The sequence below is a fragment of the Diplotaxodon limnothrissa genome, linkage group LG3 (assembly GCF_057381915.1).
Source record: "Diplotaxodon limnothrissa isolate DT_005_m linkage group LG3, D_limnothrissa_male_GT1.1, whole genome shotgun sequence".
Lineage (NCBI taxonomy): Eukaryota > Metazoa > Chordata > Actinopteri > Cichliformes > Cichlidae > Diplotaxodon > Diplotaxodon limnothrissa.
In genome coordinates, this window is record NC_140598.1 from 44,035,783 (window position 1) to 44,139,835 (window position 104,053).

A 104,053-nucleotide genomic window follows, 5' to 3' on the forward strand; every position below is an offset into this window, starting at 1 on the left:
AGCTTACAAATATTTATGTGAAAAAATTCACTTCCTGAAGGCCAAGATGTGGCATGGAAATTGGCAAAGCACGCCCCTTTTATGGCTACACTCGTGTAGTGAATGTGTAAGAGTACGACAACGAGAAGTAAACAAACGTGCTTCAAAATGTGACCTGGGTTTAAGCTTTAAAGAGCCGAGGAGCACTTTTGTTCTCCTTCAGCATGCTCTATATAAGGTAAAAGTGGAGTGGCAAAGGATCAAAGGATAAAGAAAAAGAGTGAGTGGGGGTGTGGAGATATAAATATCTAGAGCAACAGAGAGATGAGGACACGTCCCTCTCTTTCCTCCCTCCTTCAAATGTCTGCTTTTCAGTTTTTCTCCTCCACTTAAAATCTACTGGGAGGCATGGGGAGAGATGGATAGACTGAGAGGAAGAGGCAGCGCGAGAGATGGAGGAGTGTGTCGCTGCCTACTCAAGGGCAAAGAGCACCTTGACAGCCTTTCTTGAGGAAAGACTAGTCATGTCAGCCTCTCCTCTCTGTGTGTTATTCTGTCTCATATACAATTTCTTTTCCTGTCAATTTATTTCTTATTTCTCCCTTGCTGGCTTTCACTTCCCTTTCATATAGGAAACCTGAGCAATATGCACAACTGTTTGTTCAGAAAACTTTATTTAAAAAGGAAGTTCAGAGCAGCTCAGCCTAACACTCCTACTGAGGAAGCGACCGCAAACGCATCAAGCATTTATGCATTTGTGTTCAGTTAAAACATGTGTCCTGATATTTAATTATTGTTTTCACTCATTTTGATAAAAGCAACATTTTCTAATTTCTGCTTGGTCTCTTCTCCTGTTTTTTTGTTTACTTTTTCATTTTTTGTGCAGTTATGTGTGTAAATAAAAGTCCCAGAATTTGCCTTGTACTGGAAATCAACACTTGGCAGGAACGAACGTGTTTTCTAATATGCCAAGAAATTATTGTTTTCCTCCCAAAATGCTAAAAAAAAAATGCACTTTTTGGTAAAACCCAAGTCTTAATAATCCTTCAGCAAGATGTGAAGAATAGCCATCTGTGCACATAGATGTTCTGCAAAAAAAGCATCACTTACACCTGAGCACCTGCACAGAGACATGTTGACTGAGGTTTGTATCCCACATCAGTCAACCTTCATGATACATGAGGAACTATGTGAAAGTTTCACAGATGTCAACTTAACCCAAATTTATAAGCAAAGGTTCCACTTCTCCAAATCAGGTTTGCTGTAAGTCAACAGTGCTAATAATACATTGCTAAAGAAGTCCCAAGTTGAAATTACTGAGTTCCCGTTTGGAAATTGAATCTGGAACACTCCCTCAAATGATTTCTGACTTGAAAAGCACTAGCAAGTGCGAGTTGACGATTCAAGATGGTGGTGACCACAAACAGTGGTAAAACAGTTTCCATCAGTACTGTCACTGTTGTGTATTTGTGCCTCACTAAATAAGCCATACACAGAGTAGGGGCCGGGGTCTGTCCATTAATGTCCCGCAGCTGTGTTTATAAGCTCACTGTTGGTCTGTATTACTAGTGACACATGAATAGCTAAGTTGCTAAGAACCAAAACACATCCTATTTTTCCTCGCTTTTTCTGCTAACTCGGGACTGACATCACTCCCGACATCTGACATCCGAGTCCCGATGTATGTGGAACGCACCATGATCCCTGAATCTATGAACGACCGGTACGCTCCAACCTTGTACACAACGTAACGCCCAAATCTTGTCACGGTGGGGCGTGACAACTTTCACTGTTCACTTGTGCACTAACATGTACCACTCTTTGGCTTGTGCCACTATAATGAGATCATCTATCTCATTTGACTGGGACTGGTTTTAAAGATGCACTGATCAGTGTATGTTACTGCCTTCCTTCCTCTCTCTCTGACACACACTCGAATGCACAAACAGCTGTAATCCATCTTAATACCTCAGGGAGTGATTAGTGGGATAGACGAGGATACGTCTGTAACTGATCGTCTTATAGGCCGACATATAATAACAGCTACTGTGGCTGATGTTCTTACTGTGTGACCCAAAGGCTGTGTGTGTGTGTGTGTGTGTGTGTGTGTGTGTGTGTGTGTGTGTGTGTGTGTGTGTGTGTTGTAATTTTCCTGATTTTTCTGATTTGTTTATTGCTGCACTATGAAAGCTTCCTGTGTGTGTAAGCACCATAAAGGTAATGAATGTTGGCATTACAAATAAAAACATAAATCAAGTATTTAAACATATCTTTACACACACACACACATCAAATCCATTTTGTGCTTGGCAGGTCTTTACAGTAGAATTATCATGAAAGAGCTATTAACCTTGAGCAGATAAGCTTTCTCTGCACCTTTTTTATTATAGTGCACATGACACACACACACAGTCATCATCACCATCGTATAAAAGTCTTTAAGGCAAAAAGCTCAAACACTGAAACACACACACACGTTTTCTTTCATTCGCTCGCTGATGACTTGATGACATTAACCCTGAATGACATGCAATGACTTCTACTCCAGTCTTGTGCCGAAGTCGATGTGGTGAAAGCCGCAATGTGTGCATCATCTGCAATAGGTGTTAATTTTGGATCAACTTACCCGTCCAGATGTTTTTGTGTTGTAATATTTTTGTTTTTGCCATTAACCCAACACGCAGAGCAAGTATCACGAGCAGTCAGCTGAGTTTTCTGTCGAGTCCTACTGGATGATGAGAACAATGCAGGTGAAAACAATTTTTATGTGTTCGGCTGCATGAAGTGCATAACTGTATTTTAATGTGTATACCATTCACTTGTGTCTCTTTCTATTATGTTTAATAGAGTAGCAACTCTTGTGCTTAACATAGACTTGAACATCGCATAAAGCCTGAAGATTTATCAGCTTCACAACAGGCATCTACTTATTGATAATAAACAGTAAACCAATAGTTAATGTAAGCTTACAGCAGATGGATGTCTTCCTTCTCTCACCCCAACCGGTCGCAGCAGATGGCCGCCCCTCCCTGAGCCTGGTTCTGCCGGAGGTTTCTTCCTGTTAAAAGGGAGTTTTTCCTTCCCACTGTTGCCAAAGTGCTTGCTCATAGGGGGTCATATGATTGTTGGGGTTTTTTCTCTGTATCTATGAAGCGCCTTGAGGCGACTTATGTTGTGATTTGGCGCTATATAAATAAAATTGAATTGAATTGAATTGAATTGAATTGACTACAGCTGCTTCTAGGTTCAATGTGTTGTGCATTCAGAAATGACTTCCGCATGTTTGTAATCATTGATTATTTGAGTTATTGTTGCCTTCCTGTCAACTCAAAAAGCAGTCTGCCCATTCCACTCTGACCTCTGGCACCAACAGGGCATCTTCCCTCAGTGAACTCACTGGGTAGTTTGTTGTCAGGACATTCTCCTTCCCTGTAAACCTTAGAAAATTCAAATTCAAATTCAAATTTTTATTTGTCACGTACACAGTCATACACAGTACGATATGCAGTGAAATGCTTAGACAACTGCTCGTGACCTAAAGAAAACAAAAAAAGGAAAAGGCTATGAATAAGATAGGAAATAAATATGAAAAATTAAAAAGGGTAAATTTAATTAGGAAGGAATAAAATATAAATTAAGGTTAAAAATGAAATAACTGTACAACACAAATTAGAATGAAGGGTAAATTTAACTGGGAAAGAATAAGATAAAATATATAAATTAAAGTTGAAAATAAAATAACTGTACAACAAAATACACAATACACAATATAGAACTATATAAGAATGTATGAAGAAATATAAATAAATAAATATAAATAAATATATACACAATAACAGCAGCTGTACAAGTATTAACTGGAAATGAAGAATATAATGTCCAGTGTTGTGCAATCCACATTATGTCTTGTGCAGTGCAAATATGCTTAAAGTGATTTAAGTGATGAAGTGAAACAATGTCCAGAATGTCCAGTGTGTGTGTGTAAGAACTGTATGTGTGGGTCAGTACTGTGTGGTGGTGTGATTGAGAGACCGTATCGCCTGTGGGAAGAAGCTCCTCCTCAGTCTCTCTGTGTTGGTCTTCAGGGAGCGGAATCGCTTTCCTGACCTCAACAGACAGAACAGTCTGTTGTTGGGATGGCTGAGGTCCTTCACGATCTTCCTGGCCTTGGTCCAGCACCGCCTGCTGTAGATTGAGTGCAGGTCAGGGAGCTCGGAGCGGATGGTGCGCTCAGCTGACCGCACAACCCTCTGTAGAGCTCGTCTGTCCTGCATGGTGCTGTTCCCGAACCAGGTTAAGATGTTTAAGATGTGAAAGCTGTGTGGGGAAATCCCAGCAGATTAGCAGGACGGGCTGGGCTGAAATACTCACACACTACATATTCATACAGTACTTACTACAGCCCATCTGGGACCAACAACCAATCACATTTCTTCCTCATTCTCATGCTCAGATTGAACTTAAGCAGGTTGCCTGGCCATGTCTGTAAACCTGATTGCATTGAGTTCCAGCCATGTGTGACTGGCTGATTAGATATTTGTGTTGATGATTAGTTGAACAGGCGTACCTAATTCCCACCTGTCCTAATGTAAATTGGCTGGTGAGTGTATACTATAATTTATATTATATTCTAATTACTTTGTGTAATGTGAAACAACTGCTTTATGAATTATATATTATGTATTGTATTGCAACTGTAAAAATAATGATTGCATTATCAGTTTTGTGTTTTACCACCTCCTCTGCCTTCTTTCATGTTTTTTGGAACAAACATCATAAGCTACGCATTCAACATTATGCTGGCCATAAAAAATGCGCTCATAGATGCACGAAATGGTATTTGTCAAACTTCATAACCCATTAGTAAAGATTAGTCTAAACGTACGTTTAATTAAATAATAATTCACCGTTTGGTAACAATGGAATTATACAGCGTTACAAATAAACTGATGGATGAGGTAACGTATGGATTAAAACCCAAAGGCTGTGTTGTGTTTTGGTGTCACATAATTGCTTCGCCCCCCTCATTTTATACTCTGTTGTCAAAACTCAGCCGCTGTGTAATTTAATTCAGTTTGGATTGCTTTCAGACAAAAATGTTCAATATTTAATTTGACTCTCTCCACATTGTTCTGTGACAGCTTCAGACGCCTGCAAGTTTTAATCACAGCTGAGTTCTGCAGAGCTGAGGTCTTGACAATTAACATGCGCGATCAAATGTGTACAGGGTGGTCCATATATATGGATACACGGTAATAACATGGGAATGGTTGGTGATATTAAAGTCCTGTTTGTGGCACATTAGTATATGTGAGGAGGCAAACTCCTCAAGATGGGTGGTGACCATGGTGGCCATTTAGAAGTCGGCCATCTTAGATACAACTTTTGTTTTTTCAATAGGAAGAGGGCCATGTGACACATCAAACTTATTGGTAATGTCACAAGAAAAACAATGGTGTGCTTGGTTTCAACATAACTTTATTCTTTCATGAGTTATTTACAAGTTTCTCTTTGTTCACAGCCATTGATATGTCGAAGAGGTTAACACGTGAGGAGCGGATCGAAATCGTGTTGATATCTGGTGAACGCAGTAACCGGGTCATTGCAGCAGATTTCAATGCAAGACACCCTACGAGACCACCCATCTCCCATGCTACAGTTAGCAAACTGCTTGCTAAGTTTCGTGAAACTGGTTCAGTGTTGGATTTGCCAAAATGTGGACGCAAGAAAACTGTCACTAATGAAGAAACATCAGTGGCTGTCCTAGCTTCATTCAGCAAGAGCCCACAGCGTAGCACTCGTCGCATGTCACTGGAGAGTGGCATTAGTCGAACATTCCTTTGGCGGATATTAGCTACTCACAAATGGCACCCTTACAAACTCCAGCTACTGCAGCATATCAACGAGGATGACCCAGATCGGCTCACAGAATTTGCAGAATGGGCAAAACAAAAATTGGAACAGGACCCTCAGTTCACGCAGAAGATTTTGTTCAGTGATGAGGCAAACTTTTATGTGAATGGTGAAGTTAACAAACAAAACGAACCCACATTGGATGGATCCCTCCAAGACTGTTGGAACAACAAAAGTGATGGTTTGGTGTGGTATATGGGGTACAATGATAGTGGGTCCATTCTTCATCAATGGAAACCTCAAGGCCACTGGATATTTGAATTTGCTACATGATGATGTGTTTCCCTCTTTATGCACTGAAGCTGGCACGTTCCCTGAGTTTTTCCAGCAAGATGGTGCACCACCACATTATGGGTGCCAGGTCCGAGCATTCCTAGATGAACAGTTTCCTGGAAAGTGGATTGGTCGTTGTGGGCCAGTTGAATGGCTCCCAAGGTTTTCTGATCTGACCCCCTTAGACTTTTATCTTTGGGGTCATCTGAAGGCAATTGTCTATGGTGTGAAGATACGAGATGTGCAGCACTTGAAACTACGGATACTGGATGCCTGTGCTGGCATTTCTCCTGCGGTGTTGCTATCAGTGTGTGAAGAGTGGGAGAAGAGGGTTGCATTGACAATCCAACACATTGGGCAGCACATTGAACACATTTTATATGTGGTCAGAAACTTGTAAATAACTCATGAAAGAATAAAGTTACTTTGAAACCAAGCACACCATTGTTTTTCTTGTGACAATACCAATAAGTTTGATATGTCACATGGCCCTCTTCCTATTGAAAAAACAAAAGTTGTATCCAAGATGGCCGACTTCTAAATGGCCACCATGGTCACCACCCATCTTGAGGAGTTTGCCCCCTCACATATACTAATGTGCCACAAACAGGACTTTAATATCACCAACCATTCCCATGTTATTACCGTGTATCCATATAAATGGCCCACCCTGTACAATAAGGCTATGAAAAAGTCATTTGATCCAGACAAAAAATTCCAAACTTTATTTTCAGAGTCGTTAAAATTCCCCTGTCTTAGCTACCACTCAATAGATATTAAATCAGCAGCAGCAGAGCCATCATTTACAAAGTAGAGCACTCATAATCTACTGCAGGAAACAACTAAAGAAGAAAAAAAGGCAGCCTTTCTCCCGTTTTTACACCCGGTGGCTGTGTTCAACTAATGATACTCCTGAAAAAGCCAATATTTTACAGAGTACAAAACAGTAAAGCTCAGTGATTTCATGAAAATAACTAAAAAACATCACTTGCTGTTGTTTGAAAAAAAAAAAAAAGAGGGAAGGGAGGTAAAGGCCAAGAGGATTTCTGCAGTAAATGGAAGGCTCATTGTGACAAAACCACCTCTGACACTGAAAGTGTAAGCGGATGATTTAGAGGTTGGAGAGGGTCTCACATACACAGGGACGCAAACACATTTTGATCAACAATAACAACTACAGTCAAAGGAAGAAGGAAATAGGAAAATTACAAAAGCGTATTTTAACAAACTGGATGACATTGCATACAGAGGACAAAGAAAACACAAACTTCAAAGATGGTTTTAAAATAGAAACACTATAAAGGTCGGTAACTAGCTCCCTTGTTAGAAGAGCTGACAGTGACATTAAGAAGCAACTAGCTGTGCAGTGCGGGCATTAGAAGCCCATCTGGGACATCTGTTTGAGCGGTCCAGTTGCCCTGATGAAAATACACTCATACAGTTTACACTGTGTTCACGCAAGTGGTCACCATCTGGTGTGCTATACATAGTCCTGTCGGGAAAGTGATGCACTTTCAGTACATTCCAGGATGGAAAGCTATGCTCCATAAGACTTACGAGCACCACTGGAACAAATGTTTGACTATTACATTGCTCATACATATTATGTTTGTTTGATTTTGCACAGCAATTTGTAGAAAGTGCTACTTCAGGACTTTCCTTTCCATGCATGTATGGAAAGTTTTTTTTTTAAAAATAGAGAACAGAAAAAAAATTAAGCATGAGAAATATGACAAATGAGTCAAAAGCAGCATAAAAGGTAGAAACTGGAGTAGAGCTGGGTTGCAACGTGCCTTGCAGATGTTAAAAGCTGAGATGAAACCTTTATTTTGAAGGTGAATGGTCTCCATGTCCTATGCGCATTGCACTCTTCAGTTTCACTCCCATTTCACTGGCAAGTGTTAGCAGACAGGTTAGCATCATTCGTGCAAATGACAAATTACTGTACCAATCTGCTATGACAACACCAAGAAGTACTGTTCTGTATTGCACCTTCCTTGCAATCAATTTTGCTCGGCGACAGCCAGCAGCCTTTAACAGCTACTTCTCAGCCAGTCAGAGACTACACATTTTTCCAAAGTGACCACAGGGTGCCAAGTGGCCACTTACCTGCATATGTAGGTTTGTATGATTACGGTTTAACAATCAATTTTGACTGACAGCAAACCAGTCAAAGCCAGTCAGAGAATACTCATTTTTCCCTGACAACCTGTGGTTGGTTAATAAGTGTTCCTGCTTTACCAGGTGTAACAATTAAGTTTAGCATCCAGGCATCCATGAAAACAAATTTATAAATTTAACAGAGTTACAAGTTAGCAGGAAGTTAGCTCACTAGTTTCCACCTAAACATGATATAGCATGTTCTCACAGAGATGTTTCTGAAAAAATTAAAATGTACAGCTCTGCTATCACTTCCAACATAAATGAAGACAGAAAACTAAACAGCAGTGACTTTAGGGTTAATGAAGTTGGACTAGCAGGTATATAATAATGTGCTACATGATTGCTAGCGACACAGCTATGTTAGCGTAACATAAACACAGCAAAGCTGGAGGGTGAACGCTAACGTTTTTTCCACTTGATAAAAGTTAACGTGAAGGTTCCCAGTGCTTTAAATGGACCAAACTTCAGTCAGGAGAACAACTGAGATAATCCATCCACAATACGAGGTTAGTCATTAATATACTGCAACAACATGGGAATAGAGCAGCTGCGAGAGAATTCAACATTAATGAATCAATGGTACAGAAGTGGAGGAAGCAAGAAGAATGAGTTGAGTAAAGTTTGACTTATCTGACTGTTTTGTTTCGCTTAATGCACCTTATGGTCTGAAAAATAAAATATGATTTTTGTATTTTTCTCCAGCATTACTGGTTCTGTTTGTCAACTATCAGATACCCTAAAGTGTTCACAATCCACCCAGTACAAATATAACAGACTTACTGACTGGATATATCAAGTACACAGACACACAAAACACACATCGTATTTTACCTTCAGTCTCCCACCTTCATTGTTTCTTTCAGTCTCTCATTTCTCGTGATCTTTCTGGTGTGAAATCAACTTGTCCAACAGCATCTTTTATTTTCTGTTTCTCACTATATAGTTCCCTCAGGGAACGCTTCCTTTATTACTTTCCCAGAACTGGATATGTAGTGATAGATCTGTCAGTGTATTTTATTTTGAACACAGAGTTTGATAAATAGCTGCAAATAAAACAAATGACAACACAAAAATGAATGCATGAATAATGAATGAATAAAATATTAAACCTTTGTTTGAAACTAATGTATGTAGGAAGCTTGAAGATGCCACACAGGTTTTTGTTAAAGACACTATGTCTTGATTCCCACTTAAAACGTGTTCAAATTGCAGTTGTGCAAAGCCCTAATAGAAATTATTTGATGTCTTCGAATGCCACTCAAAAATAAGAATTAATTTACAATGCAGCCATGTGAAAAAGAAAGTGTATATAAGACTTTATACACTCCTGTTAAAAGCAGGTACACCCTGTGAGTGAGTAGAACCACCTTTAGCAGCAATTGCTTGAAGTAGTCATTTTCTGTATGACCTGATGAGTCTGTCACATCATTGTGGAGGAATTTTGGCCGACTTTTCTTTACAATGTTGCTTCAGTTCATTGATATGTGCAGGGATTCGTTTATACACAGCTCTCTTAAGGTCCCACCGCAGCATTTAAGTCAGGTTGAGGTCTGGACTTTGACTGGACCAGTGCAGCACTTTGATTCTTTTCTTTTTCAACCATTCTGTTTTTGATCTGCTGCTGTGCTTGGAATCATTGTCCTATTGAATGACCCAGTTTCAGCCAAGCTTTAGCTGTCAGACAGATGCCTTAAATTTGGCTCTAATATACTTTGGTATACAGAGATATTCATGGGCAACTCAATGACTCCAAGGTGCCCAGGTCCTGGCGCTGCAGAGAAAACCCAAATCATCACCCCTCCACGCTTCAAGTTGATGTGAGGTGGGGAAGGGGTGATTTGCTGTGCCTGGGCTAATCTGTCCAAAGGACATTGTTCCAGAGACACTGTTCTGTCATTGTCTTTTTAGAAGAGGCTTGTTCATTCTTTTTAATTGTACTGACATGAACTTTAACATTTAGTATGCGAAGGCCTGTAGAGTCTGAGATGTGGCTCTTAGGGGTTTTTTGGCAGTTTGTCTGAACATTGCACAGTCTGACCTCGGGTTGAATTTGACATTTTATGAACACATCTGAATGCTTCAACCAAACACATTGTGAGAACTTCTTCTTTTATAGAGGTGGTCACACTTGCTGATGATCAGTTAATCAAGTGCATATTATTATCAGCACCATTCAACTGAATTAAATTTGATTTATATAGAACCAAATGACAACAGCAGTCGCCTCAAGGTGCTTTATATTGTAAGATAAAGAGCCTACAATATTACAGGGAACTCCAAAAATCAGATGAACCCCCACTGATTAAGGATTTGGCAAAAGGGGGAAGGAAAAACTCCCATTTAACAAGAAGAAACCTCCAGCAGAATTAGGCTTAGGCGGAAGGGGAGGGATAGCCATTTGCCACAACCATACTTACCCCCTTTATTTCTAGAGAAGCAGTCGCTGTCTACATAGTTTGTCACTTGTATCCAACACTGGAGCCACTCATGCAAGTTTTGTAAATATATATATATATCGTTGCAGAAAAGATGAGCTGTATTGTAACAGGCGGCAGAAACAGTATTGACCATTTTAACCTTATGCAGCTCATTTTTTCTGACACTGAAAGAAGTGGTTAGGTGCATTATGCCCACTGGCTGCACATTGTGGGCATACAGGTGGATGATTGAGGTAGTAAGGCTGAATCAAAATATTTAAGTTTTGGCCATAAAATAAAAAATGCTGTAACACTGAATGTTACTGCAGAGTTGTTTAATTCTTTGCCAGCTTTTCACATCGCACAAAAAATGTAAAACTAATCATTTAAGTTATCAAATGAAGTATTAGTCACTGAACAACAAGGTCATGTTTCAACAGCTATGCACCAACAGGCAGGAATGCATGTTAGTTGAGACTTTACCAGTATTTAATAATGTTTAGTTCTATAATCTTTTGACCGATTCTAGACTTCAATTACACAAATCCAATAAGTTTGAGAAAATTTCTGCTTGTAATATGAATACGCTGAAAGCCAGCCACAGATTTTAACTTACAAAAGATCTGATACCTCAAGCAGCCAGTTACCAGAAAAATATAGCAAGCCAGCCAACGTTTGGGTCAGCAGAAAGACCAATATGCTCTTAAGGACAACCTCTAGGTCTCTTTTTACTTGAAGACTCTGTAGTTAAGAGGAACATTGGCTGAGCAGGACATAAATCAAGGAGGAAGCCCATTTCTAAAACCTATTTGAGTGGGTAAAATTTCTTTTTTGATTGCCTCTATTTCAAGGCTCACCCAGAGCACCAATTGCTGTGCTTTATGGCGTTGCTGTTGACACATCAGCTGCGCTTTAATGGAATTTTTGACAGCATCACACAAACACACAAACACACACACAAACACACACACACACACACACACACACACACACACACAGTCAAAGACAAACAAAAAACTTACTAAAGAGTCAACTTAGAGCTGAAGCAGTTTCGTGCACGCGCTCAAACAACCACACGACTTTTGTTTTGCTGGAATGTCATAACTTTTAATCAGAGTTATACTGAAGGGCTAGATCAGCTGTTTTATTATGAAAAGAAACTTTATTCTCAAAGAAAAGAGAAAGTCACAGGCAGCTACTGTGAAGGTGAGAGTGCGCACAGTACAGGCTCTGTGGCATCCGTGGCTGGTTTTAAAGTACCTTTTTTGTTTTTGGGATCCTTCAGTCCTTGTATTTCCATAATAGCTTTAGGTGCAAAATTATCAGCTAACGCTAACAAGCTAAACTGGCAAATCTCCATTCATAAAATTTATGTGTGAAACACACAGATACAAGTACAGTATCTGTATCAGTATCAACAGAATAAAGAAATACTATCTTTACCAAATCTGTAGCCCCTATTTTTTGTCAGATATATGTCAGTTATGATTTTGGTCTTGGCGCTCCAGCGGTTCACTGGGTGCTGAGGTTGAGTTCACTCGCTCCATTTATAGCAGAAGTGACGCCAAGCAGACGCCACTCAGCTCCCTCTGTCGGACCACCTGTCAGTCAAACTGGTCATGACCTCCAGTTCAGTATCCAGATGGATGGGTTATAAAAAACTAATCTATACAGTTGAAGGGGAACTTCTCCATGGAGAGCAAAACCATTTTTGTACCAGGCTGCAAATATGCTTTGTAATGCTGTAATATTGGACTTCATAACATGGGAGTGGAAGCAGAATTTGGTGCCACCCTCTACAGGCCTTTAGAAGAACTGCAGTTCTTAGCACCTGTGCAATCACTTCATTTTTCTATCATACAACACATTTGACAAGATGACAAATTACATTTACTTATCTTTACTACAGTCTTGTGTTACTATTCCTCTTTTACAGTTTCTGCTTACTACTGCGTTCAAGTATAAAAAACTACTGCAATACATTTATTTGCTAGCTTTACATGAAACGGTCTTTATGCATCCCAAAAATATGGGAAATAACATACAATGTACAACCACGAATAAATCTCCAGTACATCTTCATAGCTACCCGGCAGCATATAAAATAATCATAAACTGGCATTGATGGACCTCTGATCATTATCCAGTAATATCTTTTTTTAAATGGAGCAATCCACAAACCAGCAACTGCATGCTAATGGGAATATATTTGTTCTTTTATGTACGTAAATGATCTCAAACTATTTCCAATAGTTCGTGATAAGTTTTATGGTTGTTTTCTAATTTGCAACACACCAACCACTGTATTAGTTACACCTTACTAGTACTGGGTTGGGCCCCATTTTGACTTCAGAGCTGCTTTAATTATTTGAGACACAGATTCATGACAGTGCTGGAAACATTCCTCAGAGATTTTGGTCCACACTGATATGGCAGCATCACACAGTTGCTGTAGATTTGTCGGCTATACATGATGATAATCTCCTGTTCAATTACATCCCAAAGTTGCTCGATTGCACTGAGATCTGCCGACTGTGGAGGCCGTTTGAGTACAGTGAACCTACTGTAATGTTCAGGAAACCAGTTTGAGATTATTTGAGCTTTGAGACATGGTGTGTTATCCTTATGGAAGTAGTCATCAGAAGGTGTCACACTGTGATCATAAAGGGATGGAGATGGTCAACAACAATGCTCCGGTAGACCGTGGGGTTCAAATGGAGATTAGTTGGTACTGAGAGCTGTGCTAAGAAAATACCCCACATACAAACAGTGTTGGGAAGGTTACTTTTAAAATGTATTCCGTTACAGAATACAGAATACATGCCCCAAAATGTATTCTGTAACGTATTCCGTTACGTTACTCAATGACAGTAACGTATTCTGAATACTTTGGATTACTTAATATATTATCATGCTTTTTACAACAACGTGAATGTACTATTGCTGTGATTTATTACTATTACTGAAGGTCCGCGACTCCGAACTGTAGTAAAGGGACCTCTGGCTAATACGGCGGGGTCCCTGTCGGCTCGTAGCCGAAAAATAGCTTTACTTTGTTGTGTGGGTCAACTTTTCTGGCGAGAGACAGAGAGAGGCGTTGAAAGACTGCTCCAACGGAACTTATTGTTTTCGGAGGAAAACACGAACACGGTGTACAGTCGAGTTCTTAATAGCGTACTTACAACTGGGCTCGTCAGGCACTCTTATTGGCTGAACAAATTATTATATTTAGATGCTTCCAGCTTCCGTTTTTCCTCGATGACAACTCGTACCTTTCCACTCCCCTTTTTCTCCCTCCTCGCGCTCACAGACCCATAACGTGTATGGCAGTCCATTCTCCCTGCAGCACGAACTACACTCCCCATGATGCTACATTCTTTAGAGCTATGCTTGTAGCATTCTGCCTGTTAGCTTAGCACAACAACAACAACAACAACAACGAAAAGGCGCTCTCTCACCCAGGAAACACACAGTTGCAGAGAGAGAGAGAGCGTCGCCCTGTAACCATGGCAACCGTAACGCTGCCGCCTGGAACAAAAGAACGTAGCTGTCAAACAAAACCCAAACAGTCCTGACCCGCGACAATATGAAACAGGAAAGTACCGCAGTGTAATCCATTTATTTCAACAAAGTAACTGTATTCTGAATACCACCTTTTTAAACGGTAACTGTAACGGAATACAGTTACTCATATTTTGTATTCTAAATACGTAACGGCGGTACATGTATTCCGTTACTCCCCAACACTGCATACAAACAACCTGAACCGCTGATATGAGACAGGATGGCTCCATGTTTTGTGTTATTTACATCAAGTTCTGACCCTTTAAACTGAATGCAGTAAATGGCCTGTATTTGTATAGCACTTTTCTAGTCCCTAAGGACCCCAAAGCGCTTTACATATCCAGTCATCCACCCATTCACACACACATTCACACACTGGTGATGGCAAGCTACATTGTAGCCACAGCCACCCTGGGGCGCACTGACAGAGGCGAGGCTGCCGGACACTGGCGCCACCGGGCCCTCTGACCATCACCAGTAGGCAACGGGTAAAGTGTCTTGCCCAAGGACACAACGACCGAGACTGTCCAAGCCGGGGCTCGAACCAGCAACCTTCCGATTACAATGCGAACTCGAGCCACGATCGCCCAGTAAATCATCCAACCAAGAAATGATTTTCTCTGTTGTGCAGTTCGGGTTAATTATAGCCTCAGTTTCAGGTACCACTCTGGTGTGGTCTTCTGCTGCTGTGGCCGATCTGCTTCAAGGTTTGTGTTAGTTGTGTGGGAAAATCCCAGCAGATCATCAGCAGTTTGCAAAATATTCAAACCAGTCCATTGGTACCAACAACCATGCCACATTCAGTGTCACTTAAATCACCTTTCTTCCTCATTCTGATGCTCAGTTTGAACTTCAGCAGGTCTTCTTGAACACGACTACACACCTAAATGCTGTCACGTGATGTTTGTATTAATGAGCAGTTGAATGTGTACCTAACAGAGTGGTGGGTGACTGTCTTCGGAACGCAGTTCCTCAAGACACAAAAAAAGTCTTTATAAAGAAACAGATACTTTGCTGCCAGCATCGTTCACCGCCTCCTTTTTACAGGAGGACACTCCCATCATTTTGATCATTAACCCGCGTTAGCAGGTTTTCCTGGGGAGGCAAATTATCTGTCACACAACTGCAAGAAGTTTTTTTACTATCATAAAGCATTTGGCTCATGTTCACATGACATATAATATTTCTATTATTAATAAGATGCTTTGGGAATATAAAGCTGCCACCAACGCAGGCTTGAAACTGTCTCTGGGCTTTAACCTGGATTCCCATTATTAGTCATAGCGTCTCACTTTAGAAAAGCAGTGAGCCAACATGAGGTCCAATTTCCTCCAAATGGTAAAAACAGCATTTATATTCACTTCAGACAGAGCTTTTTTTGCCATTAAGAAGACATATATGCGTAAATCACACATTCAATCAAAATTAAAGTGCAACTAAACTATGGATCAAAGCAAGTGGATGCCTAAAGGTTCTGCTACAGCATTTTCTGTCCTGATTTCTTACATGTTGTTGCAGTCACCACCTAGATTACGTATAACGCATCACATGATCTTAAATCCTTATAAGAGAGATTATTGAAAGTGTCTAGTATTTAGAAAGTCTTTTCATTGATTTATTGACCTTTTTGTGGATATGAATATGGCATTTTCTGTCTTGACATTTCTAAAGTTCAGTTGTAATCAGTCTTCTGCCTCCTTCTGTTTTGATCATGAATTCACCTCTTTCAGTGGGGCGTTGATTCGTTCGCTCTGTATTCTGTTCTTTACCCCACTCTCTCCTCCTTCAGTTGAAGTATGAGCTCATAAAATGCAGTGCACAAGTTCGTACTGACACTGCCCAATATGGGGAAGTAAATACTATGGTGATATGTTCTTTAACCTGCTTATCAGCTCGTTTTCCCCACCCCGGATTCCTTTTTCCAGTTTTTTCCTACCTTTTCTTCATTCACATCTTCATTTTCTTTCATCTGTGCCACATTTGTCTTTCTGTTCCCCCTAAAAGCACAAAATAAATTCTACAATGAGCGTATAACTTTTAGAGCTTTTTCAGGGGGCAGCTGAGGCCTGGGAGCTTTTGTGGGATGTCCATTAATCAGTGGTTTTGGATCCCGGCTCCTCCAGTCTGGATACTAAAGTGTTCTGGGACCAGATATTGAGCCTCAAGTTGCACTTTTATTTGTATTAGGGGCACATTAAGAAAATAAATATGTTATTTATTAAGCACTTAAATTAAATCCCTCTATAAAATGCCTTGTGTAGGTAAGTTAGTGAAGTCATACTTCAGAATCGGTTTAAGTTTAGTAGATAGAGTGTGTGGTGTGGTGATAAGCAGAAGGACGTTGATGAGATGGTGCAGACAACTCCATCTGGGCAGAGGATAAAGCACACAAACTTGGAAGAGCTTGTTGATGCTGTACGGGGTATTGACTGTGTGCATTGGTTGTATTTTAACAGTCAAATCCATGTGTAGGTTAACCTCTTCACTGATGTCACGGCTGCCGAGGCGAGCCGTGTGGAGTTGGAAGAAGGACCCAAGATGCAGGCAGTGGATGAAATGCTAGTGAGGTTTATTTACAAAGGTGTAGTGGCAAACAAGCAGTGGGGCATGACAAATAACTGAAGACACCTAAACTGGGAGAACTAAAAATAACAGACCTGGGAGCATACGACAAAGGGCTGAGCAGCAGAGAGACGCAGACAAGGAACAGGACACCGTGGAACACAGGGTAACGCAGACGAACCGGCAACAGGCAGGAGAACACACAGGACTTAAATACACACACCAGTAATCAGGGGATGAGAGACAGGAGGGCAACACGGCTGGGAGGAATCAGAGCTGACGGGACAGGGGAAACGTAAACTGAACACACTCACATCAGACAGAGACCTTCACAATAAAACAGGAAACTAACAGACAGAGAACCAGACAGGACACTGAACTTGACAGGCGGACTCATAAGTAGACACAATAACACCATGGACAGACAGAGGGAACACAGAGAAGTGGGAGCAGGCAGGCAAAGAACAGAAACCTAACAAATGGCAAAATCACAACAGAATACATATTCGAATAAACAAAAGCACAAGGAAACACAAAACACTGAGTCCTCAGACTCAGGACCATGACAACTGATCTCCTCTATGATTTGTGTTTTAAATGTAATAAAAAATAACACGAAGGCTTCAACTTGCTGTTCTCATAACTGAATGGGGACAGCAGATGGAAATCCGCCCACAGTGTAGGGTAAAGACTGGCTTATTTGGTAATATGGACATTTTCAGTTTGTTATGAACACATCAGCTGCCCTGCAAGCAAAGAAGTCAGGTATAACTGTGCTAGCTGTCCTCAAGAGTTTGATCATATTACAGGCTGTTCTTCAGCAGGCGAGTGCTGCTGTCCAGACTAGAGATGGACCGATCCGATATTACGTATCGGTCCGATACTGACCTAAATTACTGGATCGGATATCGGAGAAAAATAAAAAATGTAATCCGATCCATTAAATATCACGAAAGCACCTCACAAAACTTGCAACACACCGTAACTCACCTCAGGTTAGCACGTCGGAGCAGTATGCATCACGTGATAGAGCGGCTGTGGCATGCGGGACCTGTCGGTGCTCTGGATAGCATGTGGAGCTTCGCTAGCAACCCGGCATTTCATCTCCGACAAAGTTATCCCGAGAGAAGTAAAGCAAGTGTGTAAGTCCATCTCTGAATGTTTGTAAAGCATTCCTGCGTTAAGCTTAACAAGCGACTGCCTCTTCTTGCTGCTACTTCAATCATGAAACTGCTTAATGATCAGCTGATCGGCTTTTCTGTCGCGAGTCCGTGTCTCTAGTTTGCTTTTGGCCCACTTTGCACCAGAAAGAGGAAACCAGCGGCTGAACAACAGCAGCACGTTTAAGCTTGATCAGCTGTTGTTAGAATGTATTTAATATTACTTTCTACTCGAGGATCTTTTTCTATGTAGCTGACGGCTGGTAACTGTGCAGGGGCGGATCTAGCAAAGTTTAGCCAGGGGGGCCGATAGGGCATTAACAGGGAAAAGGGGGCACAAAGACATACTTTTCTTTCTTATTCTCATTTAAAATGTCTAGCTTTTAATAAATAATTATCTGACAGCCAAAGTTTTAATTTGATGCAAAATGAATAGAAGTCCATTACTGTATATAGTGACTATTAAGTCTAATATATATACCCTAGTAAGCTATAGTACTTTTTCCTTTGGGAAGGTACCATCTGTGCAGTCTGCAATTTTGTTGAAGAAAGATGTTGAATCTATTTAATATTTCTTGAAAAATAATTGATTTCTGTGCATTTTTTTCACACTGCATCAAATTAAGGTTGATTACATCGATTAAGCATCATGAGGTGGAGCGTGAGGGGTGGTTCCCTATTTTTTATTTATTTATTTTTGTTGTTGCTGGGAGTTGGAACCCTATTAGTTAGGTTGCTTAATATTTACGCTAAGTACTCTTTAAAATACCAGAATAGGGAGGATGGTGTAGGTTTAAGTTTATTAGATTGATCAGTATTGCTGTACTATGAAATATTTTTTTTTGCATACAGGTATAACAGAATAGCTTTAGTGTAGTTGTTGTTTTAAACTTGAGTATGAACTTATACAAAATGCAGCAAGATATTTAAAAAACAGTTTTGTTGATTAAAAAACACCATATCGGATTCATATCGGTATCGGCAGATATCCAAATTTATGATATCGGTATCGGTATCGGACATAAAAAAGTGGTATCGTGCCATCTCTAGTCCAGACATCCATTTTTACCGAGCAACTCGAGGAGTCTTCATCTAAAAACTAAAAGGGTCGAAGGTCAGTCTCAACCTTGGAAACACTGCAAGGGAAAACACTCTGGACTCAACTTAGCTGCCGGGTCGAAAGGTTGGACCGAAAAAAGAGAAAAAGAAGCGTGCAGGGCAGAGGAATTTACGAGTTTTATGGCAAGTATAATGAAAACTCCATTTGGTAATAAAGATTATGCCATAAAACTGTTTCAGGTGCATTTCATGAGTTCATTAAAAGAACCAAAGTGTGAGGAAGCTCCTCTTTCCTCTCTGTTTCATTCCTCACTTATTTCCTCCTTCCTCTCCTTCATCTCCTTCATCTCCTTCTCTTTTAAAATAAGTTGGTAGTTAACACTTTGTCATAGTGAGCCACTGGTACCGTCCCGTTGGTTTTTTCTTTCTATTATCTGTCTTCCCTATGCTTTGAATCTGGATTTTTGCACTCTGCAGCTTTCTCTTTTCTCTGTAGTGTCCAAATGCTGGGCTTTCTTTTCTTCTCTGGCTTTTTCCACACAGCTGAGTATGTTTGCTGCGTATAATCGTAAAGTCTCGACCGATTTAAGGAGCGCTCTGTTCTGCTCTATGTTGTTTGTCGGAGTGAGCTGCAGTGTGTTATCTGTCTGCCTGGTTTTACACACTGCACAGCAATGCTTTTGACGCATCAGTATGCCCACACCCATTCAGAAATCCCCTCTCCCCCTATCCCTTCTCTCTCTCTGACACACAGACACACAGATGGAAGGATTATGTGGTTTTACATTAGCAGCGCAACTCTTTGTTAATGGCCTTTCAGTCATTAGCAGCAGAGAATACATTTTTCTGTTTTTGACTCTTTCAGCCTTCGGCCTCTGTTATTAACTCACTGAACAGCTGTTGTTGTCAGTAGTAATCCTGTGCCGACTAACAGGCTTATGCAGCAATGCATAATATTACACTTTATTTTGGAGCTGATAGTTCAGCAATGGGAATACCCAAAGATTATAATCCCCAGGGGTTAAACGAAGATCCCGATGGGATGTGAACTGTTCTGTCGCATAAATGACAGCTTTCAGTTATGCGACTCCCACCCCTTCACAATCTGAATGCATTGACCAACTGTTGCACACTTAGATTAAATTAAATTTCTAACCAGCGTGGCTTTATGAGTCCGCCTTTACAATATGATCTGTAAGTATGAAGACATAGGACATCATTTTGTATACTTTTGTCTTGAGACTAGCTCGGCATGCTAGGTTTCAAATGCTAGAGAGGTTAGATGTCTAATGCTAAACAACACGTACTTCTTACAGTAGCATAAATGAAATCAACATCAACCAAAGATACTGTGAGTCCAAATGTTAATTCACTGTGATTACAGATAGGTTTGTGTATAAAATCACCACAGTGCCACAAGGTCTCCAAATGGACTAGTGAATTAGCTTTAGTTGCTAATAGTTAGCTTCACTGCTACAGACTAAACACATAATGGAGACTCTTGGCCAACTTCCCTACTTTCTCTTCAACCCTGTGGATCAAGGTCAATCTATTTACTATTTTGTATTTCCTTACCTGCAAATATAAAGACATTGTTACTAGTGCTGTCAGCGTTAATCTCATTAAAATGACGGTAACACCATAACCGCATTAATACGGCAAATCTCCGTTAGCGAATTAACGTGGCTCGACCCATGTGAGGGGCTGCAACGCTTTAACGAGCTAACCGTGCAGCCCTCACAGGGGGCGTTAACTTGCTAACGGAGGTTTGCCGCGTTAATGTGGTTATGGCGTTAACGTCATTTTAACAAGATTAACGCTAACAGCGCTAATCGTTACTTGTTTTGTACACCTCATTTTAGGAGATAGTCACTCTTGTGTTGTAAAAACGGAATTACTCTTCCAGTATTATGTATCACTGGAGATTGTGGCGGGGCATGGTCGGCGGTGCCACTGCCGGGGAGGTGAACGCACCTGCAGGGCATCTCCAATCATGCCTCGCCGGGTTAAGACTGTCATGTTGTAATTGTGGGTATGTGTGGCTGGCAGCTAGGGAGCTGCAGCCATGGAAGCATATTAGAACAGCAAAGTATGCTGGAGAACGCAGAATAGTGGTCGCATCCAGCTTCATTCCTGCCGCAGAGATTTGGGCACACATTATAAACAACTAAAGCAAGTAACATATTTGAACAATCAGAACATTCTAACAGCATACAGTATTATAATTAAATAAAACATGCGGGGGTGTACCCTTACAGTACACATCATGCATTCAGTTTGAGTTCATGGATAAAAAAAGATATTTACAGCACTCTTTCAATCCACCAGAGAGATAATACAGGTCTTACTCCAGAATCAGAAGGAGTCATCATCGGCTCTGCATGTAAACCAACCAAATGTTTTCCAGCGTGCTTAGCTTTGAGCTAATAATAGTAGTATATTACTTATACAACTGCACAAGAAAAGGAATGCAGCCAAGAGAACACCAGTAAGAGGGGATGTCATGGTCCTGGGCCATGTTGGCCCAGTATTCTTAGTTTTCTTGTATGTTTGTATTTTGTTCCCTATTTAGGCCATGTTTCCTGAGTTGCCCTGTTGTGTTGTTCCCTAAGTGTTTTCCCTTCGTGGCTTTTACCCCCTGTGTGCCCCTCTGTGTATCTGTGAGCCCTCGTCTCTCCTTATGTTTTATTCCATGTTTCCCCAGCCCGTTATGTCTGTGTTTTCCCCGCGCTCTCTCTCCTCCTGTCTGAACCTCTGTACTTCCTGTTTGACTCTGCCCGTCTCCCGTCAGTGTTATGTTCACCCCGCCCTGTCTCGTTATGGTTATCTGTGTCAGCTGTGTTCCCCGTGTGTTCCCACTTTCCTCGTTAACCCTCTGTGTATTTCTGTCTGCGTCTCCCTCTGTTCGGCGTCGCGTTCTCCCTCATGTTGTGTGGATCTTCCTGTGTCTACCTGCGAGTGTTAGTTTACTTTTCCCCAGTTTAGTTTTGTATTTCCTGTGTTCTACCGTGCCAGCATTAAAGCTGTGTTTCTCGAGTTCATCCCCGTGTCTGTGAGTTTTGCATTTGGGTCCTCCTCCTGCTTGCCACACAGCGATCCATGACAGGGGATGAAGGTTAGATCAAAAAATTATTTCTGAAAAGCTGAAAGTAAGAGATTGGTTACTCCAGAGCAGATTATATTATGAATGTTATTGTAGGGTCTTTACTTAATAATATAAAACACCTTGAGGCATTTCCTGTTGGGATTTAGCACTATATAAATAACACTGCCTGTTGCTTCATGTTGAAAAAGCAGCAAAAATCAGCACAAAGAACATAGCAACTCGACCATTATCTTCTAAAAAGGTATGCACTGAAAACACCGTTAAACTGTCTGAACTGCACCTAACTATGCCAAAAGTCATTCAGAGGTTTTGCATGCACACAAATGTTGGAGGCCTTCCATGTAATCTGGGTTATAGTCTGTTTATCACTGATTAGAATTGGGCAATTAATCGCCTGCTAGTAGGTACAGCAGGTCTCCCGCTGGTGATCTCAATGGGAGTGATTACCACCTACAAAGTCCCATCAATGAGAGGATCTGATTTGAAGAGGGTTCAGCACTTTCCCTTTACTGCTCGTTCCCTTCTGCTGCGCTCTTCTGACCTCTCTCCAGATTTTTTCATTAAACTCAGCTGCTGCACAACTTACTGTGGGAACATCTGAAATTACAGCTACATGAAATATGAATCATTGCACTTTCACCACCATAATGTGAATACATTCAGTAGGGCATGCCAGGTTTCACAACATCATTGCACTTCGTTGCTACCTCCACCTGAGAATTTCATGTCGTTTCTGAGTTTTATCGATCTATCTCTCGAACTACCCTCGGTATTACCCTAACACTGTTACACAAGCTTCTTTGAATTTCTGCCAGGTAAATCTACGAGCAGCTCAAGACGAGTGGTGAAGATACAATCCTGCACTTTTACTATGTTGTACATAGTAATTACTGAATGAAAGCAAGGCATTAAAGTCAAATAGACGTCTATAGGAGAGTCTCCTAAGTGCGCCGTCCTTCCACTCACTTGTGCATTCTCTCTATGAGACGTGAACTGAACCAACAGGTTTTTCTCAGAGTGGAAAATTAGCTTCTCCATGCAAGCTGTATTGGTCTGCTGTGGTGAAGCAGCCTTATGGGTGAATTACGCTTCAGCAGGAAATCTACGTCATGACTTACGATGTAACTGGAATCCCCTTTTAACTCTATGCCATAACCTTCCAAGTAACCTGAGATGCACCTCCCGAGAAGCAGAGCTATGTTTCAAGTCAACGACTGAAAGGCGATGAAGGTTACGGCATAGAAGCATAAATCAGGCATTATAGAGAGGATGAGCAGTTTTGTCAGTACTTTTCTTGCTTAGAGGTCACTATGCTTCCCTTTTCCCAAACATCAGAGGAGCTCCATGATGAAGCTGGCTTTGGATCCGTCACGTTTCCAGTCTGTTTTGTTCAGCTCTGCCAAAATGGCATCTGTTGATGTCTGTGTGTCACTTTTACCAGCTGTTGCTGTGGTTAGTAGGCGCTCTGTGAATTCATCCCAAATGTCACTCGTGCCATTTCGGGTCTTATGCCTCGAGCGTGTTGGTTTCCTGTTCCCGCATATATTTGAATGTATTTGCTTTAGAATAAGACTCCCAAGGCTATAAGCACATGTACATATGGTATAATGGAGTCAAAGGAAATAGACCTGTAAGAAAAATAATTTTCTGTGGGATTTAGGTGTTTCAGGATTATATTACAGACTTAATTATGACTTTTTTTTCCCCATTCTTGTCCCTCCCTTCTGTAACACTTTGAGCTGTGAAGGATAGGCTTTTATATAAGCTTGGCTCGCTGTGAGATAACTGCCTTTTGGATCCTCTTTAAATGTTTAATTATTGCAGAGTGTCAGGATTTCTGTTTGGAGTGTTGAATGTGCCATTAATTTGTATGCCAAGTACGATATTTAGCTTATCCTCTCCACTCTTCTTTACTGACAGAAAACACACTAATCCAGGTGCTTCGTCAAGAGAAATCGAGCAATGCAGAACCCCCAGTTTCAAGATAATGTTTTGGCTTTATATTCCTTAAACTGCAACACCACGCACAGTCATCTCCTTTCAGGGTAGCTTTTCAATGTTAGCTTTTAACAGTGGGTTTCTTTGGCTTCTAACTCTTTCAGCATCTCTTTCTGTTATTTAACCCACCTGGCAGACTGACTCCAGCCAGGCTGTCTTATTGTTGTAACTTTGCTCCATCTGTCCAGTCCATTATGTGGCCTCATGGCTTAGTGACCACGCTGATGGAAATGACCCGTGTGACATTTAAACACAATCCATATCCATCCAACGCATGCCACATGGAGCACGACATTTGATTTTTGTGTCAGAGCTGCATCAAATAGCGTCACTGTTACACATGTGGGACCTGCCTGTACACAGGCCTGGGTGCTGATTGGTAGTAATGTGATTTGAACACCTTGCAGTCATCACTTATTTCAGTGTGTTTCAGTGAAGCTTAGGTGGCAGTTTTAACCAAATGATCAACCAAAATTTCATCAAGAAAGAACAAAGTACCATATCTGAACTTAGTTTGAGAAATTGTTGGATTTTTGTCACTTTTTCCCATCCAGCTTTGAAAAAACTCTACTAAGTGTGAGTTATTATTTATTTATTTATTAACCTTTATTTAACCAGGAAGATCCCATTGAGATTAAAAACCTCTCTTTCAAGGAAGACCTGGCCAAGATAGGCAGCAGCAGATGTCTCACGGTTACAGAAATTACTCAAACACAGGCAGCAACAACACACATGCAACAATAAGTGAAAGAATACAAATAAAATAAAAAATAAAATTCAATAAAATAAAAAAGTCAGTTAAAATGACAATCAATCTAATTGAAACAGTTGCATGTTATGGACTTGGCCTCAAGGATTCGTAGTTTAGATTTAAAATCACTTAATGAAATGAGTTCAGTCATTTTCCATTCCTTCTGCAGTTTGTTCCAGGCCAAGGGTGCTAAATGGACAAAAGCTCTTTTACCAAGTTCAGTTTGGGCAAATGGAACAGAAAGCAACAAGTAACGATGCGGACGAAGAGAATACCGCCCAGCATGTTTCATTACAAGCAGGGAACATAGATAAGAAGGCAGCAACCCAAGTATCGCCTTATATATAAAACTGTATAAATGACAGTTCCTCCGACTTACCAAAGCAGGCCATCCTACCTGAGAGTATAACTCACAGTGGTGAGTCTGAAATTTACGGTTAGTGATGAACCTCAGAGAAGCATGATACACAGAATCAACCAGTTATTGTCTTCTTAATGTGTTCAGTTTAATTCAGTTTATCTATATGGCGCCGAATCACAACCACAGTCTCCTCAATGTGCTTTATATTGTGGGTGGTTGGTTAAAAATTGCAGCTTTATCCATCCATTTAATTTGCGTTACTTATCTGGGTTCGGATCATGGGGGCAGCAGTTTAAGCAGAGACATCCGGACCTACCACCCACCTCGTCCATCTCTTCCGGGGGGAGTACCAGGGCATTCCCGAGCCTGTCGAGACATCAAACCTCTCCAGTGCGCCCTGGGTCTACCTTGGGGCCTCCTCCCAGTACAAAATGCTGGAAACACCTAACCTAGGAGGCACCCACTTGGTGTCCAAGTCGTGCCTGATTGTGCAGAGGACCCCTCCTGACTGACTGAGAGCCTCGACTTATCTGGCTGAGCTCAGAAACCCTAAGAAGAAAACTTCTTCCAACTCTAAAAACTCATAAATATTATTTTTTTGCCATCTAGAAAAGGTAGTAAGAAAAGAAATCAATGAAATAAAAGAAATCTATGATAAAAAGTTCTTGAACACATACTTTTTCAACTTCAACTTGTGGGCCCTGTGTGTTTCACATTAAACAATTTTTTCCTGAAAATATTCATAACAACAAACATATTTTTTAAAGATACGTGACGAATCAGAATCAGAATACTTTATTGATCCCTGGGGGAAATTATTTTTTGTTACAGTGCTCCATTTTAAACCAACATTAAGACAAGACAGACAATACGCTAACTAAGAATAGTACAATATATACATATATATACATACATACATACATAAGTCACTTATAAATAAATAGTTGGAAAAGAAACATGTGTAGCTGTAGCAGCAAACAGTGTGTTAAGTGGATGCGTTGTACAGGGAGATGGCCACAGGCAGGAATGATTTCCTGTGTCGTTCAGTGGTGCTTTTCGGTAATCTCAGTCTCTCACTGAACGAGCTCCTGTGACTGACCAACATGTCATGGAGTGGGTGGGAGGTGTTATCCAACATTGTCTTTATCTTGGACAGCATCCGCCTCTCCGACACCACCTTGAGGGAGTCCAGCTCCATCCCCACAACATTGCTGGCCTTACGGATTAGTTTATTGAGTCTGTTGGCATCTGCGACCCTCAGCCTGCTCCCCCAGCATGCAACAGCATAGAGGATCGCACTGGCCACAACAGACTCATAGAAAATCCTGAGCATTTTCTGGCAGATGTTGAAGGACCTCAGTCGCCTCAAAAAATAGAGACGACTCTGGCCCTTCCTGTAAAGTGCTGTGGTGTTTTTAGCCCAGTCCAGTTTATTGTCAATGTGTACTCCAAGGTATTTATAGTCCTCCACAATGTCAACACTGACCCCCTGGATTGAAACAGGGGTCAAGTGTTTCCTGGTCTTCCTGAAGTCCACGATCAGTTCCTTGGTCTTTGCCACGTTGAGCTGCAGATGATTCTGCTCACACCACGTGACAAAGGAGTCGACCACAGCCCGGTACTCTGTCTCATCATCCCTGCTGATGAATGACATGAATCAGAAAATACCACTGAACATGTATAAGGAATATAATGTCCTATAAACACTGTTTTGCTTTGGCACCATGTAAATAAAACTGAATTGTGTTGATTGCATTTTTGGTGTCAAACATAAGGCCTGAGGGCCATAACTGTCCTGGCAAAGACTCCAAACTTTTAAATATGTTTTAAGAAGATTTTCAGATAGCAGAAGGTTTAGTTTTACCTCTGATTATCAAAATTTCTGTTTTTTTTTTTGTTTTGTTTTTTTTTACAGTGGGTCAACAAAAAACAAATAACAGAACAGAGATTTTCAGTTTTATAATTACAGGACCATTTGGCAAATGAGCAATCAGCAGTTTCTTCATTTACTACAGCAGTATTTCTTTAATATGTAGAAAAACTAAAATGTACTATTGAACCTGCGCTTATTTTTCTTATACTAAGATATCTCAGGGATTAAATGTGTAGACAAACTTCTTTTACTGACAGAAAGGGGAGTTCCCCTGGTCCGGCCCACCAGTCATTGATCAATGTGAGTCGTATGAGGCTAACGACATAAGATGAGTTTGTTTAATATCCTCACGTACTGAACAGCAACATTAGTAACACAGGCAAACAGAGAGCCCTAAATAGGATTTATCTTATTTCACACAGTTAAAATTGATGCTCTGTACCATGTTTGCAATTTATTCCACATAACATACTACACAACAGATATTTAACTAAGTGCCTTTTCCTGCTTTTCTAATGTTTCTAGCTCCTAAAAATAATATAAGTCTTTATTCAGTGCCACTGTGCTTCTGCTGGATGAAAGAACCGACGATTAATGGTACATTCAGTTGTGGTGTTGCTGCTGGAGTGTGGGTGTGTGTAGGAGTTAGTGTGGTTTTGTGTTTTCACTCACTTTTACCTCTGTTTTGAACTGAAATGTTTTACAAATGAGCATCAAAAAGTCAATAGCTCATTTTTCTCTTCCTTTTTTTTGCCCTTTTCCTCCCTCTTTCACTGCAGGCAGATGGATGATGCTGCTGATCCCTCGCTCCGGAGGCGTGGAGTGACAGATGACAGAGGTTTTGGTACAGCAGGAGGGAGAGCCAAAGAGAGAGGCGACGACGGAGAGACTCGCCACTGCTGATAACCGAGAGAACAGAAAAGGTCAAGCACATCGATTGGGAGGTGGGGGAGAAGTAAGTGACTGGATTTACCGATGCTGCTCTTGCTCTCTGTCTTTACATTCTCTCTTTTCTCCGCATTGTTTCTGCAGCTTCATTTCTTTCTTCTTTTTTCTTCCTCTGTGCCCTTACCACACTGAAAAAACACACCTCCACCTGCACAGCTCAGACTGCTCAATATTTCTCAATAAACCCGCTTCAAAGTTGTAGTTGCGATGCAGCGCTTCTGTGCTTTTGTGGCAAAAACTCTCCCAGTTTTGTTGATTTGGCTTTAAATTTGTGGATGAAGAAGATGTGTTCCTACAGCACAACAGTGACCTAACACACAGTCAACTCATTTAACTTCCTCTGTTTTAAATTCTCACTATGTTCGTGCTCGTTCCGGGAAGCAAAAAAAAACGTCTGCCCTTGAAGTGCACATAAAATGTTTAATGAACGGCAATTTGTTTTGAGCAGGAATGTAGGCAAAATACAAAAAGCCATTAAAAACCACAGAATCTGATCTAATGGTTGTGCAGGTCTCAAACTGTGATGGTTTATGATCCACTCTAAGAACAGTAACGTCTGCCAGATAAAGCTCAACTGTGCTAAAGCATTGGGAGGTTTTCTCAGTAGCAACTAAGGCATAGTTGTTTGCACTGTAATTTCACGCACGGTGGCTCAGTGATTAGTACCGTTTAAAGCAAGATGTTCCTGGGTTCAAGCTTCAGTAAATCCCTGTGTAGAGTCTGCATTCACAGAACCACCTGTGGAAAGCTGTGAACCCATTCACAGGTTTCCTCTGATTCTAAAAACAACATGGCAGATGAGTGCTGCTTCCTGTTGTCCTGGGACACTCGTGCAAAAGCAATTCTTTAACTGTTCATTCACTTTTATATATGCAGTGTCAGGACTCTACAACTTCAAATAAAGTTTTTTGGTGTTTGATTTTTCAGGTTCTGTTTAAGTATCTTTAGGTTGTTAAGTTTCCTTTTCATGTATTATTCGAGAACTCCTGTTACATCTCCTGTAGTTTAGTATTTTCAGTGTTTAATTTTTTAGTTATTCATGTTTCTAGCTCTTAGTTAGTCCCCTCCCGTGTTCATCTTAGTCTTGTCTCTGTATGTTCTTCCTAGCGTCCCCTGTATGTGGTCCATCGTGCATTCGTGTTTGTTTAGCTCAGTCTCAGCGGTCATGCTTCCTGTTTTATTTTGGTGATCTCTCACCTCGTGTGCATTGTGGTTTGTTTTGCTTCCTTGGTTTAATGCAGTTCTGCTGCGTCTCCACTTGTGTCTCAGTCACCTTTCCCTCGTCTTTATTTTGTACTTTATCATCAACCTTTTGCTTTTGGCTCCAGTTTCCAACACATGATCTGCATTCCCTGCAGATCACGACACATTGAACCACAACAATCAACAATCAGCTTCCTATGAGTCACACTTGGCAATGGTGGGAAGGAAGAACTCCCTTTTATTGATAGGAAGGCTCAGGGAGGGGCAACAACGTAATTCCACTACATAGACTAAGGGTGAAACCCAAGCTGGGACAGTAAGGATAAAATCGAATGCTCTACAGCAGTCCCAAAAAGTTGATGCTGTTAATCTGGATGTAATGTTTTAGTGGGAGAAATGTTTCGTCACTTACCCAAGCGAATTCTTCAGTCTGAAGAACTGAGGTGACTCATCTCTGCTTTAGCTTGACGCATCAAGTCATACAGTAGTGGCTTCAGAGATTTTGAGAAAGCGATCCATGCCTTCATCTCATCTCGTCTCGACTTCTATAATAGCCTCTATTCTGGCATTACCGCTACATTAATTGGCCAACTGCAGCTAGTCCAAAACGCTGAAGGCTTTGCCTCCCATTCAGTTTTTAGAAACTCAAGCAAACTCAAGCAAACCCCAACAGAACACACAAGGCTGAGTGTTTTGTTGGGGTTATGTGACATTTTGAAGTTATGATGGGGCCTGATCGTGCAGGACATTGAATGTGAGGAATACGATTTTTCACTTCAGTTCTGGATTTAACAAGGTGGCAGTTTTCAGTGTTCTTCCTGTCACGTTTTGGAAAATCCAAAAGCTTTTCAGGAAATTTTTAAAACAGTAATAAGTACTTACAGGTTATAATAATTTCTGTGCTTATTAAAACAGGCAGGCTCAGTTAAATGTATAACGTGCAGGTTAATGGAAAAGCTCTGCTTAAAAATGACTCCAAGGTTCCTCACAAACATCCAGACAGCAGATGTTGGGAGGGGTTCACTTAATCTGCCATCTGGTATTTTTTTATCTATTTTTGAACTTCTAATTTTAGCAAAGTAAATCTGTAATTTAAAAAGAAAAAGAACATGTAAAAAAATCTAATTAGAATCTTCTGCAAAGTGCATTCAAACATCCCTCCAATCCTAGACTCCATTTTTCTGGATTACAGTTTTATGCTGCCAAGGCTACAGCTCACACAACGCTAAACTGAGATCATTTTTTAAAATTGACACAGGTTTATCCTGGAGTTTTTCCATAAAAACTCTGCAAAAAGTTATTTTATTTCAGTGCTGTCTCTCATTTATTACATTTATTAGTCTGGAGAAATGAGGCTTGTTCCTGAGGTTTTCTTCCCACATTCAAAACACAAGATAGCATCCGTTACAGTAAAAGATATATATATAAATCTTATAAAGTTTGTATCTGTCTTGTGTGAAACTTGTATGTAAAGCATACAAGAGTGAAAACAGATATAAGATTTGATGCAAGTCTTTTATAAGTTTTTCTTATATTTCTTTTCCATATGGGAAGGTTGTGTGTGTCAGCATATTTTGAGACCATTTTGAGTCTTCCAGTTATTAAAAAGAAGGTCAGGGTACTTCTCATTTCTGGCAACTTAACCCTCCAAGGATTAAGGTAGCCAGGAAGTAGGAGGAACAATAGCTTTGGTTACAATTACTTCACAACAGCACCAAAATAATCCGATGTACTTTAAAGGCAGCAGGAACTATTCTCTACTCTTATTTTTATCCTGCAAAGCAAATAAAAGTAGACCTGTGAGCGGAGAAAAGAGGGAAGACGAACCACCTGCTGCTGCCTCAGTACAAAATGTTGCCACAGAAGTTGGCATTCACCAGCATATAGCTGGTAAATACATAGCTGACACTGTCTATTGTTAGGGAAACATAAACGCTTAAATGTTAAGCCTTAAACCAAACAAAAAAGGCAGTTAGTGTTTGCTTTGTAGGGCACATTAATAAGAAGAAAATCCCCCCATCCCATTTTGCTTTCCCCCCTCTGCTGTTTTATCTCGCAGAGCAGAAATGGCTTAAACAAACAGAAGTGCAGCGGCAGTTTTATTTTCCCCACGGTGGAAAGCGCCAGCGACCGCGGCGGCGTCTGTGCCACGACTCTGCGAGTCCCCAGCCGTGTCTGCGTAACTCTCTCCAGGATGAGGGCCGGAATGCGTTCTGCAGTCACAACACCAAATATAAGCCTAATCTACATGTGATGTGATTGGCTAGCTGAGGCCCGCATCTCATCTTTGGTTTGAAACTAATGAACTGTGTGCTTTCACTCGAGTTTCCAGATAAAAAGATAATCACTGGTAGAATAACAAGTTACTGTCGTGTGGAGTCGAGAAATTGGCTTCATTCGGCGTGACTCATGGTTTCGTGCGCGTCTCTCCTCCCTCGCTTTCTCATCTCTTTTATCTCTTTCCTCTCCTTTCAATCACTTTTCCTTTATCTCCCCAATCACTGCTTTGTCCAACTTCCCTCCTCCTCTCCTCTTCCTCCTCCCCTCTCTTCGTCGTCTTCTCCCTCTCTCTGTGACATATTGCTGCTTTGTCAGGCCAGTTAAATGGCTTGCCTGCAGTGCTGTTTAGTTTCCTGTGAACTATGCTGATAGAGGAGGCGATAGGAAGCAGCTTGTCCGTTACACACAAAGCAGCGCGCTGGTGACAAACGCACTCACACACAATCCGTAATCACACGTATAGTTCTTCCCTCGACTCGATTTAAAGTTGCGTTGGTTTTTCTGTGTTGCCTTTTTCATTTTCCAAGGGTAGAATTTTAAAGCGCACGTTATTACGATGCTGTTTACCTTTTTTTGTTTATTTGGTTTAGTCAAGAAAAGACAAGCTCAGCAGTTTCATTGGATTTATGTTGTCCTGAGAAATAATCAATAAATTGTAGTAGCCTCCTCTATAATGTGGTCTTCCCTGTCTTGCTCTTCAAATCTATAAAATATGGCCCCATAGTCCAGGCTAAAGCCCTACCAGGAGCTGAATGGTGGTGAGATTACATGATGATTTGGTCTGATGGGAGAGGCAGTCATTAATATTGGTATCATATATAAAATCTATCCTCCCCAGAAAACAGATAACATCCTTCATTGTTATGCTTCAAACAACCGTTTTTCATTTTCTAAACTCAAAATACTAAACCTAACTTTGGTTGTTTCATTAGCTTAGCTGTGATCACAAAACCATGGAAGTTATTCAGGAGTTGAGCAAAGTCATTATGTTGCCTAGCACCCACCTACCAATGGGCTAAATGGCACCTAATTTATGCTCCGTATAAAAGCTTTGCATTGTTTTAATATCACAACAGCACACAACAACCTTTAATTCATATCCACAAAAGCTGAATTATGTTATATTATGATGTTGTTACATTTCAGCAACCCCCAGAAAAACGAAATGCAATGTTTATACACTTAATTACACCTTGCCATTTGATAGCTAGCATTTCGACATATTTAGTTAATATGTTAGCTACATAAGTGTAGCATGTAGTACATCTCTAAACAAAACAAAATACTGAAGTAACAGTTTGGAGCATCTCCAAGAAAGCGACTGGACTTCTTTCAATTTCTTGAAGATGTTTCACTTCCCATCCAAGAGGCTTCTTCAGTTCTAAGAGGTCCAGTCGACCGTGACCCGGATGACTGAGAGCCAACACAAACATCTGATGTAGCAAAAATGCAATGATTCCACTTTGTGGTTTTGTGAGACATTATGTGTCAGAGTTTTGTTACACTGGAAACTCATTCAGTTTACCAAAAATGAATAAATGAGATAAACTCAGTTACATGACAGGAATAAATGACAGATGATGTGCACTGTGGTAGAGCATGTTTGACCCTCAAAAGTCTAGATTGCCTGAGCTGTGTGGTTACCGCATGTCAGCATACTGAGCCCTAGCCATGTTGGAAGAGTGGATATGGTATCTGGTGTGAAAGCTACCTGTGCCCAAGCTCTGAAAATATCTGTGTTAAATAATTTAAATTGCTCAAAGGCATGTGAAAGTAGAGTATGTTCCAAAATGACCCCAAATACACCACAAAGAAAATGGACTCACGAACTGTGTGCTTTTCTTTCTTTTTTCTTCTTTTTTCAGTCCCATTATAAAAAAGTGTGTGTGTAAGAGAGAGAGGAAAGAGTGCTCCTTTCTAATGTGTTATAACCCCAGGATATCAAATACTGCCATTATGAGTGTTACAAGGTGTTCTTGGGCATTGATGCCACACTGTCCCACCAGTATTAAAATTTGTGATAAAGTTTCTCTTTGGAAACGCAACAAACCCAACGCTTTGGGGCAGGTTTTCTCAGACTTTAGTCACATAGACCTAGAGACCAGTCAGCAACGCTTTTAGAGACTTAAAGATATGGAGATCTTTGCAGCTGTCCTTATTGCACTTGCATGCAGAAAGTTTCCTTATATCAATCAATCAAAGCTTTATCCGTCACATGCAGGTTGCCCTGCAGTGAAATGGGACCCCCCCCCCCCCGACCTTACACATATAGCACAAACATTACTTGGGGATACAGGTCGGAGATTGGTAGAATCAGAGAAAAAACATTCAAATGTACACTACAATGGGGAAAGTACAAGAGGAAAAAAAGAGACCCCTACTCATGCTGTGCTTCCATGGTAGGACAGCATGAGAACAGGAAACAAAAAAACTCCTCTGCACAAAAAAGCACATAAATGTCCACAGCACAACATTGTGAAGACATGACAAGCCACAGGGGTGGGTGGTTGGTGAGGAGTAATCCGAAGCGAACACAGCAGCCGCCCTGCACAGCGCTACCATTCCAGCGCGGCACACAGACCCGCCGTGTTCCCTCGCAGGAAACAAGCATCGAAGGCGTTGGAAAGGGAGGGGGGATGAGTGAGTGCCTATGCCTATAGTGTTATCATTCTTTTGATTCTGAGACCTCACCGCTGCAGTGATCCGTTCCGCGATGTCTTCCAACTGTCGCTCAAGGGTCTCATTTTGAGCAGGCCTCTCTCTGATGTATCCCCCCATACGCTCAATGGTGTTGTTTTGAGCCTTCACAGCAGCTGCAAGCGTCTCCAAGGTGTTGACCATATTACGTTCGTTGTGAGAGATTGCGCCTCGTTCCATTTCGATTCCAGCGGGCAGCCTTGGGGGGGTTTGAACAGCCGGTTCCGCTCTCTTATTTCTCCGATAAACCAGGGCTAAGCCAACTCCGATCAGCATGAACCCTGTTATCACGGTTCTGAATAGATAGATATCTTCAGCGTCCTCGATCGACAGTCCCGCCAGGCACATGAACCTCCAGTTCTGCCACCCGTCCATCGTGTATCCGGCAGGGAAAGTCCCTCCAGGGCACTCAGGCTCTCCCGAGCCCAGATTTCTCGTTGAGAAAAGAGTGTCAATAGCATTCAGAGACCAGTTGATCAAATCCATAATTCTCTTTTAGGTTTTAGAGGACGACAGTGGGAGGCTATTCCAGGGAAAGTAACAGAGGTGGGACCAAGTCATTGTTTTGCAAGTCTCAAGTAAGACTCAAGTCTTTATCCTCAAGTCTCAAGTAATGTCAGGCAAGTCAGAGTCGAGTCTCAAGTCACTGGTGTAAAAGTCCAAGTAAAGTCACAAGTCTGAAATTTTGAATTTCAAGTCCTTTCGAGTCTTTAAAAAAAAAAACGAAAAAATAATGTTGCAGTTATGCTAAATGTAAATATTAGACCATGTAATTTTTAAATCTGTGTTTTTCTCAACACATGACAAAATAGTGAACTTAGAAAATATACACAAATTGTGAAATTGCACCTCTTTAAAATGCAGCTCAATTAAACCTAGCTCCAAGAATAATTTTCACCGACAGTTCTGAGATAAGCTGCATGTTATTCTTGGATGCGGTTGTAGGACTGGCTTTAAAATCGCATGACAAAAATATCATACATATTAAAAAAAACTGTATCACCAACGTAGCCTGGACAACATTTGCTAGTTAGATGAAGTCAGCTATCTCATCGTAGCATATTTATATGCATATTTATAATTATACGGTTCTTGGAGTGAGTGCATACACTCATGAAGTTTAGTAACTTCCGGTCACTGCAACAAGCCCAGGTACCGTTTACCGACGGATGGGTGCAGGACCTTGAAATGCACCGTGTAGAAAGTAAAGACCATCGTACGTATCATAAGTTTACCAGTCTCACAAATCGTCGTCATAAATACACATTCGTTAACTGTTTATTAATAGGACCTTTGAGCTCAATGGTAATTAATTAGCAGTGGAAATAATTTCTGGTAGCATCACAGAAATGTAGCAGTGACAATAATATTGTATGTTGTAATCGCACTGGACAATTAGTGATACAAAACAACTGTTTTATCCTGTGAATAAAAGTATATGTTTTTGTCAATGTACCATAATAACAGAAGCGAAACGCAATATTGTGTCAGGACAATTCACTATTTATGCACAATAAACAAAGGAGCATAGCGCGACCATTTCTGTTCAGCGCCAGACTTGCTTGTAACCTATATCACCAATTATGTTATGAAAATGATGTATTAACTACAACAGCAGACTGACCTTTGTGGAAATGCTTGGAGCAGACTAACCTGAGCTGGAGGTTTCTGGGACGTTATATTTGATCTTTGAATGGCTGCAATCCAGGCCATTCGTCGCCTCTTTGTTACTTCGGAAACATGGCTTGAACAATTTCTCTTCAACGACGTAATCCGATAACAACCGATCTCTTTACCCGTCGGCTTCCCGTGGCTGTCATGTGACCGGCTATTGCAGTTAATAATACAACAGCTTCTTGACATTTTTGTGTTTCTTTTTATCGCTGTATAACTGATTTTAATTGAAAGCCTGCGTGCGCTAGTACCGCTTGCCACGAGTTCCCAGAATCCTTTGCGGTTCTACCCGTGAATGACGTCACATTTTCAATCTCTATATAATATGCGTGTTAAATTTTATATTTGGGGTAAAATATCAAGTCTTTTCAAGTAAACCGGTTCAAGTCCAATTCAAGTCCCAAGTCATTGGTGTAAAAGTCCAAGTCAAGTCACAAGTCTTACAACATTTTTTCCAAGTCAAGTCTAAAGTCATAAAATCGAGTCCAAGTCATGTGACTCGAGTCCACACCTCTGGAAAGTAATGCACACAAGACAAGACAATGACATAGAGGCTAAGCAGGGAAGATAAGGGTGAGGAGGAGAGGAGAAAAGTGTGACCGCCTTCGCTGAGAGCTGAAGAAGAAGTGTCTAATATAGAGCACAAACTTGAGGGAGGAATGTATTTAAACAAAAAGGAATGTATTTAAACAAAAAGAGCACGAACTGGTGCAGCTGGACTGTAGTGGGCACTGTGCCAACGCTTTAGGCTCTATAGCTCACTCCAAATGTTTAGAGGGTCCTCAGTAATACTGGTATTTGGATGAAGCACAGCAAAACCTAACTGAACCACACAGGCAGTCATGCTCTGGTATGATGAAAGGCAACCACACCTAAAAAGAGTGAGACATGCGGGCTCCTGTTTTAGTTCTTTGCAGCATCCAAACACCTGTGAAATAGCAAGTGCATGTTTCCCATAGAGATATACGAAATTACAAGAAATTATTTGTGTCACTTTCAAAGAGGTGACTTCATCCCAGCTCAGTCTCAGGAGTTTGTGAAATAGTCACCCAAAAAAATGAAAGAACTACACTTTTGTCAGTGAGCACAAATTTGTAAGTCATGCAATTCAGTGGGAAATATGTTTTGTCCCAAAAGCACGTATGTTCTGTAGAAAAAGCAAGTGTCACCATGGCAACCAGAAAGAAGTGTTTTATAAGCCATGGCAACTGTTGCGTTTATTTTTTAAACCTAACCCAGCAGATTTTAATGCCTAAAGCTGCGTCCACAGTGGAATCAATTGGCTGCGACCTGGCAACCACACACCACAGAAAATCAACTTCAAGCGACTGCACTACTTGCAAATAACCCCTGACAATGTAAAATGTAAAATGGGCGGGACCTGAGATAACCATTTCTCAACTTTTAGGCGGGCAACTGTAGCGACTAAGTGAGCACAGGATACTACTGATTGGCATGTGGCCTGGTAGTAAATACATGCTTTTTTCAGACAACAGTGCATCCCTCACAAAGCCTTATTTTGGTTAGTACATTACTTGCCCACTAATCAGCCCATCGGCCCAACACTAACCCAACAAGCTGAAAAATGATACCAACTGGTCAGGTTAGACAGGTTGTTATAGGATGACCCCAAATGGGTCACATTCCTATTTCCAGCCACCCTGGGAATAAGAATGTGCCATCCTGTCAGTTGAGTGGAAAATGAGAAAAGAAGTGTTTACGTATAATAAGTGAAAGCAAAACAAACAAAAAAAAAACATTAAGGTCCAATTACTGCATTCAATATGATAAAAGACCAGTTGGGGAGGGTGTGGTTCAAGGTAAACTGGTAGGCATCTACTTTAGACTCAGTTCAGGGGTTTTTGAAGGTTCTCAGTCATCCAGGTCATCATCATCTTTAAGTTTCTTGAAGACGTTTCACCTCTCGCCCAAGAAGCTTCTTGAGTTCTAAGAGGTGGAGAGCCCTATTTAAGCCCTATTGGGAGTGTCCATAAGAGGGTTGCTGACCCTCTATTGATCATCTGCCTAATCACATGAGCCAAGGTGTGAAAACAGGTGCTGGTTACTATCAGCCTAATTGTCATTTAAGTACGAGGATGGGTTGTTTTTATAAACAACACAAGTTGGAACACACACACCCAGACACACACACAACAGTAATCTGAATGAATTATTGTGTTTGCACTCAATCGCACCTAGACAGTTCATTTGCATTCAGAGCAATTTACACAAATAAGTGCAAAGCAGAGACAAATGAATACACTTACACACATTAAACAATACAAATGTTAACAGACCCACACCCACAAAGAAGCACAGTTTTTATTATTGTGTATGTAGCATTCAGTAAAATATGGACAGACATACTCTATCCTTCCTGATATTATCATAGACTCGCCGCCCACTAAAATATCTCAGCTGGAGGCTTGGTTGCGTCTGGAGATGTGCTCGCTTATCATCTCAAAATACACACTCACAAGTGGACACATGGGAACGTAGAAAGAAAAAAGCACAAAAATAAACACACACACACTTATTCGCATTTCATTCTTAAACATCCCACGCAAACGGGAACACGTCTCAATGGTTTTTGGTCGTTTGTGCTCTTCACAGGCAAAGACTCACTGTATGCGCGTGCTGACTATCACACACACATAAACTTTGACTCCTCCACCTCTCCTTGAAGACATTTATGAGGTGCTAAATCACTAAGCTGCCTGACTGGTAAGGGTAAATAGAGAGGAGAGCCATACATACACACACACACACACACATGCTGTGATGTGAAGGAGTAAACATCAAAGCATCTGTTGGATTTTTATCTTTAGTATATTTTTGAATGAGTACAATGTTTAACGTTCTTTTCAGACCTTTTTTTGAGGAGTGTGGACAAAGTCTAAATTAGTCTGGTGGAGAATCACTTGGAGGGCAAAGGAAGCGGAGAAAATGCAGGACAGAAGAAGATTTGAGTGGGCGCGCTGATGGATGGCTGAAGAGGGAAGAAGAAATGGATGAAAGCTCAAAAGATTTAGAGAAGGAAAGCATGGAAATTTATTGAGTAAGACTGAGGGAGAGGAGTGGGTGAATGGAGTAGATGGATGGAAGGAAAGTAATCGGAAAGGGGGGATATATCAAGAATATATCAAGACAGACCAGAAGGAATGTAAGAGAGAGAGGTTTGATTTATTCTCAAATCATGAATGACTGGGTGAAAACAACTTGTGCATGCAGGAAGTTCAAATTAGATGATCTGATTCTTTTTTTTTCTTCCATTGCTTCTTTCCGCAGTTCGCCCTCACCATCATCTCGGATAAACACCTCAGATATGTCCGTTCACAACAGCAAGGTTCAAAGCTGAATGCAGATACTGAAACCGACTGACACCCTGTGGCAAACGGACTACAGCGATTGGGTGGACAGAGGACGATGGTGGCCCGGAGCCATGGATATGAGTCATCCAATTTCCAGCTCTAAATTAAAAACTCTTAAAGTCTCACTTCCACTTGGATGTAGATGTGGCTGAACACCAAAAAGCAACTCGGGACAGTTTTGCTCAGCATATACCTTGAGAACTCCCTGGTAATGATTTGTTGGCCAGTAATGGGAGATACAAGCCTAACAGAACAATTTGAGGCTGTTTGGAACTAGCAAGATTTATTAAAACACAATAATAAAACCAAGAGCCCTTGTAGCTGCTTCTTCCCTATCCCCCTGCCCCAGCTTCCCTGTCATTCACAATCCCCCAGATTTCTCCCTATCCTGCTTTCTTCCCATCCCATCTGATCAACTCTTAGGTGATATCCTTCAGAGAAGTGTCCCTTAATTTTGAGTGCAGCTTCTTCTTCTGTATGCTTCTGAAGCAGATTGTCCAATCTCCAGTAATCTCTCTTTGAAATGGGTGGCCCAGCAAGGGCTCTTCTTGGCGGGTTCGGGACAACCACATCCTCCTTGGAGGTCGGGAGTCGAATGGCTTGGCCGAGCAACAACCCCTTAGATCTCAATCAAACCCTCCCATGGGGGATAGGACTTGGAAGCAGCAGCGGAGGTGGTGGTGCTTCCGGCATGAGTTTAGGTCTGGATAATTTAACAACCCAGGAGTCTGTGAGCAGGGCGGTTATCAAAGAGAAGAACTGGCCAGCACTGCTCATACTCGTCATCATTGCGCTGACGATCGGCGGAAACATTCTGGTCATCCTCGCGGTGTCGCTGGAAAAGAAGCTCCAGAATGCCACCAACTTCTTTCTGAGGTCACTGGCTGTAGCGGACATGCTCGTAGGGATCCTGGTTATGCCAATCTCTCTTATCAACATCCTCTATGGTAAGTTTATGGTACCCATAAATGACATCAGCATGAAACACTTATATACAAATAAAATTCACAACTCATCTCTGCTGACAGTAGCATATTTATAGTCTTACGCAACTTTAAAACATCAGTGAACAATTGGATGAGTTGGTTTGGTTTATATGTAAGTATATATGTTATTGCTGTCAGCGTTAATCTAGTTAAAATGCCGTTAATGCAATAACCGCATTTAAGGCGTCAAATCTCCGTTAGCGAGTTAATGGAGATTTGCCACGTAAATGCGGTTATGGCGTTAACGTCATTTTAACGAGATTAACGCTGACAGCACCCAAAAAAAGTCGTTCATTTTACTTTCTGTATCTTTGATTTTTTTTTTTTCCATTTTTCTTTTCTTTTTCTGTTTTAGCCATTTAAGAATGATTCAAGAGTCAATCATCATCTTTGTGTGCCGTGATCTCAGCACTTGATCGGATGTGTTCACGGACATAGTGCAACCTGTGATCAGACCAGCTGATATCATTTAGGATAACTTAGTAAATTAGTGTTTGCAGTGAAGATAAACTGACCACTTAAACATTTAAATGACGCTTTTCTAGTTTTGTAGCTTCAGGCTGAAAAATCAAAGAGAAGGTGGAAAAATTGCTGCAAACTGAGAAACTACATTACTCCTACATTCTCAGTAAGCTCAGTACAGTCAAAAGGAACTTGTAAATTACTCGTACCGACTTTGAAAGAATAGCAAAACAGATGATCCACTTTCCTTAAGTGTTTGTAATTATGTATTCACTTCTTTACAGCCCCTCCTTTAATAATAAAAAGCCAGATTCATCCCTATAAATCTCAATCTTTAGACAATCTGCACCTGATCTCAAATATCCACCCACTTGCCAGCTGTTGTCAGCACACTGACATGCGCCTGCCATCATTAAAAAACATTTTTCCGTGCAGTTATTGAAATGATTATTACTTCTCTGAGACGGCGCACACTGTTATTTTGCAAGTGAATCAAAAGCCGGAGGATGCCAGCTTAATAATTGCAATTTCATACCAGCTTTTTACTGCTGTTCTTGCTTCCAGTGTCCATGCCAGGATTCTGCATGAACGCCCACATTAGCATAATAGGATATGTGCATTCCCCAAGCACGTGTGAAAACATTCGATTAAAGATAGACTGTCTTCTTCTAATGTTTCAGCTAGCTCTCGACGTGAACGCCTCAGGAGGGAGGTACATTTCCTACTTCATACCTGTAAATGTCACCATCACAGAGACGATCACAGAGCTGATAGTCAGTGAGAAAATCTGTTTCAGAGATGTAGATAAACAGATGGTGACCTTTACAGGTTTCAGTGACAGCATTCTTTCTCAGTGCTCACATCACCGGCTTCCAAGAACTCTTAGCGCCTTATAATAAATGTGTCTATGTTTTTTGGCTAATATCATACTTCCAATCGTATGAAGCCATATTTTAAAGATTTTTGATTAATCTGTTCAGTAATCTGAGAAACGTGAGGACATTTAAGAAGGTATATTTTCAGGGATGCTGTGCACGATATACCTTTTTAAAGGGTAGCTATAATGCTCATTGTTTCTAGACCCATGTTTTTATTATTCGACTGCACTGGAGTGTCTTTGCGTGATTTACGTTTTAAAATAATCTTTTTTTATCATTTAGCTTTTCTGCAGTTCATTCACTCTAAAGCAGTGTGTTTGAGCTCCCTTCCATCTCCTTTTAAGACAACTTTGTTCTGATTGGCTGCCCCTCACAATTTGAATAGCATGTGGGTGGGGCTTCTGTGCTACATGCCCACAGTTAAGTAGAGACAATAGTTGTAGTGAAACCAAGTGCATAGAGGACTTGAGCTTTTGGTTCACGGAGATTGCTTGAATATATACTCTGACCTCATTATTTGAAACTGTGGCCATGTTTTGAAAATGCCACTGTGACAAAATATATGACAGAAATTAATGAAACCCATAGTGTGGCTACTTTGACCTCTTTACAGCTACCATGTTGCTGGCAACGATTAAGGCAGGATTTGCCCTTTGTGTGGAATTATAGAAATTTGATCAGATCTTCTAGTTTCCAAAACTAGGCTTCCTTAGCAAAACGCAAACTAATCCTAACCCTCATTCAGTGGGGATTCTGGTGGATGTTAGTCCTCAGTCACAGAAGCCTAGAGACTGGTCTGCAAACTCATGGAAAAATTAATATTCCCAGACTGGTTGCAAGGGGTTGCAGCCATCCAGTCGCTATGGAAAGATTTGTATTCCACAACAAATTGGCAAGTGGTTGCTGGAGTTTGCTGGCTAATACTAAATTGGTGTCAAAGAGGTATGCAGTGCTGCATTGGAAACTGCGTCGGTCAATAGCAGAATGCTCTGGTCTCCAGTAGTTTGCATGGAAGATGCCAACCAGTTTGCAAATACTTGCAAACTGGTTGCTAAGTCAAAGTGGATTTGTGAAGATTTGAGGCTAAATGTAAATGAAGAACTTTTACGTTCAAAGTAAACGTTGCACTTTTTGAAACGTGTTGGTTGCAGCAGTAAGGCACAACTTGCCTTGAAGGCAAATGCTCTTCATTTCTGGTTTGTGTCACACAAGTTTCGCCACCAGTAGTTGGTTAGTGCTAGGAGGAAATACAACCATTCTCCAGGCATGTGTAACTCGGGCTTTAAGAGCTTAGTAGAATAGAAGAATATACAATGTTTTTAACAGTGATGACAGCAGCGCAGCCCTTTCTGCAAAAGCTTACCATGAAATTAATCATTAGGACTTGTAACAGGTCAGAACTTGAGGTTTTCACTGTGAAATTTGATGAAGCATGCAAACAAAGTATGCAAACTAATTGGATAAAAGGAAAAGTAAACTTAAGCAGTCATCATCAGTTTCATCATCTTGCGTGAGCAGTGCTTCAACCAGTAGAACTAACAAGTCAAAAGCCAAAGGATAAGTCACATGAATTTAATTACACCATTGTAATTGAGTTTGATCACATTTTAAGTTTAAGAATTTTAGACGCCTTAGTTCAGCTGATTTAATAATCAAATTACCTCAGAAAACATGATGATGAATAGCTTTCTTTATTTTTCTTGGAAAGTTAATCATACCTCGACACAATGTCACAATCTCAGCTTTTGTTGCATTCTCACATCCCACAGCTGCAGATGCACGGCTTTAATCAATTGTGAATCAAGGACCCTGAACATGAACCAGGAGTTTTGACAGGAGTCGTGAAAGACTTTAAGACCTGTTTTAAAGAATAAAAGGTGGGGGAAAAAATAAAAGAATAGAAGGGGCTGTGTAGGTGTGTGGGTTAGTGAGGATGTGTGGAACCTCTTCTCCTTTAACAAAGAGAAAACTTCAACAGAATCAGGCTCAAGGATGATGGCCATCTGTCTCAAACGGTTGTGGTAAGGGTGAGATTGGAGACAGAAAAGAAGAGTGAGGAAGAGAGGCAACAAACAATACAGCGATAGACACTCAGCAGGTCAGTGAGGCCGGTGGCTTCAGATTAGAAACATGCAGCTCTGGAGGCAGAGATACCAGCAGACAGGGCAGAAAAAGCACAAACACGAGGAAAAAGAAGGCAAAGGAGAAAACAGGAGATCAGTGAAAGACAGTTTATTGAGGTCATCTTCATGAGGTGGGATTCATCTGTATGAGTTATAATAAGGCAAGAGGAATATAGGAGAATGAGAAAGATGTATTCTTTATCTCAAATATAAACCAAAATTAATCAATCTATCGTCTAAACATTATTTAGAGAAGAACGTTTTGCCATATTTCTTCCATCCCCCATATATAAACAAATACAATAAAGGCTTTTATACATTAACCCCTCCATGTATCTTGCGTTAACTAATAACGCAGTAGGACTGTCCAAAAGTTTTTTTCCTTCTTTACGATCACCACCCTGGTTATATCCTGGCGTCAAAATCATTTATACCCCCGTCGTTTATGCGCCATACTCAATTCAGTGTTCTCCTAAACAACAAAATCTCTACATCAGCGCAGCTTTAGAAGAAGAAGGCGAAACAAGTTTTCTCCAGGAAGACATAAGAAGTATTACAAACTTATCCGGTTGTATGTAGAGACACTCAAAGAGGAAGAGGAAGGAAAAGAGGAATAGCTCAGGGAAGATTCATGGATGCAGTGAAGACATGAAGATTGTCGGTGTGACAGAGGAGGATGCTAGGGATACTGTGAGATGAAGGCATATAATCCACTCTGTTGACCCATAATGTAAGTAGAAGAAGGGTTATACCGGCAAAAGAGCTGGTATAAGTGGACAGATATCAGCAGAACAGATGAAGTGGTTTTAAGCTTTCCTGGTTCTTTGTTTCTGAAGTCATGCTCACACTGGAGATAAAGATATATCAGCCTCTAACCCACCTGTTTCTAAATCTTTCTTTTATGTCCGCTACTTTTACGGCAGTTCAATAAAATACTAATAATGCTGCAGGCCAACTTCAATTCACCTTAAATGTATCAATTCTTGCTTCCCAGCTTATAAAATGCAGATGTGATTCTGCACATACTGTGTGGATATTCATGCTTCGGTCTAACTCTTTTATTTTGCCCTGCAGGCCTTTTGTTTCCCCTGCCAAACCTGACCACATTCACTACAGTCATGTGTTGGCTTTGTGGCAGGCAGGCATCCTGCTGGAATGCTAAGCAGGACGGGGAAGGTTGATTGCTGCTTAATGGGCCACGCGTGGCCAACGGACACACTCGCTGGCCCGCTCTGTGCCTGTCTGTTAGTTCAAGCCACCGCTGATTGCTCACTGTGGTAATCCATGTTTCACACAGACACACACTGAAACAAAACACTGACAAGTCTGTCCTTTCCTTTCGCTCTTTCAGATGCACAAACACACTGAGACAGATTGGCTGTTTGTCTCTCTGTCATTTATATTACACAGAAGAACACGAGTCCCTGCAAACACACCCAGTGCTCGCACACACACTTGAGTGGAGTCTGGATCTTTACGTGCAGTGTTATCCATCAGACTGGTACTTGACTGCATTGATCCTCACGGCTGACTGAGTGATCGACCAGACACACACACACACACACTCGCACGTCACTGAATGTTCTCACACCATTTCGACTGACAATAAATTATTCCAGCTATCATAATAATGATGATGCTAATGAGAATGATGATGATGACAATCATGATAAAAGATGAAGGGAATGGTAATTTAACAATGGTTTTTTACCCTTGCCTACATGACATTTACACACACACACACACACACACACACACACACACACACACACACACACACAGAGCTTTTAGAGAATATGTGTTTGCATTTCTTTAATTGGAATTGCCAGATGATTAAATTAAATTGATGGAGCATAGGCTTTTTAAAATAGCAAGGATACACGCACACAAATACCGGCAGGCAATTTGTCATGTAATATAAAATGATTAGATAAATGTTCTTGGACAGGAATTATGAGTTTAATTATCATAATCAAATCGTGCATCTCTGATAAATCTCTAGAAACCCAGCTAACACCAACTGTTGGCATCTGGGCTCCAGTTAGACAAAGACATAACTTGTTGTGTCTTCTGTTGGGTGTAAATGGTGCACCATTTATCCATGGATAAAGGTCTTCATGAATCATGTATTGCCGTTACAGAGTGTACTAGAACTTACATAGATCTTTTCTACTCCACACTCTACACTGCTTTCTTACTACAAGCCTCAACTACCGGTTCACACATTGCCTCTTTTCTGTGCCTAAGCACTTACACAAGCTAATATTCATACACAGGTGCATCGGGGGGGAGAACACAGTGTTCAATATCAGTATCAGTGTTGTAAGTTAAAGACCCTACAATAATACAGAGAAAACCTCAACAATCATATGACTCCCTGTGAGCAAGCACTTTGGCGACAGTGGGAAGGAAAAACTCCCTTTTAACAGGAAGAAGCCTCCAGAAAAACCAGGGTGAGGGAGGCAGGGACATCTACCATGACCGGCTGGGTTGACAGGAGGAAGGCAGGACAAAGACACACTGAGGAAGACAACCAGAGATTAATAATAGCAAATTATCAATAATAATACTGTAGCAAATGAGTACCTTGCCCACAGATTCTTAAAGGTCTGGAGCCATGGTAGCTCACTTATTCCACACAAGATAAACAATTTGCACACTCCAAGCAACAATACCAGCTAGTTCAGTCAGTAGAGCATGAGATGCTTAAGCTCAGGTTAGTGGGTTCAAGCCTCACGTGGGGCGTTTCTCTTTTCTCTATCAAGACAGAACTTATGTGAGTTTACTCTCATGTAAGGTGCTGACAAACAAGATTCTTTGGGCATCATACTGAATCTTAGTGTGGATTCAGGAGTGGAGGTTGTCTCCTAATTGTGAAGGTTTTTGGTTGAATCCTCACATTCTGTAGTCTGCATGTTGATAAATTCTTGGGAGTCAATGAATCCTCTGAATGTGAACTTTTGGTTAATAAAGCTTCTGTGTGTGAGTGAGGCTAGTGGTAAGAAGTCATTGCAAGAGCTCCTATCAAGTACCAGTCATTTACCACTAAGCCACCAGCTTGTAATCCGCACACTGGAGGAACTGTGGATTATTATACCTTCTCAGTAACAGCTTCCACAATTAGACAGACTTTATGTTAATTATTTATACTAGACTGTAAAGTCCTAAAATTCTAACGCGGGGGTTGAACCCACGACCCTGAGATTAAGAGTCTCATGCTCTACCGACTGAGCTAGCCGGGCCTGCATTGTGTTTTTGTTGTGCATTTACTTGCAAGAAAAGCTCTGTCTGATTTGATGTGGAAGCTGTTATTGCGAATATTCATTCCTCGAAACCCAAACACAGTCCCAGCCCTTCAGCTTGCTTGGTTTCCTTTAATAAATGCTTTCTTGGTGATTCTTTTGGTGTCAGTTGCTAGTTTCAGTGTGAGACACTGAGAGATACTGCACGCCAGTTCCAAACCTGTCTCGTTACCTTCTGTTTCTGTCAAAACACAAAGGCAGCGGCAACAAAGATCTTCTGCCCTCAGCTGAATGTCTCTATCCAGCTTATGCAGTGAGCTAAACATAAAATGGCTTCAGTAAACACTCAGGAGACCGCGTGCCATTCTTCGGAGCTTTACTGATCCTTATTTTCCTTTTTTTTTAAACTGTAATAACAGAAACAGAATACAGTGTATTCACTCTCCATACAAATACACAAAGATTACATTAAATATTGTTGACTTATGTAAACAGTCACTACACAATCAAGAGATACAGAGATGGTAAGAGATACAGCTAACACCACATGCTGGTATGCTTCATGTTAGCAGGCTAAACAAAGGGCTAACAGCTAGCTTGTGCTAGTAATGTAACAAACTCGCTAAACACACAAGAAGCTCATTACTTTGCTGAACAAGGTACTAATAAGTGGGAACAATAAACCGTTTTGCCACACTTACAGATTATGCCTTTTCAAGGGCGTCAGATGCAGGAATTTACAGAGACACAGCCAAATGGACCTTCCCTGTCGAGCGCTGGGAGAAAACCACTGCTTGCGCTCTAACATGGTGCTACCCTGTCAACCCACTAGATGGCAGGCTTTGCCCAGACAAGATCAGGAATAAACATATTTTCTGACATGTTGCAACAGTTAATTACAGAACGAATGATTATGACCCGCCATATAACAAACTTATAAAAAACATGCCTTAGAAATAACAGGAGGGACAGAATACTCCCCGCCTGACGTCTGCAGGACGTCACACCAACTAAAGCTGAATCCCACTATTACAAAGGATATTAAGAGTCTTTCAGACTTAGCTCTTAGGTACCAACAAGACGACTTCACTGATGGGTCTCAGGTACACTCTACATTCGCCACTGCGGATGATCTTGACTTCAATCTTCCTTACTCTGCCATCTTGACTGGGGAAGGTCTTTGTGACTAGCCCTAGTGGCCAGTCAATCCTGTTTTCTTGTCCCTCTTTGAGCAGGACCACATCTCCAATTTGTAGATTGGGCTTTGATGCCCTCCACTTGCGACGACCCTGTAGTCCGCTGAGGTACTCTCTCCTCCATCGTCCCCAGAAGATGTTGGCTAGGTACTGTACACGTCTCCATTGCGCTCTAAACAGGTCCTGATCGTGGAACTGACCTGGTGGTACTGGGGGCGCACCAACCTTTTGTGTGAGTAGCATGGCAGGAGTGAGAATCTCAGGATGCTCTGAGTCAGCAGAAACTGTGGTAAGTGGCCTTGAGTTGACTATTGCAGTGACCTCCGACATGAATGTCACTAACACCTCATGTGTGAGCTTTGCATTTCCGTGCTGCAGCAGCATTACGTCAAGGATCCGCCGACTGACGCCAATCATGCGCTCCCAAGATCCAGCCATGTGCGATGCATGTGGAGGGTTAAATTGCCACTCACAGCTTCTGTCTCCAAGATACTTGTTGATTTTGTCGTTATGACAACCCTTCTTGTCGATTTGGAGTTCTCTGCAAGCACTCACAAAGTTTGTGCCGCAGTCGGATCTGAGTAGTTTAACAGCACCTCGCATGGCAACAAAACGGCGCAGAGCATTAATGAAAGATGAAGTGTCCATTGCTTCTATCACTTCGATATGTATGGCACGAGTGCTCATACACGTAAAGATCACTGCCCATCTCTTGGCCTCTGCTTGACCTCCTCGTGTCTTTCTGACTGTAACAGGCCACGGACCAAAAACATCTAGGCCCACACACGTGAAAGGAGGGTCTGTACACATTCTGTCTTCTGGTAGATCTGACATGATCTGCTCTTGTTGCTTGCCCCTTAATCTGCGGCATATGACACAGTTGAAGATGACACTACTGACGGCTCTTTTCCCACCCACAATCCAAAAACCTGCAGCTCTGATTGCACCTTCGGTGAAGTGTCTGCCCTGATGACATACTTGTGCGTGAAAGTGTCTGATTATGAGCTGGGTTATGTGGTGTTTACTGGGAATGAGCATGGGGTGTGTCTCATCTGTTGACAGTTGAGCTCTTGCGAGCCGGCCACCGACCCTAAGGACTGCATCAGCGTCTATGTAAGGACTCAGCTTGCTAAGTGGACTTTGTGTGCGAATGGACTCACTCTGCTCCATGCGCTTGATGTCATCCGCATACACCTCTTTTTGAACTGCACGAATGATAGTAACCTTGGCCTGCTGGAGCTGTTCTTCTGTAGCATAGTTGTTGCACTTGTGCCATCCACGACATGTGCTCTCTGTTTCACCTTTAAACGACTCGGCAATGTGCAGCAGTCTGGCAATAGTTTTTAGCAGACGACTCCAATTTGAGAATCTCTCGAACCTTGTGGTCCCGAGCTCTTTTTTTGACAGAAAGGTGGCACAGGATACGATATCTGGGCGCAGCTCAGTGTCGTTTTCAGGGCAAACAAGGTCAAAAGGTTCTTTCTGTATTTGTCGTTGGCCTGAATCTGTAAGGAAGGCAGGTCCGCTAAGCCATGTAGAGTGAGACAGATGCTCAGCGGGCAGTGCTCGTGTGGCATGGTCAGCTGGGTTTAGCTGTGTGGGTACGTAATGCCATTGGTGGGTCTGGGTAGAACGCCTAATGCGCTCCACACGGTTATGCACATACACATAAAAGCGTCTTTTTTCATTGAAAATATATCCAAGGACCACCTTCGAGTCGGTGTAGAAGTTCACCTCATCGATAGTAGTGTGAAGCTCCTGCTGGACCATTTCCGCCACTTCTACAGCCAGCACAGCAGCACAAAGTTCCAGTCTTGGAATTGTGATGTCTGGTTTTGGAGCCAGCCTGGCCTTTCCAAGAAGAAACCCAACTTCACTGAGCCCATTGCCTGCTGTGAGTTTCAGGTAAGCGACGGCTCCAACAGCTTTTGTGGATGCATCACAAAAAACATGCATTTCTTTTCTCTGAGATTCAGATAGTGAGATGGATGTATACATGCGGGAGATCTTGAGCTGTTGTAAGTGCTTTAGGGAATCTTTCCATTGCTGCCACTTGTCCTGTTTCTCCCTCGGCAGCGGTGCATCCCATTCGCTAATGTCCATAGAGATCTCTCTCAGAATGGAGCGGCCTTCGATGCTGACTGGCACAGCGAAGCCGAGTGGGTCATACAAACTGTTGATGACTGACAATACACCACGTTTGGTGAAAGGCCTGTCATTGATTTCAACTTGAAATGACAATTGGTCTGTCGACAGGTCCCAGCCTAACCCAAGGCTGCGTTGCATGAGTGGGGCGTGTTGTCCACGTTGGAGTTCCTGCGGGCCTGTGGCTAGATCTTCACTTGGGAAGGCACTGACGACTACAGGGCTGTTGGATGAGATCTTGTGAAGGCGGATGTTAGACTGAGCCAGCATCCTTTGTGTTCTGTGAAGGACGTCAATCGCCTGGGTCTCAGAGGGAAATGACTTTAGCCCATCATCTACATAAAAATGGCGCTCAATAAATTCCCTTACATCACTGCCATATTCTTTCTCTCCTTCCACAGCAGTCTTCTTGAGTCCATAGATGGCAACTGAGGGGGACGGGCAATTCCCAAAAACATGGACTGTCATGTGAAACTCGTCCACTTCTCCATCGAGGTCGTGATCGCGGAACCACAGGAAACGCAGATAATCACGATGGTCCTCTCTGACCGTGAAGTTGTGAAACATCTGCTCCACGTCAGCCATCACAGCATGTGGGTCACCTCGGAATCTGAGAAGCACGCCCACAAGGCTGTTATTGAGATCTGGGCCTTTACACAGTACTTGATTCAGAGACACATTTTCGAACTGGGCGCTTGAATCGAAGACTATTCTGATTTTTGCTGGCTTTTGGGGGTGGTAAACACCAAAGTGTGGGAGATACCAGCATTCTTGGTGGGGTTTGAGAGGGGGTGCCCTTTCTGCATGACCTTTGTCGAAGATCCTTTTCATAAACTCCACATAATGATCTTTCATCTCCGTCTTTCTCTTTAATGTCTTCCGTAGGGACATGAGGCGGTTGAGAGCCTGCTCTCTGTTGTTGGGTAAGCGACGTCGGGGATGACGAAAGGGCAGGGGGGCGACCCAGTTATTTGCATCATCTTTAGCAAACTCTTTGTGCATAATGTTCAGAAACGTCTTATCTTCTGCAGAGAGTGCCATTTTGTCATCATCAGTAGTTTGTTGAAAGATGTGTTTGCCCAGTTCATCTTTGACCTGTGTGCTCTCAAAAAGGGGGCATTCTTCTGTGATCTTCACTTTTGTGTAGATTCTGTTGCCACAGGGAGAGAGAAAACTGGGGCGGCCATTATCCAGTATGTTAGTCTTGTAGGAGTTCAATGTGGGTCTGTGAGCTCCCGAGAGGCAAACATCCCCAACAATTACCCATCCAAGATCAAGCTTTTGGGCATAAGGTGCTTCATTGGGCCCATTTGCCTGGCGTCGAACCTTGTGAGCCTGAATTACATCACGGCCTAAGAGGAGGAAAATATCTGCCTCTGGATCAAGAGGGGGTATTTGTGCAGCTATGTGAGCTAGGTGATGATGAGCAGCTGCAGCTTCTGGGGTGGGTATCTCACTCCTGTTGTCAGGAATCTGATTACACTCTGTCAGTGTTGGTAGTGGTATGGACACTTTTCCGTCCACACCCTCAATGACAAAGCCGTGAGCTCTACGGCCTGTTTTGTTCGTTGTGCCAGAGCATGTTTTCATTGTGTATGGAAAGGCTTCACCATGTACATTAAACATGTCAAAAAAGGGAGAACGAGCCAGTGACACATTACTTTGGTCGTCTAAAATTGCGTACATTTTCGTTTTCATTTGAGGGGCTGTGCTGTGATATACTTTCACCATGCAAATTTTAGAACAAGACCGTCCTTGTTGTCCCTGTCCACATACCTCAGTGCAGTTAGATGTAGTCACTGTGGAGCTCGGGATGTCTGGCTCCCCGCCGTGTGCCTCTGGTGTAGAATCAAAGCTCCCACTTCTCCAAGGGGGTGGCCCGGCATGCATGGCGGAGATGTGGGTATCGCTTTTGCACTCCAGACAACGAATATCAGCTTTACAGTCTTTGGCCCTGTGTTCTGTTGATGAGAGACACTTGTAACAGATCGAAAGCCCTTTGAGCAGACTTTTCCGCTCATCCAGTGTTTTCATCCTAAACCCTCTACATTTTGCAAGTGAATGGGGCTTCATGTGTACTGGACACCGTTTGTCGGGATCAAGAGAGTGAGTGTTAGATTTGTTGCTGGGTGTGCCAACCTGTGTTTTGTTTGCTGTTAGCGGGGCTCTAAAATGTGATTGTCTCACCAGCGGCCTTTCTATCCTCATGTGCCCAGTGCTGTAATTTTGTAGGATAAAGCTGGGGTCAGTTTTCATTTCAGCATTGCTATTTACGAACTGGACAAAGTAGGAGAAAGGCGGATAGTGCACTCTGTGTTCTTTCTTATACTTGGACCCCTGTTTGATCCATGACTCTTGCAGGGTATGTGGGAGTTTTTCCACAATTGGGTTTATGCCTCTTGGAGTGTCAAGAAAGCTGAGGCCTGGCAGATATCCTTCGTTTTTTGCTGCTTCAAGTTCCAGGAGGAGATCTGCAAGTTCCTGTAGAAGGTGATTGTCTCTCGGAGTAACTCTGGGAAAGCTCTCTAGGCGTTTGAACAGAGAAGCTTCAATAACTTCTGATGAGCCATAAATCCTGTCTAGCCTTTGCCATAAACGCTGAAGACCTGTTTCTGGATTGTTAACATGGACAGCCCTGATTCTCAGAGCATGCTGGAGAGACTCCCCACTAAGCCACTTAGTGAGCAGATCGAGTTCTTCACTGCACTTTAGGTTTAAATCTTCAGTGGCATTGTGAAACGTAGATCTCCATGCTAGATAAGTCTCTGGCTTGTTATCAAACACTGTCAGTCCTGCTGTCAGTAGGTCACGACGCGAGAGGAGGGCAGCGAGGTCTGATACATCTGCTTGTCGTTGTGGTTTGGCTGCTCCAACATAGTTGGACCAATGGGGAGGTGGAAGTTTGGGCTGCCAAACAGGTGGAGAACTGGGGGGGTACCCACGCGCAGCTGCTGCTGATATGTCCGGCCCTGTAGTGTGGGTGTTGTCTAAGTCACATTTTTGCTCTCTACTGTGTTTTGACTCACCTTCCATATTAGTGTTATTGTGGAAGTGGGTATCTACATACTCTTGAGTGCGGCTGACAGCCGCAGCTATTGTGGCAGGAATGTCTGGTGGCTTCACAGACTCTGCTTGGTCCAGAACTGCAGCCTCTAGGACCCTTGCAGCTGCAAGTGCTGCTTCTGCTTCTCCCTCCTGCTTCAGAGCATTTAGCGCTGCCTCCATCCGGGCCTTTTCGACCTCCATGTCTATTTGGCGTTTGGCATATTCTGCTCTTGCTCGAGCAGCTTCGGCTTCAGCTCGTGCTCGTGCTGCAGCAAGGCTTGCTGCTGAGCTGTTTGACCGGCGTGAAGCTGCTGAGCTGTTTGACCGGCGTGAAGCTGCTGATCTGCATTCCGACCTGACTTCCAGCTGTGAAAGCTGCGAGGTGTCCCCGTGGTTGGACATGATTGCTGTCGCTGGAGTGTCTCAGGATCCTGGCAGTGCACTTGATGCGTGGACAATCTTTTTACTCTTCTGCCCTCAGCTGAATGTCTCTATCCAGCTTATGCAGTGAGCTAAACATAAAATGGCTTCAGTAAACACTCAGGAGACCGCGTGCCATTCTTCGGAGCTTTACTGATCCTTATTTTCCTTTTTTTTAAAACTGTAATAACAGAAACAGAATACAGTGTATTCACTCTCCATACAAATACACAAAGATTACATTAAATATTGTTGACTTATGTAAACAGTCACTACACAATCAAGAGATACAGAGATGGTAAGAGATACAGCTAACACCACATGCTGGTATGCTTCATGTTAGCAGGCTAAACAAAGGGCTAACAGCTAGCTTGTGCTAGTAATGTAACAAACTCGCTAAACACACAAGAAGCTCATTACTTTGCTGAACAAGGTACTAATAAGTGGGAACAATAAACCGTTTTGCCACACTTACAGATTATGCCTTTTCAAGGGCGTCAGATGCAGGAATTTACAGAGACACAGCCAAATGGACCTTCCCTGTCGAGCGCTGGGAGAAAACCACTGCTTGCGCTCTAACATGGTGCTACCCTGTCAACCCACTAGATGGCAGGCTTTGCCCAGACAAGATCAGGAATAAACATATTTTCTGACATGTTGCAACAGTTAATTACAGAACGAATGATTATGACCCGCCATATAACAAACTTATAAAAAACATGCCTTAGAAATAACAGGAGGGACAGAATAAAAGAAGAACAGCTCAACACTTCACAACAGGACTTTGCTCATCATGGTGGGGGCATCCATCTTTCATACACAGCTGAAGTCTCTCCTGTATGCAAACTTTGTTGCTGTGTAGTTAACTTTTTCAGCTGCACCAGTAATTGATTGAGTAGAGGGGAGGAACGTGAAAATCTTTTAACTTATCAGAAATATCTGATGCTTTTCCTCTTGGTAGGACAGTTTAAAAAAGCAACAGCAAGAACACGGAGGTCTTCTTCTGGGTAAGACTTATGGTTCTGTTTTTCAGGATAATTTGTTCTGTTTTGCAGACGCGATCTAATTTCCATTCTGCTTTTCAGCAATTTGTCCAAGTTTTCCCTTCCTCCACATTGAGACCTTATGACGGGAGGGAGATATGGTGCCATCTCAACTGAATGTAATTCAGATTCATTTGGCTTCTTCCCTTCCTCAGGTCTCTGTTTGCTCAGTGATAAAACATACAGTAGACGTGATAATAAAACACTGATAATACATGAAGCGAGGAAACTGCTCATTTTTGAAGGTATCTCACTTCAAGTCTTATGGCCAAATATAAAACAAATACCCAAAACTATGAATTATTGATGTGGGGGAGGGCAGAATGGTTAGGTAAGGATGAAAATGAGATGGAACAAAGGCAAGAGAAAGGAAATGATATCTCATGGACTAAATTAAGGCAGGAGGAGATTACACAGACAGGAAAACACAGCCAAAAAAGTGCATGACATGCAAGGTCAACTCAATCAAAGTGTTCATTGAAGGCTATTTCTCTGCTCACAAACTGGAAACATAGATTCCTGAAGAAGACATGTTTAAAAAAACGGATTTTTCCCCAACAGTGAATTAACTCAACACATCAAAGTCTGTGCTTTAAGAAACTGGAAAGAAGGCCAATGTACACAGCCAGAGAAGGCCTATTATCATCTATCATATGTCATATACAGACATACAGGCTCGGGCCTTTTTTAGTCAGTGAGGGCTTGGATGCCTCTCCACACCTGGCGACGGTTGTTGTCCTTGAGGAAGCCCTCTATCCTCCTCCTGTAGGCCTCCTTGGCCTGTTTGATGCCCCTCCTCAGGTTGGCTCTGGCAGTGCTGTACAGGGAACTGTCCCTCAACCTGAAGGCTGAGTTACGAGTTCTGATCAAAGTCTGTACTTCACTCATCATACAAGGTTTTCAGTTAGGAAAAATCCAGATGGTTTTGATCACAGTCACATTCTTTACACAGCACTACATAGACTGAGTGAAGGTCTCCAAGTCCTGCTGTTCAAAGATGGACCAGTCTGTCAGATCAAAACAGTCCTGTAGCTGGAGGAGAGCATCATTTGGCCATGTTTTAATGACCCGGGTGCTTGGAGGGGGATGTAGGCAATGATGTTGAGTGATGTTACTGTCCACATGGTCCAGTGTCCCATCTGCCCTGGTAGGAATAACATGGTGGTGGAATTTGGGGAGTACAAATTTCAAACATGCCTTATTAAAGTCCCCAACAACAATATGGGTGCCTTCAGGGTGCTCTCTCTGCTGTTGAGAGCCTCCTGACGATAAGTTGGAAGTGGTTGAGTACTGAGCTAACGTTAGCATCGAGGAGGATGTAACCAATGGTAACGTTGGCTACCGTTAGCACATGAAGTAGATAAAGTGGGCCTGCACTAAGTGGACATGGCCTCTAAGTCTAGTGAGTAGTGACTGTCTATTATTCTACTGATCTGGAACCGATCCCGAAGCACATAAGCACAGAGCCCACCACCACTTCCCCTACCGGAGTCTTTGTTGTGGTGCTGGCGATGTAATGTCCGGCCCAGTAATTCCACTTGGGATCGAGGATGTTTGGATGGAGCAAGGATTCAGTTACCATCAGTAGACAACACTCCCAGACAAAGGTTATTAAGTGGATATCCACTTTATAACCCACAACCTTAAGCCATAACACAATACAAATTAATGGGTTCGATAAACTCTTAAATTTGCCTTGAAGAAAAAAAGTAGCTATAGAGACCAAAACTGTCCATTGTACCCAACTGTTAACATGTTTTTTTTTCTGGTTTTTGAGCCAGCCTCAAGCTGATGGCGGCAAGCCCATTTTTCCAACATGGTGTGTAAATGTTATGTGAAGCACATACTGAGGTCAGCTGAGTGCATAGACTGTGTGCACACGTGTGAAGTGAAAGGTAAATGTCAGTGAGTTTCCAAGAGTTCTAGTGCATGAAATCTGATAAAGTGGTTCAGGTGATGTCACAAAAAGCTTTCAAGGCGCATGCCCAGCTAGTTCAGTCGGCAGAGCATGAGACTCTTAATCTCAGGGTTGTGGGTTAGAGCCACATGTTTGGCATAGCTGTTTTAAATCACAATATGCTGGAATAAAGTCTTGAGCAAGGGACCAGGAGCCTTATGTTTTTATAAAGATGTGTGTCATACTGTATGAATGTGCACTGCGCAAAAAAATATAGAGAGCATTGTTATTCCAAGTATACCACCAAGTAAGTTAAACTTCTGAGATATTGATCTGGTCAGTTAAGTAACATAGGAAGTTGTTAATGAGTTTCAGCTGCTGTTGTATTAATGATATTAACTAGAGGGACGACAATGAGACAACCCCCAAAACAGGAATGGTTTTACAGGTGGAGGCCACTGAAATCCTTCCATCCACATCTTTTCTTATTTTTTTCAATAGTTTTGCATTTGGCTCAGGTAGCGACATGATACCTGGACCCTACAGAGGTTGGACAGGTAGAACAGTATCTGCTGCTTCGCGCAAGGGCGAACAGGATGGTTGGTGTGACCAAGCAATCAGAATCATGAGGGTAACCTGAGGGCCTGACATCCTCTGTGCTAGTCTTCTAGCCCTGTGCTCAGTGCTCATTGGCTTTAGAACAAATTCAGACATATAGTGGTTAACACATTTGTTTGGGAAGTGATAGTTTGCTGATTTAGTTCCAGCCAGAGACACAAATTCCCCTTGGGTTTGTGTCTAACGCCAGGAAAGACATCTGGCATTAAAATCTGCCAAATCAAATTTGCAAAGCTCCATGCTTATCAAGGGATATAGTCAGGTAAACATGGAGAATTTAGTTAAGATGCTAAAAAAGCATGTAATTGCTGTAAAATCTGACTTGCTGTGGAAGCTGTTGCTCAGACAGAGCAATCCTTAGCTCCCCCTGTCTGCAGGTACAAGTGTCTCAGAAGGTTATAAAATGTTAGCTGAAGGCCATGAGTTTGAAAACCAGGAGATTTTCTTTTAGAAAAACAAATTAATTCATGTAACAAACTGTAAACATGCCTCTTTTGTTTTCCTGGTGAAAAAATGGACATTTTAAAATTGTAGTCTGTAGAAATTTGCTTGTTCAGTCAGCCTCAAGTGGCCACTGGAGGGACTGCAGTTATTGACTTCTTTTTTTTCAGTTCTGGAGTTCAGCATTTGGTCGAACGTGTTCATGGACATCACACGTCCCATGATCAAACTAGCTGATGCTTTTTTTTAATTTTTGGAAATCAGTGTTACATCAAACTAAAGTGAGCAGAAATACAACACAAATTCCCACCACAAGCGCCCTTCTTGACTACCATCTGACCTGTTCATACGTCATAACCTTTCCGTATTATGCAAAGCCTGACAAAATGTGCGATGATTCAAAAGTGCTGTTTAATTATCAGCTATTTTGTACAGTTGACTGCAACACTCAGTTATTTTCACTCGGTCTATTTAGAAGAAAGTCTAACTCACCCGGTAGCCAGCTGAGTAACACCTTGTGTGTTTGTGTGTGTCATGCACTGCCCCCCAAAAAGCGTTTGACCTCTGAAACATTATGCAAGCTGCCTCCCACTCAGCATGCACACAAACAAGCATGTGATTCATTCCACATGCATCACATACGTGCTGCTCGTCCTACAAATCAGAGATGAAATTAAGCAGCCAGATTACACGCTCGCGGGTTTGGCCCCAGGTCATGTCCTCGGTTCATATAAATAGCCGCGGGCACAGAGAGACAGTTTTTGCGGTATATGCCCTCTTTAGGAGGATGACACAGCATCAGTGTTGCTCACTTTTATTTATCCTTAACAGAACAGCTTTTCAAGTGAAACATATCACTCAGAATCAAAGATTGCCTTTACTGGATGATTTGTGATGCACTATAGTCCCTTGAAATGTGGAAGCAATGGCACGGATTTCAGTTAGAAAGATATTTGAAATGAAAGTGACGGAAAATAGATATGAGCCAAAGCAATTGAAAAAGACGGAGGAGACAAGAAGGATGCAAGCTGTGACACTGAGTACGGTAATGGAGCATTCGTGCCTCGAGCAGTTAGCATAATTGTAGTTGATGTTTGGTTTTACTCGTTTCATTTCTTTAAATAAATAGTATCTTTCTTGCAAGTGCCAGAATATAATTTTAACCCACTCAGCAGCCAGCCTGCCAATCAAGCTAATTATTTAAGCCCAGTTTAAGCAGTGTGTGACCTGCTGATTGTAATTACGCATCCGCTGGACTCTGCTGACTCCCTCACGTGTGTTTGTAGCTGCTGTATTGTTATCCCAGGGGGTGTACATGGGCCCAACGCTGAGATGGCAGAGAGCGATTTTATTCCCAACGACCCCAAACTGCTCACCCAACAAATCAGCGAGGGGAGACTGACTAGCTAGTAGCTCTACAGGGTATCACACTGGTACTAGATTTGACCTTTGATCTCCAAGCGCAGGGAGAGATAAAAGAGGAATTCACCCTCTGGGATCGTACAGCATCACTGAAAAAGAAAAAAGAAAAAAAAGAAAGCTGATCTGATTTTAGTTTCACAAACTGTGCATCGGATGCTAGCTTCTGTTTCCTGCTGGGAGGTAAATTGAGCCCACTGTGGTCAGGAATGCTTTTCTTTTATCTTTGTTTGACTTTTAATGTCTTGTTTCACGCCCAGCACAGTCACTCTGGGCTATTGGTCGACACTCCAGTTAGGTTGGTGAGAGACAAGCAAATCAATGTCGTTTGTTCTTATACGGTTCTCTATGTGCTCATGTGAAAAATGAAGTGCACCCCATAATTCAGTAGAGCCACTTTTAGAAGCAATAAACTGAATTTGTTTCTTTGTGAGGTGACTTTATTATCAGTCAGGAATTCTTGCCTGCTCTTCTTTACAGCTTTGCTTGAGTTCATTGAGGTTTGTGGGCATTCATTTGTGCACAGCTCTCTTAAGGTCCTGCCACAGCATTTCAATCAGGATGATATCTGGACTAGACCATTGCAACATCTTGATTCTTTTCTTTTTGCTGCTTTGCTTTGGACCATTGTTTTGTTGCATGGCCCAGCTTCAGCCAAGCTTTAGCTGTCACACAGATGACCTACCATTTGACTCTAGAATAGTTTTTTGTACAGTTGTATAACCCAGGTTAAGTCTTTTTCTAATGGGTCATGAACTTTAACATTTAGCATCCCGAATGACACTGGTAGACTTTCAGATGTAGGCATGGCTAGCTCAGGTGGTAGAGCATTAGACTCTTAATCTCAGGGTTGTGGGTTCAAGCCCCACGTCAGGTGTAGCTGTTTCTTCTGACTTTGTGGTAAGTTCTATTAAGATTGGCCTACTACATACATCTAACAAATATGCTGGAAAAAACTGCTTGAGAGAGTTCACAGTTGCTAATGATCAGTTGACTGCATCTTGTTAGCAGCCCTGATTCATACTAACCCAGTAAGTACGAGCCTGCTGTCTTTCAAATCCCTGTAGCTAACCTTGACTATGAGGAAAAATTGAACATTCTTGATAGTCTGAGAATTTATTTAACAACTTTCATTTTTCCTGTTAATAAATACATGAAATAAATCTTTCATGTATCTGAATAATTTGCGGCTTTTGTGTCCTGAATGTTTTTAGCAAAGTCTTCCATTCAAATGTTTTGAGGTGCCTCATCATAATGGTTTGTAAAAAATGCATTTGTATTCAGAGTGGTCTTTAAAACGAATGCTTAGAGTGGGAATACAAAACTCAAAGACTGCAGCTAGTTCTTGGCTTCTGCAAAGCCTTGTTGTTTTCAGTCTGCGGCAATACATTTTGCTAAGTAGTGGCAAAATGCAAGTATAATGATACAAGGAGCCATTAAGAAAAACAATTTAGTAGCAGTCATGCTAGCAGCTCTGTGAGCCAATCAGCACTTAGGTTAAGGTCAGTGGGCATGATTTACAAGACTGTAGTGAATTTTTTCAAATATGCACAACCCAAAGTGTAACTGGGGCATTTTGAAATTTGTAAGAATTTGGTCAGTTTAGGATTAAGTCTTTGGGCACCCTCGCATCAGATTTTAAGGTGGTTCATCAACTATTTAAAGCTAAAATGATTGAATCTCATTGCTATTTACATAATCACATGTTCTCTCCAGTATTGTCTTTTTTTAATCTTTTTTTCATCCTTGTTTGTTTGAAATATTGTCATTGTAATTTGTTATTGACAAGTTCAACTTTTTATTGAATCAGTTATCTCTTTAGAATCGGGGCTAATCCCTTATTCCTCTTTGTTAGATTCATTTTTTAAGGATGCAAGAAGCAATAAACCTCAGGCTACAACAACAACTACACCTGCATCACAAAAGCACATACTTATACAAATACTGATTTTCACACATAATTTTGGTGTAATCGCCCTGTACAGATGATAGCTATGGGACATAAAACACAATCTAAATTAAACCTTATATTCATAGTGGGTTCATTGATATGCAAACTGATAATCTACTCTTAAAATCTAATTCCCAGCCATTAAATTAGACATCTAAATAACTCCGCCTAAGCCTAATCATAATTTTTACAATAAACCAGAGAAATGCTGTAATCAAACTATCACATTTATCTGATTTTTCACAGAAACTTGGAGCTGCATGTAATTTTCATTCTCCCTTTGATGTACTCTAATTAATTAACATTTAGTCAGCCTCTCCATGCTGCATCTAAAGCCCTCAAAGTCTGCTAACCCTGATGCCATTCACTCAGCCAGACTCCTAGAATCGATTGAAAAAAATGAATTACTGCTTTTAAAGTCAAGAGCAGCAACCGCTGCCCATGAAAAAACAACAGGCAGCTTATTATTATTTACATCACCTGGCAGCACGGTAATCTTTCATGTTCTCTCTCAATTCTTCCAGACTACGCCTGGCCCCTCCCCAGCGCTCTGTGTCCGATCTGGATCTACCTGGACGTGCTGTTCTCCACTGCCTCCATCATGCACCTCTGCGCCATCTCCCTCGACCGATACGTCGCCATCCGCAACCCTATAGAGCATAGCCGCTTCAACTCTAGAACCAAAGCCATGATGAAGATCGCTGCAGTGTGGACCATATCTATAGGTCAGCATTTGCATGTTAATACATAAATGTAGATTTGGCTCCTTTTCCACAGGCTCTGTTAGATTCCTAATTAAAAATATTTCAGTTAGTTAGAAGTGTAAGTGATGGCGTAATTATACATAATTGTGCTGTTTATATTCATGGTGTCAAGAGGTGGAGGCCACTTGACAACATGAATATCACAAATACTCCAATTTCAGCCAACAAAACTGCTGCACAGGCTTTAGGATGGACTGTTAGTTAAATTACCCGTGCAGAAAACCATATTATTTGCCAAATTATCACATTAAGACTGCTCCAAAAGGCACCAACATCACAGAAGTGGTCAGGTTTAATGAGTAGCTGGCTAACAGACAGCTGGTTAGCAGACAGATACTGGTTTAGCAAATTAGTGTAAAAGATACACGTAACTACCATGACATCATCCATTATTCTCTATCATATCGAGACTATCTCTCCATTCCGCTACATACTCCATATGTACAGAGTGGAGAGATAGTCTCTCACTCAGAGAACCAAGGTTACAATGTAACCGTACAGTTTGTGAAGCCATGTTTTGAAGCCTCGACACGGTTGTTTTCACCGTCACCATCTTGGTTTTAAAAAAAATGGAAGTGATGAGGACAAGAGTGAAATGGCTTGCTCACTGGTTAATGTCATGTAAACCACAAGTCATTGTTTAGTGAGCGCACCACTTCCTTTTTGAAACATAGTCTCCAACTCAGATTAACAAAATACACTTATATTTTTTACTTCCTATGACCAAAGATTTGTGGCTCAGCACATAAACTCAGCAGCAAACTGTTTACAGAGGCTAGGACAGCAAGTGGTTTTGCCAAAGACTTGTGAAGGACTGGACATCTATGTACCAAGTCTTCCACCATACAGCCTTTTTTTCAGGCTAAACTATATAAACAGGACAGAGCAAATCTTTTATTTGAATGAACTGTTATGTAAATGTGCCGCCATAAGGGACGGCCAGAGTTTTATGACTTTACGACTTTGTTAACAACTCGTGACAAAGCGCTTACAGACCAACATCTTTGACTCATCCCACCATGTTGATTGGTGTTGTTAATCAAGAAAAACATGAAGTATATGAGGCTGTTACTGTAGCAAAACAATTTGTCTGTGTGAGCATGTGCAATCAGATTTGTAAATGTGTTAAGAAATCTGTAAGTGTGCACAGTGATAATGGTTGAAAAGTCTAAAAATCTTTGTTGACGCACTAAGAACACAGACAAGTCATCAGTTAGAGCTCCTGGTTTAGATTCCATGATCTAAACCAGGGGTCCCCAATCCCAGTCCACGAGGGCCGGTGTCCCTGCAGGTTTTAGATGTGTCCTTGATCCATCACAGCTGATTTAAATGGAGAAATTGCCTCCTCAACATGTCTTGAAGTTCTCCAGAGGCCTGGTAATGAACTAATCATGTGATTCAGGTGTGTTGACCCAGGGTGAGATCTAAAACCTGCAGGGACACCGGCCCTCGTGGACTGGGATTGGGGACCCCTGATCTAAACCTTTCTGGATATTATCTGTGAGTTAATTAGTCTCTGAACACGTTCTGCTTTTGCGCTGGGGTTGTTTCTCTTTTTTTCTTTAATTCAGTGAACTGGCCTTTCATCTTCACACATCTATAAATGAGCACAATGAAGAAAATACATTCTACCTTTGTGTCGTTTTGTGGTCAACTGCAAGACTGGATTTTTATATTGCACCACTGTTAATTTAGCCGACCCCTACAGGTACACATGGAGAGTTTCGAGACTGATGACTGTTGTTAAATTTAATGACTTTTCAGAATCCCCCTCGCAGTGTCTCCAAAGGTCCTATCAGTGCCCCTCCTGACTTTATGAAGCAGTGGGAACCCTCTCAGTTTGTTGACGCTCAAAGCGTCTGGCTGTGTGTTGTTACAGTTGGAAGTGATTTGCATCACAGACGTTTTACTCCCCAAAGGTGATCGCAGCACTTTTCTTATTTGATTTTGTTAGAAGCTAGGACGAAAATATGCGAATAAATTAATTTTGTCATCTTGAAATGTAATTGTTAAAGGTAGCCAGAAGATATGCCGTAGAGTTATTGACACTTCATATATATATATACACACTGCAAGTCAACATTCATATGTGGATTCCTAAAAGATGACTTTAAATGTTTTACCACAAGGATTTTAGAGGGAATTGTGGCTTTGCTGGAGTAAAAGCAGTCATCTCATATAGTCTTATGATTTTTATTTTATTTTTCGTTGTTATTTTAAAGGGACAGTACACCCCCAAAAAACAATTCGACATATTTTTTCCTCTTGCTTTTATAATGTTCATAAATAGGTGTAGATATGATTCTCTTGCCAAATTTTGAATCAGGAAAAATTCATCTCAGCAACAATTTCTCTTTAAGAAATCACAACCCGGTTTCATTTAAAAGCTGCTTCCTCTCTGCTGAACTGCACCTGCAGCTGGGTAACATTACAGCTCAGCCAAGGGTGTTTAAATCTTCTCATGCTGTCGCAAGCAAGAGCTTCCCACCACACATACTTCTCAACCCACTGTCTCCCTACTGGGAGTCAAATACTGACATTTTGTAAAAATCACTGGCATCTCGAAATGATGCACAAAACATCCTTTGCCATCTGCGTCATGACGAAACAGGTTTAGGCAATATAAAAGACATGCCTCGCTCCCAACTCTCAATTTTAAACGCACTGGCTAAGGCCTGATTGAGATTCTGCAGTTACATTGTAGGTTAAGGAGTAGATTCGCAGCTGAAGCATAATTCAGGCATATGGCGTCAGTCGCACAGGTGTAGAAACCAGTCAGTGAGTCCCCTATCAGCAAGGAAAATATGTCTCAAGCTAGATTGCTTTGGTTACTGTCAGCTTGCTGCGGTTGCCCGTGGTTTGGATATAAATGGAAATTGTTTGCCTTCAAAGTAAAGAAGAGCTGCTTGCAAAAGCAGCTTAGGGTGGGGGGAAAGGAGGGTTACTTTCCAGTCTTCCGTGACTGAAACTTTAGCAACTGCTTTCCAACAGGAACCGCTCACTATCAGTCTCACTTTTCTTTAGAGATCGTTCTTTGCCAGGAGGTTGCAGACTAGTCTCTGGTACCTGCGCTCTCAGCAGTGGTATAAATGGCACAGAGCTGTCGGGATGTCACCGTCTTACATGCAAAGCAACCAGTGTGGCAGATTAGGACAGATCAGGGATCGAAACAGCGACCTTCCGGTTACAGATACGCTTCCCAAACCCCCTGAGCCACAGGGGGCGTGTGTTGCACAGAGGAAAGTATGACCTCCCTGTGAGGAAAGTGATGAGGGATCAAATGACTTTTAAAACTTTTCCCTCAACCCTCCCTCGCTCTGTCTGACCTCCGGCTCCTGTTGATGTTGTTCTGAGCCCTTTAACACCCACGAGGGCTTCAAGTCTTGACACACACATACAAGGGTGAAAGTGCGTACCGCTACTGTATGTCCTCGACCCCCAAAGCAGCTATGCAAAGTCACTGCATGCGTGCATAAACTCCACCTGGGCATCGATTGTTGCTGCATTTAAAGTCACGGTGTCACAGAACAAAATCCACAGGCTATCAGGTTTCCCGTGTGGGGATTTAATACGTGTTTCACTAAGAAACAAGTGAATCAAAAAGCGTCTAATGAAGGGCAAAGGTTTGTTATCTTTTGGTTGGATGCAATTAAATGTTCGGTCGTGTCCTAATGATGAAACATTTTATTAAAGGTTAAAGCTGTTGAGACTATCAACAGCTAGCCTCGTGTTGACAAATAAGTTGGTTTGTGAGTGCTTAAGGCCAAAAAGTGTGCCAAGCTATGTGCTCCCAGTGGCTCGGTCAAAAAGTCCCAAAAGGTAAAACACAAGCTGTATCGATTCCAGGACTCAACTTAGTTATCTGCAGTTTTTTCATCTTATCACACACTGATACAAAAAAAACATGTATTTCTTTGCCCGAGTTGAAGAAAAGAGATCAAACATCATTAAAGTTTTATATAGTGCTTCTTTTCACTTTCTTTATTCTTTTATGCCCTTTTATGTGGAAAACAATCTACTCCTAACCAAAGATGATTGAGTGATCCATCTTAAAAGGGAAAATAGTATTTATGAGTCTTTTAATAGTTTCCTACATAATACATTTTTCCATCAGGTAAAAAGTTGTTTTGCTGACAGGGATTACTTCCTGTGAGCTACATTGACAGACTGAGTTGATTGATGCCTCCAGATAGCAGGTAGGTTTTTACTTTTCTGTCCTTTCTTGCTCTGCACTCATTCGCATCCGGCTTTAAATCAGAAGAAATTGCTCTTTTCCTGCTGGCATTTCCTTGACCCCTCAAGAGGTTCTGCACCACAATGTTCAGCTGTGATTGAGGTCTGAGAGGGCTTAGAGAGATCAATGCTAAAGGATTAACAAAGAAACACCCAAACAGAAGATGTTTTCTGCTTCTTGTTGACTTTTTACTTTCTAGCATTCGTGTATCTTCCGGCTTTTTTCCCGCTGTCCATTAGAGCTAATGTGTGTCCTCTCAAGTGTCTGTGTGAACACAACCGTTTTCTCATTGGTGACAAATTAAAAATGCAGAGCAGGAGGTTTGCATGAATGACCTCAGTCTGTTTTGGTCCGAACTGACAGCTGTTACATATTTAGATGCACTTGTACTGCTCAAAGGTTTGAGGCTAATTTCTATAAACTGATGTCATCTGGAGCATAAGGACAACGTTTTGGGTACTGGGAGCTCTATGTTCTCTTTTTGTAGTCTAAAATGTGCTGACCCATCATGTTAAAGCAGCTAGTTGCAGTCTGAGTGATGACCAAAAGATGGAATACATTTACTGAAATGCAGTCATATTCTGGTGACGGCTTAGTGACCACTAAATGGGACTCTGAGTCTTGGCCCAAATATTTGATGGCTACATTGAAACACTGACCCCAGAGATCATCAGACTGAATTCAGTGAGTTTTGTGAGATTTGTTCATCTTTCTGGCATTTAGTTGTTTAGGAAGGGTGGGGACGGCGGGGGGGTTAGGAGTGACGGCGGTGTTTTGAGATGTGAGAGATTTGCGACATTTAGCGCAAATCTTGTGTAGTTAGTGTTTAGTGTTGTCAATAGTTTTGTTGTGTGAGTCAGAACAATGAGGCGACTGCTGAATGTTACAGGTGTTACAGGAGTGATACATCTCCTGCTGTCAGGCCTGCAGGTATCAGGCTGTTGTTGTCCTTTATCTCATAGTGGACAAAAATTGTTTTGTGGAGTGGCACAAATAATTTGTTTGGCATCAAATTTGATGCAGAACAGCTGATTGTTCTGTAAATTCAGTTAAACAGCTGCAAGAAACTTTGTTGTTTGCAAAACTCAGTTACTTTTTTGAAGAAGTAACTATATAATTAATTGCCCAACATCGGCCATTATTTACTGTATTTTGCAGACAGAGTTAAAGGACTCTCTCCCAGACCACAGACTCATACTCATAATACAAATCAGAACTTTATAAAAAAAAAAGAGGAAGAAAAAGAAAGTTGTGTTTTCAAAGTTGGAGTTCAAGTTATTTTTACTTCCAATAGTGTTAACATACTACACAGGTCATGAAGATTTTTTTGAATTTTCATTGTAAGTGGGCTAAAGCAGTTAATTAAAAGTAGTCTAACATAAATGTAAATGCTGTAATTTGATTATTTTAATAAACCATGAAACTTGGATGGATTCGATGCTGGCGTGACCACAGTGCACACGTCTGCTGTTGCTCACAGTGGTCCAAGGGACTGCTCAGGGAGTTTGTGTGTTTGCGCAGACACATGAAAAATTAGAGGAAACATTACCAGTGCGGTTTCACTAGGCGTGCAAGCCCGGCTAGCTCAGTCGGCAGAGCATGAGACTCTTAATCTCAGGGTCGTGGGTTCGAGCCCCACGTTGGGCGGAGCTATTTTAAGACAGAAGTTATCAAGAAACTCTCTGAAGTCCTGGATTCAGCTGATTTTGTTATGACCTTGTTATTCCAGACATGTGAACTGCCAAAACTTCTGCTTCATAGAGGTTCTCACACATGCTTACAGTTAGACGCAGATCATCATCTGGAAGATGTAAAGGTGTGCTTGATTTTCTATACGACTGCACAGAGTCCTGTGAAAGCTTTCTTTTTCATCTGTAACTGAGTCAGATGCTCTTTCCTCGATGGAAAATAAATATTGGTGCAAATGCAAATCATGTCTTTATGACCTTCTGATGCCGATCTGTCCTCACGTGGACATTTTTGCTAATATGATTCTTCAGAAGGTTTTTGGTCAAGTCTCAAGTCAGTGCTTTATGAAGTAAAATCTGGGCAAAGTCAGATTTCGCAGGCTGAGGTTGGCTCTTGCTGTCATGATTGACATGACAAAAATGAACTTGAGTTGGCAGAGCAAGCACAGAGAAAGGTTGAAATAAAAGCAAGTTTAATGAAGGATAATAAGAAAAAAAACCACATACGTTTTTATATAGCTCTACCTCGGGATCCACATGGTTTTAAGGTGAAATGAATTAATGAGGTGAATCACAGCTTTTATTTAGATTCACCTGATTGCTCGCTCTAAATGAGAAAAACACCAGATGGAGGCAATTGTTTATTCTCCTTGCGTGATGCATTTTAAAACTTACATTTACTCTCTTGGTCTGAAGTTTATCGCCATGCTCTGCAGACATCTCTATAAGACTAAGAGCATCTGTTAGCAAACTGAAAACAAAATACTAAAGGTTATATTTCAGCTGTCCAACGTAGTGAGTATTTTATTTATGATTGTTAGTTTAAAACAATCACTGCTGGGTCGTTTGGCTCTCGGCGAAGGCACTCGCACTTTTTCTCCTCTCCTCCTTCCCCTTATCTTCCCTGCTTAGCCTCTTACTGTATGTCCTTGTCTAGTCTCGTGTATTTTTGTATTACTTTTCCCTGGAACACCCTCTCACAATCTGTTCTCTAAACCTAAAAGAGAATTATGGATTTGATCAACTGGTCTCTGAATGCTATTGACACCCTTTTCTTAACGAGAAGTCTGGGCTCAGGAGAGCCCGAGTGCCCTGGAGGGACTTTCCCTGCCAGATACGCAGTGGATGGGTGGCAGAAGTGGAGGATCGTGTGCCTGGTGGGACTGTCGATCGAGGACGCTGAAGATATCTACCTATTCAGAACCATGATAACAGGGTTCTTGCTGATCGGAGCTGGTTTGGCCCTGGCTTATCGGAGAATTAAGAAAGCGGAACCAGCTGTTCAAACCCACCCACGGCTGCCCGCTGGGATTGAAACGATAGGACGGGGCGCGACTTCTCAGAAAGGGCTCACTGAGTGCAGCGTGGTTAAGATCTTGGAGAAGCTTACGGCTGCCGTGAATACTCAGAATAAGACCTCTGAGCTAAAGTTGGATCACATCGTGGAGCAGCTCACTGCGGTCGTGAGGTCTCAGAATCGGCTCTTTGAGCACAAGAATGACAAGACCACGGAGTGCAAGTTTGATAACATTATGGAGAAGCTCACGGCTCTCCAACGGGAGATTGAGAGACCAGTGTCAGTGTCGGAGTGTTAAAGAACAGCTTTGAAATTCTCATGAGTTATTCGCACAAACGAAAAATCACCATCATAATGCGGCTATCCCTTCGGCGCTAGCTGTGGGCTCACGGCTGGAGCTGAACAAAACTCTAAACGACTGTGTTTAGACTGTTCTTCCCACTGCATGCAAGGCCACCTGGGTTGGCTTGTAGACTGTTTACTTAGCCTGGTAGGGCGAAGGACACTGAACTATGGACACGCACACACATACATTTACACTGACAAGCACTCACTCATCCCCCTCCCCTTCCAACGCCTTCGATGCTTGTATCCTCCTGGGGAACACGGGCGGGTCTGGGCCCACGCTGGAGAGTCGGCGCAGTGGCAGGATGGCTGCTGTGTTGCCTGGGATTACTCCTCATCCCCTACACAACCCTGTTGCTGTCACGTGCTCTATAATGTTGTACTGTGGACATTTATGTGCTTTCTGTGCAGAGGAGGTTTTTTTGTTTCCTGTTCTCATGCTGTCCTCCAGCCCAGCATGAGTAGAGGTCTCTTTTTTTCCTCTTATACTTTCGCATTGTAGTGTACATTTCAGTGGTTTTTCTGTAATGCAACCGTTCTCTGACTTGTATCCCCATGTGATGTCTCTGTTGTATGTGTAAGGTCGGGAGGCGGGTTCATTCCACTGCAGGGCAACCTGCCACTGCATGTGGTGAATAAAATTTGAACTTGAACTTGGTGCAAAAAGTCTAATCCCAGAGTTCCAGGCTCGTCTCTTGTAGAGAACCTTGTGGATGGTTTTAGCATCTATAACAACTCAGTGTCACCTTTAATAAACTCTTAGTGAAGTTGTTCCTTTGATCTCAAGGAAATCTCCAAAAGAACAGGGCTCTGCAGATGTAGCCAGCTGTTCATTTTCTCCCATTTGTTTAGAAATTTTGTTTTCCTTTGTCATGTCCCATTTTACCCAGGTGGCCTGTGTTCAACTCCCGGTATGGGAATTGTCCTTTTTTACTGAGATCTATGTGAAACTGAACTTTGTGGAAGAACTGGCCTGGCAGAGGGATCAAGCTTGAAAATATGTACTGCAGATTAGGGGTGCCTAAGGCCTGAGGTGAGACTGGACTAATAAGTAAAGAGAGTCTATCTAAAAAGTGGAAGGAGTAATTTGAGAAGCTCATGAATGAAGTGATGAGTGAATCAGGAAAAGAATGAAAAGTGCAAGAACAGTTGTTTAAATGCCATAGGTATGGAGATATGAAGGAGAGAGTGTAACATGGTAGACTAATGTGCCTGTGTTAATTCAGCTCCATATTATTGTGTGAAGTTGCACTGGGTTGGGAGTGGTTTTGTGTGTGTGTGTGTGTGTGTGTGTGTGTGTCACATTTTTGGTGAGCCAATGGCTGGAATGGGGTTGGACTAATTAGAGGCAGGTGTACTTGATTGCACTGATACACTGGTCTACTTATAGCCCACACTACAAACACTGCTGTGTCATTTTGTCTCTCTGTGCAGGTATGTAATGTGATGAAATCAAATATGTTTGGGATGTATGGGTTTTGTGCTATGAATTCTATAGTGAAAGTGTCATTTTGTCTCTCTGTGCAGGCCAGGGCCTATTATATGCCACAGCCTAAAGGCAGCAGAGTTGCAGAGGCTGGAGTGACCACTGGCTATATGCTTGCAGGGTGGTGGGTCTCCAAGGACAACTTCTAACCCTGTTAAAGGCAACACGTGGAGTGCACCTGGCAGTGTGGCATAGCTGGCTCTGGCCTTGGGACTGTGTGTTTTTTATATGATTCATAAATGGGACACTGGACTGTTTTATCTTTTATCTCTTGATATTTTTTGTCAATAAATTATCTTTTAGAATTTTATTGACTCTCATCTTTTTGCCCACGACTGAGACGGTTGGTCAGACCTAGAATCTTTCTTTGGGTGTGTTACAGAGAGGGCCTGCAATTTTTATATATATATTTTTCAGCCTTTTACTGGCTTTATTACACAGATACAGTGAAGGCTAACAAGAAAGCAGAGGGGGAGACATGGAGCAATGGGTCGGACTCAAACCCGGGCCAGCCGCTCGCAGCCATGCAGCGTATGGTCACCTGCTCGTCCAACTGACCTAAACCAGCACCCAGGGGTTTCAATCTCTGATTGTAGACTAGCTAACCATACTGGATCAAACATTGGTAACGCTAGCTGAAATTATGGAAAAAAAAATGTCAAATATTAGTAGCTAGCTAACACTACAGCTTGCAGTGGGATGTGTTGGTTTAAAGTTGAAATAATTAAAAGGTAAGATAATCAATTTAAATCATTATCTAACAGCATGAATAACATATAGAGTTGTTAGCTAATCGTAACGACAAACTGGGACAGCTAAACATAACCAACAGCTATTAAACAGAGTCGTAGAATCAATTTGTGGATAGATTTCTAAAATAGTAAGCCCATAGTTAGGTGGAAATACTGGAAACATTTTTCTAACCATAACTGAAAGTAGTGCAGATCGAGTTTAAAAGAAGTTGAAATAAAGATATTTGATTGTGAGAGGTGGTGTTAATAAAGTTCATCATTGAGTCAACCTGAAGGACATTATAAGCAAAAAGCTGGGAGCCGTTGGTCTACACACTGTGTGCGACCAAGACCGCTGGACAGCCTCTTTACTCAACTCTATTTACATTCATAAGTTATTTGGACATTCACAAAAGTAAAATGTACTTTTAATGCGGACAAATTCATCCTTCTGGGCAGCGTGTGTGTGCAGTCGATTGCAACGATTGCATTGGGGGAGCCGCTACGACTCCAAATTGCATTTTGATGTTGGCCCGGTCGCCAGCAGTCCGAGAGAAAACGATAGATCTTGCACTTACGCCTGCCCACACTTCTGGCATTAAACAGCTAAAAGGGGACCGAGATGTGCGACCAGTCTGTAAAACAGTGCTGTTGCCTGTAGAGCTTTAAAACACGTCGCTGCTTCTCCCCTCGGTATCTCCGTTCTGAAACAGAGCCCAGGGCAGCAGACACTTTTAACACAAGCGCTCTTTGAAATCAGAAACGGCACATTAGTCAGTGTTATTATCATAGGTCAGAAAATCAGCTCTGTCTCAAAGGATGCCTCTCACCTCAGGCTTTTATCAGCAGTATCCTCTAACAGCACCAAAGCACCGCTATAAACATCCATTACACACTGATAGATTTCTACAGATCCAGCTCTCATTTAATATATTTAATGTGTTATTCTACAGCACCTTATAGTTATTTACTTTCATTATCATAAAAGGAGCGTGTTCACGGACCGGGGGTACAAACCACCAAATGTGTTTTCAGAGATAATGTTGCATTTTCTAGCCATGATTTATGATTATTACTCTGAAAATGACCCTCTGTGTTTCCAGGTAATGACTCCGGCTCTGAGCATTTAAAGTAACCTAACGCTAAAACTGAGTGGAAAGTGGTGTTGTTTCAGGTGTAATTAATCATTACCTTAAAAACTGCAATGGGAATTTGCAATAGGAATCATTAGATACAGCTTTAGTTACTCGATGCATGGAGTGAAAAATGGTGTATACAGAACCAGAACATTAATACAACCTGCATGAGATTCCAATCAGTACATTCAGCTTTGTGCCTCCAAATGTCTCTGACACCTGCTGGGGTGTGGATGTGGGACCTCTGGGGATTTTCTGTGGTGTCTGGCATCATGGGGTTTGCAGTGAATACTCTGGGTTTTGTTGCAGGGCGGAGCTTCTGCTAACCAGGCTCATTTCATTGCATTCCAAGTATGTTTGGTCAGATTGGCATCTGGGGAGTTTGGAGTGAAAAAATGTGGCTCTTTGTTGTCTTGCTTGAGCTCTTCCTCTGCAGTTTTTTCCAACGTCACACTGTATATTATCCTGCTGGGCGATGCCATTCCTGCCTGGTGCTTTTGGAGTGTATATTAGGTTCATGTCAAACTAACATTTGCTTGAATGTCAGGTCCAGCAGTTCCCCAGCATACCACTGTTTCAATTTACATTCTAACTCATTGGTATTCATCTTTTGCTTGTGCTATGCCTGTGTAATATAACAACACTACAAAGACAAATCCTAAAAATTGCCCTTATTGTTCATATTTTGTTCCCATTCACTCTTCTAACACTCTTAAAAACATTTTAATGGTCATCCAGCTCCACATTTATATTACTGGACTGCAGCACAGTAGCTTGTTTTGGACATCCTCTGTCCAAAACAAGTTGTTTTAGCTCCTCTTCCTTCAAGCCGTCTTTGTTCTGATGGGCAGTGCCTCACAGTCAAAATATTTGGCGAAATAGGTGGTGCTTCTGTGCTCAAAGAAGACCTGAGAAGACCACACAGAACCTAGAGTAGAGAAGGAAAACTATCTGAACCCAAGGCAGAACCACAATCATCTTTAGGGTTTGTGGAGAAAACATCCAATCAGCAGCAGGAGTGAAGATGCATTGTTGATGCCAAAGGAGAATGGCAAGACTGGCAAGAAAGGCAACTGCAAGTTTAATAACAATTTGTCACAACCAAGGTCTGCAGAAGAGCGTCTTGAGCTTTGAAGCAGATGAGCTACAGCTACAGAAGACCACACAGGATGCCACTTCTGTCAGCTAAGAACAGAGGCTACAGTTCACATGGAAAAAAAATATATGCCATGCAGCCTTTCCTTTTAATAACCTAGGAAATGAGGGAGGGGCATGCACCAAAATGTTCCCACAAAATATTACAAATGAAAGATGTTCAGACTTTTCTCCTGCTACCCTCGTTCTTTCTTTCTGTAGGCGTGTCAATGCCCATTCCAGTGATTGGCCTGCACAACAAGGACAAGGTCTTCGTCAACGGCAGCTGTGTCCTCAACGAGGAGCGCTTCGTGCTGATTGGCTCCTTTGTGGCCTTTTTCATCCCGCTCGTAATCATGGTGGTGACATACTGCCTCACCATACAGGTAGGGCTTTTTTTTCGTGTTTGTGCGATTGCTCTTCTTTGCAACATGCATCTGTTGTAATGTCTTTACTTTACTGCCTTCATCTATGTCCCCTCCCCTTCAGGTGCTTCAGAGGCAGGCCACAGTCTTCCTGTATGAGGCAAAGACTTCTTCCCAGCAGCCTTTGCACACACCAGCAATGGGAAATACATTGCAGCCTCCACCCAGCACCTTCCACCTTCCTCAGATCAATACACTTGCTCCTCCAGACTCACAAGGTAAACACCTACCAGGACTTTACTGCACCTGTATGTCAGCAGGAAAATCTCCCACTAACTTAACCAATGAATTTATGGTAAATACATGAATTTATTCTTGAAAGTATTAGCAAATAACACACAACCACAGACACATAATTATTGTTAGTGATTTTGTTTTCATGTATTTTATGCTGGTATCCCAGCATGTTTTACTTTCTGAAGGATTTGAATCACTCTAAGTATTAAACCCTCCAGCAATTAAACCAAGAAGAAGCACAAAACAAATTGATGGATTTTTATTTTGCCACTCTTGAGATGTTTGAGTCATACCGCCTAAGCATGGCATATTTCAATTTGTGTTTTAATAATGAAGAAGGCCTCCACAGCAGCTCAGCACCAACAGCATGCTTCATTGCACACACACCCTAGGTTTCTTATTCGACTTGGTCTTTAGCTTCAGGGCCTTCAACACTTTCATTATTGGTATGACAAGACTGTACAAATGCAGATAATCAATTTCTAATTAGCATAAGGTAAAATTATGATACTGGAGGCTCCTCTGTAAGTGATGTGTGTCTGTGCTCTTTCAACATATCCCTGTGTTAAGACACATAAGAAAGCTCTTCACTTTGAGTAGCTCCATTTTTGATATGGGAAAGTTTGAAACCCAGCCTCTGAGACTCAAGCATGTGGATCCATCACAAGTAAAGCAGCAGCTAAAAGAATCAACTCTTCTGACTGTACAACAAGTTCTTACCCTGTTTGTCAAATCATGGCCTAGAAACTAGAATCGTGTTTGGGATATTTTTATTTTTTCAAAATTAGGTTGGCCATTGTTTCCCTATTTTGTGGTACTCTGTCCTGGACGTCGCTCTATCAGAGAGTTGTCAGGACATTTTCTGGCTCAGGTGGGTGAGCATGACTCATCGGTGTACAGTAAAGGCAATGGGTCTATCACCCTACTTCACAAAAATCTATAGATCTGCCTGTTACTTCTGATTGTATTGATTGATCCCCTAATTGAGTCTGTTTACATTTATTATGAACAGAAGTAGCAGAAGGGTCCCACTTCAGTGACCTCAGGATCTCGTCTCTGCTTTTTGTGGATGATGTGGTTCTGTTGGCTTCGTCGGGCGATGGCCTCCAGGTCACGCTGGAGCGTTTTTTAGCCGAGTGTGAAGCGGCAGGAATGAGAATAGTGAGGAGGGTACACTCTGGGTCAGGGATGAGTTGCTGCTGACGCGTTTTTTTTTTTTTTGTTTTTTTTTTTTTGTTTTTTTTCTAAATGACATCAGAAACAGCAGTATGCGACATTACGTGATGGCAGAGCTTCAGTTCATCCTTTGTCTTTTTTTTTTTTTTTTTTTTTTTTTTTTTTTTTTTTTTTTAATAAATAGGACAGGGGGAATGAATGAGAGAGAGAGGGGGAGAGAAAGAAAGAAAACCAAAGGGGAGAAGAGACGGTGAGAAGGGGGGGGAAGAGAGACAAAAAAAAAAAAAACTCCTGGGTCACCTGTATGGAGAAAAAAACAAACAAACAAACAAACAAACAAACAAACAGAGGAGACAGCAAACAACAAAGAGCAACATAATAATAGAGAAAACAAAGCACCATCACAATAAACTAGCTAGTCATAGATATCAGTATTTACTAAGTAATAAACAATATTGTGCAGCACGCAAGATAGACAGCGCACAGTGTGCTTTGAGGCAGCAGCCAAGAAAGCTTTAGTCCGCGTCTGTGAATACCCATGTGTGCATACCTGTGTGGATCAGCATGCTTGCATTCCAAAGGTTTCTCCATGTAATGATCTGCTAGGGAGTGTGGGGGGGCCTCAGCCCCGTCCTCCAGGGTGTGAAGCGGGTATGGAGGAGATCAAAACTCCAGACATCCAGAGGCCCCCAGAACACAAAAGACCATGGAAGACCAACAGAGGGGCAGCCGCGCCACTGTTCCAGTAAGAGCTGAGGAGAGTCCCAGATGAGGGCTCACCCAGCAGCCGCGGAGCAGAAGCCAGGGGGGGTTGCAGTGACGCGCCCGTGAGCTCCGCCGGCCCCCAGCTGCGCCTGAGTGACCGAGCCCTAGGCCGAGAGGCCGGGGGCACCCCACCTCCAAAGGGGGCCCGAGCGGGCCCCAGGCCCCAGGCCCCGACAAGCGGCCGCCAGGGAGTGAGCCGGTGTGTACCCGGACGCCCACCCCCAGACACAAAGAACCACCAACACACCGACACCTGAGGGAGTCCGCCACCGGCAGGGGAAGTGGTGGTGGGTGGAGATAGGCCTCCAAACCTTGGAGGGCCTGAGGTGTCCCCAGAGAGGTGGCGTCTGATACCCAACCTGACATATAGACACAGACATACAGGCACACACAGACACAAACATCCATTCCCACCCTCATGCTCTCATGACAGGACATTTTCTGGCTCAGGTGGGTGAGCATGACTCATCGGTGTACAGTAAAGGCAATGGGTCTATCACCCTACTTCACAAAAATCTATAGATCTGCCTGTTACTTCTGATTGTATTGATTGATCCCCTAATTGAGTCTGTTTACATTTATTATGAACAGAAGTAGCAGAAGGGTCCCACTTCAGTGACCTCAGGATCTCGTCTCTGCTTTTTGTGGATGATGTGGTTCTGTTGGCTTCGTCGGGCGATGGCCTCCAGGTCACGCTGGAGCGTTTTTTAGCCGAGTGTGAAGCGGCAGGAATGAGAATAGTGAGGAGGGTACACTCTGGGTCAGGGATGAGTTGCTGCTGACGCGTTTTGCCGTGGGCTTGTTCACGAGTGACGGGGAGCGGGAGATGGACAGACGTAGTGTGGCGGCATCAGCTGACTCCACTCTGGATGCCTCACATTGCACAGTGTAGGGAACGGCAATGATTTGCCCATGAATGTTTAGGGAGTTTTGCTTTCAATTTGCTTTCGGTTTTAAGCAATTTCATTGTTGCTCATTTAATTATGGAAAGTCCAAAACATGATTGATATTCAGTTAACTGTGCAGCTGTATCCTTGTTTATCAGTTATGTGAACGTCGGCTGTTTTCACACAAATATGTGAGCTAAGCACTCAAACAGGTTGAACGACTTTGGTCTGGTCACAAGAGTGGATACAAAGAGCCCCTTCTCTCTTATGTGATGAAGCAGCTCTTGGAAATAGCTTTAGATCACAATTCTGGCATCTTCAATCCATTTCACGTCTCTAGAAGCCTGCAGGCCATCCAGGCTGAAGGCAAAAGATCAACCTATCCCGAAGGAAGGGTAGACCTAAACCTACAGGGTGTACCTGATGTAACAAGTCTGCTTATCTTTCAACATTTGATATCAGGTATTCCCTCATTAAATGCATCTGCTCTCTAAGTTTAGTTATGCATGAGAAAACCCATAACAGATGTTTTTCAGGTTTATGATACTAGAAATAATGAGCTTGGTCTACACCTCTCTACAAGGCAAGTGCTTCTATAATTACTGTATGTTCTTGAAGTGCATAATTACAGGATTCCCAGAGGGATTTCTCGATACCTAAGAGTTTGTATTGTCATCGTAAATCACGTGTAGGCCACGTTGCTCAGCGGGAATAACAGAAGGACAAAGCTTTGCAAAAAAGTTTCTCCAGCTCCGAGCACTTACAGTGGGTAAGGCAAAACAGAAAGCACACTTCGTCAGCTGTTTCCTGAGATGTTGTTGTGCTGCTGCGAAAACAGCATCTATCTGATCTGATCAGTTTGGGCGCCACTCGGACGTTTCCCATTCCAGGCCAAGCTTCTTGGCTTCTCCAGTTCAGATAAAATTGCATGATACTGCAGTCTCTGCCCATTTTCCATCTTATCCTCTCTCCAATCCCAGACACAGAAAATTGAAAATGAAACATTCAGCTCGTGCCTTAACTTTTCATCTCGCCTCTACCCTACAAAATATCAGCTACAGTGTTAATAGAAAACTTGACATTCTTTCATTGGCTGGCTGTACAGGCAGCAGTTTTCTGGTTGACACATAATGATAACATGTGCAAGTCCAGCCATTCAGCTTTCCACTAAAACATTTTAAAGGCAAAAGTTTGAAATTTAAATGGTTGTTTTTTTGCCCCTTGCTCAGAGTTGAAGGTCCCGCCTCCTCAAAGCAGACGAAACACCTTGAGCTGCCTGAAGGGCACAGAGCCCAGCATTCTGCTCAGCGCCTCCACCTCAGATAGCATTAGCATCATTCCCAGCTCTGAGGTGGCGTCCCAGCTCAGCTCGCCGGCAGCTGGACCGGGCCGGAGTGATGCGTCAAGTCACGGTCGCCGGGGGATGATGCAGGCCATAAAAAATGAGAGACGGGCCTCGAAGGTGAGAATAAAAAGGAGTAATCAGGGGGTAAATGATAAATGTGCAATAAGTACACCCTCTTAAAGTTTTAATGGTTTACAAATCAGGACATTAAAAAGTATATATTTGGTCTTAAACACAACCTGAGATGAACAACAACTGAAGTCTGCGAGTCTGAGATCAACCTCTACAAAAGCAGATGTTTTGTGTCATGCAACAGGACAATGACCCCAAGAATAGCAAAATCCACACCCCAACAATTTCAATTTCGGAATGCTTTGGTGGAAAAACCTCTAAAGCTTTCAAACAAAAGGCTTTTTAACTTGGTCTTACTTTGGTTGTGCTGTGTTAAAATAAAATAAACTTACCATTAAGTTAAAAAGGTGATTCCTAAGTAATAATCCTCAGGCATACACCATCAGCGGTGTAGTCAAAAACGTTCAAATAGTGCTCAGTACTACTTAGACTAGAAGTAAATACTTAAAAGTGCGCCACTGTTTGACCACTAGGGGTCAGTGTACACAGCAAATTGTATGTGTTTGCCAAAAGGTTGCCTTATACAGTTGTTATAGCATACTGTAGCCTTTTCTGAATAATAATAATAATAATGGATTGGGTTTATATAGCGCTTTTCAAGGCACCCAAAGCGCTTTACAATGCCACTATTCATTCACTCTCACATTCACACACTGGTGGAGGCAGCTACGGTTGTAGCCACAGCTGCCCTGGGGCAGACTGACAGAAGCCAGGCTGCCATATCGCGCCATCGGCCCCTCTGGCCAACACCAGTAGGCGGTAGGGTAAAGTGTCTTGCCCAAGGACACAACGACCAGGACAGAGAGCCCGGGGATCGAACCGGCGACCTTCCGGTTACAAGGTTACAAAGTCTGAAAACTATTTAATGTCTCGTTTAATGCATCATCATCACTTCTCTTCTGAATGGCGTGTTTCTGTGCCAGACACTTTGAGTAAAAAGACTTGGAGTCGCTGAATGTGTGACTCGGGCTTGGCATTGTCCTCTGAAAATTCAGGTTAACTCTGGATGAAAACCAAAGCCCTCTTATATCTGTAAAATAAGTTTAAATCCTACTAGAAGTGGTGCAATCGCTGGGATATTGAAAGAAAAAGAACGTTTCGGTTGGAAGGTATTCAAACTGGCAAACTTTCTATTCACTATCTTCTTCTTATTCTTTCTTTCCTCCTCTTCCTTTTCCCCCTCTCTCTTCTTCTAGGTTCTAGGAATCGTCTTTTTCCTCTTCCTCATCATGTGGTGTCCCTTCTTTATCACCAACGTCACCTTCGTCTTGTGCAGCAACTCCTGCAACGAGTCACTGCTCCACGACCTCCTCAACGTCTTCGTCTGGGTGGGTTACATCTCCTCTGGAGTCAACCCTCTGGTCTACACCCTCTTCAATAAGACCTACAGGAGAGCGTTCTCCAGCTACATCAGGTGCCAGTACAAAGTCGGGGCCAACGCAGCCAGCCAGGGTTGCAAAACCCTCCTCGTCCCGCCGCCATGCCCTTCACACGCCGTGACTCCTCTTCTTATGGGCGATCACGGGAAGGCAGGTGTGGACCGCAACAGTAACTGTCGCAATGGCGGTAGGGGGGATAACGGGAGGCTCGCAGTGGACCCGGAGGACATGACGGACGATGGGACGCAATTCGGAATAACCTCGCAGAGCATTTCGGAGTGCCAGAACATTTGCATGCTTTCAGAAACAGAGCCGGAAACGGAGCTGGAGCCGGAGCCGGAGCTGTCACTCATCAGCTACAGCCCTGCCCCGAGAGAACACACAAGCAGCGTGTGACTGTGTGCATCCGGTCAGTTTTAGTCTTCTGCAACCTGCAGATGCTGTTCCAAGCAGGGCTGGTGCTTGGACACGACAGCTTTTCTACTGGTTTCAACTGTAGTGAGGACTCTTACTGGGAAAAGGACTAGTCTCTGCTGACAAGCCTTTTTCTCCGTACTATGTTCATCAATGTGGAAAGAAACTGGAAGAGTTAATATTTCGGGTTGGAAAGGTAGAATGAAAACCAATATTTCCAGTGTGCTCGTTTTGTAAATGTTGGCTTTCATAACATTAATAGAAAACAAAGGCATCCACCAGGCCTTTACCTATACATCTAAGCACTCATCAGTGGCAAGATGTGGGGGCTCCTCATGGCATTGACAATACCAGCTGAGATCCACTGAAAGGGATGAAGTGAAGAGGTCGGTGGAGAACCAGCTCTCGTCAACCTAGCATTAAGTCAAGTGGCCCTTCACGGAGTCCCACAGACGCAGGTTACAGAGTCAAGCACCAACCGGGAGGCCACTGGGGTCAAACTACGCCTTCAAGCCTTCACACAGAGTCAAAATGCAGTCCGAGCTCGGGTCCACGTGGATTCCCTCCACACCAAGCAAACTAAACCAAATATATTTTTGTGCCGGTCGAGCTTGACAACAACAGCAGTCCTGAGAGCCATCTGAATGAACCTCTCCAGCATGTTTAATGAAACTATTCAGCCGACAGGAGGGGGATGTTTCTCTGAAGGAAACTGCAGTTGAAGCGTGTCTGAGGGGACCAACATAAAGGAATGTACTACCGCTGGTCTCTGGTGGACTCACAGTGCCATCTAGTGGTCACATGACTCAGAGAGGTCGCCTCTTACCCTCCCCCTTTCTCCTTTATTGGACTGAACAAGGGGGATACAAGAGCTAAGAAACAAGGTGCAGGCCTTTGGCTTAACACAGCTGACAGGCTCTGGCTTCTGTTGACCAACAGAAACACTTTGCAAAATGCTAAATTCACTACTTCCACAGGTTTTTAACTCAAAGCAACCAATGAAATCTTAAATAAAAGTAAAACAGTCTAAAAGGAATGCATTATATGTAATTTTTTTTATGTTAAGTTGAACTCTTTTCATGTTTACACTCATTACTCATTCCCACTCTTTTCTTTATACAAGCCAAACGGGAAAATGTATATCTTTTGCATTCACCCATTAAAACAAGACTACAGTGTAACGTAGCCTCATGCAAATAAATGAAAAGTTTGAGTCAAAGCAGGTTTGATTTTTGATTGATTTGCCACAACTTATATGTGACTTTAATCTTGACTATATCCCAAACCAATGAGCATGCATATCATATTATCAGGTTACGCATCAGGATTTTCATATCATCTACAAGCACAAATCTTCGCAATTTGATATTCTGGGCATCTGTGAAGGACACATCCTTGAATTGAAAAGAACCTCTGTGTCATCTACTTTAAAAAAGAAAAGAATGAGGGATTTGTATTCAAGGACAGTTATTAATTTAGTCCCGTTTCAGTCATTCTGCAGGCTAAAACCTGCTTGAAGGGTAGAGTGAAAGCCAAAAAAAGGAAGAAATTAAAGAACACTAGTGGCTTTGTTTGCATATAAATCAACAAATTTTAGTAATAATCGAAGAATTACACTGAAACTAAAGCTCCAATGATGGTTTGCTTGGCAGCGTTTCAACCCTGCACTGAGTCAGACTCTCTGATCTTCTACAGCTTCACAGTAACTCACAGTTAAGACCAAGTAGCTTTAGATTTCATCCGTGAGACGGACAGAAAGTCGATACCCTAAGAGACAAAGTCCCCAACACTCAGAGCCCTGTCACTCTGACTCCACCTCTCTCACTCCCACTTTCCCTCCTCCCACATTTTTATTGACATCTGACAAGACGGCATGCTTCATCCACTCTGGATGAAATACCTGCAGTTTGATTTTCTCATGAACAAATTCACAAATTTATCCGAGATAACAGAGGACATCATGAGGTAGTTTTAATCGGCCCGATTCTAATTCCTGCTAGAAATACCTCAGCTTTTAGTTTTTACTGTCAAGGCATTCACATTTAACGAACGATCCATTTACAAAATCGATGAAGAACAGCCTGAGATGGCCTGAAAAAGGAACTAGATCTTCAAAAATATGTCTTAGTTCTGGTCGACCGTCACTGCAAAGAAATCCCAGGGTCATAAATCAAACAAAAGACACAGCTCACTGGTTTTACACAAACTTGGTTTGGTGTGACAGACCATTAATAACATCTTTGTCAGGAAGAAATAATCAGCAGTTTGTCCAGTCGCTCTCATGGCAGTTTGTAAAACTTTGTGTTAAAGACAAAAATTCCTTCTCTGCACCCTGAACGTTGTTCAAAAACACTCGGCCAACCAGGATGGGATCCATTTGCTGGGACGATTCTGGACAACACCCCTAATGTAGACTATATAATCTTAAGTCAAAGACGCAGTCAAAGATGCAGATAGGTAATACAGCACTCTGCTAGCTTTACAAACCTGCTTGTTTTTATTGATCCAATGTGTCCTGTGGAAGTAAAATACCCAAAATGCTGGATGGAAAACTTGTTTTAAAACAGCAAAGACTAAGTATCTGCAACACTCCGCCTTACAAAAGATATAATACTGTGTGGAGTTTGAAGGTCAAGTTCATGCTTTTCATCAAGAACTTCGCCTCTTAGAAGATAAGATATGAATGTATAAAGAAGATTTAACCTTAAATTAAAAGTTGGGCTAAATTTACTGGAGTTTTTCAAAGAAAAACAAAATCACAGCGCTTCTCCATAAAAGAAAACAATACTAGAAAGATGGCTATTTAGTAGAAAAAAGACCCTTAAAATGAAAGATGAATACTTTGCATTATTGGAAAATCTCTTTCCATCCACTGTTTCCACTTTATTGACCAGTCTTTGTTCAATCTGCCTCGTTTTTCTAAACGAATACTTTCTAAAACATAATATCTCTGACTGGCTCACACTTAATGACTACTTTTGTATAGTAGATGGCAGTTTCTCTAGAAATCAATATTTGATGTTCTTAATAATCGCCTCAAGCATATAAAAACACTAAGAACTTACAAACACTTGAATGTTTATTACCCATAATCTCCCCTATGCCCTTCAAAATCAAAGAGTAAAAGGTCAAAGCCTTCAATGTGATCAATCGAACCTAGAGCCTGAGGTCTGCAGCCACCTCTGCATGCAATTAGAATGAACCATAATAGTTCCCTTTGTTCTAATTCTATGCGCCTCTGTATAATTTATCCACTATTTGTATGCTACAGACTTACCCAGTGGGCATTGGCACCACTTTTGTCTCCACAAGGAGAGATCTACATGAGCTAATGTTGGCAAGCCAACAATGAGGTTTGACCCACGAATATCATGCATGTTTAAAGTGTTGTTCAAAAGGTCCTCTCTGCCTCACTTAGGTTTTTGCTTTCTTGTGAAGTACAGGAAAGAAATAAAGAACAAACACAGGGCAATCAACAAAACGCACCATCCAAACAGCATTCGGGCATTTTATCCTCATTGACTTCCCAATTATCACAATAATATGTAAACAAGGGGAAAAACAAGAAAAAAAATAAAAGGAGAAGAGAGGACTCTCTGAACGTGGTTGAAAGGATTGTGTTCCGGCATGGAAAGAGCCGCTGCCAGGCCAGCCAACTCACTATGTCACAATGTAATAGCTCTATGTTTCTCGTGTACCTGTGTGTGTACCGAGCTTGGCTCAAATTGCAGTCTGAGATTGATTCAGAAGCTTTTCTGGGTTTTATTGATTGTGTCCAGCACAGTGGACTGAACCGCGAACGTCCCTGCAGGTGCCAGTCCTGTCCGGACAGCTGAAAGCAATCACTTTGAAAAGATTTCAGTGAAATTCGATCCAGGCCTGGTGTGTACAGACATAGCTGGAGCCGTTTTCTGACAGACTTTCTTTTCAGTACAAAGAAAGAGAGAAAGATTCTTCCCTCTCCGAGAGCTTTTTGGGTTTATGTTAAAGATTAAAGGAAAAATCCCAGAAATGCTACAGCAGTATATAGAAACTCATAAAGGGATGACAATGCGCTGTATCTTGTGTTAGCTGACACATTTTCTTACCTGGTATGAATCATTTTACATTTTCAAGGAATTATGTGTCTATACAGAGACTCAAGGAATGTTCTGACATTATGAGAAATGTGTTTTTTTGCTTTAATTAGATGATCATTAGCAAAGCCAGGACACTGTTAGCCTAGGCTAGCATAAACACTGGGAGCAGAGTGAACCTGCTAGCCTTAGCAACACATCTGAATAATACATAATCTGTCATTTATTATTTATTTAAAAAACCCAACAAGTAGAAGTATTATAAGAACTTCTTTTGTGGCCACAAATTGTGAATTATAGTTTTGGAATTTCAATAGCACCTTGGTTAAGCTAACTAGCTAGCAAATATTAGTTACTCCATGCTAGCACTTGAAGACAGGTCTGACATGCTAGTGCTAATGGGGGTTCATTTCGTAATTTTTATGATTTTTTTATGATGATTACATCAGAATCTCCTCCTTTTGGTATAAAATGATGCACTATGCCAGGCTTCATTTTGCTGTAAGTGCATATTTTATAACGCATTATGATTAAATAGTATATTTGAATAACACCTGGCACATAAGCCGGGATTATACTTTGTATGTCTGCAAGTAATTTCATCATCAAACAGTGAGTGCAAGGGTCCATGTGGATGTCCCTGTGCTTGCATGCTTTTTGTAACAGCTCTGAGTTATCCGAGGAGAAATTGCATGCCAACTATGTAAGCGCCTCAGGTGGCAGACTTCAATCAGGAAAGACTACTCAGTCATCAGGTGTCCACAGTGGAGTATACTCAAGAGCTTAACCTTTTAACATCCTCCTGGTCTCCCCCCAGGGTGGGATTATGGTTGCAATATACACACAATTAATAAATTCATTTTGGCATTGCAGGTATTAGTGTTTGCATTTCTTCCAAATAGGCAGAAATTCTATAGAAAAACTTTGACTTTAACATATCCCTAACCCTACTCTCTAGCATCACCAGATTTAGTGTCTGTTAAAAGGTTAGAAAATAACCTTTTTTTTTATTTTCCAGCAACTTATACAGAACAGAAGATCTATTCTGTTTGGCAATGTACCCTGTTCATCATGAAGGAGAAGAAAAAGCACTAAAGCCAACCTTAGCAAGCCTTGATTATTTAATATGATCCTGATTCTGTCCGGACTCACTTTGGCCCAGAAAATATCATCCTGACAGTTTTCTGGTGTGATGTAAGCATGTAGCAAAAATATCCTCTGCGCTTTTACATCAGTTCTCAATATTTCAGTCCAAACATAACGCTGGACAAGACTTTTGAAATGCCAACTCATATGAGCACATCCTATTGTGTATATAAAATCATAAAAAACAGCAACAAAGTCAAATGCACATATTTCCCAGAATGTCATAATCTTTACTTTTCTATCTCACGGAAATAGCAATAAATTGCTGCAATTAAACACAAAATAATTCCTGCCATTTCCGGATCATTTGGAAGGATGTCAAAGGGTGTAAGAGAACCCCAGGAGCTCGCAACATGTTACAGTTTTCAGATAAAAATGCATTTGCAAAAATGCTAATCAGACTTTTCAGCAGAGCTTTTTGAAAGGTACTCTGGTTGATCTTCCCAAACATGCAACTCTGTCACTAAACGGCTCAGAAAGTAGCCAAGATGTTCAAGAGTCTGACAAACCCAGCAACTCTAAATCCAATTTCATTGCAGACGACATTCGTTCTCGAGCCCCGAATTTAACCACCCTCTTTGATGCTGGTTTGCATCGACACAGAAATCTGGTTTGTCTCGTTCTTGTATTATCCGGCGCTCGTGGGTTTGAACTTTTTATGCGTTGAACTTTTTTGTGTTATGTAGTGGATGTTTGTTTTTTTGTTTTATTTAATTTTTTTGTGTTTTTTATACCATTTTAATTGTGAATGTTTGTCTATGACACATTTTTATGAGTTTTTACAATTTATGTCACCATCCACATGATGTTTTTTTTCTGTGTGATGCTGCTATTTATTTATTAAAATATTATTCCAATGTGAGGACAATTGTGTTATTTGTACATTTAGCCACATTTGAATCCATCTTAATGGAAAGCAGCCTGTTTTTGGTGCTTTACTGATGGGCTATAACTAGTTGAAAGTTTTCTTTCGAACTTCTGATTGTTTGATTGTTGGAGTTTCTCTCTCTATTATTGTAGGCTCTTTATCTAACAATATAAAGCGCCTTAAGGCAGCTGTTCTTGGGACTTGGTGCTATTTAAATAAAACTGAATTGACAAGACAAACACACTGTGGAACAATAGTGACAAGAAAAGCTTAAAAAACAAACAATAACACTACTTTGAAAGTGGTGGCTGAGATGAATTTCGATTTCTTTCTTTTTCTGTCATCAAACCACAATCATCCCTCCTCTCTAATGATTAACACCTAGCAGTGTAATGTGGGGAATTTGATAATAACAGTACAGGGCCCAACCCCCTGTTCTGACACCTCACTCTGCTCTACTATTATGCTCATTCTACTGCAAACCTCTGCCAATCAGTGGAGGCTTTTATCCAAAGTGCTTCATGAACAGAGCTGAACCTGGAGATAATTAAACTCTTGGCTGTGTTTTAGTTTCATGCTCCATGCAGCGACCCATGTAGTAAAACCCAACATGAGTATTATACTCGTGCTGGCCTGAGTATAGCATTACCGCTTGATCTTGTGCATCTACGGTAAAATATGATTGTGGGCAAGTTTCCTGGTCCGTGCAGGGTTGGTATTAATACTGCTAATCAAATACTCAGTAATTACCTGAACTTCAATTGAGATTTCTTACAAAACACACTTCATTCAATTTTAAAGAGGCTTAAAGCTGTTTGGTGATGGATGACAGTGCTGTGAGCGCTACTTCATGCCTCTCGTGCTCGACTCTATAGTGAAAATATGACCATATTAATCAGCAGTCAACTGAAAAGGTTCCCATTCTTTTGATAGTCGGTGCATAAAGGTCCAGTGTTACTTACACAAGGGTCCACACTGTTACCACGCCAGCATACAGTACACTCATGAATATCATGCTAATTTTGAGCTGTTCTGTTAACTGTTCTTTTTTCCGGTTGGGATGACTGTACAGCATCTTTAATGATTTTTTTTTAATGAGAATTAGGTGCACAAGTTTGAATTTATTTTGGGTTTTCTCTAATCAACACAGGCTCAAATATATACATACACCCTCACTAATATTTGGTTAAATGTCCCTTACGTTGCACCCTGACTGGGTTGTTTTTGGTATCCATCAACAAGTCTCGGAAAATAATTCTGACTGGATATGTGACCACTCTGTTTGGTAAAATTGGTAGAGTTCATTTAAATAGACCTATTTATTTAGGTCTGAGCAGTTTTATAGTTTTCATAAATTTTCATTGGGCTTTGGAAAGACCTTTCCAGAAGCTTAATGTTAGCCTGCTTTATCTATTCCAAAGCTAATTATGATGTGTGTTTGGGAAGATTTTCCTCATGGAACACCTAACTGTGCACTGAAAAAAATATGTTGTTGGATTTACTTAATTCAATGGTGGACATTTGTTGCACACAGATGTTTTGCTTTGGCAGCAACTTAAACCATTGAGTTAAATTAACACAATTTATTCATGTTCAATAAACCTGTGCAATTTGTGTTGATAAAATGTGACTTAAACATGTTTTGATGAAGTAATTTGAGCTCTTGAAATATTTTAATCCTTCACAATTTTCTCACGTTATCCCAACACGATTCAATAACTTTTACCCAATACTACTTGGTCACTTAAATACTACATGTTATCTTCAAATTACATTTTGCTATTATATTCTAGTATCAAATACACAATTTTCAAATGGAGGCCTTATAACAGATTGTATTGTTCTCTTCCAAGATGGTTGCTGGCATCCACCAGTAACCTTTCAAAACAACATGTCTAATTTCACTGCAGTAGGTAAAGAATTAAACTGACATTACTCCTCTACTGAATCTATATAAATCAACAGTTAAATAATGTCAGTTCTTCCGTGTTCTCTGGAATCAATCGCAGCAAAGAAATTAGACTGTTTCTTTTGAAAAATGTTGGGAAAGAACAATACAAAACATTCTATTTAAGGCCTCTGACATCAAGATTCAGTTAAACAACAATTATAACTAAACAATTTGAGGTAATGTTAGTTTCCATTAACATTAAATTAGGTTACTGAATTGGCAAACACCTTCCTATTAACACTACCCATTTTACCCCAATAACTAAAGAAATTAGCACTTGCAGGTCAAAAACTTTATTCAAGAGACGCAAAAATAACATTGATACAGTGACTGTCAAAAATTACAGCACTGATCATACTGTGACATTTTGGTTCAAAACAGCACACTTAGAAATATTCAACGTTCTTTACTTCAACTGAAAATACCATTTCACACGACCCATATGGGATATTTAGACTGTATAACTGTTCACGCTACATCTCTTCACTAGTAAAAGAAAGAAAAAATACAAAGAGAAATTTAAAAATGCTGCCAAACAGACAGAGAACTTGTACAGAGCAAAAGGAAAAACAAACAACAACAAAAAACAGCTCGTCCTCATGGCAGTTGCAGAGTATATAAAAATGAACCCTGCGATCCGTTCCTGGAATTGAGCTTCAAAAATGCAGCAGAACAAGTGTGAGATTTAAATGTCCTCTCACCTAGAGCTGGTCACCTCACATGCATAACAGTGAGCTTCGTTGCAGGAGCAGTTTTGTCTTAGTTGTGAGCTTTTCTTGAGAGCTGAGTTGCATCCAACTCCATTACCACCCATTGAATCACCTCAAAAGTGTAGCAGAGTTGTGATGGGTAACTCATGTTGAAGGAATAAAAAAGGTCCAAACAGCATGGCTACTGCAAAGGTCACGTTATCCAGATCTTGAAGAACAACATCAGAAAAGTCATTGCCTGGCGCATCTCTGGAGACAGATGTTCATTGTGGTTTTCTCAATCTGTGCAGTGGCCTCAGTCAAGTCCTGGTTAAACACAAAACATTTCTTTAAGATTCCTTTTTAAACTCATCTCTTTTGAATCTACCAGTTCTAATGTTATAGTAATTTAAACCAATGCAAGCAACATAGTAAATAGCTATAGCCAAAGAGTGGCCTGCCATGCTGCCATTCATGGTCTAACAGAGTTTCTAAGAGAGGGTGAAAAACATAATAATTTCAAATGCTTTACATTAGTTTTTGTTAGAAAGACACCGGCCCATCAGAAATCCAGGTTTTGTCACTCAGAAGATGTTAGAATTTAGACTTTCAGCCCCACAATTTGGTTAGCTGTTGGTCAGTTGGTCTTTTTTTTTTTTTTTTTTTTTTTTTTTCAAACAAAAGCTAATGTAAATACTGGTGGGATTTTCCTTTGTTCATTAGAATGACAAATTTAAAGTTTTTTCACACTGATGTGACCCCTAATACAGGGGTGGGGGTGGGGCCTCAAGGGCCGGCGGCCGAGTTCACTACCAGGCCTCATGTGAACTTCAAATTATTAAAGAGGACTACTGGTCCTAACCAGTCCAATGAGGATCAAGTGGATAACTAAATGCATTTTTAAAGGTTGCAAATCCACAATCTACTCATAAAACACTCACCATGAACTCCTGCACCAAGATGTTGCAATTGTCTTTCACACAGATGCGGAGCACTTTGATGAGGGACTCCGAGCATTAATGTCATCCTTGACTATTATAACAAAGAAAACAGAGATTTGTGAACTTTTCAGTAGCACAGAAGAAAATGATCCCAGACAAAAACTCTTGACTTTTTAAACCAGTCAACATGCAACACCAGCATCTACAAAGCAATATCAAAAGTTCCTGTTTGACATCAACTTTATGGATATATAGTTTCCAGAACATTTATTTTTAAAAAAAGATAAATTTTTCTCAGTGGGCCAGTAAATGCATGACGAAAATTATGGCATCCTTTTAGTGGAATCATTACTCACAGGTAATAGTTGACTGTTTCAATGGATGTAGCATAAAAATTTTACTGACCTAATGCAATACATATACACTTTGTAGTTAAAGAATTTTAAAGTTCTTACTGTCATAATGGCAGCTACATCCTTTAGCTTTGTGCCCTGTTCCCCCGATCACTTTGCAAACACTTTCAGCAGACTGTCAGAGAGAAACTCCGCTCCGTCAGAAACCTTGACTGTAAAGGCATGGTTGGGATGCACTGGAATGCTGCATTTTATCTGAAATGACATAAAATTATTTTGAAATAACAGCAGGCACTGTGCTTGGTTAATCAGTAATGTTTTGTTGAATAAAAACTGTGTTTCCAGATCTTATGGGATTAAAAAAAATCCAAAGATGTTTGTTTCTGATTTGCAACCCAACAACCCACAAGTTACAACCTCATTTCAGTTCAAGTGTGCATTAATGCGAGTCCAGTAATCACCTTTCTGGCAATACATACAGGTATAAGTTAAACCTATGGCAGATTTTGGATTTCTCAGTTGTATTAATAGGGTGAGTATGCATGCACCTAATAATTATAAAAAACCCATTATAATTAAGTTACAGAAACGAAAATAGAATATACTTTCTTACCATAACACCTTGAACCCACAATCCATCAGCTGACTCCTGGTGAAATGCAGAATAGAGGTCGTCTCTCAATGTGCAGCAAAAAAAAACAAAAGGACAGCAGGTGAGGCCAGGAGGGGTAGGGATGTAAGCTAGCATAATGCCGCTGATGATATTAGCTAAAGCTGTTCAATGTCCAAAATCTCACTAACACCATGGTGCAGTAAATACACAATGTAACTGAAGAGTCAGTTGGCAAATCTATTCACACAGAAAACCAAATTATGTTATGAGTGCCTCGTAATTAGGTTTAATGTGATATTACGGCTCTTGTGCCAAAGACAAATTCAAATGAAAAAGCGCCAATTCTTTGACAACAGATAAAACAGCAAATAAGCTAACGGCTCTTTTTTAGCATGTTACATGGCGACACTCTAGACGTTTAACTACATTTGTCTGAAATATGGTAAATATTAATTCAAAAAATCAAGACATACCAAAAACGTAGAGTTGGCTGCTCGACTTGACTGAGATGGATGCCTTTTTTAAACCACGATCCAAAGCCCGCGAGATGAAATCACGCGTGGTTTCACGAGATTTAACGTTGCTATCTTATTGACTTACTTCACCTGAACATGATATGAACAATTTAATACACCCTTTCTGCATATCATGTAGTTTTTACACTATATAGTTACATTTAACTTTAAAACATGAGGCAATTGTGTTAAATACATGCAAGATGCTTACATAAATCCAAGAGATGGCCAGTCCCTTTTTTTCAGTGTGTCCAAGTTCCAATCATCCAGCTGTTGATTGGAGGTGAAACTGAACAATTTGGACAGAGTCCTTCTTCATTATTCCATCCACTTTGCACAATGTACCAGCATCACTGGCAGCAAAACAGCCCAGATTGTGATGCTACCATCACCATGCTTGACATTTGTTACAGTGTTCTCAGGTTTGAGAGCCTCACCTTTACTCCTCCACACATCCCTCTTATCATTGTGGCCAAATACATTATTTTATGTCTTGTCTGACTGTAGCGGGCCACTAAGGCAACTGCATAGAATGCAACCTGTCTCCAAACTATTGCAGTCCTGACTGCAATCAGTCTCAGATAGTTTGTTAAAGGTTTTCTAATAGCTGCTGTGTAATTTTTAAATGCAGACAGATTGCCTTCACGTTGTAATTTCTGAATTTCTGTTTCTAATCTATGAGTTAGTGGTGTGTTGATACAGCAAATGTTGATATCGATCCAGTTCCAAATGAATACAGAGTAAGTATTGGCAAAACCAATACCAATATTTTTAACCCATAATAGCTTATATAGGGGTGAGCAGGGTGTCGTGGTTAGCTCGTTAGCGTGGTTAGCTCGTTAACGTGTTAGCACCGTCCGGCCCCACCACAGGGCGATACACTGACAGCACTACTTAAAGCAATTCAGTTCAATTTTCAATTCAGTTTTATTTATATAGCACGTAATCACAACAACAGTTGCTTCAAGGGGTTTATATTATATTATTTATATTGTAAGGTAAAGACGGTACAATAATACAAAGATAGCAGAGAAAACACCAACAATCTATGAGCAACAGTGGGAAGGAAAAACTCCCTTTCAACAGGAAGAAACCGCTGGCAGAGCCAGGCTCAGGGAGGGGCGGGGCCATCTGCTGTGACCAGTTGGGGGTGAGAGAAGGAAAACAGGATAAAGACATGCTGTGGAAGCGAGCAAAATATTAATCATGTGGGCTCATTTCAGTGGGCGACACACTGAACTTAGAGGATAGAAACAAAGTATTGATCCTTTCACCCTATTGATCCAATACTTTGATCGCTCTTTGGTAATGATACCATCGATACATGGATCAATCATCGCACCTCTGATGGATGAATCTGGCTGGACTCTGAATGTGAGTAGTAAATATGAATTTCTCTTTAGGTGTACCACAACGGGCTTGCAGTTATTCCCAGTTATTTAACATATTATCAAAAACAAATTGCATGTAAGGGTCAACCTGACCTCATTCAGCTGCAAGTTGAGAGCAGACTGACTTTTGCTTTGAAGATGGTAGCTATGAGTGGTCACATACCTGGTCCTCATCTTTGAGGCAACCACTTCAATGGCAACGAGTTGATTGCACACACTCACAATAATGGTTATTCTCTATTTTTCCTCCCGTGAGTGTAGCATAGGAAACATTTCTTCCCACCAGCAAACCTCCTAAGAAACCCATTCCTCTCTCAATCTTCATCATCACTTCTCACTGGCTTGTGCTCAGGTTATTGGAAAAGAAGCCTACACAAGCTTAAAAAATAAGTAGATCTGTATGTCCCTTCTGAAACTTTTTCTTTCACTCTTTTTCAAAACAAGTCACGCATCTCATACCACAATTTTCATTAGCAGTAACAATAAGAAGGGATCCAACCTTAATACACGTCATTACAATCATCATAATCAATCAGCAGTCTCCTTATCTTCACTTCATCTTTTCCCTTCACCTCCCTCCCACCTACAGTTGTTCTGCTCCCAGCCAGTGGCGTCCTCCCCACAGTCTGTAGCTTCACAGGGTTTATCATTTGATTCTCAGTCACAAGATGGCAGCAGAGCAACCCAAACAATGTGATCAGAGTGGTAATGAACAACTACAATGTCATGAATCTCCACAAGTACAACAGGTAATGAGAACGAGCCACCGCATGACATCACCCCCGTTGTCCTCTGTTTCACCTGTTCTGAGTAAGTCTCACTTTGCCAGATCCAGGTTTCCTGCTTGTATATCAGGCCAGAACATGTGAAGCATACTGCATGCAATAAGTCATCCCCTACACATCCCTCAGAAGTCCTGGTTATGCTAATATAGGCAATTAAGCATAATGGCACTGCAGGGAAGCATAACGGAGCCAAATACCCGCGAATAAAAGTGGACAGCTACATAAACACATAATTACATGTGGGTAAGTTTACAGGATTAATCGTGTTTGTTTATGTATTTATTTGCTATTTACTGAGCTCCTTTCTGGGTGGCAAATCAGCACCACGGACAGCGACACAGAAGTCAGCACCCAGGACAGAGACAGAGGTGACATATGAAGCAACAGCGCCACTTTGTGGGCGAAAGGGGGCACAGCAGCAGTGTGTAAGGTTATTTATGAGGACTGGATAAGCTGCTTCTTATCCAGGGTGATATTTCAGCTTGTTGACAGACAGGTGGAGCTGTAAAGTGGCTCCGGGAGCAACGCTGGCTCAGACAGCATACCTGGTGGCCCGATGAAAGGCATCTCCAACACCTCCGTGAGCTGCACTGCTAAGCCATATACCATGATTGGCATCTTTTTACAGAGATTGTTGTACTGACCGTGCCAACGGGTGATACAGTTTCCTTTTCACTTCAGTAGGTGGATGGTTGGTGTTAGTTAAATTGCTGTTTCAAGCCTGTCCCTTCACACCACATGCTGTTCACATGTGAGTCATTTTTTCCTCCTGTGGTCAGCAGTCTGGAGCAAGAACACAGAACAGTTTGCTGATTTAGGACATAAACTAGACTCCAGATACTGTCTTTAGTCATTGATAAAGAATATTTCATTGATAAAAATATGAAGAGCATTTTTCTCTTTCAACAGTCAACCTTAACCTTAATACATACACACGCACACACATATATATGTGTGTTTGTGTGTGTATGTATATATATATATATATATATATATATATATATATATATATATATATATATCTGTGTGAATATATATATATGTGTGAATATATATATGTGTGAATATATATATATGTGTGAATATATATATATGTGTGTGTGTGTGTGTGTGTGTGTGTGTGTGTGTGTGTGTGTGTGTGTGTGTGTGTGTGTGTGTGTGTGTGAGAGAGAGAGAGAGAGAGAGAGAGAGTGAGTATGTAGGGGGAGAGAGAGAGACAGTGCTTATACACATATTCACAGTATCTAGTAAAGACAGGTGTAATTATGAAAATGATGAGCTAAGAACACACAATCAGTAACATCAGGGTGGATAAAGATATAGTTAGTGTTGGAAAATAAATGACACCAACCTCTCCCACAGGGGAACTGTAGAAAAGGGGAGAGGCCGAAGAGGTTCCCCAAATTTATAGGGTTGCACCAAAGAAGAAGAAAAGGATGAGGAGGGGCCCTAACCGATAATGAAGATAGCTACAAGCTACAGGCTTAAAGGTCCTAAACGTCAGGTATACCGGGAACAGTTTGGGGATTCCATTTTGTGTAAATACAATAATGTGTAATATATATATATATATATATATATATATATATATATATATATATATATATATATATATATATATATATATATATATAGAGAGAGAGAGAGAGAGAGAGAGATTATACTTTCTAGTTGTTCTTCCTTAATTAAAGAGAAACGAGCCTCCGATCGACGTGTATTTAAATGGAAGTGTCGTATTCCCGGAGGCCTGCGGCGGCTCTGCCTGCTCATCCCCGCTCTGCTACGCGGAGTGTGGGTGGTGGTCCTCGGCCGCCGCCGGCAATCGTCGGAATGCTTCGGACAGCGCACGCGCTCTTTCGCCAATCTGCTGCAGCCCTCTGATTTGACAGCTGCGTCAAGCTAGCGGAAGGTAGCAGCGAGAAACGGCGGCTGTTAAAGGGCCTCAGCTGTCAGCATAAAGGTCTTAAAACGATTGAAAAAATGTAGGTAAATATATTTATGCAGACCAGCGTTTAGCTGCTCTCACTACCATCTTGTAAACGTTTTACTCTTGCTGCTATCCTTCTGTGAGCATCATAGTCCGCACAGAAGAGGAGGCTGGGGTGGAGGTGGGGAGTAAATAATAAAACAGATAAACTAAAGGACATGATGAGATGTAGTTTATGTTTCTAGCTCAGCTGGCAAAAAATGGCAGGATTATTATAGTTAACTGAAACTAAAACTGTAACAAGACAATCCACTCTGAAACGAAACTTAATTTAAAAAACAAAATAAAAACTTCAAATAAACATAAAAAGCCAAACTAATAAAACAACTTAAACAAAATAGAAAATACAATATTAAAATAACTGGGCCCTAGCCATCAGACTTGCCTCTTACCGTTGATTTTTTTATAGGCTTTCATTTCATGTCCCTCCTCCCCTGTAATTTTCCCAGATTTCACTAATTATTTCACAGCAAATTTCATTAAAATTCCTTTTTAATCTAAAATCCATGAAATGAAATTCATGCTTTGAAATAGTCGTGTCATTTGTTTTATAATGCTTTTTTTTTAACACCCTCTTAAAAATACAAAAAGTCATGGACATTTTAGCTCGTATAAAATGTAAATCTGAAGGAGACTGCACATTCAGAATGTAGAGTTACCTGGCCTGTAGCATATGTGGAAAATTTGGACAAAATTGTTATAGCACAATATCCTGTGCTTGACCAGTCTATTTTTTAATAGCTGAAATGATAAAAACATGAAAAATCATACTTCTTTTTAATGTTGTTACTACCATGAAATGTCACTGAATCGTTGCTGTGACCCAGTGCTGATATTTCTCCCTAAGAAAGGAAGGAATGTGTAATGACCTGTTAGTTTGTTTATCATGTTCAAATTTTGTGATATAGTAGAAACCAATAGTAGCTTGAGTCGGGGCCACATCAAATGTGAAAACCACTCAAAGTTTTATATTACCCACAATTTTCTTTGTCTTCAAACGTCACAATGACATACTAAGCTTTGGATTACTTTGGTTAAGTTTTAAAGCCAACTCTTCTCCAATCTGATAGTTAAACACAGAAATATACACCATTTTAGTATGTAATCCAACATAGATCAGAGGTCACGGCCACATTTATGTGGAAATATAAAAGCAGGCTGATGTCGTCATATTGTAATAAAAACGTAATAAATCCAGTTTTATTATAGCTCTTACCCTGTGGAGAGAGTTATACTGTGTGAGTGCTCTTGTTCTGATAGTTACAGATGAAATGATAAAATCATGGAAAAATTGCCTTTTTTTCCCCTTTTTCTTGTTTTTTTTTTGTTGTTGTTTGTTTGTTCACAGTGTTACTACCTTGAAATGGCACCCTGCTGATATTATTTATCTTGTGGCAGTTAGTGGAGTTAGGTTAATTGGTTATTCTAAATTGCCCATAGGTGTGAATGCGAATGGTTGTCTGTCTGTATGTGTTAGCCCTGCGACAGACTGGCGACCTGTCCAGGGTGTACCCCAGCTCTCGCCCTATGACAGCTGGGATAGGCAGAAGAGAGTGGATGTATGGAAAAGCTGGTAATGGACAGTAAAAGGATACAGCTGGTTACAGACTCATGCAGTAAAGAGGATGTATTTTGTCTCACAAGACAACCAGTGTACTTACTTTCAGTTCTATGTCCACTATCACCCCAGTGTCCGCGCCCGGCTAAGTCGGAAAGGCATGAGTCTGGGTTCGAGCCCCACGTTGGGTGTTAGTGTTTTGTGCTATGACCTTAAATCATTCACAAGTATGATGCTACGAAGCTACAATGATCTACTGTGAAGTCTGGCTTATAGTGGAAGCAGGAACAAGTTCTGGTTCTTCCAGTCTGCAGAGTGTAATTAATCCCGATCCATAAATAAGGCTGTTTTTTTTCATCGGAAGGCCAGTGGTTCATTCCAAAATCCTCTACTCTATATGTTGACGTATCCTTGAGTAAGTTACTGTATCTCGAGTGCCTCTGATCACCTGCACTGTAAATGCTTTTTTGTTTCTTTAGTATTTCAGATTCAGAAGAATTATTACTTTTTTTTTTTTTTTTTTTTTTTTTTTTGGCCTGTCCCGTTTGGCTCTTTTGCCATCAGAATTGTTGTCTAAAGGCAAAGAAAGATGCCCAACGGATTTACTTTACCAAACTGACCATCCCAGCCTTGCCGTAATGGTCCATTTGATTCACCTTTTATTGTTTATTTTATTTTCACTTACTGAATACGGGACAGACTTGACTGGGGGAAAGAAGGGGAGAAAGAAAGAGGGAAAGAGAAACAGCTGAGAAGAGGGACGGGGGAGAAGGGCAAAAGACAAAAACCAACAGAACGGGCAGAGAAAAAAAATGCATATATCAATCACCTGGATCACCTGCTGAGAAAGAAAAAAGAAAACAAGCAGAAGAGAACAAGAGTAATAGAATAAACAACATCACAATGATATATGGGAATATGACAGTAAATACTAAATGTTAAACATTATTGTGCAGGACTTCCGGTTGAGCTTTGATGGAGTAGGACGCGAGTCTGGGAGCTCCCGCCGATTTCGATTAAATTGTTATTTATTCGCGCGTTTTGGCCGTATTTTCAGTCCTGTTTTGGTTTGTGGATTGTCTTGTTGAGAAGTTTTACTCGGGCCGGCGTAAAATGGCAGCAAAAAATGTTAAAACCCGCAGTACTATTCAGACACAACTGAGGCCTAGTTTGCAAACCGCGACCACACCCTCGAGTGAGCCGTCGTCTCCTGCAAAGCCCCCCACATGTCAAGCTAATCCTGATATTGAGGCTCTCAAGGTCGAGTTGCTGGCTTCGCTGAGGAAAGATATCGCCGACATCTTTAAAAAGGAACTTCAGGATACTCTGGGTGATGCTTTGTCTACCATTAAGTTCGACCTGCAGGCGGTGAAGACGCAGCTGGCGATCGATAAAGCTGCAAATGACGCTACCATGTCTGAGCTAAAAGGTACGGTGAAGGAGATGGAGCACGCACTTACTGTCTGCTCTGATGATATAGCTGAGATGAAAAACACTATCAAGGGTCTCACAGCTCATGTAGCCAAGCTGGAAAGTAAGTGTGAAGATTTGGAGTCCAGATCGCGGCGCAACAATGTTAGGATAGTGGGAGTACCGGAGGGCCCTGACACGTGCACCACTGCCGCCGTAGCTTCCTTGCTAAAAGAAGCATTTGATCTGGGGAAGGAGCCGCTTTTGGATCGTTCGCACAGGACCCTCCAACCCGCACCTAAGCCTGGCGACCGTCCACGAGCCATTGTATGCAGGTTTCATTACCACACTGACTGTGTCGACATTTTACGACGTGCTAGAGAACGCCGACAGATTAAAGTTGGAGATCGGACCATCTCAGTCTTCCCCGACTACACTGCCAGGGTGGCACGGGCTCGTGCTGCATTCAACACGGTCAGGCAGCAACTCCGTGGCATTGACGGTGTTCGGTATGGCCTGCTTCATCCAGCGCGACTCCGCATCACATATAAGGGTGTCGAGAAGGACTTTGTTTCGGCAGAGGAGGCCAGTGATTATGTCAAAACTTTGATTTCTGGGTGAGCCTCGTTAGCTCCTCAGTTTGATACTGTAATGCTGCTAAGGGTTCACGGTCTCCTTAGGTTTAACGCCACCTGTGCATTGTTTTCTTAGGCCATTGTGCTGGTTATTGTACTGTTGGTGTGCTGGTTCCTTTTATTTTCATTGTTATTTATTGAAACTGGATCATATAATATACTCTTGAACTTCGGACCAGTCCGGCACAATCTTCTCCAAGCTTGCTGCATTGATTTGCATAGGACTGAGTTGTTTTTCGTTTCTGTTAAATTTTTATTTATTTATTTTTTTGTTTGGTTGTTTTTGTTTTAATTGTTTATCTATTTATGTATGTTGTTTTTGTTTTTTGATTTTTTAAATTTTATGCACTTTCGGTGATTTGTTGGAAAGTTCTCCTTCTGAGGAAGTCATATTTTGTACTGTGAGATCTTTTTTTGGTTGGTTGGTTTCCTTTTTATTTTTTCCCTTTTTAAAAAAAACATGTTTACTGTTACGCGCACACTGTTATGCTGTAGAGAAGTTGGTGAGAGGTTATTTTTCCCTCTCTCGCTTTTATTTTTATTTAGACAACAATTAGTCCAGTCACTTCGGTGAATCATTTTTGCTACTTTGGGGGTACACTGCTGTCTCCTTTGTTCTGTTCTGTGGAGACTTGGGGGTGTATTTGTGTTCAGGGTTGGGTTGGGGGGGGGGCTGTCCCATTTCGGCTCTTCATGGCCACTGGCATTTTGGTTTGGTCTTTTTCCTCTTCCTTTTTGTAAATGGTTAATGGAAATATAGACCCCAGCATTGCTGGGTCAGGTATGCCTCTTAGATTCATTAGTTGGAATATCAGAGGTATGGGTAACCCTGTTAAGAGATCTAAGGTTTTTACTCACTTGAAACGTCTAAATTCTGACATAGCATTTTTACAGGAGACTCATCTTCGCATTAAGGATCATTATAGGTTATATTGCCCTTGGGTAGGTCAGGTCTTTCACTCAAATTTTAATTCGAAGGCTAGAGGAGTGGCCATTCTCATTAATAAGAAAGTTCAATTCACTTTGACCAATGTTGTCGCTGATAGGAACGGTAGATACATCATTGTTGCTGGTACCCTAATGCAGAAAAAGGTTTTGTTGGTAAATGTATATGCCCCGAATTTTGATGATGCTGAATTCGCTAATAGGTTGCTGAGTAACATCCCCTTTCTGAATACACATTTGCTTATCCTTGGTGGTGATCTGAATTGTGTTTTTGATCCAATTTTGGATCGATCTAGTCCTCGTAATTTGACTCAATCATCTATGTCTAAAACATTCTCAGATTTTATGAAACAGAATGATCTTGTTGATCCATGGAGATTTCGCAACCCTTCAATCAAAAAATTTTCATTCTTCTCTCAGGTCCACCAGTCTTATTCCAGGATTGATTATTTTTTCATCGACAGAACTCTTAATTCATGTGTTAATTCTTCCGACTATTCTGGTATTGTAATATCTGATCATTCTCCTCTGCTATTGGATGTTCATCTTTCTACCCATAAACGTAGCCCTCCACTTTGGAGATTTAACTCTCTCCTTCTGGCGGATAAAGAATTTTGTGAATTTATTTCAGGCTCTATTGAGGAGTTCTTGTCCTTCAATCAGGATGATTCTGTCTCATATTCTCTGCTATGGGAGACTCTTAAATGCTACCTGAGAGGTCAAGTTATTTCTTACTCTGTCCGTGCTAATAAAAAGATTAATGCCAGGCTTAAAGAACTTATAGCTGCAATTAGTAACCTTGATCAAAGTTATACACTGAACCCTTCTCCAGAATTACTGAAGCAGCGCCTTGATTTGCAAGCAGAATTTGATCTTATGTCAACCAAAGAGGCTGAGCACTTATTACTACGCAGTCGTGGCTCATATTACGAATATGGTGACAAGGCTAGTCGCTTGTTGGCACATCAGTTACGACGTCAGGCCTCCTCGCGTGTGATCCCCATTATTAAACACTCTGATGACAATATTACTACAGATCCCTTGGAAATTAATTCTACCTTTAAAACATTTTACTCTTTGTTGTACAGGTCCGAATTTCCCACGGATAAAGCTAAAATGAATGCATTTCTTCATAATCTTTCAAACCCTGTTATTGGTGCTAATGATGCGGGGCAATTGGACTCCCCATTATCTGTTGAAGAAGTATTAAAAGCTATTACAGCTATGCAGTCTAATAAAGCCCCGGGCCCGGATGGGTTTCCAATTGAATTCTATAAAACATTTATTGGTAAATTGGCACCATTGCTTTTGTCTGTGTTTAACGAATCCTTGGAAACCGGTTCATTACCACCTACTTTCACACAAGCAACCATAGCGCTCCTTCTCAAAAATGACAAGGACCCAACCTCCTGTGGTTCCTACAGGCCATTATCTCTGCTTAATGCCGATGCAAAGGTATTGGCTAAAGTAATTTCATCTCGCCTTGAGGATGTGCTTCCTCGAATTATATCTGAAGAGCAGAATGGCTTTATAAAGGGACGGCAATTGTTTTTTAATACCCGTACACTCTTTAATGTTATTTACTCAAAGCGTCTATCTGAACTTCCTGAACTTGTGATTTCTTTAGATGCTGAAAAGGCTTTCGATAGGGTGGAGTGGGAGTACTTGTTTGCAGTTTTAGAGAAATTTGGTTTTGGTGATAAATTTATTTCCTGGATTCGGCTTCTTTATTCGTCCCCTAAAGCCAGTGTTCATACTAATGATGTTTACTCTGATTATTTTGCGCTGGGTCGTGGTTGTCGTCAAGGTTGCCCTTTGTCTCCCTTACTCTTTGCCATTGCCATCGAGCCTCTGTCTATTACATTGCGATCTTCTTCTGTATTCAGGGGAATCATCCGTAATGGAATTACACATAAAGTATCATTGTATGCGGATGACTTGTTATTATATATGACTGACCCCGCATGCTCCATCCCTGCTGTTTTAAGTATTCTGGAGAACTTCAGTTCGTTTTCAGGTTATAAATTGAATTTGGGGAAAAGTGAGTGTTTTCCTGTTAATACGGCAGCACGTCAACTTCAACAGTCCGATCTACCCTTTCGTCTCAGTCCGTCTGGGTTTAAGTACTTAGGGATTAACGTGACTCGCTCTCTAGCTGGCCTTAAATCAGCAAATTTGTCTCCTCTTATATCTAGGGTCACATCTGATATTCAAAGATGGGGTAATCTCCCCCTTTCTTTAATCGGTAAGATTAACGTTGTTAAAATGAACATCTTACCAAAATTTTTATTTTTATTTCAGTCAATTCCCTTATTTTTGCCGAAACATTTTTTTGTTTCACTGGACAAGATTATTGGTTCTTTCATTTGGGGAGGGAAGCCACCTAGGGTCTCTAAAACTTTGCTGCAGCGATGCAGATTTAGTGGAGGACTTGCATTACCTAATTTTTTAGTCTATTACTGGGCCGCTCACATCCATAAACTTTGCTACTGGCTAAAATCTTCTGGTTCCTCGTGGTGTAAATTGGAGCTATCATCATGTAAGGGCTCTTCTTTACCGGCTTTGCTCTATTCCTCTTTACCCGTGAGACCCTCTCTGTACACTGATAATCAGGTGGTTCTTAACACACTCAAAATCTGGTTTCAGTTTAGACGTCACTTTAATTTTGTAATGCCGTCTTCCTCGGGTCCTCTAAGCGAAAACCATTTGTTTCCCCCTTCACTTTTGGACTCGACATTTTCAGTGTGGTGTGACAAGGGTATAAAACAGTTCAAACATTTATATGTGGATGGTGTTTTCGATAGTTTTCCCAACTTGTCTTCTCGTTACAATCTCCCTGTTACCCATTTGTTTCGCTATTTTCAAATTCGAAATTTTGTTGCTAAGTGTTTCCCAAATTTCCCCTCTTTACCTCCAGAACAGCAGTGGGAAACTACGTTATCATTTGTTCCTCATCACAGAGGAACCATTTCGAAACTCTATGATGCTATTCTGTCTTTTAGTAACCACTCTAATGTTAAGCTTAAGCGTACATGGGAAGAAGAACTGGGATTTCGAATACATGAGGAGTCTTGGGAACGGGCTATAACGAGGATACGATCTTCCACCTCCTGTGCTCGTCTTGGACTTATTCAATTTAAGGTCATACACAGGGTGCATTTCTCTAAGTCTAGACTTTCTGAATTGTATCCAGAAGTGGAAAATAAATGTGATAAATGCCATGGTTCTCCTTGTCACCTTAGCCACATGTTTTTTCTGTGCCCTGAGCTACAAGGTTTCTGGACAAGGTATTTTGCTATTATGTCAACTGTTCTTGGGGTAACTCTTCATCCTTGTCCTCTGATTGCTGTGTTTGGGATTCCTGCTCGCTCACTTACACTTGATTCCACACAAAGGG

At 41.5% G+C, this 104,053-nt stretch overlaps 1 protein-coding gene and 3 non-coding genes across 5 annotated transcripts; 3 read left to right on the top strand and 1 right to left on the bottom strand.

The window, feature by feature from the left end:
- The first annotated feature begins 39,875 nt into the window (after positions 1 to 39,875).
- On the top strand, positions 39,876 to 80,775 carry htr2cl1 (5-hydroxytryptamine (serotonin) receptor 2C, G protein-coupled-like 1). Of its 2 annotated transcripts, XM_085349418.1 has the most exons (7): positions 39,876 to 40,299; positions 61,743 to 61,943; positions 74,256 to 74,419; positions 74,523 to 74,676; positions 76,520 to 76,522; positions 78,753 to 78,985; positions 80,197 to 80,775. In XM_085349418.1, the coding sequence occupies exons 1-7, from the start codon at positions 39,876 to 39,878 to the stop codon at positions 80,773 to 80,775; spliced, it is 1,758 nt and encodes a 585-aa protein (XP_085205544.1). The 2 variants fall into 2 exon arrangements, with proteins under 2 accessions (XP_085205544.1, XP_085205545.1); XM_085349419.1 differs by lacking the exon at positions 76,520 to 76,522.
- Positions 46,971 to 47,043, bottom strand: trnak-cuu (transfer RNA lysine (anticodon CUU)). The gene has a single exon. It is a non-coding gene; the product is annotated as a tRNA-Lys (tRNA).
- Positions 60,072 to 60,144, top strand: trnak-cuu (transfer RNA lysine (anticodon CUU)). The gene has a single exon. It is a non-coding gene; the product is annotated as a tRNA-Lys (tRNA).
- On the top strand, positions 67,791 to 67,863 carry trnak-cuu (transfer RNA lysine (anticodon CUU)). Its single transcript has one exon. It is a non-coding gene; the product is annotated as a tRNA-Lys (tRNA).
- Positions 80,776 to 104,053: the final 23,278 nt, after the last annotated feature.

Bases quoted from the DNA above. Each gene is read 5' to 3' on its own strand.
- htr2cl1 (XM_085349418.1), top strand. From the start codon at position 39,876: ATGGGTGGCCCAGCAAGGGCTCTTCTTGGCGGGTTCGGGACAACCACA. The intron at 40,300-61,742 runs GTAAGTTTATGG...CAATTCTTCCAG, and splicing joins TCTTATCAACATCCTCTATG to ACTACGCCTGGCCCCTCCCC. The intron at 74,420-74,522 runs GTAGGGCTTTTT...CCTCCCCTTCAG, and splicing joins CATACTGCCTCACCATACAG to GTGCTTCAGAGGCAGGCCAC.